The sequence below is a fragment of the Hoplias malabaricus genome, chromosome 3, assembly GCF_029633855.1.
Source record: "Hoplias malabaricus isolate fHopMal1 chromosome 3, fHopMal1.hap1, whole genome shotgun sequence".
NCBI lineage: Eukaryota > Metazoa > Chordata > Actinopteri > Characiformes > Erythrinidae > Hoplias > Hoplias malabaricus.
The window spans coordinates 65964195-66074799 of record NC_089802.1 but is presented as its reverse complement, the minus strand read 5'-3'; the positions used below and the strand labels follow the sequence as shown (position 1 = coordinate 66074799).

General features: G+C 37.7%; 4 protein-coding genes across 6 annotated transcripts; 2 read left to right on the top strand and 2 right to left on the bottom strand.

Moving 5' to 3' along the window:
- Positions 1–23363: 23363 nt before the first annotated feature.
- LOC136691498 (neurturin) lies at positions 23364–41870 on the top strand. Its single transcript, XM_066664057.1, has 4 exons — positions 23364–23550; positions 31869–31942; positions 36895–37060; positions 41452–41870. The coding sequence occupies exons 1-4, from the start codon at positions 23364–23366 to the stop codon at positions 41868–41870; spliced, it is 846 nt and encodes a 281-aa protein (XP_066520154.1).
- An 8044-nt stretch (positions 41871–49914) lies between these two features.
- On the top strand, positions 49915–62979 carry rad54l (RAD54 like). Its single transcript, XM_066665664.1, has 18 exons — positions 49915–50209; positions 51410–51493; positions 51991–52104; positions 52219–52279; positions 52933–53068; positions 53173–53242; positions 53927–54215; positions 55194–55318; positions 55428–55578; positions 55964–56090; positions 56171–56245; positions 57578–57708; positions 58592–58702; positions 58791–58914; positions 59089–59167; positions 59273–59452; positions 60596–60759; positions 62294–62979. Exons 1-18 carry the CDS (start codon positions 50207–50209, stop codon positions 62493–62495), a joined length of 2226 nt encoding a protein of 741 aa, XP_066521761.1. The 5' UTR covers positions 49915–50206; the 3' UTR covers positions 62496–62979.
- A 688-nt stretch (positions 62980–63667) lies between these two features.
- On the bottom strand, positions 63668–74741 carry lrrc41 (leucine rich repeat containing 41). Of its 3 annotated transcripts, none has more exons than XM_066665665.1 (11): positions 74500–74741; positions 73463–73549; positions 73268–73344; positions 70837–71278; positions 69766–69999; positions 67410–67640; positions 67036–67182; positions 66287–66385; positions 65570–65698; positions 64628–64700; positions 63668–64206 (listed from the first exon to the last, which is right to left on the bottom strand). In XM_066665665.1, the coding sequence occupies exons 1-11, from the start codon at positions 74573–74575 to the stop codon at positions 63987–63989; spliced, it is 1815 nt and encodes a 604-aa protein (XP_066521762.1). In that variant the 5' UTR covers positions 74576–74741; the 3' UTR covers positions 63668–63986. The 3 variants fall into 3 exon arrangements, with proteins under 3 accessions (XP_066521762.1, XP_066521763.1, XP_066521765.1); XM_066665666.1 differs by having other exon boundaries at positions 69766–69975; XM_066665668.1 differs by lacking the exon at positions 74500–74741 and adding an exon at positions 74088–74139.
- Positions 74742–77270: 2529 nt separating this feature from the next.
- On the bottom strand, positions 77271–82315 carry uqcrh (ubiquinol-cytochrome c reductase hinge protein). Its single transcript, XM_066665316.1, has 4 exons — positions 82130–82315; positions 81424–81462; positions 78914–79075; positions 77271–77498 (listed from the first exon to the last, which is right to left on the bottom strand). Exons 1-4 carry the CDS (start codon positions 82172–82174, stop codon positions 77466–77468), a joined length of 279 nt encoding a protein of 92 aa, XP_066521413.1. The 5' UTR covers positions 82175–82315; the 3' UTR covers positions 77271–77465.
- Positions 82316–110605: the final 28290 nt, after the last annotated feature.

Here is a 110605-nt window from a genome sequence, read left to right as displayed (position 1 = left end):
TAATAACTGCACAATTAATGCTGAGTTGCTTTATATCTGGTTACCATAAAAAATAGAAAAAATCATTTATAGACCAGTAATTGCGACATGCTTTCATTAAAATTACAGGATGTAACAACCTCTCTGACTCAAACTTTTAAGCCAGGATATGTGCTTTAACAACCTAAAGCACTGGTTCCCAAATTGGGAGGGAGGGAAAAGCTTTTGCATGGGGGCCAAGCAAGGCAAATGAATGAGGTATAATTGATCACAACTAGCCCTGTTTGTCGGCATGGGGTTGCTTGAAAATATCCATATATAGAAAATGGGGGCACAAAAAAAACAAACAAACAAACAAAAAAAAAACAGCCCTGCAGTTACTGAACTGGAACTTGCACAAGACAATGTAAATCAGTGCAGTGGCATCTCATCTGAAAGATCCACAGCCACCATCTGTAAAACAGCAGGGAAATCTCTGTCAGAGTCTTACCAGTACAGGAATCTCTTCAGATTTCTATTGTTATGTATTATGATGTTACAATCCCATAATTCTGTAAGTACTCCAATGTATAGTAAATGTTTGATGACATTTGCACAGGGATAATGAAGAAAACTGTAAATTAGAGTATAATTAATAATAAAAAAAATCTTTTTAAAAAATAAATAAATAAATAAAATAAAGCAAGCGTGAGAATGAATGGCATGCACCTGCTATACTTCCAAACATTCATCTTCCCAACACTGACTTGCTGTTAAAATGTTTAATATGCTTTGAGCATTGTGTGCAGTAAATAGCAAACAGATATAGAAAGTGGTGTGAGATCAGAGCCGGGAGAGGTATGGATACAACAGGCAGGTAGATCCTATTTCAGGCCGAGCCTTGACCTGGGTGTGCTCCGACTGTGTTGGTGGGGGAAAGAGTGTGTGGTGTATGTGGGGGAGGTATTCTCTGACAGGTGTCTGTCTGTGTAGGTGGCCCTGGTGAAAATAGAGTTCTGTGATGATTTTGTCTTGTTTTTTTTAGAATAAAAAAAATAATAATAAAATGAATAATAATAATAAAAATAATTAAAATAAACTGCTTTATAGTTTAACACCTACTCCAAATGTAGTCGATTAGCCAGTCTTTTTTTGCTTTTTCAAAATTAGCGTGATGTGAAGTGCAGGGCTAATACATCACACTCTTGCATTTAACTTAAAGGCAATGTTTGATGATTCTAGGGAGCTGTTGTTTTGCTGCTGGTTTGTTTACATTCAGAAGCTCTGCATCTTTTAAGATGGAACTGTGTGTTTGAGGGGGGAAGAAAAATTCAGTGTGTATGTGGCAGAAGTTTAACTTGTCTATAAGTTTTTATTCACTGTTTGATTTACCACAGAAATAAATTTGTAACTCTCCAAAGGAAAGAAAACTCAAAAAGCAGATCTCCTTAATACCTCAGTAAGTAATACTTAAGTCTTCTGCTGTTCAAATGTGTCTCCTGAGATTAAAAACTTAATAATCTCGCAGATGTCTTCTCTGGAGTTATAGTGGAGATCTCAGTAAATTTACAAACTCTGCTCAGATTTGTCATGTAAACTAAAACATACTCTCTCCATTATCTCTTTTATCTCTCTCTCATGTTTCATTCTCCTTTTTGTCTCTTTCATTTTTCTCCTAAGCAATTTTGGGAGAATCACTATTATGTCTCCTGAGTCATTACAGTGCAACCGATGATCAATAAGAAATTCCTCTGTGTCAAATACTTTAATTTTGTAGTACTTTCTGTATGTGTTTCCTTTCATGCAGTTAGCGGTCTCCCTAATTTACAGTCAGTTCCACATTAATAATACGAAACTGCAAAAATAAGTCAATATTACCCACTTTTGGAACTCTTTATTTGAGTTTCATCATTTGAAGTTCTCTTGGAGGTTTTTATAAAATTCAGATGTTTCCTTACCATTTGCTAGCTATCCTGTCTTTATACATGCTGGAAACCTGTCTAATGTTTTTACTCAGTGTCAGTAAATGGGTAAAACAAGCAAAGGCATTGTGTCTGACAGGCTTGGCTTTAAGCTGCATTTGGAGTTGCTTAGACAGCAGAGAGAGCTATGAACAGCATGAACCAAATGAGGAAATGATTATATTCCTCCTCCTTAGGTATGTACTATGGACATATTTGTGCTATTTCAGAATACTCAAGGTGAAACTGACTCTAAATTCACAAAATCACTAACACTTGAACAGCATTCTACTGAGTTTATTACCTGGAGTTGCTTTTGTGATCCATAACTAATCATCCATAATCAGTACATCACTTATCATCACCCTAATGTACTCATGATCAGATCCTCATGGAAATGTTCCAACAGCTGGTCTAAAGCCTTCTTGAAGAGCAAAGACTCTTATTACAGCAAAGTGGGAAACATTACCTATTATTTCCTTTCATTTAAGTAGAAGTTCTGGGCCAGGAAGTGTCTGCAAACTTTTATGTGCAGCTCAAATCATCACACACACATGTACTTTTAATTTTTTTTAACTGTTATATATTTAGGGAGGCAAGGTGGCGCAGCGGGTAGTGTTGGCTCTGGACCCACTGCGACCCTGAACTGGATAAAAGGTTACAGATAATGAATGAATGAATGAATGTTATATATTTTCTTTAGGGTTCTACTAGCCTAAATTTTGATACCTGCACTATGGTAAAAAAAAATAAATTTTCAAATATAGCAATATAAACAGGCAGAGCTCAGCTTATACCCTCATGATTTGCCTATACTCTGAATGGCAGAAATGACTATGGACTATGACTCTTTCATAATTTATTGGACGTGTTGCAAAACATCTCAGTTTTTATGTTGCTGAAATTGAGGGTAATGTAACTTTGTCTCTGAGGAAGCAGAGAGAAGTAGAATGTTATAATGCTCTGCTGCCTTTGAGGCAGATTCTAAAGAAGTACTTACTGCACAGTCAGTGTGCTTTTCCAGGTTGTTTGTTTCCAGCATTATTATATAACATTCTGTAGCCAATTTCAGAAGTAGCAATCATAACTCAAATGTGCAGTAATGCACTTCTTCAGAATCTGCCTCAGAGGCAGCAGAGCATTTTAATATACTGCAGCTTCCTTAGAGACAGCAAGTTATTTTATCCTCCAAAACAAAATACTGAAATTTGAGTGACACTTCCAACAAATTACAAAACAGAACTATAAGAAACTATAGAAAATTATATTCCACGCTTATTTCGTGCAAAGATATTTCTGCCCCTCAGAGCAGGCAAACGGGGGGTCTAGGCAGAGCTTTACCAGTTCATGGCACGGTATTTGAAAATCTCTGCCCAATGTGTGTTAATGATGGTAATCAAATACATTTTTACATTTTTCTGCCTTGAAGACAGCGCTGCCTCCAGAAGCATTATGAGTAGTGATTGTGCACACAAGTGGAGACAATAAATGTAAGTAATCAATGACTACACTCCGAAATTGGGCATCTAAAATGTGGACCTTTTGTAAATGGCAAGGGTTTCTGGTGGAGCTTCTGTTATTTCTAGATGTTATATATAATTTAATTAGTATTACCTGGCTTCCTCAGAATAGGAGCTTCATTCTCTTCATAAGTAATCAGGCCTGAAAGCAATCAGTTCAGCTAGACCTTAACCCCAGGAGTCTGAACCTGGAGTCTGCAGGGGAGTTGCCCACCCAGGAATTATAAAACAAAACACTGACCCCTGAGAAATATTTGTGGTGATCACAGTCCTGAGGTGTCTAGTTTTTTACTTCTATTCTTCTGTGCTTGGGTTACAAATGCTTAATACTAGTGTACTAGTGTATCGAAATGAAATTTGACTGGACACAGCTCCCCAGGAGAGGAGGCCAGGTTCAAAGGTCAGTTCCCAGGTCATGGACATGACTTGTACTCACACTACTGTTCAAAAGTTTGGACTCAAAATTGGCAATCATGTAAATTCTGCTTTGCTGTATATAACTGGAAACAATCAATGTCATTTGAGGCTGATTCAATATCACAGGATTTCAGAATTCATATAAAGCTTGAAAAAATATGTTATATATATATAAGAAATCATTCATTAGGCTACATGACACTTATACAAAATTTTCATGACAACTGATAGAAATGATATAAAATGCAAATATGTGAAAATATCGATGTAGAACTTTCTGAGACTGACTCAAATGGCTTCTTTGATATCTGAAAGTTGGAGTATGTCTTTATAGATATGCCTATAGGATTAGGTATATTATGCACATTATTTTGTTGTTGTTTTCATTGCATTAGAAATCCCCTTACATAAGGTATGGTTTGTTGTTTTTCACTTTTGATGTTTCACAGCCAGGATCGAGCGACTCCTAATCCAACGTTCTACAAATAAATGCAACAGTCTGGCTTCACAAGTTACTGTTTAACACAAATATCAGCTTTTTACTTTGTGAGGCAGTTTCTAGGACCCAATATCCTTCAAACAGTCTTAGTTCTTCTAAGCTGAGTGCATTTGTTGTTTCAGCTGAATAATGTATTCCTGAGAATGCATCACTCTGACAGAGGCCAATTGGAGTCAGCCATCAATCAGCTTTAATATGATTAAAAACTCAGAACAGAGAGCACTATTAACTGACAGCCTCCTTTCAATATCAATGACAATAATGCTACAAGCCCTAGATAAACTATATATAGCAGATTTAGAGTGAAAGCTGGAATTAGGATTAGGAAATTCTTATGGTTATCTAACAGTGGTCATTTAAAGATAACCTTTTATTAAAATGATAAGCACAGTGTAAGCACCTTCACTGTTGTCCATAATTATAACTGATGTATTATCAAAATAATTCCTACCAGAAAAAACAGCACAGACCTGAATAGGTGGTCATCAACAAATCTAGCATATTGTTGCTAATGGATCAAACCAAACTTTTTCAAACTGCAAGCAAAGGCTAGAGACACACATGAGCAATTTGAACTTTATTACAAAAAGGGCAAAGGGGATACAAGAAAAAAGCTGAGATCAAGCCTGAGAAAGAGTCCAAAGACCCAAATAAAGAGAAACAAAGTGAGAACTTTGAACATATTTAGACAAAACAAAAGAAAATGGTCAGCTGAAGGAAAACAATGTGGGCTTTCTTCACAACAACAATCCTAAAATGCAGTTTAACACTACAAGCGCTGCACCTCTATGACCTACTAATACAAGCACCAAGAGCCACTGTGAGCACCTGTTCCAAGTGCTGCTCTTTTCATCTGTAGCTTGTTATATCACAGAACTGATATTAAACTGACATCAAGTCTTTCTCTTATTCTCCATAAATATAATTTTCTCATAACTGTATTGTTGTGTTTACACCATTCAGTTTAGGCCTAGTTATTTGTGTTTGCCCTAAAAACGTTTGTGTAACGCATGCAAATTTCAAGTAAAAAGGCAACAGAAATATGCAAAATTAAATCAAGACATTGCCCTATGCTCCTATCTGCTCCAGGAATAACCAGGGGCACATGTTTCTCATAGAAGACGGTTCTCATTGAAGCCTCATAGATGGTACTTGGAGGTTGTAGTTTGATAATGGGTGGTACTTGGTCTAAAAAGAACCACTTGTATAAACCAGTATAAACATTTTCTACAGCAAGGTTTTTGACATTTGAAAAGATAACATTTTGTAGAATAAAATCATGTGATTTTGAAGCCATTTTTATGAGTACAATGTATATATGCATTATATATTTACAATCACTGGAGATACAATACATTATGAGTCAGTATTGCATGATGTATTGTTATGTACACATTAAACAAAGATACTATTGCATTTGTTTTGTATTATATATCAGCGCTGCCCAGTTAAAAAATATGTATCTTCCAAAACAGTAACTTTACTAAAGAAGGAATTAAGTCTAGATTACAAAATATATACATGCCCATGTACTATCTAAAGCACTCATTAAACCCATCAACAGCCCCTAAAGTTACTAAAAACATTACCGATATATTGAGCTCAGTCAATGGTCCATCAGACATATAGGAGCTCAACAGACTAGATCACAATTAAGATGCACTTCGATCAGTTTTAGATAGTGTAGCACCACTTAAACATAAAAAGCTATGACAAAAAAACCTGCTCCTAGGCATAACAAACAGTCACCTTAAAACAAACTAAGGAAATTAGAGCAGACATGGCGGTTGACTAAAGTGCATGTATTTCACGGTGCCACAGATAGCCTTATTGAATATAGAAGAGTACTCACCAAAGCTCGTTCACACACACACACACACACACACACATACATACATATATATATACATATGTGTGTGTGTGTGTGTGTGGATAATTGTGGCCCATTTTATCTCCAGGACTTGTATTATGTTTTTTTATTTAACACAGTTCTGTAATGAAAGATTAAAAAATATTCCACTCTTCTTCTGGAGAAGAGAATGTAATGTACCTTTAGGGAACAAAACTGGACTTTATAACTGCTGTTGTACTTTTATAGCTACATTTACGTAGTTTGTACTGTTAGTGATTAACTATGTACCTCTGTCATACCTTTTATCTGAAAGCACAATGCGTAACTGTCAGGATGCTCCAGCAACAAATGTAGAAAACCCCAGCTAATTCAAAATGCCACAGCCAGGATCCTCACTAAAACCAGAAAATTTGATCATATCAGCCCACCTTTATAAGGCCTTCACTGGGTTCCAGTAAAATTTCATATTGATTACAAAATTCTTTTACTAATGTATAAAGCCCTGCATGAATAGAACATTGAATAACTGCAAGACCTCATCTTGCTGTATGAACCAACACGATTACTAAGACGACAGGGTGCCGGCCTCTTACTAGTTCCCAGAATTCATAAGACTTCAGCAGGGGGAAAAAATTTCACTTACAAAGCCCTTCAGCTCTGGAACAATCTTCCAGCTAGTGCTGAGATGCAGACACAGTCAATATTATTAAGTGTAGGCTCACAACCCACTTGATAATTTAGCTTTTGGTAACTAACTTCTTCTTGTAGATTGCTGTTTCAGGAACTCATGGACATGGGGAATCCTGGTAAACATGGACGCTCTGCTCTGTGAAGCTGTGCTTACAATTATTTTGGTTTGTAGATGGTGGAGTTAATAGATTCCATTGTCTCAGGATGCTCTAATGTCTGTGTTCCTTCTGGTTTCCCTGTCTGTTACAGTCAGATCTGCTGGAGTAACTACTCTATCTACAGATCAGCTGCTCAACCTTATTATATTATTAATATTCCATCACTATTGCATCACAATTACATCAATACTCCAGTAACCAATCTGTAGCATAATGACAGATTTAACTAGTTGTACTGTTCATTTCTATCAGTAATTTGACCAGAGGAAGGTGGGTCCCCCTTGTGAATCCTCCCAAGGTTTCTTCCTCCAGACTCGAGGGACTTTTTCCTTGCCCCTTTCACCTTTGGATTGTTTACATGTGGCTTACTGGTTCATATTATCTGTTCTGATACCAATTCTGTAAAGCTACTTTGTGACAACATCGGTTCTAAAAAGAATTATATAAATATATTTTGATTGATGAATTGGATGATTGATTGAAGGACAAAACCTTAATTTTAAATGGAAGTCAATGTAAAAAGATTTTTTTCCAACTAAATTTGGAACATTTCTATTGGTTCATTCATTATAAAATTTTCACGTCATGTGAATGACAGCTTTTGTGTTCAAATGATGTAGTTAAATAAAAATCAACAAAAATGGAGATACATATTTGCAATGATATTTTGTTATAATATTTTTAATTATTTACCATTTACCATAAAGCATTTACAGTGAGTCCCCTCCAGGGTGTATTCCTGCCTTGCGCCCGATGATTCCAGGTAGGCTCTGGACCCCCCGCGACCCTAAATTGGATAAGCGGTTATAGATAATGGATGGATGGATTTACAGTGACTCAGTGTGGAATTTTGAACTAGGACTCAGTGTGGAATTTTTGAACTAAGGATGGAGCCATTATTCCTCTTCCTAATAAAGCAGTCACATCTCTTGCAAGCACTATTCACACTATTATATGACCCTGAGCAGGAAGAAATGGTTACAGAAAAAGAATAAATAAATAAATGAATGAAGTTCCTCCACTGTAAGGTTCTCCCTTGTGGAGAACCTTGCTAAAATTAGGTTACAAGCCAGGCCCCGATTTCACCAAAACATAGTGTTAAAATCATCTTAACAAGGAGAGTCAGCGATCAGTGTGATGCTCACTGTACTGCATAAGAATCTTCTTTCTGTAGTTTACTTTAAGATGCTGTGAAAAAAAACAGCAGGAAAACAGGGATGCATGACAGATGAATTATTTGGGAAACTGCTAATGTACATAGTACGCTGTTTTACGATGATTTAAATGTTAAATGTTTATGGGGTTGTTGTGATATCCATTAAAAATATTTAATATTCATCCAAGCTTGTACCTGAATATTGTGCTAATAAGATTATATAAGGATTATATTGCCATGCATGTGCAGTATGTACAGCTATAAATCTAGTGTGTTTGGAAGTAGAAAACCAGAAAACGGAAACAGTGATGTGTAAGTAGAAACAGCACTGGTGTGTTATATAAACCTGATGATATCTGAATATTGGACAGTAAGGTAGACCCAAGATTTAGATCAAAAGAATGTGAATAGTTCTGAACTGTAAATCACAGCTGTTATTTCTTTCAAGTTGTGTTTGGAATGTTTCAGTTATTGTCTGGCCCTGGCTCTTGTGTTTGGCACTACCTAATATTTCTAATGTCTGATTTTTCAGGGGGTGGCGCCCCGGACACACCACGACCCTGAACTGGATAAGAGGTTATAGATAATGAATTAATGAATGATTTTTCAAGGTCAATCCAACTGCAGTAATAATGTGAACACGGTATCACACACAATGAAGTAAAAGTAAAAATCCAAATCCAGAATGAAGTTAAAATTTGCCTGAAAATTTGCATTATTAAAAAAATAATCATAATGATAATAAAACAATTTTAAAAATCCAGAATTCAAATTAAAATTTAACATAATGGGATTTTTTTTAATTCTAACCATTACAAAAAGGGATGACCGAATTTTCAGGACCAAAAATAAATAGAATAAATAAATTACTTTATATTATTAATTATTTATTTAATACTATTAATTGTTAATTATACAGCCAGTTTGTTAATGTCTAAAAACAATATTTCTCTTGATTTAAATTATTGTCATAAAAAATCTGTTGACCATAAATATCAAGAATAAAGAAAACAGGTTTTTGTAGAGCAGTGTATGTGTGTGTTTACTCTGCACAGTGCTTCATTGAAGAGGATTAGATGCAGGAGGTTTCCTCCTCACTGCATCAGTCCTTGTGTGGTCAGAGTTGTCTCCTCTCACTTCCTCCTCTCTTCTCTGCCCCAGATCATGTCCACCCCACCAACACCCCACAACACACACACACACACACACACACATACATACTGCAGTGCCACAGTGTTCGGTCAAGAGTGAGACAGAAGGTCAGGCTTCAGCGGCGCTCACTGAGGCAGTGCTGACCAAAGAAGGCATTGTAGCCCTCCGAGGTTTTCTAATCTTCTCTCTGGCACACTACTTCAGACAAGGGGGGCTAGGCTTTCAGGCACTGATCCACAGCCCCAAAACTGGCCAGAGCTGGGTCTGATCCTCTGCCAATCTTGATAACTTCCAAGACCACAGATTTCGCCCCAGTCTTTGTGGGAAACTTCAACATTATAGTGATAGTTTGGCTAAAAATCTAAGTTATTCACTTTTACCACAGCCAAGATCAATCTGGTGTCTGTGGTTTGTTTCTATGAACCTAATGCATCAGCAAGTAATGGAAGTTTATAACCCACCAATTACCATCATACAAGTGTTATATACACTTAAAAATTATTGTTCTACAAAGGTTGTTTAATAAAGAAAATGGTTCTGAACATTTGAAGTACCCTTTGCATCACAAAGGGGTTCTTCAGATTGATGGGAAAAGTGCTATAGAAAAGGGTTCTATATGGCACCAAAAATCATTCTTCTATTGTAACAAGCTTGACATTGTAACCCCTTTTGGTGCCAGGTAGAATCATTTCAGAAAAATACTCTAAAGAGCCATCTATAGCACATTCTCCCTCAATCTGAAGAGCCCTTTCACAATGCAAAGAACCCTTTAATCACACAGATAATAAAAAGCTGACTCAGGATCTCAAAAAAAAAAACAATATATATGAAGTAAATGTAACATATATTTAATGTGTCTATTCATATTAATTCCATTTTTTAAAGAGACTTCCTTTCAGATTTCATAGAAATGTGCAGGTATGTTTCTTTTAAGCTCAGATCTTAGAAATTGTTTGCATTTTCAGTTTCTCACAATCTAAAAAATTCCACATACATTTAGTGATGTTGTAACATCACTAACATGTCTTTCTACAGATGAACAGACACGTGGATGCCTTTAGACTGGAAAAAAGAGTGAAGCACTCATTTTCCTTTCAATTAATTTGTGTTCATCTGATGGGGACAGTTTTGGTGATCTAAAATGTATTGTAGTTTTTAGATGTAATTAGTTGTTGTATCCAAAATAACTGGTACCACTTTAGGATAAGACATATAAAGGTTTATAATAGAATATGGTCTTTAAATAGGTAGTAAACACAGTACTGACCATTAATAATCTTTTATAACACCTAGATAGAATTGTTATTACTGAGCTGTTATTTGCCAAATAGTGTACCCACATCCATCTACACTGTTAAACCTTAGATCTTACTTTGTTTTTCTTCCACCAGAAGACATTAAACCTGTCAGCTTTACCACATATTTGTTTATAAGTTTAACCATTTAACAACCAAGTTTAATCAATTAACCTTTGATAGAATATCTTTTTGGACATTGATGATAAGTTGGTGTACCTTAACATATGAAATGACTAAATTCACATTTTGGGTCTTAGCTTATTCTTAACCTTGACATTTTCAAGAAATTCTCTGACACCTTCCATATAAGACAAACAAGATGTAAGTGTTGCCCTTTTTATCTCTAAAAAAGACTATTAATGAACTTAGTGTTTAGGTATTTACAACCTAATTAATTATCATGTAATACACATATTTTTAAACTTTTTATAAAATGATAGTAAATTTATAAAGTGTAGTTTTACTAATAACTTCCTGGCAGAATACATGTATTTAATGGCTGTTTCTATTTAATGCTCTAGGAAACACTGGAGAAAGTGCTAAAATTTGTTACTTTATTTATTTTATAATATATAACTTTAAGGCACCAAAAATTGTCCCTGGTATTTCTTTGCTGACCTTTATTAGTGCTGTTTTATGAATCTATTATTTACCCCAATAAAGACCTGTTCTGCAGTAATTGTAAGTGGAATATGGTGCACTGTTTGACATAACAGTTTTAGCACTGAATACACTCCAAATTTTGGACTTTGAAATCACATCAGTGATTGCTTTCTCTGACAGATTATCAATCTCAGATTTTCCTTAATGGGATACTGAAAGTGCATTATTATTTAAACCTGGGCTTTGTATGAAGATGATGTATGTAATTGTATCTTCTAATTAAAAGTTTCAGTAAATCCTTTAATGTGTGTGTGTGTGTGTGTGTGTCTGTGTGTATGTGCGCATGTGTTTTTTGCAAGTTTGTGTTTTATAATTTTTAGTAGTTGCCAGTTGTCAGCAGATTACAAAAGGCTAATAATGTCAGTGTGGATCATTTTATGAGACTGTGGCTGATCAAAGCTTTTGTTTGTTTTTCTAGGGCTAATGCTATGGTACAATATGTAGTTTTTAAAAATGATTTTAATGTGCAGTGTATATTGAACGTTCCATAGATTTTGACAGGACATAGAACAGTTTTTGATTCAACATGCTATAGTCACTAGCATAAAAATGTTCAACATGATATCCTCAGGTTATTGTATCCATCATGAAAAATAACTGCTGCGAGAGTATTATTTTGGAAAATGAATATCACATACGAATGTTCCAAAGATCCCATATCCCAGCTGTATTCAAACATAAAAACTAAAAGTTCAATTACCTTGAATAGTGTGATTATAGTGTATTATGACATGAATTTAATACTAATATTTTACACAACATTATTGTTTACTACTTATCTTGAAAACGAGCATAACTGGCATCAGTTAACTTTCAGATTCACAGGCTTTCCAGCTCCTCAAACTGAGGGGAAGGCAAGAACAAAACTTTCAACCCTCAAAAAGCATAGAGCAATTAAATAATGAACATCAAGCTATACAATTCTGGTTAAAAGAGCAGGCCATCAATGTTTTTCAGGTTTATTTTTTCTACAAGTATGATCAATTTGGAAATGCCTCTCTTGAGGCAACTGAAAAAGTATGAACATGAAAAGTATGAGTACAGCACTCAATACTTTGTTGGGGCTCCTTTTGCCTGAATAACTGCAGAAATGTAGTGTGGCATGGAGTCAATCAGTCTGTGGCACTGCCCAGGTGTTGATGGAGTTATGAGAGCCCAGGTGGCTCTGATAGTGGACTTCAGCTCTTCTGCATTGTTGCGTCTGACATATTGCATCTTCCTCTTCACAATAAGGTCAGGCAAGTTTGCTGGCCAATTAAGAACAGGGATACTGGTTCTTAAACCAGGTACTGGTAGCTTTGTCACTGTGTGCAGGTGCCAAGTCCTGTTGGAAGCAGCAGGAAGCATGAAGTGCTTTAAAATTTCCTGGTAGAAGGCTGTGTTGACCTTGGACCTCAGAAAACACAGTGGAACAACACCAGCAGATGACATGGCTCCCCAAACCATCACTGACTGTGGAAACTTTACACTGGACCTCAACCAACATGGATTCTGTGCCTCTCCTCTCTTCCTCCAGACTCTAGGACCTTGATTTCCGAAGGAATTGCAAAATTTACTTTCATCAGAGAAGATAACTGTGGACCACTCAGCAGCAGTCCAGTCCTTTTTGTAAGCGAGACGATTCTGACGCTGTCTCTTGTTCAAGAGTGGCTGGACACAAGGAATGCGACAGCTGAAACCCACGTCTTGCATACATCTGTCTGTGGTGATTCTTAAAGCACTGACTCCAGCTGCAGTCCAGTCTTTGTGAATCTCCCCCACATTTTTGAATGGGTTTTGTTTCACAATCCTCTCCAGGGTGTGGTTATCCCTATTGCTTGTACAATTTTCTACCACATCTTTTCCTTCCCTTTGCCTCTTTATGAATGTGCTTGGACACAGAGCTCTGTGAACAGCCAGCCTCTTTAGCAATGTCCTTTTGTGTCGTGCCCTGATTGTATAAAGTGTCAATGGTCGTCTTTTGGACAACTGTCAAGACAGCAGCAGGCTTCCCCATGATTGTGTAGTCTACAGAACTAGTCTGAGAGACCATTTAAAGGCCTTTGCAGGTGTTGCGTTAATTAGCTGATTAGAGTGTGGCACCAGGTGTCTTCAATACTGAACCTTTTCACAATACTCTAATTTTCTGAGATACTTTATTTGGGGTTTTCATTAGATGTCAGTTATAATAATCAAATTGAAATATATCAGTCTGTGTGTAATGAATGAGTACAATATACAATTTTCAGTTTTTGAATGGAATTACTGAAATAAATAACTATTTTCATTTTTATGACATCACCTATATAGTCTATTTGAGAGGTAACAAGAACACTGAAGAACACTAAGTATTAAAGTTTATTAACTAGCTGCCACCTATCATATTTGGCTTATTTGTCTGGTGTTTTTGAACTCAAATTATGTACATTTTTAAATAAATTTTACAAGTTTATATTTTGTTTTACCAATGATTCCTTCATCTTCTATAACTGCCTCATCTTGACCTGTCTGTGGTGGATCTAGAGGCCTCTTGTGTACAAGGAGTAAGTCTCTGGACAGAGTGCCAAGGCATCATTTATTCACACCGTCAGTCATATAAAGACACGGGAAGAACACCAAATCTCTGAAGCGGGGGTCAGCTGCACTGTGTGTAGTACCACCGTTCATTCATTCAACATTTATTTGACTAGTGTTTAAATGATTTAGTTTATGGTTTTGTTTGTCTTTAATTTTTTTTTTGGGGGGGTAGCATTTCTTCCTCTGTGCACTGTGTCAGTTCTCGCAGCAGTTATTCTCTGACTTTGTGTATTATGAAACATCGCTTAAAACAAAATGATTCTAAATACTTTTTTCCACGTTAATACGGAATTCAGTTCAATTCAGTGTTGATATGGCTCCAGCGAGTCAGCTGAACCGTTTTCTGTTGTTAGGAGTTAGCAACTTTGCTAACAATTTAAATGTGTGAAAGGAGGCTCGTATGATGTTATTTTCTCTTGTATTTTACTTCAGAATAACTACCAACACTTAATATTTCGAAAATAGTTAGGAATGCTGCTTTTAAACGAAAGGTACTTTGACTGAAGCAGAAAAGGTGTAGCTGCAGGTAAAAAGCGCCAGTGGCGATATCTGAGCTCTTTTAATTCCTGCAGCGGAGCAGGATCAGGGAGAGCACTGGTGTAACCTCTATACTGATCATGAGGGAGAGGCTGGAATCTGACACCTCGAGGCTTTAACACTCGCGTGGTGTGTGTGTGCGTGCGCGTGCGTGTGTTTGCGCGCGCGCGCGGACGTCCGCGCGCCCGCGGAGGGGACTTGATTTGTCCCAAAAAAAAAAAAAGCCGCTGTGTTTAGTCTGAGCTGAGAGCGCAAGGCGATGAGAGCAGTCGGAGCAGTGGAACTGAGACTGAGAACACACTTTGGAGGGAAGTGTGGAAGACGCAGCAGAGTTTGACTCCAACACTGGGATTAAACAGTCTGGGATTATGCCACTTTTTTATTCCATCCCTTGGAGGAATCCTGTTCTTTCCTGTTTTGTTGACTCGCGTGTTCCACTTCCTTCCTAACATCGCTTTAACTGCTCAAGTCCATGAACGCAGAGGCACCAGGACACAAAGGTAAAACTGATCTTACCTTTAGCTGGACCTACTATTAATCTCTTTACTTAGGGACAGAGAGGTACAACTGAGCTCTGGACATGTCCATACTATCTGTACTGCATGAGAGAGAAATAAAACTGGCCAGTGTGCTTTAGTTGGACCTCCTCATTATCTCTTTACTTCAGGACAAAAAAAGGTAAAACTGACCTTAGGTTTAGCTAGATAACCTCATAGAATATTTAATGAAGGACAGAAAGGTAAATCTGCCCACCCAAGGGCCTTCACATAATCTCTTTATTGCTGGATAGAAAAGTAACCATTATGTTTCAGCATGGCATTGTCTTCAACTCGTTACTGCAGGACAAACGTATAACTAACCACTGATATAGCTGGACCACATTAATCTATTTACTGTAGGGCATAACGAGTTAAAAAAGAAAAGACCACTAGGTTTTATAGGACCACCTCATAATATTTATATTGCAGGAAAGAGATAAAACTAATAACTGAACATTAACTGGACAGCCCCAGTCTCTTTACTATAGAAGGGATATGTTAAATTGACCACTGAGCTTAAACTGTACCTGCTTATGACCTCTTTTCTTCAGGACAGAGGCAAAACTGACCCCTTTACTTCAGCGGGACCTCCAGTAACAGTTCTTGTAGTCGTATTTGATGTGTTAGTTGTGATTGACATAATACTAATATTTATGTAATTTAGTCATTTAGTAGTTATAGGAATATTAGCAATAGAAATGCAGTAATAGAAAGTGTAGTCAGTGTACTATTTGATGGCACTGTTTAGTTGTATATTAAAGAGCATATTTTTTACTATAACAAGAAATGTTTAAATATTTCACTTTCTCTTCTTCTGTGTTACTCAAATTCTAGAGGTCCATGTGTTGTTGTTTTGGGTTTTTTTTTTTTTTAAATTAAATCCATTCCCATTATCCGGCTTTACTAACTGCAAATTAAAGACATGTTGTTTTTTTAAAAGCAAGGGAGCATGTTTGAGAAAATTCATGTGTAGTATAGTAGCTGACTATAATAGCTGGGCTTGTCTCAACTCCACAGCAAAATTCCCAGCACTGAATGCACTCTTACAGTGCTTATGTACATGCAGCTGCACACAGATAAAACACAGTACATGTTCATTTAACCCTTCAAGTATTGGGGTGTTTGCACTCATGGATCTCTTGCAGCCTCTTTGAGTTGTTAGATGTCATTAGATGGATCATGCATATTTATTTTTTATGCATAAATATGCTACTGGGGCATTTATATATATTTTTTTATTCACTTATTCTATGGTTGCTTGTTTTACTGCAGATAACTGTCATTTAGAAATAGGCTATAGGAACAAAAAATTGATACCATTTACTTTTGCATTATGAGCTTTAAGTTTATTTATTTTTATTTTTTTTTGTTAGTGTAAAATATAGCTATTGTCAAGGAAATAAGAAAATGATCAAATGAAAAGAAACCTAGTTAAAATATGTTACAACTAAATGTTTGTCTAATTTACTTTGTTAACTTAGTGTTTTATAACTCTGAATATAAACCCCTTTCATAACTATGTAGTAAAGAAGGAAGCTACCATCTCAAATACTTCTCAAAAATGAGATCTAATCTGGACAATAAAAGTGCTTTGCTTATGCTGCCTGCTGCTCAGTCCACTACTGAAAGATGAAAGCTTATTTTCATAATGAACTCTTGTGTTCTGCAAGCTCACTCACTTAACAATACAGGGTTCTGTGATTCATTTGTCCTCAGCTGCTTGAAATCAACTACAACCCCCACCCCACTCACCACCTCCCAAAGTGAATCTGGTGCAGAATCTGTTGAGAAATACAACCTTAGGCCACTCATGTATATGTCGTCGTAACCTGGAAAAAAGGTTTTCAACATGGAAGATTCTGATTCCCCTGAAATCATATACACATGGATTCCTGAACCTACTGATGGCTAAACTCAGTGGAAGACTGAATACGCTCTTAAAAATAAAGGTGCTACAAAGAGTGATGCCACAGGAGAACCACTTTTGGTTCCATAAATAACCACTTTTGCTAATAACCTTTAAATTGTTAAAGAACATTTACAGCAAGTGAATGTTTTCTAAACCTTCAAAAACATTTTTCACTATAAAAGAATATAGGCTATAAAAAGTGGAAAAGTGCATCATCCAAACTGCATTCAGATAATGCATACATTGTAGTCTATGGAGATAAGGGCTACTCAACCAATCCAAAAATGCCATCACAAATACAGAAAAACAAAAACAAAACAAAACAAAACAAAAAAAACAGTATACCAACTACTGCAACAACCATAATTACCAAATATTCCAAATAAAAGAGGAATTACACCATAACAATTCCACCATATTATTCAATATTCTAAAATACATATAGAAACAAAATTATGTAACATTTCTCAGATAAATGTCATACACTCAGAAAACAAGGTACAGTACAGGGTCATTTTTGTCACAAAAGGTGCAAATAGTGTAAATGTACTTTTAAAGGTACAACAGTCCAGTTGTGTTCCCTAAAGGTACATTTGGAAAGGTAAATATTTGTAAAATTTCATAATACAATTGTGTAAAATAAACAAACATAATATAAGTCTTGAGTTACATTTTGGGCATGAAAAAAAACACTATTATAACTGAATTTACAATTATAATAGAACATGGTTCAATTATGTTCCCAAACTAAAGGTACATAAAATGTACCCTTGAAGGTACCACCTCAGTGACAGCAAAACACACCACCAGAGTGACAGGTTTCTAACATTGTACGAGCCAGGTGTTAACCTAATACCTTAAAGACAACAGTCATGCTTGTAATCAAATATACTTTTTATAAAATTCAGATGTTTCTTCACCATTCAGACTCTCCTGTCTGTTTGCGTGCTGGAAACCGGTCTAATGTGTTTATGAAGCCCCAGTGTAAGTAAATAGCTAAAAAAACAAAAAAAAACAAAGTGGCTTTGTCAGACAAGGCTTCCTCTCTCTCTGGTCACGGCAGAAAAATGGCCAAGAAACAATCAACTCAAGTTACAAATGAGTTTTTGTGGTAGGTGTAATAGTGAATATAAACTTGCATATTGGTTAAACTTCAGCCACGTACAAACAAGAGTTTTTCTTCTCACACATACGTTTCCACGTTAAAAGAAATGAAGCTTCTGACTGTGAACAAACCAGAGAGAATAGCAGTTGCCCACAATCGTAGACGTCTAACTATGTCCACACACCCTACTGCAGTTTGAGCTTACCTGGAAAGCCCCATCCTGCAAATAGATGGGATTGGTTCCTAGAGTGTATGAAAATTAAACCCAAACTCTCTGAATCTATTTTTGATACTGTCATTGATAAATTCACTTTCAAATTAGAAAAGCTCTGCCATGTTGTTGACTGCTTATCTCACTTGTCTAAAATCTCACTAGTATAAACAAATACCACATTTGTTGTCATTTCCATGTTGGCCAAGCTTGCTCTCATCTCCACCCTGTCGCCACCCTTTTTCTTGTATTCAGCTCTCCAACAGAGGGGGTTGCGTTCATAAGCTTTCCGAAGCCACCCCGAACTCCCCCCAAAAAATCTCCCCATTTCAGCCTTCACGGACATGGTCCATCCTAGCTAATTAATCTGTTATCAACATATCAACTTATTAAGATTAATTATTAAATTTGGAAAAATCAAAGGAATTCCTCTTTAAAGTTCTTGGATTAGCATATGTAAAGAAAAATAATAAATGACTATAAATATCCAAATTAATATTTAAAGGAAATAATGCATGTGTAGTCAGTAATAAAAGGAATAAAAGGAAAATTTTTTTATATCAATTCATTTAGGTGGCACGTTGTTTTACTAACATGATTTGATTGGAGCCTGCTCTTTTAGAAATTTGAAATGACAGCAATGGATGTGTTATCAGTACTTAGCATTTGCTAAAGCTTTATTACTCTAGTATCAGTATCAAAGCAGATGAAACAAGTTAAGTTAATCTGAGATTCTTATAGGAAAAACTAAAATGAGTCATGTTCACAACATAGCTTTGCTCTTTTCACTTAAAAGTGTTTAAAGTGTTAGCTTTACATAAAGACTGTGTCTGAAACGGAAGCTCCATGCCTTGCTACCTGTTCTGTCTCATTAGTTAGTGCCTTAGAGGGCAGCATTTAAACATGAAGTTTCCCATAACCGCATCACATTTGAGACCAGTGGTGGACAAAATACACAAACCATGTACTTGAGTAAAAGTACAGATAATTAATGTAAAATATTACTTCAGTAAAAGTAGAAGTCCTCATTGTAGGTACATTGTAAAAGTACAAAAATGTTTACCTTTAAATGTAAAAATAAATCAAAATAAAAGTACTATGATGTATTATGGCTCTAATGTCCTATTATCATTTTTGTAACAAGACTCAACACAGGTGAAAATACTCTACTGTCACTCTTGGTTCCCCAGGCTTTGTGCTGCCCCTCCAAACCAACAGAGGTCGCTCTCTCCCGAGTATTAAACCCAATTAATGCTTCTGTGTTGAACCTATGCTGTAGGCAACGTGGCCTGATGCTCATCGCTCCAGAAACATAACTTGTCACGTCTATGCTGACCACAACGACTGTGATTAGTCTGCAGTCAGATGAAAATGTTTCAAAAGTCCAGAAATATTAAACTCTTAAAAATTAATAAACAAGATATTTGAAATTCAGCCCCAGTGGTTTGGCGGTGTAATTGCAGAGTGATACAGATGCCAACGCACAACTTTCACAATGAACACTTGTGCATAAAGTAGTTTTTTTTTTACTCAAAAACTAGGTAAGATTTGGGAGATTGTTTCTGCTCCTGAGGTTCCCTCTAGTGTAATTAACTTTCCTACCCTCCTCCAGAAGTTTCATAGTACAGTTTCTGCAGTGCTGCGCTGACAGTAGCAACGATAGAGACTCTGTTACAGGTCAGTGAAGCATCACAATGATTTTGGAGGTAAAAATGTTTCAGTGTTCCTTTAAGCCCTCAGTTTTGTTTGTATAGTTGCAGAGTATAGTTTGAGCTATTCCTGCCATTCTGAGACATCTGTTTCTTAAACAGGCTATTTTTTTTTATTTTTGACTTTTTGCCTGATACTTGTTTTTGTCTTTTGGACCTGTTTATCTATCTGTACTGATTTTGGGGTTTGGAATATTTCTTCTGGTTTTGACGTCACTTCCCATATTGTGTTTATTAAATCTCCAACTGACTCTCACTCTTGGTGAGTGATTTGTGACATCTACAGATCTGTAATCCATGTATATTAATGAGTAGTAGTTACTGATAACTCAAATACAGCCAAATACTAAACGGTACAAATCATTTTGTTAATTCACAATGCTTCTAAGGACTGAATTACATACCCTCTCAAAAACAGTCGATAAAAACAAAGTATTTATTAAATGTATTAGTACCAGGGCTGCCACTACAGATTAATTATTAGAGGGTCTAAGCTTTAACCAGGGGGGTATGCGGTAATTGCCAAATTGCAGCAAATTTCTTTGGTGAGGTACAGATTAAGCAAAACCACAAGGATCTGCTGCCTTTGAAAATTTTGAATATCCATCTACAGGTAGAAAACAAAACTTGAGTTGTGAACATCTATTAGCTCCTTATATACAGGTATCTGTAAAATACACAGTCATAACGTCAGGAAAGAACATAAACATCATTTCAGTCTGCCCTAAATACTGCAGTGTTTAATGAATGACTTTTTCAGCAGGCTTACTTTACATTCATCAGTAAACAGATTTCACTAGTTTGTGTGTGTGACCTGGAGATTGTGTGTTCAAGTTCCGCTCCTGGTGACTGTCTGTGAGGAGTTAGGTGTCTTAATTGATACACAAGATTATGGTAAATCAACGAGACAAAGGTACTGTCTGTGTTGCCTTAAAAATTGGACAGAGGTACTTCAGCAGTCAATGTTTTTTACAATCACTTGATTCAGACATGACTTGCTGCCTCCTCCAAAAAATGCCTCAGTAAACAATCTTTAAGATGTTTCAGACACAGCCATAGAAAGTGTTGCTTGGGGGCCTGTAAACATGCACTGATGCATCATGATTTGAAGGTGATTACATTAGATACATCAACTAAATTAGTCTTCAAATTTTAAAACTGATTATAAATTGATTATGGTGATGTTCTCATACATGTGAATTTTAAGTTACCTTGTTGAAACATGCAAGTGGGGTTTAGGGTGAGCTATAGGTTTGTGTATGAGTGAGGTTTAATTGCATCAGGGTTAGCATGTGGGGCAGATATAGTGAATTTTTAATCACACTGGGGTATCCTGTGAACAACCTATGCTGTGTTGGGACATCAAATCCGTCAAAGTAGTGACAGTCACCCAGCACAACCAGAAAATCATAGGTTGGGAAACACTCTTATACAACTGTGGTGGGGAAGACATTTATGTCTAGTTGGATGTACTTATTTTAGCATCTGTGGTAGATATTAAATATTGGACTAACATTGTAAACTGCAGCATGTTTTATGCTAATTTAATAATCCTAATCATTAGCTATTAAGTTATTTTAAGCGCCTACCTGAAGTTTTAAAGCTCCTCACAACTCAAACCAGACACATCATTTCATTAGTGTAAAGCACCACTTCATGAAGCACCAAAAGCTGTGCACATCTTGCAGACAGATTGTGCAGGGGCACAGGTTGCATTTAAGATGGACACTGTCTGGGTTTATTTCCCATTGTACTGTTTAACAGGTGCTGAAACAGCAGTCATTTTGCTATTACTGCTTTAGATGTGACAGTCACCACTTAACAATATATTTTGCTACCACATTCTTTTATTCCTTTTCACATTCTTGAAAAGGAACAACACATAAAATCAAACTTTTTGCAAGACTGGCAAACACATAAATCAATGACTTGCCTGCTTCAGTGGTGATTGAGTATGTGCGTTTGTGAGTGCATGAGTTACAAGCCAGTTCTTGGAGGTATTTTGCATTTTAAAGAGGGATATAATTTGACAGTCCAGTTGGTGATCCATTTTGAATGACCGCATAATAAGATTATATATTTGATAACAGTGTACAATAAGAAAGCATTTGTTACAGACTTATGTGTGCTTTGTAAATACTTTTTTATCATAAGTCAAGTCAAGTCAGAGAGTTTTGTTGTCAATTCTGCATATGTACAGGACATACAACGGATTGAAATTACGTTACTCTCCTCTTCAAGATGCAGTAACATTTAACAAAAAATAGACTAAATTCAACTAAACTAAGTATATAAATATATGAAAGTGAACAAACAGAAGACAAGTGCAGGACAACAGAAGACAAGTGCAGGACATACCAGCAGCTCACTGATAGACATACATGAGACAATGGGACACTGACTGAAGACAATAACCTGATTTGGAGGTAGGATACTGGAAGTACAAGGCAGTGTAAACAATAGTGCAAGATAAACGTATAACAACAACTAAATAAATAAAGTGACTGGCTATTATACTGAATGCTTAGTTTATATATTAGTCAAATTTGCTGAAATTCTATATTAAGTGTAATTGTTGTTTTTATTTCTAGTTAACTTTTCTATGAGGACTTTACTGATCCAGATGACTATACATGTGAGTCTGTGTGGTCCTCTTCAATAATTTATACTTAAAAGTGAACACAAGTTTTATAGTGTCTGGAAAATATTATGGTAGTTTTGACTTGGTCTTAATGGCATTTCGGAAGTCATAAAATTTTATGTCTGTAAAAATCTTTTACAGTTGTTCCTATATGGTCTTCTAATTTTATGATATTTGCACAGGTCACTTGTTGGGTATAAATATATTTATGTGGCATATTTACTGATTATAGACAAGCTATAAGCCAACTATTACCACCTAAAAAGGACTGGACTAAGAGAGGCATCCTTAAAAAGCCCCTAATGCAGGTGGTTGGCCAAGTCTACTGGAAAAAAAATGTCTGTACTATCAGCTCCTACACATGTTCCCGAAGGAGGCTGAAGGGAGGAGAGAGGAAGCTGCTTTTAGAGCTTTTAGAGTCATATTTTGGCAAAAAGAAACCAAAATGTCCCTTTTTTTGTAACCTAAATGTAGTCAATATCTATGTCTGAATATTTACTTGGAGCTAAGAAGCTAGTGTAGCTAACAGGTAATGAAAGCTTATACCCCAGCAAATAGCAGGATGTAAATTGCATGCCTAAATCATCATACATTTGCCTCAAGCTGTGTGTAGTTGTTAAGTATTTGCAAGTAGGCTTGCTTATGTTGGTTCTGACACAGAATGACTAACTGTTATCTACTGCTTTAAAGCACAGGAGTAAGTCTGGTTATAAAATAGTGTAAAATGAATCCAGGTCTGCTTAATGTGTGAGTGCTTTGGATTCCGTGGCATTTACTTACCAATAAAACTGTTCTTAAGTGAATGTTTGATGACTGGCTGTAGTAAGACGTAATGGCCCTTTCACAAAGCCACAGAGTTTTTGAGCTGCAGTCAGTGTGGGACAACCTGACCACAGCAGGTTTTACTGCAGAGCTCGCTAATGAACAGGCTAGATTTTACACTAACAAGAAACACCTTCTTCAGGGTCAGGGCAGGGCAGGAGCTGCTAGAGCTCAGAAAACACCTGATGCTAATGGACGTTTGTAGAGCAGCCTAAATCCATGTTTAAGTAAAAACGGATTTTCATGAGTGAATGAAATAGCAGTAGCTCAGGCAGCTTAGCATCACGTAAAAAATATTCCTGTAGAAATACTACTAAAGAAAGACCTAAGCTGCTCTTAGAACCTCAATAAAACATATTATATTCATCATCTGTCTGCATAGATAGTTCTTAGCTATTATATTCCTGTTTCTGGATAATTTTGGTCTAAAATAAAATTCTAAATGTCTGAGCAAAAGAAAAGGGAATGAACAGAAGGAAATTAAACAGTTATTAATTAACTGTTAATTGTCTAGGATGGCTCTGAGTATAATGTAGATTCATTGTATAAGTCAACATACCCATCCATCCGTTCATTCATATATTCATTTGTAACTGTTTGACCCTGAACAATGCACCAGTCCATCACAGACTCGCACATTCACACCTGTGAATCATTTTGCTGAGCCCATCTACCTACCACGTACTAACATGTGTTTTTGGACTGTGGGAGGAAACCAGAGCTCACCTGTGCAAATCCACACAAACACAGGAAGAACACACCAGTATTCCAGATTTGATAAACTTTAATTTCTGTTAGCATTACCTGAAATTTTCTTTCAACATTATATCATTCCATTACCTCACACAATGTTTTAGGACGCTGTCTTCAAATCGTGGGAAAAACAGGCTAGTTATGAGTTATGACATTTTTTATCAACAAAATTCTTTATAGTGTTTAATTTGTGAGCTTTACTATACACAGCTTAGCTTTTGGCCATGACCTTTTGACCTTTCATTTTAATAAATTCCAACTATTCGTTACTTATTGCATGCTAAAGAAAATATCCTGATAGCCTACATGCTTGAGAGATTAGCCTCAAATTTTACCAGATTCCAGTTTTACCTAAATGATATGATCTTGATGTTATTCCTAGTAGTTAATCTTAAAGCTATTTTAATCATGTTTCTGTGTTTTTACAATCAGTGATATCCATCAGCAGTTTCCTGCTCCAAAATACTGGATTCAACAAATGAAAGTCTTGATAAGTGGCTGATAAGTTGAATCAGCTGTAAGAGAAAACAACTAAGCTGTAAATGTGCTGTAGATCAGAATCGGAAATTTGGGGAAAAATCAGACTCCATGTGTTTAAACTTAAGTAAAAATATCAGATAATTATCAGTAGGGGAGAAAAAAAAAGAGAAAGTTTGGCCGCCTGTTTAAATATAGGCAAATAGACAGTGAAATGTTGAGTGGTTCTAATAACAGCTATTATTCATCAATGTCTTAAATAGTGCCACATGTGTACAGGCATGTGGAGAGTAGCAGAAATTCATTAGCTTTCTGAAGGAGAGCAGCTGGAGAGATATTTAGCCACCCTTGTGAGAAACAGCTAGCTTTGTTTTCCTCAAATGGTGTAAGGTTAGTGGCTTTAACAGAATGCAGTTAGTCAATTAGTTACAAATAAGAGGAATGTTCTAGAATTGCAGCGGGATAAACAAACACAGGAAACTCGACAGAATACATCTCTTGCTCTCTGTCTGTTTCTGTCTGTCTGTCTCTCACTCTTACTCTCTGTCACACATATACACAAATACAATTTGAGAGTTCTGCATGTTCTCTTCCTCTCATCTATCTAAATGACAGATCACTAGTCTTCAGAGACTCACTCCTAAGGTGCATGATAATTTTTTCATACAAGCACAATAAGAGACGTTTAAGTTTTCTTTAGCTAGAATTGATCCATTTGAACAGCTTTCTTCACTGTATTGATGTGTGTGTATATGAGAGAGAGAGAGAGAGAGAAGGAGAGATAGATGTTGATGAATGTACGTTGTACTGCTCCAGAGCAGGCGCTGAACATCTGGTCTCATGTTGTCACACTAATACAGAAGTTCCTCCTCAGAGAGGAATACAAACAGAGGCCCTTCATTTTTAAAAGGCATACATTTTACACAGTTCATCATTCTCCAAATTCTGAGAATTTAAGAAGGCAGAATTCCAGAATGTATGCAATAGATTTGCCCTCTAAACGTACATAAACAGCACAGACAGAGAGATATGTGAGTCTCCATATGCATACAACATATACATATTTATACATGTATACATTTTTCTCTGTCTTGTCTATGGTGTTTATATAGCTAAAAAACAAATATATAAATTTCTTACCACACAGTCACACTCTTAGAGCTGCTTTGCTGAGAATGATCCACCAGACAATAAATATCTGTTCTGTGGTGGTCCTGTGGGGGTCCCGACCCTTGAAGTGGGGGGGGGGGGGGGGCAACAAATTATGCAGAGCAACAGGTATACTACAGTCTGTACTTGCAGAAGTACCATTTGGTGAGTGGAACAGATAAAATGGACTGTGATTGTAGAAACAAGGAATCACTTTAATGTTGTGGCTGGTATCAATATATGTAATGGGAATTAGTGATCGACCGATATGGGTTTTTTGATGGCTGATACCGATGCTGATTTTTAGACAGCAGTAGTGGCCGACGGCCGATATGTAAAGCCGATATTCCCTATTGTCTTATATTGGAAAAAAAAATGTTAGTGACTATAAACTAAAGAGTTCATGAGTCCCATTACTTTTTTCTTTTTAAACGTGTGTCTCCAGGGGTCTACTTTCATCAGGTAAAATTTGGAGTTGATACCTCATACTCGTTTGAAGTTATTCAAGCTGGAGCAGACAGTGGACAGATGGCCTCTCCAAGTGTCTATTTAGACCTCAAGCGCTCCATAAGGAAAATGATTACTTTTACTGCAAAAATACAATGTATATTTTTTGTCTAGACCTAATGTCAACATCTTAGTGTTTTTTTTACTTTCTATGAGAAACTAGTCTGTCCCTCACCAAGTGGCCATTTACCCCTCACCAAACAGTAAAAACCCTTAGTTATGGTGTGTTTTATTCTGATTTACTGAGTTTATTTCTGATGTTTACACTTGTTTCTCACAGTGTTCCTTTAAATGTCTGATGTGTTAAAAGGCGAGAGCTGCACTCTGATTGGCTGTAGAGCAAGGCAACCTCCCCCACACCCCCTGCTGCATTTAAATGCCCTCAGTGGGGAAAATGTAACTAGTAAAGACATCTAAGCTTTGAAACATGTTTATTGACTTGATTATTGTTAGTGGAGCTTGTGTCTGCCAAACGGAACCGTTTGAGTCTCTCTCGCGGTGTCTGGGTCTGTTAGGCGCTGAAAACATATCCGCTCTGCTCCGTGTTTCTCCTTGGGTGCACATTGTCATAACGCTGCCCCTTATTGGTCTACAGACTTGATTGACATGTTGTTGGAAAAAGCTACGCAGCAGTAGGTGTGACATATTTTAATTATTTCTTGAAAATGTGTACTATTTCTTGGGGATTTTTTTTTCGACCAGTACTCTTGACACAAACATGAGGATTACTCACGAACGGTTTGATGGAGAGACTGAGATTTAGTCTCGTTTTGAAGGGGACTATCTAAGGTAAGCACTGCTGTGTTAACTTTGTGTGTGAGCTGCTTGTGGGCTCTTCAGGCTTCGAGAAGCAGTGGTTTTGTCATCGATGAGGAAGAAACCTGAAGTTTAGATTATCTTATTTTTTTGGCTTTAATTCTTAGTCCTACATTTTAGTGTGTATCTTCGTGATCCTAAGAGTCTAACTGTTCGACTGGTGTATGATATGTACACATTACTCAAATATGGCGCCATGAAAAATCTGAAAATCTGTCACTAATATTTTTTCATAATTTCCAATAACAGTAAAAATAACTATTTATCGAGTGAGATTATATATAAAATGATTAAATCAATGAAAATCAGTGACTTTAAGCTTTAATTTGGTACATTGACTGTCGACATTGGACCTGTAGTACTTGAGATACACTGACGGATATAACAATGAGTGATTTTTTTTTTTTTAGCGCCGCCGACCAATGAGCGAAATAAGAAGCTAAATAACGCTGGGCTTCTAGTGTTACAACTATCAACTCAGTCGTTTATGATGCTGATTATTGAGTGTATGTTACAAAGCACAGCCAGTAACAAATAGTGAGAGCTGAAGAAGAGAAGATAATTCATACCGTTTTCTCTGATGAGACGGCATGCAGCTACAGGTTGGAGGCTTGTACTCGTGCTCAATGATGTTTGTCTGTAAGATGGCAAAATGGACGCTAGGGGCGCTCTTACAGCCAGAATGACGGCTCTGCCCACAGCATTGTCTGTGTTCATTGTGTAAATATCGGCCTCTTGCGCTAATATATCGGCCGATGCAGATAATATAAAAAATGCCAAAAATCGTCCGATTAATTATCAAGAAATTATCTTGATATAGTATCAATATATCGGTCGATCACTAATGGGAATTCAAAATAATGGAAACACCACATGAAATGCACTTTCGTGTTGTCCATTTGAGCACAAACATGTATTTTGTATGTGTAAAGGTCCGACTTGAGTGGTGGCCATTCTCAGTGCAACAGAAACATGATATGGTCATGCTTTTGTAATTGGTGTTGTACTGATATAAATGTATTAGATACAACAACATTGCTGGGGTTTAAAAACACTGGGTACACTAAACGTACTCGGTCCCAAAGAGTTAGTCCATTCCTGGTATACATTTAGAAATTGTAGCCCACGAGGTCCCTACCTTTGCAATTTAATGACCCAAGATTGATACCGTGAATGTCCTCAAGTCTATTACAGCTTTTATTTTACTGCAAGTTAAGTCATTTTATGCATCAGGAGTATGTATAATCCACAATTAACAACAACCTGGATTATCATATATAAAGAATATATAGTAAATTAGCTGCGATGTTAATTAATGTGTTGCAGTGTTCTTCGTTTATTTCTATTTGAGATTCACCAAGGGCCACCACACACAGACGTGTCCAGGACATTGGCTACAACTGTTGTGTTGCTGTAGTGCCAAGTCACTCATGACCCAGAGACAACGGCAGAAGCATCTTACCTGGGCCAAAGAGAAAAAATACTGGATTATTCTGGACTCGTTGGTCCAAACTCTTGTTTTCAGATTAAAGTAAATTGTGCATTTCCTTTGGAAATCAAGGTCCCAGAGACTGGAGGAAGGGTGGAGAGGCACACACTCCAAGCAGCTTGAGGTCTAGGTCCACTGTGTTATATCAAGTCCAAAGTCAGCGCAGCCGTCTACCAGATAATTTTAGAGCACTTCATGCTTTCCTCTCCTGACAAGCTTTATGGAGATGTGGATTCAATTTTCCAGCAGGACCTGGCACCTCTTCACACTGCCAAAAGTATTAATACCTGGTTTAATAACCACAGTATCACAGTGCTTGATTAGCCAGCAAACCCGACTGACCTATTGTCAAGTCGAGGTTGAGAAACATCAGACCCAATAATGCAGACGAACTGAAGGCCACTATCAAAGCAACCTGGACTTCCGTAACAGTAATTTATTTAAAAGGAGCCCCGACCAAGTACTGAGTACATATACTGTAAATACTTTTCATTAGGCCAACATTTTTGTATCAAGAATCATTATCTGAGATAATGACTTTTGGGCTTTCATTGGCTGTAAGCCATAATCATCAATATTAAAAGAAATAAAAGCTTGAAATAGATCACCCTGTTTGTAATGAACCTATATAATATGAGTTTCACTTTTTTAGTTTGATTTACTGAAATAAATTAACATTTTGATTATATTATAATTTATTGAGATACACCTGTAAATACATTTTCACATGTCAAAGTTTTTAAGCTACAACCACCAAATTATATCAACATCTTAGATAAAACCCAGGAACACCTTAGCAACCAACACAGATACATTCGGAACACCATACCAACCACCTACCAACACTTTAAAGATAGCCTAGCAACACACTGGTAACCAACATCTTTACCCTAGCAACACCTTGTGACACTTAACAACCAAAACCTAAACCAGCCAGCTTAGCAAACCAAAACCAGCTTTATGTCCCCATCCCTGGTGTTTGCATGTACTATTTGAATTTAATCATATAGTAGTCATAAGAATATGGACAGTCAGGTGTTTTAGTGTAACTTATGTGATAAATCAATTTATGTATAAATAAAACTGAGCCAATATCTGTAGACTTCGACGTCATCATTTTTATTTTCCTGCTTTGACCTAGGGTTTTGACAGATTTTCACTCAAAGCAGAATGATTAGATGTCTTTGACTTTCTTCAACATGTTAAACACAAAATTGCTAATTGTGTAAGTTATTAATGAGCTTTGCCTTAATGCATTTACTTTTTCTGTGGTATATAGTTTGTGTGTGTGTGTGTGTGTGTGTGTGTAGAGTAGCAGGTCAGTAGTTCTATCCTTCCATCATGGTCTTTCCCCATTGCACTGGTAGTATTTTTTGGTTGTAACTGTATTATCCCAGTTGACATGTCAATAACAGGGTTTCGATTACAGTCAGCTAGCTGCATGTTTTGTAATGGGATGCCACCGCTCTGCTAACCTTTGTGCTGGTGGCCATGAAAAGCAGCCAAACTCTGGCCTACTGTGTCAGGACTAGTGGAATTGCTGTATTTTTAGAAACAGTGCAGTAAAGAAGGATATTTAAAGCTTGTGATAGATCATTTCAGTCTCTGATGATTTATATTGGTATTCATGTCTCCTCCTTTAAGAAGCAGCCAGGTCTTATTGCACCTACATTTGGATCTATGAGGATTTTGCACTTTGCGACTTGCACTTTGCACCTTTTATATCTTGCAGTTATTCAGTTTAGAGAGTACACAATTCAGAAAAAAACCTGCTGAAGTAACAGAAAATGTTTCCACTTATTCAGCAGTTGAACAATACTTACATACAGCAGTCAGCCAAAATATTAAAACCACCCCCTTCTTTCTGCACCCATTGTACATTTTATCAGTTTCATTAGCACATGGGTAAACTTTGTAGTTCCATATTTAGTCGGTAATCTATATATTGCTCTGTATACTTTTTAGCCCTCTTTTTTCCTGTCCTTCAATGAACAGGGCCGCGATAAAGCAGGTGTTATTTGGGTGGTGGATAATTCTCAGTACTGCAGAGATATTGTCTCAGTGTTGGAGTGTTTGTGTGTTGCTCTGGCTTGAGTGGATCAGACACAGCAGTGCTCCTGCAAGTTTTACACACCACAGTGTCACAGCTGGACTGAAAATAGTCAATAAACCAAAAAAGTAACCTGTGGATATGCCCAGTGACCACTGATGAGGGACTAAGGGATCACTAACACACACTGCAGTAACAGATGAGCTACTACATGTACAATATGGACAGACAAGTTAGTGTCTAATACAATGGCCTGTGAAGGAAAAACTGTTGTGTCTAGCACACCATCGTATCCGTGTCACCTTACCTAAATGGTAAGTGGAGCTGCTTAAATGGACAACGCATGTAGAAACAAGGATGTAATTTTAATATTTTGTCTGGGTGTCTTAAAGGCACAGTGCAAAAGCTGTTAATATAAAAAAACAACTATGAAAAAATAAGTTAAATGTCAACATTTGTTTATCAACGGTCCAAAAAACTTTAGAACAAGCTTAAAAAAAGCTTAAAAAGTACTTTTCACATATAAATGTGACAGCATAAATTTTACATTGAAAAGTACATGACTTTGTTTGTATGGAAGAATGCAATCAATTTCAATGCCCTTCATTTTAGAAGAAATGCTGGATTAGTAGGTGTGTACTAACTACTACTACTGACTTTTGGCAAAATAGTGTATTTGTAAAGGGAAATAATTTATTTATCTGAGCAGAAAAAGCGACATTGTGTTTACAGACACTGAGGAATTTTAAAATGACTGTAAATATCTTTATAAAGTAAACAAGGCTATAGACATCTCTGTGATTCATGAAGGACTTGGAAAACATAAAAGTGTAGTGTTCCTGTTCTTGTGTAAAACACCTTATGTTTGAGAGCCACTCACTCACAGCACTTGCTTAGTATTTCACACATTATTAGCTTACAAGGTAACCTTAGTTCCTACCTAATTTCTTTACAGTTTTACTCACTCATTCAACCTACTCACTCATCTATTCAGTTACTGCTCGCTCTCACTTTCACGTTTTCACATTTGTTAAAAAAAGGCCAACTGTGACTGATGACCCTGCTGTTATGGAAATAACATGACCTGATGTTTGACTGCAAATCAGTCTTCATGCTTGTACCTACTTGCAGTAATAATCAAAACAAACAAAGCAATTTTACAACAAAACAATATTCCTCTTTTTATTTTGAATTACTGGGAAGGTATTGTAATGTTTATAGAATTACAATGAAAGGCAATGATTACGTATGAACATAGTCCTGTTGTGTTTCAGATGGAAAGGGCTGGAGGAATCAGGAGCATCACGCATCTGCAGCATCAATCCACAGTCACCTGAGGTACTGGAAGGTGAGAAATTTAAAATGTTGGACACACACTCACGTTGTCAGGGCGTCAGCAGGTAGTGTCACAGTCACTCAGCTCCAGGGACCTGGAGGTTGTGGGTTTGAGTCCTGCTCCGGGTGACTGTCTGTGAGGAGCATGGTGTGTTCTCCCTGTGTCGGTGTGGGTTTCCTCCGGGTGCTCCGGTTTCCTCACATGGTCCAAAAACACACATTGATAGGTGGATTGGCAACTCAAAAGTGTCCGTAGGTGTGAAGGGGTGTGTGTGTGTGTGTGTGTGTGTGTGTGTGTGTCACTCTGTGAAGGACTGGCACCCCTTCCAGTTTGTGTTCCTGCCTTGAGCCCAGTGATTCCGGGTAGGCTCCAGAACTGGATAAGCAGTTATAGACAATGAATGAATGAATAACACAGCCATACAAGCATATATAACATTATACTATATATTGTATAGTGACAGTGATTCTAAATTAGATGCGCTAGTAAACTTACATTTGCTATGAGAGATTCATTTGTGGGAGGTGCATTTACACCATACTCTACATGGCCAGGACTTTAGTTGCTGGCTGTTTTGGGGTTTGTGTGTTTGTGTGTGTGTGTGTGTGTGTGTGTGTGTGTTTGAGTGATGTGTTTCCTCTCCCTGGCACATCAGATCCTACTGGCCAGATCTCTGACCCTCATTCAATAAAGCAACTATGAAATACTTACTCAGTGGACACACATGCATGTATTGGGTGTTAGTTAAGTAATTAAAGAAGTGGGGGTGTTGCTGAGACTTTGTGACACTGAGTTACAGCAGACCAGCAAAACCTTAAGAGATGTACGGGACTGTATCTGAACCAATCTGTTGACTCTTTAATCTTCTCTCTCTCTCTCTCTCTCTCTCTGAGCCAAGGAATATTAATATTGGTCACAACTGGCTCTTGGGCTTTTAGTAATAAACACACTCAGGGCACTCAACTTGATTTCCAAGTCGTTAGCCCAGTCTTTCATTATCCACGGAGAGAAGTGAGTGGCGCTATTGTCCCTATTACAAGCTGGAGGAGCATCACAATCATTTTGAAACTGTCATGTTATGGTACAAATACTACATAGTGTTCCTTTAAATGCTTTAAACTTGTTTCTAAAGCAGACATGAATTTGGACATCTATGTCAGTAATGTATTTATAGATCAAATATTAAGACTGTTAAAAAAGATGATTTGACAATTAAATACATAAACATGCAACATATACACTGAACAGATAATCACAAGTCCATTTCAAGGACATGGTGCCAACAGGGCAAGCCCAGGCATCTCTGTCCCCAGCAACCTGAGCTAACCCCTTCTGGTGTTCCCAGGCCAACAGGGAGATATAGTCTGTCCAGCGAGTACTGGGTCATGAGCAGTGGCAATGAGGATCTGTTGACAGCAAGTGCCATTGGAGGGAGACCGTGTGACAATGAATCAAGGACTATATTACACTGACCTTTATGGTAAACAACTGTAAATCACAGGCATGTAACTAATAGCCCACTGGGTCAGTTTTGAGGATGGCCTCAGCTGATTGAAAACCCAGATAAGGACAGCATGATCAGTGACCAGAGTGACTTTATATCTCACCTGGTATTGCCTTCACAAACTCACTGCAAATCACTTACCGGGACATTGATTTTCCATGTTCTGCCGGGTTAAGATTGTAAGCAGCATAAGCAATATCTTGCTTCTAATCCTGTGCCTTTTGTGTGAGGACTGTTCTTACTAAATTTCGTCTTTCTGAACAACAAATGGAAATATTAAGGGGCTCAAAAGACAGTAAAAGACTGAAATGTTTTATTAGTATCCTTGATAGGATCAAGACATGCACTGCTCAAGTTCCAAAGAGCTCCTGTCTTCTTTAGCTAAGAAAGAGGTGCTACTTGCAGGGAGAACTGGATAAAAAAGCAATTATTTATTTTGATGTTTATTGGCTAAGGATAGTTTTGAATGGACTAGATTTTGTCTGCATCTCTCTGAAAGCCTGGACACTACATGAAATAAAAAATTCAATGAGCACTGCATATGGTTACACTTTGTGAGGTAAATTGAGAACACTGCACTGACATGTGTAAAATGCTTTCCTACTCTCTCTCTCTCTCTCTCTCTCTCTGAGTGTGTGTGTAGTGTGTGACTGTATGACAGATTCACAGCATGGTAGAAAAAAGTGCATTAATGTCTGAAAGTTCTGGGTAGATTTTCTGATAGTGACTGAACTAACATAAAACAGTTTGGTACTCTTGGCATGCTGTTATTTTGGGGGTTCCCCAAGACTCCCCAATTTTGTTTATTTAATACACAATATATATAACCACTATGTATAATATATACATTCCAACTTAAGTTTCACTGCTATGTGGACAAACCTCAGATTTACTTTGACACTAAAACCTACCCCTCATCCCCATAGGAAATTGTAGAAATTAAAACTTCAGTGAAGTACAACTTCCTTATAATAAATAGTGATAAAAACTTATAGGATCCAACATTCACCAAAATTCCCTCTCTATTTCCAGTGAGAATGTAACTGTGTCCCTCTCTCCTCTGACTCAAATTGTTTTCTGTTTACACATCATTTCTGTAGTTAAAACATTTTTTCCAAACATTGCAACATTACAAAATTTCAACCTTCTGTGTATTACTCTGCTGCAGAAACTCTTATTCATGCATTCATTTCTAACTGCCTGGACAATTGTAATCCCTTACTTGCTGGTATTAACTCCTCTTAATACACAAACTCCAGAGAGTATGAATTTTGTTGCTTGTGTCTTCATCTGTACCTGCTCTGATCATCATATTATGCCCAACCTGCATCATCCTTACTGGCTTCCTATAAAATATCTCATACAATTCAAATGACTTCCCCTCACTTACAAAGATCAACTTGCTTCTTCTTACTTGACACATTTACTTATTCCCTGCCAACTTAGGTCTTAGGTCTTAGGTCTTCCTCTGCTGGGTTAGTCACTATGCCATCATCTAGCCTACTTGGGTTTGGTGATACTGCTTTCCATAGGATGGATCCCTAGGTTTGGAGCAACAGGTGAACTCTATCTGCACATTTAAAACTAAACATAAAAACTTCTCTCTTTTACTTATAATTTCCCTCTAACCCAAGTCAGTCCTATGCCAAGATCTGTCATGTCTCTGCCTGTAATGATTTGTTTTTGTGCTTCCTGTCTTCCTGTCTGTTATTATTATTTTGTGTTTTGAAAATATGAAAGCATCTTTGAATCTTTGTAAAAAGCAATATAAGTGTAATGATTTATTACTATTATTATTATTCTATGATTATAATTTATCCAGGGAATACACTATAGTAAACAACACAAGTTTCATTTCACTCTTTTGTATTTGAGGCCTACAGGCACAGACAGGCTGGAGCTATAATCAAGTCTCTCCCTGCAGTGGCCATCTATGGAACACCTGTAATAGTTATTTCCACATATTAACCATTTATTATACACTAAATGGAGGAAGACCTTTCTTGAAAAATGATATCCAAGCTTATGCATCAAAAACATATATAAAACTTAAAAATAATGCAAAAATAGGTACCACATTAGAATAGGACTACACTTATAAAGATTTAAAACTGGCTTAATTCGCATACTAAGGTCTCATCTTATTCTTTACCTTGACATTTTCAGTACAGTCTCTGACACTTTCACTATTAGACACAAAAGAGGTAACTATTTCTGTCTCTGGGATAAAAATTATTATTAATGACATTAAAAGTGTTTATATTGTAATTAATAACCATGCAATAAATAATTATTTTTAAACTATTTTTAATATTTCTAAGTGTAGTCTTTTTTTAAGTGGTACCAACAAGTATTTTAAGGTGGTTCTAGTTACTAGATGTGTACGTATTTCCATGACATGGGTGTAATTTTCACATTTGCAATTACATGTAGGGCAAGTTTTCCTGTGATAAAACAACTGTGTTATTAGCAGTACCTTTCAGATGTGTAATGTTTCTGCTTAGGTTTATTATGACATTTATTCTGGCATCATTGTATTTTAGTTTGTACTAAACCTAGGACTGCTTAATACAGTCATATATTTTGTTTATCACTGTGAAAGTTGCATAGCCATTCACTGATTTTTTTTTTCTTTCATCAGTAGGAAGTGCACAGATATTTATGCAATCAGCATACACATCTCAGCTACAAATGGACTAAAACTTTCCTTACAGCACCTCCTGTTTATAAACTATTTAGCCAAAAATGGTACCAGTGCAAATGTTACAAATAAGATAATAAATGGTGGAGAGGCTAGTTGTGATAGTAAAAAAAACAATATGATTCTATGCTTTCTGAACCAGATAAACTATATACATAAAATTTTATTCATCAGATATTGTTATGACTAGTGAGAGTTTGCAAAACTGGAGAAGAGTAAATATCAGTAGATATTTAAATATAGTTTGTGAATATATATTTTGCATATGTTTTATGAAATGTAACAATTATTATATTAAATACTATGTCTGATTCCTGTTGTCATCTAGATGATATCGCTTTGAGATCATGACTTAAAGTGCATACCGCATGAGCCTGTTTGACTACATGATATACCACAGTTAGATCGTACCCCTTGTTAAGTGTGTTCATTAGAGTGAGATCTTTTTTTTTTTGCCACAGTCCAGCAATTTTGCTTGTTATTTGGAAATCGCAAATATATATGATTTTAAAGTGTCTGTGATTTAAATATTGATCAGCATTGGAATAAGTCAGGTCTTGCGGTTTGATGCAGAGAATCACATACACAAATCATGCTTCTTGAAGAAGGGTGTAGAGTGCAGCAGGATGTGAAAGGGTGAAATTAAGTCATTTTGGAAATAAAAGCTACTTTACGAGGTGGGTGTGGTAAGGAAGAACTTTTTTTATTTGTTTCAAAACAAACATGACCATTCATGTGTTTGATTTGATGTGGTTGCAGGTGATGCTCTTGATGTGTGTATGTCTGCTGGGTTTAGCTGATGGGTGGATACTTCCAGAAGACACAGAGTCCAACCTCACCACAGCGAGATCCACAGCTAACATAGCCCAAAAACAGCAGCACCAGCCACTGTGGCCAAGTAAAAGTGCCTGGACTGATCTTTATGGTAAGTAACAAATCGGTATACATGCATCCAAGGTAGCTCAAGTTATGGGGAAGAAGTAATAAGATATGCTTTCTGGTCTTATAAAAGGTTTGTAGACAGCTTGAGTTTGCCCCTTTCTTTTCTGCAGCCTACAGAAACCTTTACAATGTTGGGAGATTTTGGCTGTCAACAGATTTGAGCCACAATAGCAATAGAGTTGTCAGGAACCAATGCTGGATGATAGTATTGGATTGTGCTACATCACTCTAGATAAGGGTTTCTCTGCTCCACTGTTCCGAACTGGGTGCTTTAAACCATTATAACTGACACACTTGTTATTGGCAATGGTGACTTTACACCAATTCACATATGAGCTCTGGAAGAAGTCAGAAGAATTAGGTCTGGACATTCTGCAGAGATTTCCTTGGATTCGTTATTATCCTTGGGCAATGATTTTGAAAAAAATGATTGAAAGTTTTAATAGCAGTTGTGTTTTTTCCCCCTCTTTCCTCAGACTATTTTTTCATTCACTCACTCCATCATTCTTGCACTCTCTGGTTTTGATTCTCTTTGCCATTCTGTATGACCATTACCTCTCTGTGATCCTCTCATTAGCAGAGGCCTTGTCTCTAAGAAAATTATGATTGTACATTTCCTTCGAATAAAACCATATATTGTCTGCAGGGGTAAGCTGAATCATCTGGTTTGTATGTTATGGGACAATTCTAGTTTTCTTTGATATGCTACGTGATCACCTTCCCATTGGGAAAACTTACCCTTGAACCAACTTGTTCCGGACATAGGCCCCCTCACACATTAATTACTGGGGTATTCAGATATGTCATTTTCCTTTTCGTTTCTGAAATAAAAGGGCGTCCTAAGATGTTTGAACCTGTGTGTGTATACATTGCCTTGCGAACGTATTCGGCCCCCTTTTCAACCCTTTGCCACATTTCAGGCTTCAAACATAAAGATATAAAATTTTATTTTTTGTGAAGAATCAACAACAAGTGGGATATAATCATGAAGTGGAATGAAATTTATTGTATGTGTCAAACTTTTTTAACAAATAAAAAACTGAAAAGTGGGGCGTACAATATTATTTGGCCCCCTTGCGTTAATACTTTGTAGCGCCACCTTTTGCTGCGATTACAGCTGCAAGTCGCTTGGGGTATGTCTCTATCAGTTTTGCACATTGAGAGACTGAAATTCTTGCCCATTCTTCCTTGCAAAATAGCTCGAGCTCAGTGAGGTTGGATGGAGAGCGTTTGTGAACAGCAGTCTTCAGTTCTTTCCACAGATTCTCGATTGGATTCAGGTCTGGACTTTGACTTGACCATTCCAACACCTGGATACGTTTATTTGAGAACCATTCCATTGTAGATTTGGCTTTATATTTTGGATCATTGTCTTGATGGAAGATAAATCTCTGTCGCAGTCTCAGGTCTCCTGCAGACTTCAACAGGTTTTCTTCCAGAATGGTCCTGTATTTGGCCTCATCCCTCTTCCCATCAATTTTGACCATCTTCCCTGTCCCTGCTGAATAAAAGCAGGCCCAAACCATGATGCTGCCACCACCATGTTTGACAATGGGGATGGTGTGTTCAGGGTGATGAGCTGTGTTGCTTTTATGCCACACATATCGTTTTGCATTGTGGCCAAACAGTTTGATTTTGGTTTCATCTGACCAGAGCACCTTCTTCCACATGTTTGGTGTGTCTCCCAGGTGGCTGGTGGCAAACTTTAAATGAGATTTTTTATGGATATCTTTGAGAAATGGCTTTCTTCTTGCCACTCTTCCATAAAGGCCAGATTTGTGCAGTGTACGACTGATTGTTGTCCTATGAACAGACTCTCCCACCTCAGCTGTAGATCTCTGCAATTCATCCAGAGTGATCATGGGCCTCTTGGTTGCATCTCTGATCAGTCTTCTCCTTGTTCGAAATGAAAGTTTAGAGGGACGGCCAGGTCTTGGTAGGATTGCAGTGGTCTGATACTCCTTCCATTTCAATATGATTGCTTGCAAAGTGCTCCTTGGGATGTTTAAAGCTTGGGAAATCTTTTTGAATCCAAATCCTGCTTTAAACTTCTCCACAACAGTATCTCGGACCTGCCTGGTGTGTTCCTTGGTCTTCATGATGCTCTCTGCGCTTTGAACAGAACCCTGAGACTATCACAGAGCAGGTGCATTTATACGGAGACTTGATTACACAATTGATCAGTCATTTGGGACAACATTGGATCATTCAAAGATCCTCACTGAACTTCTGGAGTGAGTTTACTGCACTGAAAGTAAAGGGGCTGAATAATATTGCACACCCCACTTTCAGGTTTTTATTTGTTAAAGTTTGGCACATCCAATAAATTTCATTCCGCTTCACGATTGTGTCCCACTTGTTGATTCTTTACAAAAAAATGTAAATTTTATATCTTTATGTTTGAAGCCTGAAATGTGGCAAAAGGTTTAAAAGTTCAAGGGGGCCGAATACTTTCCCAAGGCACTGTGTGTATATATATATATATATATATATATATATATAGGGTGAACCAAAAGTATTTGTGTGTGTGTAGTGGGGGAGGTGTGTGCAGAAATTTTGTTCTCCAAATTCTTTCTCCATATCTTTGTATTTACTATCTCCAGTTTTGGATTTCTGTTGTTTTCTTTTGTGTTTCCCCTTCCTTAGGCCAACGTTCTTAGTGCTAACTTGTATCTAATCTCACCACAGAAATATCTCCAGAAATATGAGCAACCTATTTTTAAAATGAAATTTTCTTACTAAAACAGACTCTACTTCATGCACTGTACATAGTACTGTATTCAAGTGTGACATCAGCAATAAAATACTATGAGAGCAATATTCACTTTCCATTCAACACTTAACTGTAAATGGACAGAGCGGATATTTTCAGTAAGCCTAGATAAAATTACTCAAGCATTTTGGTGGCAGGTTTTGACACAGCAAATTGCTCTCTGGATCGAGTTTGGAAAGCTAATTACCCCACTCTTAGCCTTCGGGAGAATTCTAATTCATATTTTTATTTTGTCCTCAATGCTGTGTTTTAACAACTGTCATTAGGCACTGACAGCGTGACACAGCTTGTCCTCAAAGAGTTTGGATTCTCAGTACTGACATGAAGAGTGAATTACTGAGTGCTGCATTGGATTAGCTGCCCTAAGTCTGCTACACTCTGCTTTGTTTTATTGTGCCAGGCATTCTTAGTGAATGGGCAGCATACTGCTGATAAGCCCTGGAATTTCACAATGAAATTCACATGAGAGGTGCATATTGCTTTACTATCAGCTGTTGAAGGGTAAATTAAGAGGTTTTACCTAAATGCCACTGTTACATCATTCACCAGGGCTTTGTGACAAGGAACATAAGACAAGGATCATAATCCTAATGTCAGTGAAAGCACAGTGCTTTTGAAAAGCTGAAATTGGCCTTGAGTAGTGTTTCATAGGTGACTATTATATTTAATTATGTCAATTAGAGCTGTGTGACAGTAATTCTACCTGTTGTGCCACTGCGTCCTTGCACTGAAATAAACACATGAACTTGTCCAAATTCACTAAAAGCAGTGAACTGTAGACTATGCACAATCTTGGCTGAAAATTGCAGTGCACTATTCTGACATTCATGATTTCTGATATAATGCCACATAAACCCATATCTTTTACGTTCAGTTAAATCTATCATATACAGCTAGTTTTTACCACAAACACTCTGCTAAATCAAAATATTCACACTTTCACAAACTCAAAAAGATATTGTTGAAGATAATTGAATTGTTAAACTGAGTGCAACTTTTCAATATATTTTAAGATAGAATCACTCAGACCAATGAATTATTTTTGAACATTAGGGTTTACAGTGTACTTAATCAAAGATTGGCATATAAATATCATTTACATTTCTTGTTATATCAATTTAGTTATTGAGTCTGATTAAACATGAAGGTCAGGACTGTTTCTAGATACAATTTAGAACTTTATTCACTGCACTTTTGGACAAATATATTAAGAGATTTTCTTACATTGGATCTTAATTAAAATGACTACTAAACAGGATGCTGCTTAAATCTCCCAAATGTACAAAAATGGCCCTACCAAAAGTTTAAACACTTGAAATGCAGATGAGTCCTGACCAGTGCTTAAAATGTATGACTTTTAGCATTATTCCCAAGGTACAACTTGTGCCCTACCAGTGGCAACTGTTCTTTTAGATTATTGTATTTTGTTATCAAAGAATTATCATTCAAATAATATGTTAATCCTGTAGAGAACTATTCTTAAAGACTACACATGTATCAGTCTGCATTTATGTGACTGGTTTAAGGTAACAACAGCAGGATCTCAGTCTCTCAATTGTCAGTATGTTAAATTATCTCTGTTTTACACTCTTTCCCTGTAGAGCCATCTGTGATGGAGGAAGGTGACAACAACAAGAGCAGGTGGCAGCGCTCTCCTGCTGGATTTACCACTTCTGAAAAAAAAAGAAGCAAGGAGCGCAAGAACAGAAAGCGGCTCCGGGATAGCGGGGATTGCCATCTAGAGAAAAAGCAGCTGCGGGTTCGGGACCTGGGGTTGGGCTATGATTCAGATGAGATTGTGCTGTTTAAATATTGCGTGGGTACATGTGAAAAATCCCGCAAGAACTATGATGTAGCACTCAAACACTTAATGGACCATGGCAGCATCACTGAGCCCAAGGTCAGCATTCAGCCCTGCTGCCGGCCAACACGCTTTGAGACTGTCTCCTTTATGGATGCTCGCACCATCTGGCAGACCATCAGATGGCTCTCTGCGGCCAACTGCAGCTGTGTGGGATGAGGAGGCTGAGGAAGCAGCTGGATAAATGAATCAAAAGCTCCTGGCTGGAGGGAGAGCACAGTATGATTCCTGTCCCTTCTATGGGACCTCAGCTTGAGAGCTGGTGCGAGAGTTCGCCAGGACTGCACAGCGAAAATCCAAGATGGCTGCAGATGCAGTAGACCTCCAGTCATGACTATGGAGACACAGCATCAAGGAGTTTAGCCAGGGAAGTGTTTTCTGCTCCAGATATGGTGCCACCCAGCTAGAGAAAGATCACTACAATAGTCAGAGAAAGAACAGCACACATCTGATAAGCTTGGATATTCCACACCAATTTGCTCTCAGCTACAAGACATACAAGCTGTAGAAGCATGAATGTGGAGTATCCAATTTTTCTAAATCCACCTGTATTGTACAGTTGTGGAATGAGGAATCAATAGATCATGCTTTTAAAAGAACAGTTTGATGAAACGTCAAATTTACATATTTTCTATTCATTCTATATGCAGAAAAGTTACTCAAGGCATTTAATTATTTACATTTACACCTTATCTGTAAAGATAATGCAGCTAACGTGCCTAAATCACAAAACCACAAAATTTCTAACAGCGTATATCAAATTGTTTGTTGATATATAATCATCGTTATTGGTTAGCTGCACTTTGCCTCTTTGCTTGTGCAATACCAAGCAAACACACTAAACTTTTCTTGGCTAATGGACTTCTGTGTACTGGGAAATTGGAGAGGAACAGCTGTGCTGATTCATTACAGGAGGCGATGAAACCATCGTGGATGTTTTGAGAGGGAACAGCCTATGAATGCTCCAGGAATTGCAAGAAAGGAGCACAATTTGACAAGTGGGATTTTGTTGCCTTTGAGGGAGAAAAGGAACGCTGGTAATGAGAAGAACAGAATAGTTTGGAGCTTCAACAAAGACACACATGGTTTTAGATTACCTGCTAAAGCTTATGGACAAACGCTTAAGTTGTTAATAAACTATCTGATATTACTCATTTCATTACCAGGGTAAGAGTAGTGAGTTTGTAATTAGTGTTGACTTTCAGGTTTAAATTTTGTGTTGAGTTTAAAGTTAGTGTTAGATTAAGGTTCATTTTAAGGTTAGCATCACTGATAGGATTATGGTTTGGATTGAGATTGTTTTAAGCTTACAGAAAATGTTATATTTAGGTTTAGTGTTGAAGTTAAAGTTAGGGTTTGAGTTAATGTTAGTGTTAATGAGTATTAAGCTTTTTGGCTGAGTGTGCTAAAGGATTTCTCTGCCAGTCATTATGCCTACATAAGTCATATAAGAATTTCACCATCAATATATACCTCACATGATGAATCAAAGTAACAGAAAGCCTTTCCATAGGCAACTCTGCATGCAGTGTCAGATTCACTGTCTATTGTCCATTCCACTATACAAAATGTGCAGAAACCTCATATAAGCCTGGTGGAGAATATGTAACATGGTTTAAGTAAGTGTGTGATGATTAATTAATGACAGTAATGGTGGCATATGACCTTGCTATACGTGTTCGCAAAACTGGCTAAGGCACTATATTTTGTGTAACAGGTAAAGTGTAAATTTGATTTTACATCAAATTATTCTTTTGAAAGATGACATTTTTTGCTTTAATATGATTTAAGCTGTTACCTCATCAATTTTGTATTGTTGTTTATATTTAATCTTAACTGTCTGTTACTACATGAGTCAATCGCTTAAACTGTTTGAGACCATGCACGATTTATACGATATTCATTGTGCTCGTATAATACACTCTTAAAAATGAAGGATCCTACTGGCTCAGACCTTTGTATTATGGGTCTTTTACACTGAGGGGGTTCAAATGAGTGTTGGCCCGGTCATTGGGAGATGGCAGGTTTAATCCCCACTGATTTCTCAGTCATGAAGTCTGGAAGTTCAAGGGAAAACAACTTGCCTCTCTCTCTCTCTAAAGTGGGTAGGATTTGCTTCCTTCTTCCCCAACACATGGTGCTAGAAAATGCTGGCATCTGTTAGCTGACATAATTGAATTGGGCAGTAAGTAATCTCCTCCATGCAAGTTGAGCTGTTCAAAGATGTGTGCTGGTGTCGGTCTGAAAAGAAGCAGTGGCTGATTTAACATGTCTCAGATGAAGCATCCCAGCTTGGTGACTGAGGAAGACATTTCAAGTGGCAAAAAAAGATTCACAATTAATGATATTTAAGGAACCGTGTACAAAATGGTTCTTTAGGTATTTCATTTTATGGCACTGCAACAAAATCCATTTATGGCCCCTTTATTATTAAGAGTGTTTGACTTAATCTTCAGGTTCTGGTGAACTATTTACTGGGCATTATATAAACATATGAAGCAGGAGTCCAAATATAACTGAATGTGCAGCTGTGCAGATTGCATTTGCATTACAATGAAGCGTCATATTATTACATAGATTTTCTCACTTTCATGTCTTCACTGGAGGAGATCCCTTCCTGGCATATCATTTTATTAAAACACAGATGTTAGCTTTAGCATTAAATTATTCATTGAAAACACATATTGATAATGTGAAGAGTGTTTTCCAGATGTCATTCAGATTGATGACCTTCTTTGCAGTTAGATATTAATTCTGTGTTGACAGTATTTTATATTAATTTTAAATTTCATGTTGAAACATGTTGACCTAACCTCAGATCAGCATAAATAATGTCTTTCTTTAAATCGACAAACTAATTAAAGTAGTACGAAGGTAATAGTTGATGCTAGTGTAAATACTCTATAGTTTGGGTATGCCTGTTTCAACTACATTTCTTCCACAGTGAAGATTATTAATAGGAAGTTGATCCATCTTTGCTGCAACATTAGGTTCTACCCTACTGTCCAAGATTTAGACCAGATGTTAGAACATTCCTGCAAGGATTTGATTGCATTCAGCTATGAAAACTTTAGTAATGTCTGGTTCCTGATGTAGGATGATTAGTTCTGGGTCAGAAAAAAACATTCCAACTCATGTCAAATGTATGGATCCATCACTCCAGAGAACACAGATCCACTGCTCAACATCCCAATGCTGGGTTGGGGGTGGTTTTATAACCGGATAGCCCTTGCTTGGCATTTAATATGGTAAATGTAAGCTCATATTCATCAACTCCAGAGGGTTCCATTTCATTTCATATTTTTCTGTGAAGACTGTACAAACTGAGTGTGCACACTGAAGGTCTGTGGCCAGTATTAGTGCACGTAAATATAGCAAAAGTGAATAATTATAGGGGATTTTCAAAACACATTTTGTATATCCAGATCATAAAAATGTATCAGATATACACAAATCAAGAACTTATGTACATGGCACAGTAGAATGCAGCAATACAATATGATCTCAATCAAATTTCTTTGGTTTGGAGCTATTCTTGTTAATCTTATGTATGTTAGATACTGAATGTTGAAAATGTGTTGCTTTACTTTTCCCTATGGTGCTTCTCAGTTCATCTGACCAGACTCAGAATGAAATTATGTTACCAATTGTGTCCTGCATGGCTCTTTTTTTGTGCTGCAACTAGAGACCCTTTGCTGCTCTAATAAAGGGAAAAGTCTAGAACATTACATTTGGATCCTGTGAAAATATAAAGGGGAAATTTGTATTGTGACTGTCCTCTGTGTTCCTTTCTATCAGAGTAATCTGAATGGCAGCCTTTTCCCCACTAGATGCTATGCATCTTCTGCTATATTTAAGGGAAAGATTTAAATATTCATAACTTAATCTATTTATCATGTTTTTTCATGTTATACAAATATCAGATACTTGTTATTTATGGACAGACTGTGTATATCGAATTTATCATTTCCTTTTGAAACTGTAATATTTAACATGCTGTTAAAGAAAGAAATTATTTGTTCTCAACATGTTTAACATTTTAATGAGCACAAAAATGCAAACCTCTTGTTTTTGTATTACGCTGTACCGCGCTCATTCACACACTAGTACATTCACCCATAAACACAGAGACACAATGCAATTAACCGCACATATAATTTATGCACATTATACATCATTATGTTTACAATTCAGCATACCAAAAGACAAAATCTCCAAATAATTTCAGTGTCTAACCAAAATGATCATAGCTCAATTATTATTATTATTATTATTATTACATTGTATTATAATGATATATTATTATTGCATTGTATTTAATCTCTGTAAAGGACCTGTCAGACTCTATTTTTGTACATCACTCCTGTAAAGAAATAAAACATTTTTTAAGTCAGAAACAGCTACTGTCATGTGGGTTTGTATATCACCTGGGGGATTGTATTAGGAACTAGGATTTGTTTGATATATTAGGGAAATGTGGCCTTAAGCCTTATAGGACACTCCCACAAGAAAGACAAATGAACCACCACTTCAGCTGTTCTAAAGCTGTTCTAAAGCTGCTGTTTCAAAGACAACAAGTGTGCAAACTTTCCACTTTCCTCGCTAGAACTCAAGAAAATCAGACTGGACACCAATATTACTACTGCACGGACAACAACTTCAGTAGAGCAAACGTGAAAAGAGTAAAACATGCTTTTGGTGTCTATTTTATACTTATTAAGATAGAATCACTGTTAATATATAGGTTTTGTTAACTTAATGAGCAAAGCTTACATTAAAGCCAGGCATACAGTGTGATTTTCAACTGGATTGAACCAGATTTGACCATCAGATTAAACTATAAGAACAGGCCAAATTTCAGTTTCCTTGGATATTGCTTGATGTGAAATATAAAGGGCAACCCCGCCACCCCCATAAGAAGAAATTTAAAGGTTGGATATTTGGGTGGGTTTCTGACATACTGGAAAATTTGGTGGCTGTCGAGCCACGTTATTGATATTACCATATGATTTCTTTAAATTGATGACATAACAATAAAACATGGTGCACAGGCAATAAACATCTTGTACTAAAGAGTTGGATGTCAGTAGCATATTTGAAAATGGTTTTGGACAAATACAAGTGTGGTCAAAATATATTCCACCTTCGTTTTTTTCCCTAACAGAACAAACTTTATTTTCCCTGTCTTCCCGGCTATCTGCAGGACCATATGTGTTTTTATTCAGAGATTTTCAGTGCACAGTGTGGCACAGGTCAGCAAAGCTTTACACTTATTGCTTTACAGCACTGAATATAGAGCTTGACAAAAAAAAACATCTGTGTGTGGATATTTCTGTGTGAGAAGTGTAAGCACCCAAGTCCCATCATTTGATTCAGAATGATTACTTTTTTTTTTGCAGTGTGAGCTTATGATGTGGCTGTGTTGGCTGTACCTGAAGGATGATTTTCAGCATGCAGTTTGGGTTGTCATCCAAGCATAAGATTTCAGAAATCATGCTGTGTGTGCATAATGTTAGCTTAGGATTAGTTGGTCTATCTGCGGCTAAGCTAGGAACAAAAATATAAAATTAGTTGACATCACAAGAATTCCTAATAATTGTATGATTTGTGTAACTTGAGCTTGACTAATTACACTTTTTTACATGTTGTTATTATTATTATTATTATTATTATTTTACCATTATTGTATTCTCCATTAATCTGACAGCCATCACTTGGGGTCTGAAAAAACCCAACTGAAAAATAAAAAAAATCGTACATTGTGAAATTATACCCTGAACATTTATGGTGGCTAAATTGTTCTTGGCTTAGACATATTATTCTGGTTAACCAAGCCTTTATTAAGACTCTTTAGAAAGGCTCACCACACATAAAAATGGTTCTTTAAAGAAATGTTCTGAAAGGTTGCTTAGGGAACCAGTGATTCCTTTATAGCAACACTTCAAAGAATCCTTTTTTGTACATCAGTGTAAAGGATTATTTTTAAAGCACATCTGTTATTTTTGTGTGGAAGTTTCTATGGGCCAGGTAGAAAGAATGTTCAGAATCTCATTTTAAAGCAAGATTATGAAAGAGGAGTTCCGGTGAAGCGAGAAGCTAACCCAGCGTGCAGCACGTCTCTGTAAACTCCACACAGACACTGTGTTGTTCTCTTATCCCACAACCCCATCAGCCTCTGATCAACTCTGCTTCTGAAAGGGATGAAGAGATAACACACCTTTTCTACCTTGGCCTGTGGAGTGTCTTATAAAGGCTGTGTGTGTGTGTGTGTGTGTGTGTGTGTTTGTGTTTGTGTGCTTGAGAGAGAGAGAGAGAGAGAAAGAAAGAGAGAGAGAGAAAGAGCAAGCAGCAGAGCAAAGCGTGACAGTGTTTGTACAAACCACATAGAAGGAGGCAGTCAGATTTTAATCTGTCCCCTTGTTTCAAGGTTAGCTTGACCAAACCTCTACCTTGTATGGAAACAAAGCATTGAAGGGTAAAGGAGAGCAGGATTGTCACAATAAGGCATTGAAATTATGTTCTGAACATTTCTTCTCCACTTACGAAGCTGTTATTTTTGTTTATTTATGAGTCTCATGCACAGCATTTAATTTCAGCAAGTGATTAAATAGTTGTTGTGCATTGCATTGGTAAGATCAAACAAAGTAGTGCAACACTGGGTATTCACCTAGGCATGGAGACTACAAACATTTGTGAAAAGATGAGTTGCTCTCAGGAGCTCATTAAATTCCAGGGTGGTACTGTGATAGGATGCCACCTGTGCAACCAGGTCATTAAAATTTCCACACTACTGTGCTAAATATTCCACAGTCAGCCACAAAATGGTAGGCCAGATACAATGAAAGAGCAGGGTCAGCTGATGCTGAGGTGTGCAGATGGTGTTCGTGTGGCCTTCAGATTAGCTCAAGAAAAGTGTGTAGAGAGCTTCATGGAATAGGTTTCCATGGCTGAAAGGCTGCATCCAAGTCATACATCACCAAACACAATGCAAAGCGTCAGATGTATTGGTGTAAAGCATGCTGCCACTGAACTCTAGACAAGTGGACACATTCTCTGGATTGAACACTTCTACATCTGGCAATCCAATGGATGAGTCTGAGTTTGGTGGTTGCCAGGAGAATGTTACATGTCTTACTGCATTGTGCCAAGTGTAAAGTTTGGTGAATGTGGGGATTATGGTGTGGGGTTGTTTATCGGGAATTAGACTTGGTCCCTTCCTTCCAGTGAAAGAAACCCTTAATGCTTCAGCGTACCAAGAGGTTTTGGACAATATCATATATGTTAGGCAGTATACCGTATAATAGTAAATTTACAGAAGAAGGGAATAAAAATCTTCTAATCTTTCAAATAAAATCAATGTAAAAAATGTTTAAATTGGTCATTTTGTTCAAATAATGTCGTAAACTAAAAATCCACAAAAAAGGAGATACATGTTTTTAATTGGACAGCATCAATATGTTGAAAAATGTGTAGACAGCCCTTTTATGCTACTTTAATGTTTACTTATTATGGAAAAAATTCAGCTGTGCACACAAATCACAAATCTCCATAGAAAGGCATAAAATAAATAAATAAAAAAAACACACTGGACAGCTACACATAAGCCTGACTTCACAATGCCCAGTGCTAAGCATGGGCTAGAGGTGTTTGGAACCTCTAGGATTAGGATGTAGACTAGTCGAACTCTCTGAGGTTGATGTTCTCTGGAGTGATGAAGAGCCGACAGACACCTTGGCCATGGGTTTGAATAGCATTTATACAACAGAAGCATAGACTGCAACAAAAAGAAGACAAGTGATCTGTTAAAACTCTTCATGTAGAAAATGCCAAATACCACCAGGAATAAGTCTACACTGCCACCTGCTGGGCAAATTGTGAAACTTAATTGTGACGGCTTCTTGTTCCATTAAATCCACATTCATATCGTAATGGCATAAAATACCTATATTCATTAAATAATATATATTAAAAACTGAGTAATATCTCTGAGACACCTCATCTCTGAGACACAAAAACGAAAACATTAAAACGTAAATTGACAGTGCACTTTTTTCTAGGTATATTAGTATAAAATATTTCCAATGTTATATGTTATATATTAATATTATATTGTGGTAAATGTGTTGAATGTTTACTGGCAGAACTTCTAACCTCTCATTATAGGAACGCGTTTTGGATTCAGGGGCTTTTCGCTACCCGTAGTTGACCGGCGTCAGCGCGGGCTGTTTAATAACAAACTATGGCCTGTCTGAAGCATTTTTTTGCAACGTAATGCGAATATAATATAAAGTAAAGAGATAATTATGCTACTCGATTGGGAAATAATTACCCTGACGCTGCATGGGAGTTGGAGTTGTTTGTAAAAAGGGGGCTTACGCGATACTTGAATAGTGGATGGGTTTATTCAGTATCAAACAACCTTAACGAAACATCACGAACTCAAACTAAATCCTAAACCCTGTGCAAGGATTGAACGCCAGGCGCTCAAAGGAAGAATGGTAAGGACCAGAAGTTTGTAAATAATCATTTTGGGAAATTAGGTTTTGTGTGGAAAACGGTACATTACCTGGGCAAAAAAATATTGCACTCTAATGTTCACTCGTGGTCTTTTTTCAGCTCCACTTAAATACAAAGAGCAGTTTATCGTTTTGTAATTAAAACTGTTGTCCATTGCTCTCACGTGCTTTGTTAGCCACGTTCAATGATCTTCAATGATCATGACCACCATAGTGCGGGTGCATTTTTCTCAGCGCGGCAGTGATGGTAATGTGATGGGAGTGTTGTGCTGGTATGAGTGGATCAGACACTGCAGTGATGCTGGAGTTTTTAAATCCATCAGTGTCACTGCAGGGCTGAGAAATGTCCTCTGACCATAAATATCCAGCGAACAGTGTCCTGTGGATGTCGTGCTGTGACAGTTGATGAAGGACCAAAACATGTCTAACATACTGTGCAGCAACAGATGAGCTACTGTCTCCAAGTTTACATCGAGGTAGGTCTGTATAATAGAGTGGCCAGACAAAAGGAAACTCCAGCAGCACTGCTCTGTCTGATCCACTCATACCAGCACAACACTCCATCACCATATAATTGTCTCTGCTCTCTAAGGAGAGTCTTGTATCTTTTGCCACTTTATGTGGCCAAGAACCTCTTACTACTGCAGGAAAGTCATGGGGGCAACAGTGGCCTTGAGGTTAAGAAGGTTGTGTGCATGTGTTCACTACACTTCAGTAAAGGTGTTGCTTCATCTTCTGAAATGAAATGATGTGTAGAAGTGTCCTGAGAGTGAGGCCAGCTTAATGCACTGTAAGTATCAGACTCTTTTTCAACTTCTGGTTGGAGGGTCTGTGGCTAATGCTGACATCAATCCATCAGCCAAATAATACTCGTGGAGTGGATGGTCCAGGCTATTGAAGAACAGGGTGAACTGTGTAGAGCAACAGATGAACTACAGTATGTGATTCTAGGACTATAAATTGGCCCATTTTTTACATACACCTCAGTTTTAAATTATATATCATTTGGAGATGCCTCAGACAACCTGTTTCAGTTCATATTGAGATATAGATTTTTTTGGGTTGAAACCATTATTTGTTTATTTTGATTCATGTGAAATATATGTAATCACGTGTTTCAGTGTTTTCTTTTGTATATTGAAGAGATAGCTAGCTTCTTTACTAATAAACCATATTATTTAGAGGAGAAGCCTTGCACCAAGCCAGCTTGCCAAAAGAAAACAAAAAGAGGATTCTTCGGAAGATGAGGACTGGCATCCTGAAGTTGTAAGTAGCTGATTAGCTGCTGTTCTGAAACTTTGAAGCAGTTTAACTATTTGTTGAATTATTAATCTTAAATTATCTCTTATTATTACTAGTTATCTATTATTTAGATATTGTTTTGTATATGTGCTGAAATAAATATATTGACAAAAGCTTGGGTCACCCATTATATTTTCTGAAATGACGGGTATTGAAATGGAGTTTATTTCCCACTTATACTGTAGTCTAGATTTATTTAATACAGTTCAGGCACTGATAATCTCTTCCGAATCCTGAACAATGTTTCAACTTATCACAAAGGTTTTAGATGATGCTCTGTTTTTGCCCACTGGGTGTAGTATGGTTGCTTCAGTACAAGCTGCTAAGGCACTGTTTTATATAGGACTGCACTTTACTGCAGCAGCTCATCAGAAAAGGTGTCTACAAACTATATATAAATAAGGTCTGCAAAACAAATTGACATGTAAACTGTTATATATAATATATATTTTCTCTTATAGATAAACAAAAGGAAGAAAGCGGAGAAAGACTGTCGAGAAACGTACATATCTCCATACAGAAAACCCCTCACACAGCTCACAAATCGCCCCCTGTGTGTGGACAGCAATGAGCATGCAAGTCAAAATATAGTGATAAAATACATTTGTTGGTATTTTATTGTTATTTTATTTTATTTTATTGTTTACACCTTGTTAGTAAGATATGTTTGATTTCATGTGTGTTTACAGGAGGCTTTCATTCGAAATATACTTTCAAGACCATTCAAGATTCCCATCCCTAACTACACAGGTAATTTATCATTTATCTGTGCATTAATATATCATCATTCAAGGAGCAATACATGATATTGCATAATATTTAAGCACTTGTAGAGACAGTATGTGGTTTTGCTCTGTCATTAAGTTGAATTATCTCATGCTGTTATTTTACAACAATGTTTGTGTGTGTGGATTGTAAACAGTGAAACGCTGTTTTAGCCTAAACTAATGTTTGTGTGATGTACATTAAAGGGAAGCCAATGAGAACAGATATCATTTAAATATTTAAGTTTTAACAACATGACAACAATAGAAAAAGAAAGTATGACTTTATATTAATGACCTACAAAAATATATACAGACCTGCTGAAACTAGAATTACCATTTTCCCAGATACACCTCTTTGACTAAATCAGATTTTCATGTAAAATTTACATATATCAGCGATAACAGCATAGCAACAAAAGACACTTTTTTAATTCTAAGGAGTTTGGGTAAATCTCAGGCTTACATTTAGTATATTAAAGCTCAAGAAAAAACATTTTTGTAAGTGAATCTCAGAGACATGCAAAAAAAGTAGTATATAAGCCCTTTAGAGGTACAGTATAGGTTCTAATTAAAACCACAGCAGTCTCTCTCTCTCTCTCTCTCTCTCACACATTCCATCCTCTGTTCTCTCTCCAGGGCCATTAGGACTGAGGGCTCTGGGCCTGAGGAAGGCTGGAGTAAGAAAGGCTTTACACGACCCTTTTGACGATGGAGCTTTGATTCTCTATGAGCCACCTGCCATAAGCACCCATGAGCTCATCAAAGCAGACAAGTCAGTTATAGGCTGTTTATTATCTATTGGACTGTGTATATTTCTGATATTTCTACATAAAGGCACATCCAATTAGATTTTCTTACTTGGTATCCATGATACAGGGACAAGCTGCCAGTACATGTTGTTGTGGATCCAGTGCTCAGCAAAGTCTTAAGACCCCATCAGAGAGAGGTATGAACTGTTAAACATTTCAAGGGCCTACAGTACTGTGCAAATGTCTTAGGTCCCCCGTAGAAGCCATACTTAATAATACATACATAATAATCTGATTTTCAGATACATTTCTGGATCATTTTAGAATATGTTGTTAGCTACCAATATCCCTGGGTCAATTAAAACTGTATTAAGTCATATCAACTTTGCTGCTGGTAGTACAAAAAACATTCTGGAGTGGAGTATGTCTGGACTAGAGAAAAAAGGAATCAAACTTGTTTTATTAACATATTACAAGACCTCACATTTTTAAAGGCTTTCAATTCTGATTGATGTTATGCATGTTAATGTATATATATACATGTTTATTGTGGATATAGTGGATGTTATGAATTATAATATTAACACAATACTTTTAGATATTTTCACGAACCATGCATTGTGTTATCTAGCTTTCTGAGATCTGCTTATTTTGAACAGACAAAGGCTCAGTAGTGCCATATTAAAAATAAATAATATGTAAATCTGAATGCATTGATTTTATTCAGTATTTAACATAGTCCTCCACTAGATAAAAAAATCATACTCTCATTTTAATAAAAAATGTTATTTTCCTCATTCAGTACAGTTCTTCAACAGTAAGCATATCTTTTGTCCACCGTTAGTATATAATAGTCTTCTGCTCTGTGTGTTATTCTGCAGGGTGTAAAGTTTCTGTGGGAGTGTGTGACAGGCAGGAGAATTCCAGGCTCTTATGGTTGTATCATGGCAGATGAGATGGGGCTAGGGAAGACACTGCAGTGCATCACCCTCATGTGGACCCTGCTTAGACAGAGCCCTGACTTAAAGCCTGAAATTGACAAAGCTATTGTTGTTTCTCCATCAAGCCTGGTTAGAAACTGGTACAATGAAGTGGCCAAATGGCTGGGTGGGCGCGTGCACCCTGTGGCCATTGATGGAGGCTCCAAGGAGGAAATAGACCGGAAGCTTGGTAAATTAATATAGCCATTGTAATTGCAGTACTTACACATTCTCCACACTCAGTTATGGTTCTTTGTAAAAGCAGGAAACAGTCCTTACAAACTCCTTTCCGTCTCTCAATATGGGATCCCTGTGAGGGATTGACCACAGAAGCACCAATGACGCTCTGTTTGGTTATACCAACTGACAGACAATTCAAGTTCATGATTCTGGAGCTCCAGCCTCACTTTATGCTAAGTTTACCTCTATATTCTAATGGTTCTAAGTCTTAGACCAGGTGAGCCACTACCCTGCACATTTTAGAGATTCTTCTACTCCCAACACACCTGACGCAACTAATGAGCTACTTACCTATCATTGCCCAGTGGTCTCTGGGTCTATGATATTGCCCTGGGACCTTCACCACATGTGCATCACATGCATGAGTGTCAGACACACTCGTCTTTCTAGCCAGCCCGGATATCCGTGCTCACTGCAGTGAACTCATTGCCCTACAGCCTGCTCAGTCAGCCAAGTGTGTCAGAGCTTTGTTTAATTAATTTATTTAAAATTTTTAAACATTTATTTATTTAACTTTTAAACAAAACCATTATAGGTTTTTATAGGTCATAACCAGCAAAAAATTAAAGAAACTGTATATCATATTCGATGTGTAACTAAACATAGGAAAACCAATTCCTTTATGATGTAGACACATATGCATATGTGCCTATGTGCAAAAGAACACAAATACAAAACACCCCTAAAATTATTCTGCGAACACAAAAAAATGTGTCTAAAGAGCTAATCATAAGCCATATCTATAGTCATTTGTAATGAGTGTGGAAATCTCTTACATGAGATTTATATATCTCCATTGCATGAGTTACATGAGCCCTATATCTCCATTGCATCCAGTCATAGACAAGACTTGGCTGATGTAAGTGTATTTTAGATAAAAGTAATTCTTTTTACTAAAACTTTTATTGCATTAATTCCTGTGTTTCAGTGAACTTTATTTCTCAGCATGGCTTGAGGGTTCCAACACCGATCCTGATCATTTCATATGAAACGTTCCGCCTTCATGCTGAAGTTCTTCACAAAGGCAAAGTTGGACTGGTCATTTGTGATGAGGTATGATGCTTTAACATCTGTCATCAGCAACTTAATAGTGAAAAAGTGCTAATACACCTGTTTTAGGATTAGTTATAGCCTATGTGTATTTTTTCTCTACTTATTTCAGGGTCACAGGTTGAAGAACTCAGATAATCAGACGTACCAGGCACTGAATTCAATGAATTCACAGCGGAGAGTTCTTATTTCTGGTACTCCAATTCAGAATGATCTGCTGGAATACTTCAGCTTGGTGCACTTTGTCAATGCTGGAATCCTCGGTGAGACTCAAAAATAAAATCTATGACAATGAACAGAAATATTTTAATTAGGGATTTATGTAAATCTCACAGTGAATTAATTGGAGATTATTTAATGTTCTGTGTTCTGTGATTAGGATTGTGTGTTTTGCTATGGTATAGATATTTCAAATAAAATCTTAAATATTTCTTAATTGTCACTTTTACCTCATCCTGGTTACCAACCCTAGAATATTGTTTTATAAAAGTCACTTACTTCTGAATATTTTCAGACATTTTAATCTTCTAAAATATACCTTTGCCTCATACACACAATTTTTATTAACATTTATTCACTGAAATAAATTGTGAAATGTTTTATTTTAAAAAGAAAAAAAATTGCATTTCCTGTCACTTGTTCTTGTAGGCACAGCTCAGGAGTTTAAGAAGCGATTTGAGATTCCCATTCTGAAGGGCCGTGATGCACATGCCAGTGATAAAGACCGAGCTGTTGGAGAGGAGAAGCTGAAAGAGCTCATCGGCATCGTCAACAGGTGTGTTTCAGAAGAATATGTTTAGTCAAAAGTTATTTTGACAGTTTCATCTTCTACATGACTTTTTCTGGTCTCTACAGGTGCTTGATTCGGAGGACATCTGACATTCTATCCAAGTATCTTCCTGTGAAGTTTGAGCAAGTTGTTTGCTGCAGGTAAGTGTTTAAAATCAATTTATGAATCAAAGATTGTAATATCTAAATATTCAGTAGTGGTTTTGGAACACTGTTAATGTTGTTTAATTACTATTCCTTTGCTTCTGTATAATATTGCTTCCCATCATTAGGTATTAGTTGTTGGCTTTAGTGTATTTCTGAGCAAAAACAAATGCTACTTTCTACATAAATATAATTTTATAATCGAAAGTCTATGATGGTTACACAGTACTTTCTGCAGCAAAAAAATACAATCTATGTATACATTGTATGTAAGTGACAGATAAACAAATCTATTGACTCTTAGGTTAGATTAGATTCAACTTTGTCATTACACATGTACAAGTACAAAGCAACAAAATAGTGTAGTTTAGCATTTAACACGAGTGCAATATGCAGAATGTACAATATATACAAAATATAGGCAGAGGTATGGACAAATATACATGTGAATATATTAGAGGTATTGTAAACATAATATATAGATTGTAAAGAAAATACTATAAACATGATATACAGATGAACTAATATACAGGTTGGGTTACAATGGAAGGGTTGGATATATTTATATTAAATGATATGCATAATGTGTCAAAATATAATATACAATATATATGAAATATAATATACAATTTAAATACAATGTAATAAATAAAACAAAAAATGTAGTGCAGTCAATGCCTAGAATACAGATGTATGAGTGTTAGTTCACAGTTCAGTAAGGGGACAGCTCTGGGGGAAATAGCTGTTCCTCAGTCTGCTTGCCCTGGTCTGGAGGTCCCTGAAATGCCTGCCAGAGGGCAAGGTGGCAAACAGAGTATGAGCAGGGTGGGGGGAGTCTTTAAGAATGCTGCGAGCTCAATGCAGACAGCTTTTCTTCTGGATGTCCTCAAATGATGGAAGTCCCTGTGATCTTCTGGGCTGTTTTCACCACTCCCTGTAGTGACTTGCAGTCACCACATCTGCTAGAGCTGCCAGTAATTGATTAATTAAATAAATTATTTAAATGAATATATTTAAATAATTAAATATATTTAAAAAAATAAATATATTTGTAGCACAATTTCTGTAAATTCAGTCTTATTTGTGCAACAAAAAAAATCATCTTTTTTATAAAACTAATGAAGTCATATTACCCCCTATGCTTTCAGTATATTACATTCTGTCTGTCTCTGTGGATAATGTGAACATTATAGAGCATTTCAACTTCTTGGATTTTGTTAAGGATAAAGATAAATAAAACTTGTTGCTTTTTCAACAAAGACTTTGTTGACTATTTGTTGCAGCCCAAGTGTATGTGGCTTCTGTGAGTTATTTTTTTGTGTTTAACAGGCTGACACCTCTGCAGAAGGAGCTGTATAAACAGTTCCTAAAGCAAGTCAAACCTGTGGAGAGTCTGCAGCAGGGCAAGATCAGTGTGTCCTCTCTGTCTTCTATCACCTCACTAAAAAAACTGTGCAACCGTGAGTGTTAAATCCCCTGTGTTTTCCTGAAATCTTAACCTGATACCTGATTACTTTTACTAGTATTTATTAGGTTCCATTATATTGCTTAGTTTAATCTCCCATTAATCTTCAATGGAAAGGTCTTGTGATAGTGGGCATTTTTTCTTTTTGACAGTTGGGTATATTGAGTTTTATAGTTTATCATTATATAAAGCTACATCACAAAGCTACCTTACCTAAGGGACAACAGAAGGAGAAATGGGTGTAACAGGAAAGGAGAAAAAAGAAAAGTTGTATAATGACAGAAATAACCACTGGACATGGCTGGAGCAGTCTTTGGAATATCAATAAATAATTTAATGATATTATTTAATTATATTTTAGAAAATAGTTTGTCCAAGTGTAAAGGTTGGTGGCATAGGGCCTGGGTTTGGGGGCTCAATTCCCTCTTTTACTCACTGTCTGTAAGGTGTGGTCTCCCTTTGTCTGCATGCGTTTCTTCCTGGTGCTCCAGTTTTCTCCCACGATCCAAAAACACACTTTGCTAGGTGGATTGGTATGTGAGAAATTGGCCACGAGTGTGTGTGATGCCCTGTGATGGACTGGTGCCATCAGGTGTGTGTTACTGCCTTTCGTCCAGTGATTCAAGGTGGGCTTCTGACCCTGCGTGACCCTAGACAGAATTAAGATGTTACTGAAAAGTATGAATGAATGAAGTGTAAAAATCACTGTGAATCTTTTTTTCTAAAACTATGGAAAATTAAGGAAATGTTAAAAGCAACTGAGGAAGCATGTTTCCTTCAGAAAAGAAGCTGTGAACATCTAAAAAAGAAAATTAGACAGTTTCAGATATTATTGTTTATTTGTTACTTTTTACTTGTGTGTTTCTTCATACTTTCAGACCCTTCTCTGATCTTTGAGAAGTGCATGGAGGGGGAGGAAGGCTTTGCTGGAGCAATGGAGCTGTTCCCACCAGGTTACAATACTAAAGCTGTAGAGCCACAGCTTTCAGGTCAGCTGAATTTACAACCATGCTTTAGTTCTGTCATTTGTCTACATGTTCGTTAAATTATTTTAATTTAGTTCATTTTAATTTAAAGGGAAAATGTTAGTGCTTGACTACATTCTGGCCATGACCAGGACAACCACCAGTGATAAAGTTGTTCTGGTCTCCAACTACACACAGACCCTGGATCTGTTTGAGAAACTGTGTCGGGCACGGAAGTGAGTGAGACTGAGATTTTCACTGATGGTTAAAAATGTGAAATTAATGTTTCCAATAATATTAAACTAGTTTAAGTTTCAATATTATATTTGTAGTGTAAATTAACTTAAATATTAATGAGTTTTTAAGAAGTCTATGTCTCTGGCTGATTGGTAATTTTGTCTATGAATTAGGTATCTGTATGTGAGACTTGATGGAACAATGTCTATCAAGAAGAGAGCCAAGATTGTTGAACGATTCAATAGCCCCTCTGTAAGTGTCTATTTTGCTCCACATTTACACATTTACATATTTCACATTTACTTTATTTTTCAGAAGCATCCCTCCCTTTTTTCCCCCCTCATTTCCTCTCTTTAGAACCCAGAGTTCATCTTCATGTTAAGCAGCAAAGCTGGGGGTTGTGGCCTGAATTTGATTGGAGCAAATCGGCTGGTGATGTTTGACCCGGACTGGAATCCAGCCAATGATGAGCAGGCAATGGCACGTGTGTGGCGTGACGGCCAGAGAAAAACATGTTACATCTACAGACTGCTTTCGGTGAGAGCAATAACTGACTGCTCAGAATGTGCAGAGCTGCAGCAATTAGTTCACAAAATCTGTTAGTCATAGATGGCATTTAATACAGGTGTATTTTAGGTTATCATAGAATGGGACGAATGGGATCTACAAAGTTCTATTTGATTACAGAAGTGTAGTATAGTTCTTACCATCTTCTACCTTTTAGTTTATTATTGTACAAAACTTCATTAATAATTTATTATCCAATATTTTGCCTATATATATTTTATTCATTCTATATTCGAAATATTCTGTTTTAGTAAACTACAGTAATCGAAAGTTCGATTTACCTTAAGATGCCTTTAGCAATCCTATATAAATTCCCGTAGTGTTCTGAGACTATAATACACTGCAGAATGTTTAGGGGCAATATGCCTTTTATTGTTGCACCATTATAGAATGGCTTGATGCATTAACCGGCTGCTGCAAAGTGAGAGGAAATGGCAGGATACCATTGCTGTCCATTTAAAAACATACAGTCCTTTGCAGAAGTGTTAGGCACCTAGGATAATTATATATATTTAAACTAAAGCATTCTCAATAAGTGTGGTGCTTTTATAATTTTATAAAACAAATAATATATATATATACTACTTTTTGTAGAGTATAAAAAATGGTATAAGAGTCAGATGGGTAAAAGTGATTTAATTTACAGACAGAGAGCGTGCAAAATTTTAAATATTAAGTGTAATATATATTATATATTGAGTGTAATTATTAGCACAAATGGTTTGTGTGGTGGATCATTCTCAGCTCTGCAGTGACACTGAGGATCAGTGGATCGAGTGGATCAGACAGAGCAAAAGCTTCTGCAGTTTCTGGAGTAGCTCATCTGTTGCTTCACAGTTTATGGTCATCCTTTAGTCTGTCATCAGTGAACAAAGGATGCTTCCTACATAATGTTGGATGTTTTTGGTTGGTGGAGTATTCTCAATCCAGCAGTGACACTAAGGGCTTTAAAAAGTCCAGCAGCGCCGCTGTGTCTGATCCAGTCGTACCAGCACAACACCCAAACACATCACCACTGCAGTGCTGTGAATCTTACCTCCTCTGGGGGACCATTTGAGGAAGCGGGTGAAAACAACTTTACAGAACAGTGTGTGTGCGTGTGTGCATTTGTAGACAGGCACCATTGAGGAGAAGATCCTGCAGAGACAGGCCCATAAGAAGGCACTGAGCAGCTGTGTGGTGGACGAGGAACTGGATGTAGAGAGACATTTCTCTCTGGAGGAACTTAGAGAGCTGTTTGCCTTCAACGAAGACACACTCAGTGACACACATAACAGGTACGCATATCTGTGCAGTGAAAAGATGCACACACACAGCTTGGTGGATGGTGGGATTGATAGGAGGATCGGAATCCTCTCATTTTGGACTTATTTAAACACTAAATATTACAATGGATGGGAGAATTTGGTTGGTTGATGATTGTAACATTATATTAGTTATAATGTTAAGTTTGTCTGGGGTTTCCATCTGATAATATATGTAAGCTGGACTTTTTGGGAATGAGAGTAATTTGGAAGTTAACTTGACTTCACAAAACCAGACTGCTCCAAATCTAAATACTATATTTCTCATATAAACATGTACATATATACACACACACACACACATATGTGTGCGTTTCCAATGTTTTATTAATATATGTATATATGTATGTGTTTCCAATGTTACCCACTTTGGCCAAGAAAGGTTTCTCAAATACTAAGAAAAGTCAAATTCAATGTATGAAAAAGTATGAAACTAGACACAAGGTGAATATACCAGTTTCTCTCATGTTTAATAAAGAGGAGAGTTTTAAACAACAGGGAAATGATAATTAATATTTTAAATTTTTATTTATTGTATACATTTGTAGCATGGGAACTTTATTTGAATCGTTTATGATTATTAATTGTTATTATGATAATTATTATTAATAGTATTATTATTATTATTATTATTATTAACCCTCTAGTGGTTAATGGTGATAATACTCTGTTGTGAGACTTGATTACAATTCCCGGCTGGAATGTGGGCTCGTCTCAGTATTTTCAGATCGTTTATGAGTAAATTCCACACACAAACCGTAAATTCAAATCATAAAGGATTATTTATTTGGATAAACAAAAACATATCCCAGCATTAATACTTGAGTATATATGCAGTAAAAGTCTTCTCAGTGATCTCTGAGAGGAAAAAAAAACTTATACTAACTAATAATTGTTTAATTAATCATAATTGAGGTAAAATGTTGTGATATTGATTTGAGGTCATATCCCTCCATAGCATTAGTGATAATAGTAGAGTGTTTGTTCCCCATTGCTGCTGTAACAGTGTTAATGCTTTCGGAATGCTTTTGACTATTTGTTAGAACATTGTGAGAATGTGATGGCTTTAGTTTGTATTAACATTAGTAGGGTCAGGTATTGAGGTCGAATGATTACTTCTGTTCAAAAGCCAGTGAAACCCATTTCAAATTCCTAATGGTCCACAGCTCTTAGCCCTTGAGCACGGTGACCTAAACCTTGTGCAGCTAATCTATAGTGTCAAATTTAATTTTGTTTCTTGCTTTTCAATTTCCACATTTGGTGCAACTCAAAGTAACTTTATTTACTGAATATTGAGAAGTTTGTACAAATTTTAGTATACAAAAACCTGCTGGAATCATGGCAATTAAATTGTATGCTATTAGTGACAAGTTTTGCATGAAATTAAACTTATACCAAACTTGTAAATTTGTCAAACAATTGTTCCTACTAACAATTAATTCATTTATTTCAGATGTAACTATGCAATTTTGAAGTCTTCTTCAATGTTCTTTTTTCCATTGCCTAGGTTCCGTTGCCGCCGGTGTGTAAATGGTCATCAGGTTCGCCCGCCTTCAGAGGATTCAGACTGCACCAGTGATCTGTCCTGTTGGCACCACTGTGCAGATAAGCGCCGCTTGAATGACCCTGTGCTGCAGGCCAGCTGGGATGCTGGTGTCTCCTTTGTCTTCCACCAGCGCTCTCATGATGACCAAAGAGGAGTTGTCTAGATGGTTATCAGAACAAATCCTTGAACAAAACACTGTAAATATGACTGATGAATGTAACGCTTTCAGTGGAGCTGGGAAGATCACAGCAGTGTTGTCAGACTCTTTATTTCTTTTTGCAAGGTCATTTGTAGATAACATATCCTTTACAATAACTGTTTGTCATGTACAATTTGCTATATTTATGGTATAACTATGTTCAATTAAAAACTATTCAAATATTCTTTAAAATAAAAAAGACGCAAATTGTGAACTGTATATTAATATCCGTTTTATTTACATAGAAGAACAAGTTCTGCCGTACTTGGGGTTTCCCTTCAAACACTTCAGTGCAGTTCTCAGTTTTAGAGTGGGCTGGTACCACATTAAATTGTAGAACAATTTTAAAATTCTTTTAACCTGGTGGCTGCAATCTGGTTTGACATCATGGCTGAGGAGTGTATTACCTTACAAACATCTTTATACATATCACAATAAATCAGCAGGACCTTCTCTATTCAACCAGTGAATAGTCAAACATTACAATAGCGTTTTGGATTGCATCATGACATGTATGAATGGGCTATGCTCCCCTGAACACACACATATGTAATAATAAAAGCATTTATTTATTATTTTAAAATTTTGTTTTGGGGCATGTTTGTGAGCGTTTGTGAGCAAAATTAAATACCTATATCGTTGTTGTTTTTAAGCTTACTACTATATTTTTTGCTTGAGTGAGTGAGTGAGAAATTGATTGGGTTGAACAAAGCTTGTTTAAACAAATAAAAGCAGATATATACTACAGCTTTGATCTATCCTCAGTACATTTTAGATTCACCATAAGATCCAGGGCACTTCCCAAGATTATGAACCAAATTTATTTGTATAGTATGTAGATGTGACATGTTTTGTGGTAGTTCTTAAATGTTTATTTGTTGAACAAGCTGATTGTGCTGGTTTTAATGCTGGTAATATGCTCAGTTCAGCTGTCTGTCATGTGTCATTCTATGCTCTCTGTCTGCTGCTTTGTGTTTTTATTGTCATCCAGAAAACAGTGTGTCTATGGATATATTTGGTTTTAGTTTATGTGGTGTACAACACTTTCATTTGTCAAAAGCACAGTCTGAATGGAAAAAATGCTTTAATTCAATGTTACTAAAACAGTAACTGGTACAGTAATTTTTCTTATTATTTAAAAAACAATGTGTGTTTGGAATAATAACAAAAGTTAATATATAATAACATTTACACACTATAGAGTTACAGCAGCTTTCAGGATCATCATCATCAAAGAGGCATAGATTAATTATTTTCAGTTTAAAACTATAAACAGTTCTTAGCTCTTATAGTTTTGTTGTAGGAGTGTGACAACTCGAAGAAAAGAAAAACTTGTATGTTCAAAGTTAAATTATTCCAAATGTGAATAATTTACCAGCAGCTTTGGATTGTGAAAGTATCACAATGGATAGCTTTTACATTAGTTTAAGTTTTATGTGAGGGCAGAGTGACTCCTTACATAACACTCACATGATCTGCCATGGTGGACCTGGAGTTCCAGTCATCGGTCAGAATGTTACAGAAAGGGAGGAGCTTTTTAATGGCTTGATTTTTCACTTTAGGGTCTCGATCGAGGGGATTAAATCGTAGGTCCAGTTTGAATCGTTGGGTTGGATGATAGGTTTCTATCCTTTGACTAAATTCCAGCAGGTCAGCAGGTAGTATGAAGTTTGAGCTGTTCAAAGATAGAAATCAAAAGTAAATTTCATCAACACACAGCAAATGAGCTCAAATCTAATTACCTTTATTTATATAGCACAATTAAACCTCAAAGTGTTGCACAGCTAGATACATTACAAATAAACTAAAATGAGACACTTGGACAAATAAAAGAAGTATAACTAAAATCAAGCACTGCAAATGACAAACAACATCGAGGACTTTGCATTTCTGAAACAAAGGTGAAATATAGAGAGCCATGTTCATTGGACGTAAGTGGGAAGTACAAATGCACATCATTGGCTTATCAGTGATACATATTTTATCTATTATCACATTCTAGAAGGGTTTCTACTAGATACAATCCACAAAATGAGGCAAAGAAAAACGGGATTCAGAAGTTTATTGTGGATCGGTTAGTATATTATCAAGATTACCTGAGGTCCAGATTTGATATTTTGCTGGGGCAGTCTTCAAAGAAAAGGTCTGCTATATCAATGGCACTTGTAGCTGTTGGTGAAAAGTATGGTTCATTTTGTTTAATATTTATTTCCACAAGTATGTGTGTTCTTCAATCTCATAACTACAGAACAGAATTAAAACCTTTTGGAGCCAGACTGGTTTGACACAAGGCTGTTGACTATATTCCAGTCTATGACGTGCATTTGGACAAGAGGACTGTAACCAAGGAGTGATTGTAGTTGTATTGTCTGAATGTTTTTTTTTTTTTACAGTCAAAGATAGTTTATAGGACCAAATAAGCTATCCAGCAAAATACAACATACAACCTCCTCTAGTAAAATCAATTCCGCTTGAATAGAATCATGTTAATTGAGAAATAATTTATTGAAGTTTCTGAATAAATAAGGTAGAATGGTATATTTGAGGGGACAAAAACGACTTGTTTGTACATGATTGAAGTTTAACTTGTCAAACTCTTTTTTTTAATTACCACAGGAACTCATTTGTAACTTGAGCTGTTTAATTTTGGTCTTTCATGCAGCTAGCTGTGTCCCAAATTTAAAGACATTTTCACCTTAACTAACCAGAAACAACACAAATATGTTGATATTATATTAACTTAATGTGTCTAAAAAACTCTAGATGCCTTTTCACTGCTGTGAGCAAAGAGAGAGAAAGCCTACCATATCTAGCATACTGAGACACTTTGTTTTTTTTTTTTTTAGCCATTTTCTGACACTGGGGCTTCATAAACACAGACAGGTTTCAAGTACGCAAACAGACCTGAAAGCTGGCAAATGGTAAGGAAACAACCTCAGAATTGTATAAAAAAAAAGTGTTTTTTGATTACAACTGTGAACGTCGCCTTTAAGCATAAAATGATTGGATATTGTCTTACTTAATTTTATAAAACTTACCCAGCCGGTTCTGGGACAATGAAAGGGAGTGGAGGGAACACAGCCCCCTGGCTGCCTCAACAAATGGCACCAAGAAATCTTTCCTTTCTGTGCATTTCTCAAGCAGTCTGCAATCTTTTAAAGATAGCTCTGGAATCGTGAAAATACAGTAAGAAAGATTCATTAAAATATAAAAACAAAAATAATATACTAAAGAGAGAATCAGTTTTAAACTTTCCCCCTTATCCCCAAATATATTGCATAAATTGAGACAGGTTTAAGGCATTTTGTAGTAGCATAATCCATCCATCCATCCATTATCTGTAACCGCTTATCCAATTTTAGGGTCGCGGGGGGTCCAGAGCCTACCTGGAATCATCGGGCGCAAGGCGGGAATACACCCTGGAGGGGACGCCAATCCTTCACAGGGCAACACAGACACACACACATTCACTACGGACACTTTCGAGTCGCCAATCCACCTGCAACGTGTGTTTTTGGACTGTGGGAGGAAACCGGAGCACCCGGAGGAAACCCACGCGGACACGGGGAGAACACACCAACTCCTCACAGACAGTCACCCGGAGCAGGAATCGAACCCACAACCTCCAGGCCCCTGGAGCTGTGTGACTGCGACACTACCTGCTGCGTACATGAAAGTACATGAAAGAATTTAGGATTATGACTGCTTTAGTCATGCAGTGTATATTTATCCATGTTTGTATTATTGTTTCTTACCCTCTAGGATGGAATTGTTTAGCAGATGAATAATTTCTTGGTGACAGTCTGCCAAGTTTATGTCTTCCAGAATTAGAACCTTCAGAAGGGGATTGGAGTCTGGGAGAAGAAAAATGACCATGTGTATTTCATTAATCATTTCATGTCCAATTAGATTTTTTACATATGTAATATGTAACCATTGATGAAAATTTTAAACAAATCACACTCAAAACAGCCTTTTCAAATAATCTGTTTTAGTTTGATGCAAATTAACCTAATTTCAGCAGGTGAGCATTGCCCATTCAAAACCAAAGTTTCATTTAGCAAAATGGAGCCAGAATATCTGCCATTTTCTCATTGTCTTGTTCCAACTGTACATCCCAAATTCAAAGGATATAAGGTTGTTTATTGTACATAAGCAAGTGACATTAACTGTAACTTAGGTTACACAATTTTCAACAGTAAATTAGATTACTGTAGATTATGGCAGTTTCAAATTGCATTAAAATCAGTGACAGCAAGTTAAAAGCATTGCTAAAAGACCAGCTATAGATTAGCTGTTCTAAGAAGTCCTGTAATAAAATAAAATTATACATAATATGTAATTTTATGGTATTTTCCAATCCAGTGTGTAACAGCCTAAAAACATTTTTATTAAAATTACTTAAACTTCTCAAATTTTAATCAGCAAAACTGACCTAGAGCAAATCTTTTTTTTCATAAAAAAGTAAAAGAAAATAGTGAAGAGCACGACCTGATGCCAGTACCTGGCAAAATGTCAAGCAGCAGATGAGCTTGACGTATTCCCGTGATGTGAAGGCTGCTTAGATTTGGAGCATGCTGAAGCACAGCAGGAAAATTGTCTACTGTCTGGATTTCAGTTGATTTAATGTAGAGATTTTCAAGACAGAGTTCTGAATTAAAAAAAATAAATAATAAAAAATTACAATGCAGCTCTGCATCTGAAGAAAATAAAAAATGCTGTCCATAATTTTATTACTTAGTGTGTTTTTTTTTTTTGGTAGCTAACAAAATTACAATAACATCTTTGATGTTTGACACAGGACACTAATACTTATTTTTTTACTGAACAAATAACATATGAACCATTCCCTTAATTTATACATTCAAAAGCCTTCACCTGTATCTGGTTTGAAGTTTAGATTTTGCCCTGATGTAGTTCTTTTGTTCCGTGGCATGTTGATGTCCAGTGAAAGGCTGAGGAGTGTTGGGCAAGCAGTCAGAAGACTGGCTAAGAGATTCTGACCAAAGACATTCCCCATGCTCAGGTCTCTCAGGGAACAGCAGGGGTTCAGAAAGAGCTTTTTCAGAGACTTGATGAAGTTAGCAACATCTTCCTCCCAAAGAGGCTCTGTGTACACAATTATATATATTTTTATTAATAAAAACTAAGGCTATTATGGAAACAACATTCTGTATTGATTTTTTATCTGAGAAAAGTACAAGATTTTCAATGTTTTAACTGACCAACTTAATTTTACTTTATAAATATGATCATTTTAAATCAAAACCTAATTTTTACAAAAGGCAATCAGGTTTGTGTTTTTTGATGCAGTTTTGTCAGATAAATAGTTCACTGATGCATCAAACCAAATTAACAAGTCACGTGACACAATAATTTTTGTTTTATATACATATAATCAAGAAAGTTAGAAACATCTATATGTAGAATACTGTTTTTTTACTAGTGAACTTCATGCCTCAGAGGACTCAGGGCTTCATAAATCAATATGAGCAAATACAAAATACTAACAGTGGATTTTATTTCTTGTTGTTGATAATTTCAGTATTTATTTATGTTTAATCTCAGCACAGAGTGATTCCATATTTTACTCTAATTCATCAGTAAAAATAATTAGGCAGTTAAATCAATTTATTTAACCGTTTCATTTTTGAGGTTTGTTTCATGAACCCAGAATGTTCAACTATTAGACAAAAATGTTTTGATGTCATATGTGATTTATGTATATTGTTATAAAGTAAAACCCAGGGCAAACATTAAGTGTGAAAATTCCATAATTTTACCATGGGATCTGTTACAGGTGTACAGTATGTGTGATGTCAGATTATTATGTTAAACTAAATCTTGTGACATCTTTCTGTATCTAGAAATTCTTTTAAATTTTGAAAAAAATGTAGTTTCAGATTAACTTCATGAACTTCAGAAACATATATTAAGATCCACAGAAATTTTGCTTTGTGTCAGATCATGGTAACTCAACATCAGATGTGCTTTTTCCTGGCTGAGTGTGTGAAAATTATTAGGCTTTTTATCTTTCTGGTATTTATTGGCACAGCCTTAATATTTGTCTTAGAACGACTACTGGGGAACTTAAATATTTATAATAAATATAAGTGGGTTAGTATAAGTACCCCAAAACTCTATGTATTCAGCTTCAAAATATCCATCATGCCTTAAACTTCTGCCCCTAGTTTTAGGGCAAACAACTGCATTCATAACTAGTTTTGAAACAGCAGAAAGTGAAAGTCTGCACATTATAAGGGCCACGTGATTCCATCCCACAAGGATTGTATGCTTAATTTAGTTATTTTTTTAATCTCACATTTAATATTTTGGTTACTGATTTTATGTTCAATTACCTTTTCAAAGTAAGCTATACACTGGATAAGGAACACCTATTTTGTATCTACATTCATTGTCCATTTCATCAGCTCTACTGACCATACAGGATCACTTTGTAGTTCTTCCATTAAATACTGTAGCCCACTTGTTTCTCTGCATACTTTCTTATGTCCATTTCACCCTGTTCTCCATTGGTCAGGACGAACACGGGGCAAGTATTATTATGTGGTAGATCATTGTCAGAGATGCAGTGGCACAGACATGTTACTGGTGTGTTAGTGTGTGAGTTTTTAAACACTTTGGTCACTCACTGTTCACTCTGTTAGACACACCTTCCTCATCTTGGAGATGTAAAGTTAGACAGTATCTCATCAGCTGCTGCACACTTTTTGTTGTTCGTCTTCAAGTCCTTCATCAGTGGACACAGGACCCTGCCCACAGAGCTTTGTTGGTTGGATATTTTTGGTTTGTGAGCTACTCTCAGTCAAGCAGTAACATTTATGGCTTTAATAACTCTAGCAGTGTCTAGCAACTCCTGCTGTGTCTGGTTCATTTGTACTAGCACAACACAAACCATGTCATTGTCAGTGCTGAGAATGATCGACCATCCAAATCATACCTGCTCTGTGGTGGTGTGAAGAAACTAGGAGACTGTAATTGTAAAAGTAAAAAGTGCTCCAGATGCTCAGTGGAGTGGATCGACAATGAGTGCAGATACATGGTAAGGGTTCCTGATCCAGTTCAGTGTATATAGCATGTTTACAAAAAAAAAACCAAAATGTGGCAAATAATAAACAATATATAACATATATATAAACATATAAATAAACAAATACATAAATATAAAAGTAAAACATTTGGGACTGCTATAGTTGCTCGCTTTTGCACTTACGAGATCCATACACGTGAAGGGAATGAAGCCACAGCCAGGAAGGCAGAAGACAAGACAATGTAGTCAGGGAACACAGCTCCAAGTCCAGAGAACGGATCCGTCCCACACTGCATTGTCCATTAACACTACAGCATGGAGAAAACTCATTGGATAACTCCTCATCTGTCTGCAGGTCCAAACGAGGATATTTTGAACCTGAAGGGCCTTCCTCTGCCCAAAGATCACAAGAAGTGTCTGGTAAAAATGTGTGATGAAACAGCAAAAATATAACATCACAATATTTAAAGACATTTTATATCAAGACATTTTTTCACTAAAAGTTCTGACAGAAAACTACTGCCACATTGAACACATATAACGGAAGCCTTGCAACCCATGCCAAGGATCCAATCTCAAACTCTTTAAAGTGTAACCATTCACGCTTTACAATGCAGGGGTTTCCGCAGTGCTTTACAGTTAGGATGACTACCTTGACAACGTCGTCGACTCCCACCCCCCTCCCCCAAAATTCTTTTCATTAAATTCGTTCCGTTTCTTATTGAGGCTTCTGATGTGTGCATCGCTTTCTGCTAAGTCCAGTGACAAACACGCATTCTGAAGTATAATCCAGTGTTTAAGGCGACCTGTATGTTATCCCTGAGTTTCCCCGCAGCTGTCTGTACACCAAATCAGAGCATGTGCAGCCTTGATTTGAATTTGCACTCAATTCGTGAACAGATTCACGAAAAACCTTTACATGAGATTAGTCCATCCCACAGCCAAGCACACTAACAAAACTGACAGTTTGCAGTTTAATCCCTCAATCACCATGATGTCCACTATTTTAATTAGTCTCTCATTGCTTGATTAATATATATATATATATATATATATATATATATATATATATATATATATATATATATATAGGATATAATGGCCATATATATTGGATATAATATATGGCCAGTATATCCAATTAATCTCAAACCTTGACACTGGGCATAGTGGCCTTAAGCAGTATTTTTCAGTACTTTGGCTTTGTTGTCCATTACAGCAAATGTGATTTGACAGGAGTTTTATATTTCCTACCTCTAGTGTCTTGAGCTGCTGAAGATTGAGGAAGCATTGTGTGTGGACCCCCAAATCTAGGAGTAATCCAGCTAAACAGAAAGAAGGAGATAGGAGTTCTCTTCAGGACCACCTCAGTCACTGAGCCATGGTCAAGAAGCCGGTGAAGAATGAACATAATGTCTTTGTGTTCATGTTTAAGAGCCACTGCATCAAAGAGTCTGAGGCTCCTGACAGACTTCTCCAGTATGGACAGTATGGGGCGGAGGTCCTCAGAAGCCAGTCGGCAGCCCCCCCGCAAAGACGCGGTAAGAGAAAGCACCTGCACATGTTCCGCACACAGGCTCAGAACTACACAGTCAGAGCTCCACAGAAGGCTTTGTACATGAGTCTTTCTGAACAGAACCATGTGAAATAAACACTCCAAACACTTCTGCTTCCAGTTTTGCTCAGGATGCATGAACTGAAACAGCAAATTTAAAAACTCTGTTAGGTCACCCAAAGTTCCCCTATAGTTTCAGACATACAGGCATACATAATGGACGCCTCTAGGCAAATGACATGTTTTGTTTATTTACAAGTGAAAATATGTACACACATTCTACAGAGTTTATATTTAAATTTTTATTTGCTTAGTTTAACATATTGGGCAAAATAAAACATCATAACGTTTGCATTTGTGATGTAGAAATAAATAAACTTTTAAAAATGTGCAAGAAATCAAACAAACAGTACTATATATATTTCTGGCACTTTTTTTTTTTTTTTTTAAGAGTGTACCGTACAAATCAGGAGTCCTCAAACCTTTTAATAAAAGGGCCAGCTCACAGTTTTTTAGTCTTTTGGGGGGCCGGCCTGCAAACACTAAACTAAAAAATAAAACACTATATACCATGTCATAATATTTTGAAGTTAAAGTTGTTTATATTTCGTGACTAAAGTCATAATTTTTAGAAAATGTAAAGTCGCTGTGGAGTACAGGATAGTAGAGTAGAGTACAATTCAGTAGTCGCTGGAGACATGTCCATACCGTCTCTACCGAAATCTATGCCCTTAGCCAGACAAACTGCAGTATGCTGCCATAGTTAAAGGGACAGGTCAAATGTAATTTAAAGACCCCTGGCTTTGATGGAAATTTATCAAATTCATCTCATTCACATTTGAGAAAATGCTCTAACATTAGCACTTTTCAGTGTTTCGCACCAGTGACACATTGTGTCCTTCTTGCAATTTTTCTATGCAATTCTAAATTTAAATACTGAAATCTAGACACCAAGAGCTAGTTTCCCCAGACATTCCTAGATTTTAAACATTGATTGACCTTTGGCACTGAACTTTAGTCCAAAATATGAAACACAACACTTATTCTTATTTTCTTTTTTATAACTCACAAACCTAGTTAACATCATTTCTCTAAAATACCTACCCTAGCGAAAGGGAAAAAAAAAGTGTTCATAAATTTTACATCATTTACAAGCTTTGAATGTCCATTTACACCTTAGATTTTGCCACTAGATGAGGAAGTCTAATTTCAGACTCATTTTGCTCTGTCTGATTTTTTTCCCCCATCATACTCAATTGTAAAGTGTCCTTGGGTATGTGAAAGGCATTATATAAGTGTAACATTCTGTTGTTATTATTATTATTATCATCATTATTATTATTATTTACCTGTTCAGGAAAAAAAATGAGCCAACTCAGGTCTGGTAGAATCTAATGTTATCTCTGTTCGCTTGTTCTCGTCCATGGCTCCAGCACATTGTGCTTTTGTCTATTGTGTGTCATACCTGGCAACCCAGGGTGTGTAAAATTCACTGTGATTGGACAGTGGGTGGTATCTCAAGCCAAAACAGAGCTCTGCTCTGGAATAGACACTTCTCAAGGAATATACTGGCTGCAGCATCACCGTCATAGATGCCAATGCTTCAGCTTAACATATTTCCTTAAGCTCCCGTGACTCACCCTGGCAATTATATCATTGATTGCACTAAATATATTACAGATTGCTCCTCTAATTTCCAGGAGTATGATCCCCCAAAATTATTTTATTTCAATCTAAGTATTTGGAGAACATGAAAAACCTATTTAAGTGTCAGTAATATGATATTTGTTTCAGTCATTACTGATATATCATCTGCCTTCAAATATGTTGACCGCTTTTAAGAATTTGAGGAATCCTGCATATTATTTTTACTTCATTCTCAATGGTATACAGCTTTCACCATCATACTGGAATTGTGCAAACCTCTCTTCTGAATTCTGTACATCTATACTCTTTTTTTCTAATTAATCTATGAAGCTAAACAAAAACTCTACATGTGTATAATTTTTTAATATTTCTTGGTAACAAATTTATATTATATTACTAAAAATATATCAAATGTATAATTGGCCATGCTTTTTTTTTTTTTCAAATAATGAAAGCACCAATAAAAGTAAAAACTCACACAACCTTTAATTTGCAGCGCCACGTTGGATTCAGCTCCCTCCATTTTGCTGCCCAAGTGCACTGTAGTGAATGGGACACCTCTAAAATCACATGCATAATTTAGTGGTTGTCCTAAATATCTCTATATATTTATTCATAAATAGATTAAAAAAAGATCAATAAAAAAGAAGAAAGAATAGATCATTTGCAGGCACTTACTTTTAAAAATGGCAACCTTTTCAATTCTGTCAAGATGGAATATGCTCAGAAGAGGCAACAAGTCTTTGATAAGTGAAGCTGGCAAATCTAGAGTAAAATTGATATTAAAAGTGAAGTTCTAGAGAAGGATATATATTCACACACTCTGAAAAAACAATAGTAAATATAAAAGAGTACATCTGCTATACTTTGATATTATATGCATTTTCAAACCCCCGTTAATTACAGCTATAGCTCTGTAAAGTATATCAAATTTTTTTTAAATAAATTATTGTTAGGTTTTTAGGCTCCAAATATAGAATTAAAATATTTTTGCAAAAATGAATATGCTTATCACAAAGAAATATTATTTTTTTCACAAGCACACAGACATGTGTATTCATAAGTACTTACTCCCCAAAATAAAACGATGAGTTTGTATCTGAAGGGAGTAACTGCAGTATACAGAAATTGAAGACATACATTTATTTGCCTTGCTCCCCCCCTTAAATATAAACTTATGATTTGCTCTTCTTTTTATTATATAGTTCAAAATTTTAAAATACTATAAAGTTTAAATATTTTTTTCAAATATTTTGTTAGTTATCTTATGTTTATAAAATACTTAAATTAATATTGTACTTACAAATCGTCATTGTGGCATTTTGATATTGACATTTCATTTCTAGATTATAGATAACAATGCATCAAGGAAAATAAATAAGATATGACATTTTTCTGAAGCTATTTACATCAGTTATAAAAGTGATTTTTGCACAATAAAATACCACATGCTTCCAAATAATTAATAAAGCTAATAAAGTAGAGTGTGGGATTAGTAAGATATTGTATTATATTGACTGTTCAACTTCCATTAACCTTAGTAATATGCTAAGTAGAATGGTGTTCACCCAAGGCTGTAAAAATTACATTTATACTAGTCGATATTTAATCTTGATTTTAGAAAACCATGTCGAAACTGACAAAGAATAGAGATGCAAGAAAAAATAAAGTCCCACAGGTAATAAACCAATATTTACGGATAAATGTGATCTCACCATACAGCCTGTTTTCCAAGACACCCATGTTTTCAGATACAGTCCTCAGACACAGATAGACTAAAGATGTGGTCATATTTCTGTCTAACTCGCGCTGTAACTCTATTAAAACACTTTATAAAACAATCTGCTCAAAACATAAATATATTTACAATCATTTCCCCACAATTTTAATGAAATAGTTTTGTGACTTTGCCACAATAGCAAAACATAGGAGATTCAAAGTAAAAGACACGACTTAAACGCCAATAGCACAAAATAAAAGTCCTCTTTGACTGTACAACCCTAGTATTAAAATATTATAAAGTTACTCGGGTTTAATTACAAATAATAATAATAATAATAATAATAATAATAATAACATTAACAACAATAATAACTTTGAATATGGCTTGTACCTTATTGCTAGCATAGTTGCAACATTAGCATACGTTATATACTGCTTTATAGTTATGAAGTTAAATTTGTAGAATGCAGTACTACCTTTAAAACACCACCAGCTTAAAAAGACTGCCAATATATGCCCATTTTATTTAGACTTCTACATTAAATAAATGACCACTTCAAATAATCCTTAAAAACTTAAAAAATGACTAATATGTTATGACGGCCACCTTTTAAGAAATTCCACGTTATTTTAAGTTTAACCTTAAATCAATGACCATTTAATTGAATCTGTCACATAAAAAAGTCCCTTAAAAGGTCTCCCATTATATTTTGCAGGCCACATTAAAATGAATTAATATTAAATCTGCCATTTTATTTAGTTTTCCACCTTAAGTAAGTGACCACTTCATAGAGACGGTCACGTTAAAATTAATACCACCTTAAAAAGACTCCCATTACATTTTGCAGGCCACATTAAAATGAATGAATATTGACTCTGCGGAGTTCAGTAAGAAAGGAAACATTTACACCAACGAAGGGCAGAGAAATCAGCCAATAAATAAAGATTAAAAAAAATAAATAAAGAAAAGCTAATTCTAAATTAAACTACAGCCCGAATGCAAATTGCAAATGCTCTGACTAATCTCTCTCGATCGAGCGTCGTACAGGTGTCGGGCTGGTTATGCCGGCTAAAAAACAAACAAACAAATTTTGTCATTCGTTAGAATTTATTTATTTATGTCACAATAAAGTCTTTTTCACCATTTTTTAAAATGTATTTATTCACTGTGGCTTCAAGCTAAGCTAAATACGCTAAATACTACTGTTCCAGGACTCATCAGAAGCTAAAATTTTATATATTATAATTTTTAAAATGTATATTTTTATATAATATAGGAATAAATATAGTAAATGATAAGTATACTGAGTAAAAAATAAATGCACAAAATTACAAAATATGCATAAATATACAAATTATAAACTATAAACTTTACATTATATATTACATACCACATTTGTTTTATTCTTTCTCTAATTCCATTATATATATATATATATATATATATATATATATATATATATATATATATATATAAACAAACATTGAATAATATCAATGTAAAAACATACATATCACTTCACCTAGCCAAGCCCTGTTGTGTTGCATGGGCACTGGGTATGAACATCCCAGATCAAATCTAGTCACAGGTTATCTATTGGACTGAGGTCTAGGCTTTGACTTGGCCACCCCAGAACCTTCACCTTGATGCTTTGGGTCAGTGTTGCTGGAAATAAGCCATAGTCCTTGTGCAGACTGAATCAGATTGTCCTCCAGGATTTGCCTATATTTTGCTGCATTAATTTTACCCTCTATTCTTACTCTTTCTCTATTCTCTAGGGCCTACTGTAAAGCATTCACACAGCATGATACTGCAATCACCATGCTTCAACATGGGTATGGTGTGTTTGTGGTGATGTGTAGTGTAAAGTGTCTGCAAAACATAGTCTGATGGCAAGAAAGCTCAATTTTAGTTGCATCAGATTAAAGCACTTAGTTCCAGTTAAGCTGGAATCTTACACATCTTTCTTGAAGTCTGAAGAATACAATTCACCCAGTGTCTTTTCTTTGCTACTCTCCCCTAAAGCATTGGATGGTGAAGAATATGGACATCTCCACATTTTGGGGTGGTTTCCCAGACGGGGATTAAGCCTAGTCCTGAACTAAACAACATTTTCAATTGTGATTTTCCACAGGACTGGACTTAATCCCTGTCTGAGAAACCACCTCTTTAACGTCTTCAGATTTGTCATAAGTGTCTTGTTGGGAATGTTCAGTGAATGGAAAAACATTTTTTGACCATCCTGATTTTTCAAAAACCTTTTCTCAGTGTTACATGGTGTACCTGTAGCCAGGAACAATGTTTTATCAGTGACTGGACACCCGTGATTTATATTATGGTCACTAAAGACAAATTCACTGCACAAAAAAGTGATCTTTTTTTTTTTTTTAAACTGATTGAAAGATTAATAACACCATGTACATTAACCTTAAAAGATAATGTCAATTTGAAGAGCATGGATATTTATGGAATAACATTCTGTATTGTGAATGTTAACATTAATTTGATTAGACTACATTACAGAAATCTGTTTCCACTCTGACATTAAGGATCTTTTTCCCTTTGTCAATTATATTGACCATGACTCCCATTTATAAAAAACAAAAGCAAATAATATTAAAGGGATGAATGTGTTTTGATGAATATGTTTGATCCCCACTCTCTTCACATCTGACAAAATTGCCCTTAGTTTGTACTGTGACTTATTACAATTTATTTGTATATTAATTGAACTTACATGTTAATGATGAGCACATTAATTATTATACATTTTATTTTTATTTCAGAGAAGTACATATTACAGTTTATTCACAATTCATCACAAAAAAACCTAGACAAGATGATGGAAGTAGAGTGCCTGAAGTGGAGAGACTGCCAGAAATCACATCGCAGCCTATAAATAATATTGGAGCTTGGTCTGATTCTGGCAGGACGTCCATGTAGAAGCGATGATAGGCTTCATTTGAGTGAATGAAAGAGTTTGTGGGCCACCTAGAAAAAAGTAAGAAACACAATTCAACAAGATTTAAAAGCTTTACTAATTAGAAAATGCTTAAAACTTTTAAATGATTAGCTGGATTAATTGAGAGTTGGTTAGTGGATGACAGTGAAAAAAAGAAAATTGTTTTACTAGAATAAAAATTGTTAATTACAACAAAGATTATGTTGCTCACAAGCAACATGTCAATTTATAGTTTCAGTGATACAGAAATGCAGTTTAGAACAAATCTTCTGAGATATGGGAAGGTAAAGGCTAAATATTGCCTTTTTATCATCATATATTTTGTAATCAAATGTAAATACTGTTTTACAGAACCCCCCCACCCCCCACCCAAATAGCTCCAAACCCCAGAGAGAATGAATGAAAGTAAATAAATACATATGGCTTAGGTTACATGGTGTAGTATGACATTTGTCACATTGATCATTAATAGTATTTGGGTAAAATTTTGATAGCTGGGAATTAGATCAACGAATTCTGTACAATACCTTAAACTGTATCAATTGTACTTGTGCAGGATGAACTTACGCAGACTTTGGCAATAGCTTTGTGCCACTATTGGGTTGTAAGGGCTATGCTTTTACAAGTTCTTTTAATCTTGTTAACAGGGTATGTGTCTAAACCAATAAGCTGTGAGTAAATGTTGGAAATACAGTTTTTGAAAGGGGTCTAGAGACAAAATAAAATCTAATGTGTATCCAACAGGATGGCGGGTGTAATTGGGGAAAAGAGAAGTCACAGTGCCTAATTTGGAAGAATCCAAACAAGTGGAAAGTCAAATTTAAATCATGGCTGCTAGCAGACGGGTGGCACAACAGGGTGGACTACTTTATCAGGGTAGTAAAATATCCTTCTATCAAGATTTCTCAGCAGCAGTGTTGCAGAGACGTAGAGAATTCCAGCCAGTGTGTCAGCGTCTCCAGGTCACGAAGGCGCGGTATGCTATGCTTTACCCGGCCAGGGTCCGGATAACCTTGGGCTCCACCACTAAAATTTGCAAGTCACCTACCGAGGCTATGGATTTCCCCAATTCCAGTGAAAGCGATAGAGGGCATAATGCCGCAGCTCCTTAAGGTCTACATACAGTGGACTTAGCATATTAACGGAGTAACAAGGGTAATTGTGGTGAAAATATTATATAAATATGTTTCAGAGGTTTACGTGGCTGGTTAGTAATATTGGTATTTTGAGGATAATCTGGGCTCAATATTTATGTTATTTAATTGAATTTTGTGGACATGTATTGATTGTTGCAGACTGCATCGTGGGAGGTATGGTTTGGATTCCCCTTAGTGATGGGGGAACAACCCATTCATTGTCCCATCATCACTCTGTCTTTGTGTCTCTTCGTGTTTCTCTCTCACTCTCAACACTCACACGGTCAAAGAAAAGGAAGTTTACTCACACAGTGGTCTCTTGCATGTAGGAAATCGAAGAGCTCCTCAGTGCAGTCCTCTGTAGTTTCAGACCGCGAACCCACTCTGCTTTCACAGGACTCCAGTTTCTCTCGTGCATGGACACAGTGCTCTGTCTCCTCACATTTCTGTCTAATATTATCTAAAGGATCCTACAACATACACAGACATTTTAACATGACATTATGTTAAATCATAGATTAGTATCAAAGAGGCCTGAACTGTAGGTGATGTGACAGGATGTAATTAATTATCATGGCATAATTTGCAATATTTGTATAAAATAATGCACTATTAATCAAATAGGCTCTGAGCATTCTGAGCATCCTAAAAATACATACATACAGGTGCTGGTCATAAAATTAGAATCGTTGATTTATTTCAGTAATTCCATTCAAAAAGTGAAACTTGTATATTATATTCTTTACACACAGACTGATATATTTCAAGTCTTTATTTCTTTTAATTTGATGATTATAACTGACAACTAATGAAAACCCCAAATTCAGTATCTCAGAAAATTAGAATAGTGTGAAAAAGTTCAATATGAAAGACACCTGGTGCCACACTCTGATCAGCTAATTAAATTGTGGGGGTGATTAACAAAGACTGGACTGCAGCTGGAGTCAGTGCTTCAAGAACCACCACGGACAGACGTATGCGAGTCATGGGTTTCAGCTGTCGCATTCCTTGTGTCAAGCCACTCTCGAACAAGAGACAGCGTCAGAAGCCTCTCGTTTCCGAAAAGGACTGGACTGCTGCTGAGTGGTCCAAAGTTATATTCTCTGATTAAAGTAAATTTTGCATTTCCTTTGGAAATCAATGTCCCAGAGTCTGGAGGAAGAGAGGCAACCCGGGCTCTCATATAACACCTGAGCAGTGCCACAGACTGATTGACTCCATGCCACGCCGCATTGCTGCAGTAATTCAGACAAAAGGAGCCCCAATTAAGTACTGAGTGCTGTACATGTTCATACTTTTCAGTTGGCCAGCATTTCTAAAAATCCCTTTTTTGTATTAGTCTTAAGTAATACTCTAATTTTCTGAGATACTGAAAGACATTTGGGGTTTTCATTAGTTGTCAGTTATAATCATCAAATTAAAAGAAATAAACACTTGAAATATATCAGTCTGTGTGTAATGAATGAGTATAATGTACAAGTTTCACTTTTTGAATGGAATTACTGAAACAAATTCTAATTGTATGTACATACATACACACACATTATATATATATATATATAGACAGAAACTGTTTAAATAAAAGTGATAAGATTTTTTATACACATTTCTTCTAGTTCGATATACTTTGTGTATAGCATCTCTCACTGACTGAGGTTCATTAAAGGGTGCTGCTGTCAATTCACTGTTCCATCTAGTTTTTTGGCGTGGTGGTGGCTCACACTCTTCTCCTCCTCCTATCACTAGAAGCACTGAGAGCCAAACGTTGTGGCCATTTTTGGCAGTTTTCCTGTGGCTTTTAAACTGTTCATATCAATATTGGAATTATAGTTATTTGCCAAAATGAAGAAACATATAGTGATCAATTTTTGTCTTTTGTGGAAGTAGCAACCCTATGTGGAGGATATACTGTTGCATTACATTATGAAAATGTATAGAGTAAGTGCCAAGAGGAAAATGAGAAACAAACTTCCCAGCAATACAGATGAGATAACAGCCACCATCAAAGCCACCTGGGCTTTAATAACATTACAGCTGTACTACAAGCTGATTGCCTTCATGCCACAATGCATTCATGCAGTAAAATTAGTGGTAAAGGAACACCAGCCCAGTACTGAGTGTACTGTATAAAGGAACATACTTCACAGAAGTCTGATCTTATGAAATATTAAAATAATTTGAACCACTGAATTTCTGATTTTCATTACATCAAAAGTAAGAAAAAAAAGTCACTAAGTGTAATGAATATAAAAAATAATGTATTAAATTATGAGCCAAAATGAAGTTTCTCACAATGACAACATTTTCTGAGATGAACCTGTATGTAATTGCATAGGATGTGCAGAAGAACATATTCCATGCGTAGATGCATTCATTCCTTGTCTGTAACCGCTTATCCAGTTCAGGGTCACAGTGAGTCCGGAGCCTACCCGGAATCACTGGGCATAAAGCGGTAATACCTGCTGGAAGGTGCGCCAGCCTTCACAGGGCGACACACATTCAAACATTCACTCACACTCTCCGACCAAGGGACAGTTGAGTAGGACTTTGAGATGAAACCCACACGGCTACTGTTTAGAAGTGTAAAGTTTCTGCCATATTTTGCACTGAACCCCCCCCTATTTGGCATAGTATGAAGACAAGCTCCTGAAGGCAGATAAAAAAATAATTAAATAATTAGCAGATCTTTCTCCTATTGAGTAGCCATCTTACATTGTTCAGCTTTAACAGATTTGCCTGAACTGAGAATTCAGAAAAATGGTACAGAGGAAGAGTCCCTGTCCCATCATAACCATTATATATTTTTAAATCAACATACCACCAAATCTTCTTCCTCCTCCTCTTCTTCTTCTTCCTCCTACATGAAACAAGTTGATAGATTGAACAGAATCACAGTTAAGCATATCAGAGATATCAGTCTCGTTCAACCTCCATAGGCAAGGCAAAGGCCTCGCCAATGACCTTCCATTTTTAAAGAGTTAAGAAAAAATAAATCAGAAATAATAATTAATTCTACTTTAAATTTGCAGTGGCGTATTGTGTATTTGCCTTATATGAGAATTACGTGGACAGTGCTTTTGAAAATACAGTAATAGTTTGAGGTGCAATTAAACAAACTTTGAAAAAAAGCCAATTTCACAGCTGTGACATGGAAAATGTCCTACATAACTCTTTAGCAGGTGTTCATGCGATATACATGTTGATTTACAAACCTCCCAATCACATCATTTCGTATCAAATCTCTCAACGTATGAAGAGTTTGATCCGATATAGAGACGCTTGTAGACTAATGTAGCAAGCACATATTGGTTATACACTAGCCGGCTACAAAGCTTCTTATGTGTATAATACAGTAATTTAATAAAGGGGTTTAGTTTTTAAATTGAATTCATTTTGCAGTAAATCCCGGCTCTAGCGAATAGGCGTTAATACAGGCCTCAAAACCTGAGCAAGAACTCTGTTAACTCCTCCATTCCAAAAACACAGTTTACACTCTGCGAAGAGAGGTTTTTACGAGCTCTTACCTGCTCTGGGTCTCCGTTTGATATCATTTTTTCCTCAAACACCATGTTTTCAGTGGATTTGTCCTACAGCTCGTCCACAGTTCTGTAGAGGACAATGTGACACTAAGCGGAAGCGTGAAGCCAGATACTAGCCATCTGTTAGTAAAAGCCCCGAAAATACACTTCCGCTGAACTCTTGAGGCAAAACTACATCACTGGATGTTAGAAGTGTTTCTAATTTTCTTATTTCTAATCCTTTCTAATGAACCAAAAACTAGTTACAAACAGCCCAGACCTGTCTCCTATAGATAGTGCCCTCGCACGGATACTTAAAATATTTCAAAGGAGTATTGTTTTTATGAGTATTTTATGACTATGACTAAAACAAATTTTGCCTTGTAACAGGAACTATAATGAAAGGACCATGTGACTGAAATTGTGTTTCTACAAGCTATCTAAATTTGAAAAAATCTCACTATAAAACTCTATAGGTTATTCCAGAATAATACATGCGTTATATATTCCGACCTCTAGATTTTTAACACTCTGTTTCCGTTCTGTTAACTCCATGCACCACACCGCGGTCACGCCATCTACACTAGGATTTTCTGTGCGCGTCTACATCGCGGTTTACGGTAGAACGTGTGCGAGCGAGAGGGGGACTCGCAGAAAAGGGCAGATATTGAAAATCCATAAGAAATGGAATTTAAAACATAATTCCACATAATTCACTACAATTAATAACAAAAACAGGCCTGATTGATTAAAAGAACGTTTGCAACCCTTAAAAAGTCCAGAAAGGTCCATAAAATTGAGGGAATTCAGTTTCCATGAGATTAAAATTAAAAATCAAACTGTTACCAGAAGATTCCACTGTTGTATTGAAAAACATGTCCTCAGATACACAGGGTTTAATATTTAAGTGTTTTTACTGTAGGAATTAGGAGTAATAGGCTTGAAAAAAACTCAGATATTAAACCCCATAAAATGGTTAAATCAAACCTATCAAATGTTACCAGCTCACTCAACTGCAGTCTTGAAGAACATGTTCTCAGGTACCCAGAATATAATTTTCATACATTTTTACTGTAAGAATTTGGAGTAATAGCATTGCAAATTTCAGTAGAAAAAATGTTTAATTTGTAAATATTGCAAAATTGTGAGAGCTATTAAAGTGTTAAATCAAACTATTACCAGACCACTCCACTGCAGCCTTGGAGAACATGTTCTCAGGTACCCATGGTATAATTTTCATACATTTGTACTGTAGGAATTTTGAGTAATATTATTTCAATACTCATAAAAATGATGTTTAATTTTCCATATATGGCAATTTGAGTGGGTACATGAGAACATGTTCTTCGAGGCTGCAGTGGAGTGGTCTGGTAACAGTTTGATTCAACCCTTTAATAGCACTCAACATTTGCCATATAAGTTAATGAAACATAATTTTTACTGAAATTTGCAATGCTCTTACTCCAAATTCCTACAGTAAAAATGTATGAAAAGTATACCCTGAATACCTGAGAATATGTTCTTCAAGGCTGCAGTGGAGTGGTCTGGTAACAGTTTAATTTAACCCTTTAATGGGAAAATCTTGCCATATATGCAAATTAAACATCATATTTATGAGTTTGAAATGCCATTACTCCAAATTCCCCACAGTATAAATGTATGAAAAATATAATCTGGGTACCTGAGAACATGTTCCTCAAGGCTGCAGTGGAGTGGTCTGGTAACAGTTTGATTTAACCATTTTATTACCTTCAGCATTCTGCATTTTATGAAATTGTGTTTTTATTAAGTTTGTAATGCTATTACCCCACATTCTTACAGTAAAAATCTATGAACATTATAATCTGGGTACTCTAGAACATATCATTCAAGGCTGCATTGGAATGGATCTGGTAACAGTTTGATTTAACCCTTGAATAGCACGCAAATTGCCATATATAGAAAACGAAACATAATTTTTGTGAGATTTGAAATAATATTACTCAAAATTCCTACAGTACAAATGTAAGAAAAGTATACCATGAATACCTGAGAATATGTTCTTCAAGGCTGCAGTGGAGTGGTCTGGTAACAGTTTGAGTTAACCCTTTAATAGCACGCAAATTACCATATATGGAAAACGAAACATCATTTTTGTGAGATTTGAAATAATATTACTCAAAATTCCTACAGTACAAATGTAAGAAAAGTATACCCTGAATACCTGAGAACATGTTCTTCAAGGCTGCAGTGGAGTGGTCTGGTAACAGTTTGAGTTAACCCTTTAATAGCACTCAAATTATTGCAATATGTGCAAATTAAACTTCATACTTATGAGTTTGAAATTATATTACTCCAAATTCCTATAGTAAAAATGGATGAAAATTATTCCCTGGGTACCTGAGAACATGTTCTTCAAGGCTGCAGTGGAGTGGTCTGGTAACAGTTTGATTCAACCCTTTTGCCATATAAGTTAATGAAACATAATTTTTACTGAAATTTCCAATGCTCTTACTCCAAATTCCTACAGTACAAATGTGAGAAAAGTATACCCTGAGTACCTGAGAATATGTTCTTCAAGGCTGTAGTGGAGTGGTCTGGAAACAGATTTAACCCTCCAATATTCATTCATTCATTATCTGTAACCGCTTATCCAATTCAGGGTCGCGGTGGGTCCAGAGCCTACCTGGAATCATTGGGCGCAAGGCGGGAATACACCCTGGAGGGGGCGCCAGTCCTTCACAGGGCAACACAGACACACACACATTCACTCACACCTACGGACACTTTTGAGTCGCCAATCCACCTACCAACGTGTGTTTTTGGACTGTGGAAGGAAACCGGAGCACCCGGAGGAAACCCACGCAGACACGGGGAGAACACACCAACTCCTCACAGACAGTCACCCGGAGCGGGAATCGAACCCACAACCTTCAGGTCCCTGGAGCTGTGTGACTGTGCCACCGTGCCGCCCAACCCTCCAATAGGTCTCACAATTTTGCAATATTTGCAAATTAAACAATTTTATCTACTGAAATTTGCAATGCTATTATTCCAATTTCTTACAGTAAAAATGTATGAAAATTATATTCTGGGTACATGAGAACATGTTCTTCAAGACTGGAGTGGGCTGGTAAGAGATTGTTTTAATAATTTTATGGAATTTAATATCTGAGTTTTTTCAAGCCTATTGCTCCTAATTCTTACAGTACATATACATAAATATTATACCCTGTGTACCTGAGGGCATGTTTTTCAATACAACTGGAATTTTCTGGTAACCGTTTGATTTTTAATTTTAATCTCAGGGAAACTGAATTCCCTCCAGTTTATGGACCTTTCTGGACTTTTTAAAGGGTTGCAAACCGTTCTTTTAGGCAATCAGGCCTGTTTCTGTTATGTAGTGAATTATGTGGAATTATGTTTTAAATTCCATTTCTTATGGATTTTCAATATCTGTGCTTTTCTAGGAGTCCCCCTCTCGCTCGCACACGTTCTACCGTAAACCGCGATGTAGATGGGCACAGGAAATCCTTTCGCAAAGTGCAGATGGCATGACCGCGGTCTGACAACACAGTTAGTGCTGTTAGTGTTAGTGCCCTTTTCCCATTTCGTCAATGCTCAGGACCCCCATAAAACAGGTAACTTATGTCGAATTGTACTACCTTGTATGTGCTTTACCAACTTAAATACTGCGGAGGTTAAACTAACCGCACATCAGATATTCGTGCACAGATAATGACACAGCTGTACTACACATTACGTGTGAAGACCTGAAAGACAGCCCATACATTTGATGGAAAATTAACCACTACCATTTCAGTGTTTACAATACCATGTATGGAATATAAAATAATATTACTGTTGTTTTTGAGTAAATGGCATAAAATAATCCCTATAATTGTGCATTGCTTTTAATAAGTCAATTTTACTGCTTTATAAAATTGTATTTTCTAATACGTAGTTCATAAAACCATCAGTTATCTATTCTGTGTTTACCATACTATGTCCCTATAAAATTTGAAAGCGATATTACTGTAGATATTACTGTATAGTTTTTGAGTAAATGGCATCCAAAATCCCCATAAATGGCCATCATGTAATTTTTTACTTAAGCAACCCGAATGTTAAGTAAACTGAACTTATAATATTAACAAAATAATCCTGTAATTCCAACCATATTGGTTAGTCTGTCTAGCAGAATATTATGGTCAACTGTATCAAAAGCTACACTGAGGTCAAATAGAACCAGCATGGATATGCAGTCTTGAACAGTGGCGAGAAGAAGGTCATTTGTTATCTTAACTAAAGCCATTACAGTTCCATGGTGTGCCCGAAAATCTGATTTAATTTTTTCATTCCTATGCAGGTATGAGCTGTTTGAGTTGTTGGGCCACAACCTTTTCTAAGATCTTAGTCATAAATGGCAGAGTAGAGATAGGACTGTAAGGTCAAACTTGATCAGGGGTTTTATAACTGCTAGTTTAAATGATTTGGGAATGTGACCCAGACTATGGGACAAATTTATGATTGTTAAAAGGAGATTGATTATAACTGGTACAACTCCTTTAAATAGTTTAGTTGGTATTGTGTTAAGTGTGTAGGTTGTACAGTTTGATGGGTAGAGAAGCAAAGAGGGATTCCAGAAACAAAAGACCTTACCAGTAATAAAACCAATGAAAATAAAAATGGCAAAACACAAACCAATATAAGTATCAAATAACTGCAAAGAGTAATAAAGTAACCAAGTGTCTTTTAAAAATACACTATTGATGTTTTTTTCTGTTTTACATTCACAACACTTACTTTTCTGCTCATGATTCTAAGAATTCTGCTTGCGTATTTATTTTTGCTTTTGTAGAACTCCATAACACAAAATTCACTCCATATAAGAATGCTCTGTGGAATGTCCAAGGCTTCTGAGTCGAAACTTCGGGAATCGGAGGATCGATTATTTTTGGACAGAGCATCGCAGCGCCCAGTACCAATGACGCTGAAGTTGGCTTCTTACTGGACAGCTACTTATTCTGAATTTTTGTTCCACCTTAAATGATGCAGTAGTTGTATTCTGTCGCCACTAGATGGTAAAATAAGAACATGAATTCCATACCATGGAAAAACTACATGTTTGGCTTAATTCCAAGGAAAGATCTCAAGTGTCTCAATAATCTGAAAGGCTCATTGAACATAGGCAAGGCAAGTTTATTTATAGAGCACCTTTCATACAAAAGCAATTCAAAGTGCTTTACAGAAGAAACAGTTAAATTAAAAGCAAGAATAACACTCATATATGTCCAGTAAAACAATTAAAATATTGCAGTATAAGGAAATACATAAAATGAGTAAAAGAAAACATGATAAAAATTCATTCATTCAAGTCTGGAGCCTACCCAGAATCATTGGGCGCAAGGCAGATCACTCCCTGGAGGGAGCGCCAGTCCTTCACAGGGCGACACACACACTCACACCTATGGACACTTTTGAGTCTCCAATCCACCTACCAACATGTGTTTTTGGAGTGTGGGAGGAAACTGGCGCACCCAGAGGAAACCCACGCAGACACAGAGAGAACACACCACACTCCTCACAGACAGTCACCCGGAGTGGTGTGACAGCGACACTACCTGCTGTGCCACCGTGCCACCACCCCACATGATAAAAATGATTCAAACAATACAATTAAAGAAAAGGTGACGTTACAGAATAAAAGTGCAGAGTATTTTAAACCGAGTAGTAAGCCTGCGCAAACAGGAATGTTTTAAGTCTTGTATGGAAGCAAATCTGTCTCATTAGATTTTGAAATATTACCACCTTTGAATTTGTAGATTTGAGATTTGTTTTGCACTGAAATTATGTATATGAATTTTGTTGCTTTTGAATTGAAGTCCTCAGATTTCCACCTCTGAATAATTTTCTTAGCAATTATGTATCTGAATATAATTGCTCTTGAATTGAACTCGTGAGTTTTCAAGAACACGTTTTCACTCTTATTATGTTTCAAAGTTAATAAATTCAGATAAAAAAAATTAAAGCTTAAAAAATTCAAACAATATATTTTGCAATATATAGTTGCTCTAATTTGATAGGCCAAATTCAGATGCCAAAATACAAATAAAAAAATTCAGAATACACATCAACGGATAAGCAATCGATTCTGTCTCCAATCGAACCAACATCCAACCACGACGCTGAAGTTAGTTACTTATTCGCCAGTTTCTTATTTGGATTTCCTGTTTACCTTAAATGCGGCACTATTTGCATCCTGTCGCCGCTAGATGGCGAAATACGAACACAATTTCCATACCGTGGAAAAACTACACGTTTAGCTTCCTTCCGCGGATCAAGTGTCTCAAAAATCTGAAAAGCTTATTAAAGACACAATATAACAGACTATTAATATCCTGAAGAAGAATAAATTTTACTGTGGACTTTTTTTGTAAGGGCCCTGTGAACATAGCATGTGATATGACAGAATCTGTGGAAATATGAACTGTGGGGATACAGTCGTGTGAAAATTAGAACACCCCATGAAAGCCTTTGTCTTTTTAAACATATTTAAACATATGGACATTTGACTTTCATTTGAACAGCACTGAGAAATGGAGCTTATACAAACAAAAATTACTTATAAACATAGGTTGTACAATGTAATGAAGAACAATTTACATTTCTTGTGAGGAAAAAGTTAGGACACCCTCTCATTTATTACTATTTAAAATGTCTATATTTAGAATCAGGTGCACCACATCACCTGCAAATGATTAGACCGTTGTTAAAGAGGACATTGGAAGAGGCTGTCTTATTTAAACCTCAGACGTTAGTTTGATTTGCCCTTGATTGTTGAAATGAGTGGTATCACCATGCACAGATCTAAAGAGCCCTCCGAGGCCTTCAGAAAGAAGGTTATAGATGTATATGAGCCAGGCTGAGAAATCAGCCATTCCACTGTCCAGGAAATTATTTATGCGTGGAGAACATTTAAACCAACTGCCAGTAAGGCCAGGTCAGGCCATCCTCACAAGTTCAGTCCAAGAACAGACCACAAGGTGCATAAAGAAGTCTCCATCAATCCTAAAATGTCATCATGGGACCTACAAGTGCTTCAACTGTGAAGCACGGAGGTGGAAATGTCATGGTTTGGGGTTGCTTTGCTGCAGCAGTGCCTGGCAAGCTCTCAATCATAGAATCTACTAGGGCTGGGCAATTAATCGAAATAGACTTTTGGAACTTCTAATTGACATAATGTTGTCCATATTAATTATATATTTTATTTTTATTCTGTTATGTCCCCACTGTGTGTTCATGTACTCTCCCGATGCTACCAAGGGGCAGTCACGTCATTTTACCATATGGAAGCAACCTAAACACTGAGGCTGAGCAGCTCAGACCAAAGAAAAACACAGCGTCTGTGGTTTGGACGTTTTGACTATAATATAGACGACACTGAACAAAAAGTCAAATGTAAACACTGAGAAAAAACAGTGTCAGTGACCAAAGTACAATCACACACCAAATATAAACAGTGCCAACAAATGAGAGGAACAAGCTCCCAGCTTTAATACTGAAGCATATCACCAGTACAAGCCTGGTCACTGAACTATGAGGGTCAAAAATAACAAACAAACACAAAATAATTGTTCATTAATCATAATAAAATGTACAATTAATTGTAATGTTGATTTGCCCTAATATCATCCAGCACTGGAATCTTCTATGGATTCTTCACTGTATCAGAGGGTGCTTGAGGAAAGTGTCCAAAAACTGAAGCTGAAGTGGATGTGGACCCTGCAACATGACCACAAACCAAAATATTCCAGTAAATTCACATGTAAATGGTTCAAAAGAAATGGTGTTCTGGAACGGCCAAATCAGAGCCCGGATCTTACTGCTACTGAGGCTGTGGGGTGATATGTTAATTCAAGAAACCCCTCAAATATCACACAGCTGAAAGAATTCTGCATGGAAGAATGAAAAAAAAAAACATTCTCCCAGTCGATGTCAGAGACGGGTAGATGTTTACAGGAAACTAATCTAGGAAATTAGTCTTGTACTTTGATAGCAGGTTCCGAATATCCCTTTCCAAAGCTGACATTCTTTGTAGACGTCCGTAACAGTTCTGACAGCACATGTGTTGAACAAAATGATGAGGCATTTCACAGGTTTCTTCTACTGTAGCCTGTTGAAACTGTCCTGGTTGTTGGAACAGTCCTGGTTCCTAGAGCAATCGCACTACTTTAAAAAGTATCAAAAGCAGAAAATATTCAGTTTTGGCTTCGTAGTGCTGCTGACTGTATATTTAAAAGCTCAGATACTCTATCACAGAAAAACAAGCAGGTTTTGAAAAAAATAAAAAGGAAAGACAAAGATAGCAGAGCTAGGCAGCAAAGCATCTGAACAGCAAGAAAGCATAAAACATACAATATAACAGACTATTAAAATCCTAAAGATGAAGAAATTATGGAATATTTTGTAATGGCTCTGTGAACATAGCATGTATGTAAAACATTATCAAAATCCAGAAATTTTAGTTTGGATTTTCAGATAAACTGAAAAAAAAAATGAATGAGCCATTCAGATTTCTGAGACGCTTATAACATTTCCTAGAAATTAAGCAAAATAGTGCAATTTCCCCACACATTTTATTATATCTCACATTTTATTATATCTCATGTGATGTTCACAGGGCCATTACAAAAAAAAAAAAAACACCTTAAATTTGTTCATCTTCAGAATTCTAATTGTCTTTTAAATTATATCTTCAGTGAGCCTTTCAGATTTTGAGAAACTATGAAAATGAAATAATACGAATATGAATGATATGAAAAATAGATAATGTCCAAGGAAATAAGCCACACATACTCTTTCCCCACTTAATGTGCCTTTCAGATTTCTTGACACTTTGAAAATATAGAAATAATTTCCTCGAAATTAAGCAAAAAATGCAATTTCCCCACACATTTCCCAACATTCTCTAATGTCACATGCTATGTTCACAGGCCCATTACAAACAAAATCCACAGTAAAATTTCTTCATCTTCATGATTTTCATAGTCTGTTATATGGATTCTTCAATTAGACTTGAAGAGAAGGCCATTACAAAAACAATTCCACATTAAAATTTGATCATCTTCAAAATTGTAATATTCTGTTAAATTATATCTTCAATGAGCCTTTCAGATTTTGAGATTTTGAAAATGAAGAGATCACTTCCTAAGAATTAAGCCAACCGTGTAGGTTTTCCACGGTATGAAAATCATGTACTTATTTTTCCCCATCACTCGTTTAAAGTGAAAATCCGAATAAGAAGCCCACTTCAGCATCGTCCAGTACCACAGTGCGCAAATGATTTGCTTATACTTTTGTAGTCAGTTAAGCAAGATCCCATCCATGTTTTGGTCGATTTAGAAATAGCAGCGTTTATTCTTTGATGAGATTATCATGACCTGACCTGAACATGACCTGAACCCAAACATATCGATCAATGAGAACAAATATCAACCCTGTTTCTGTACGGGAACACAGAGTTCGTTCTTGGGTTTGGTAAAGATCCAACAGAAACATCATTGGCTTCAATAGATATCCTGTTCTCTTATTGAGAATATTCAACTCTTTTACTGTTAAAACATTCTGTATTGCATTAAGGCTGAGATGGAGTGTAGTCGAGATGTTACTGTGCTGTCGCCTTTTTGTCCCGTCACACTAATACCGGAAGTATGTCACAGCGGATCCTGTGCTGGTACACACAGAAGCACAGCGGATCCTGTGCTGGTACACGGTGCAGCACAGCGACTACTGTGTCTGTACATGCTGCAGAATAGCGGATCCTGTGCCGGTACATGCTGCAGAACAGCGGATCCTGTGCCAGTACACACAGCAGCACAGCGGATCCTGTGCTGGTACACGCTGCAGAACAGCAGATCCTGTGCCGGTACATGCTGCAGAACAGCGGATCCTGTGCCGGTACATGCTGCAGAACAGCGGATCCTGTGCCGGTACACACAGCAGCACAGCGGATCCTGTGCTGGTACACGCTGCAGAACAGCGGATCCTGTGCCGGTACATGCTGCAGAACAGCGGATCCTGTGCCGGTACATGCTGCAGAACAGCGGATCCTGTGCCGGTACACCAAGCAGCACAGCGGATCCTGTGCTGGTACACGCTGCAGCACAGTGACTACTGTGTCGGTACATGCTGCAGAATAGCGGCTACTGTGCCGGTACATGCAGCAGAACAGCAGATCCTGTGCTGGTACACACAGCAGCACAGCGGCTCCTGTGCTGGTGCACACAGCAGCACAGCAGATCCTGTGCCGGCACACGCTGCAGCACAGTGGCTACTGTGCCAGTACATGCTGCAGAACACCGGATCCTGTGCCGGTACACACAGCAGAACAGCGGATCCTGTGCCGGTACACACAGCAGAACAGCGGATTCAGTGCCGGTACACACAGTAGAACAGCGGCTCTTGTGTCGGTACACCTGGCAGAACGGCCGCTCCTTTGCCGGTACACCCAGCAGAACAGCGGCTCCTGTGCCGGTACACCCAGCAGAACAGCGGCTCCTGTGCCGGTACACCCAGCAGAACAGCGGCTCCTGTGCCGGTAAGGTTTTACTTTAATTAAATATTGGATGTGCTTGTGTGTTAAAGTGTTGTGATTTTTACTGTACATGGCGTGACCAATTATCACGAAAATCATCCATGAAATTCCCAATAAGTTTGGTGTCACATGACCCTCTTCCCATTGAAAAAGCAAACGTTGGATCCAAAATGGCAGACTTCAAAATGGCCACCATGGTCACCACCCATCTTGAAAAGTTTCCCCCCTCCCATATAGTAATGTGCCACAAACAGGAAGTTAATATCACCAACCATTCCCATTTTATTAAGGTGCATTCATATAAATGGCCCACCCTGTATATTAAAAAAATGGTACTGAATATATCTATAATTGATTTTTTATGTTTGAGGTTTTGTTTTTGTAAATCAATGTCACATTAATCTGCCCCAGTAGATTAATGTTGATACACAGTGTCAGCCAGAGCTGTTTCAATTACATTTTAGAATACACGGTCATATGACAGTATTATGACCACAATATTTCTGTCCATTCTCCCAACTTCACTGATCATACAGCAGCCCTTTATTCTACAGTTACAGACTGCAGTCCATATGATGCTTTGGATACTTTTTTGGCCCCTTTCATCCTTCAATGGGCAGGTCCCTACCAGGTGTTGCTGCAATAAATAATTAGTAAAGAGCCTGTAGTAGCAATGCCTCAGTGTTTTTGAAGGTGTAATTTTAAGGGAAACACCCAGTGTTGCTTTAATGTAGTTTATGGTTTAATTATAATTTATGGTATTTTTCCTCCTTATTCATAATCAATCCTCCACATATATAGTAATTTAAATGTTGCATGAGGCAGGTTTTGTATTTTCTTTTGAATGTTGCCCACACAGATTTTACTGTGCACCACATGACTTTCCATATCAGAGTCTTTTCCATATCACTTTTCCATATCAACATATCACTGGTGATCATGTCAGGTAAGTTAGGCTGTGTCCACATGTACTGTTAGGCAATGTTATTTTTACTTTTTGTTTGAGTAATTACTTAACTATACTGACTATGATTATCGGGAAAACAGGCAAAAGTACAGAATTTGTGTCTGTGACAGAACTCAAAGAAAAAGCAAACGGTTCATAATGTCCATACTGCATGAAGACGACGACCTGCTCAGACTGACATCTCTCATCCAAACATTTGAGATTTGCCATATATTACACACATAATAATGAAGGTAAGCATTTGCTATTATATACTTTATATACTTTGCTATGAGAGTTTAGAGATAATCACCACAAATGTAAATAAAAGGTTTTGTATCGTTGTGTAAATCTCATTAACTATTGTGTTATTACATTAAGGTGAAATTTAAGTTTGAGTAGTCCTTAATGGATGAACTAAACACTCCATACTTGTTCAGTTTAGCCTTTGGCAACTAACCTCTGTCTAGTTTAAGGTTGTCATTTCAGGAACTCATGGACATGGAGAATCAGGGTAAACCTGGATGATGTGCTCACAATTTCTCTTGCTTGGAACGAATGGATGTTTTGAAAAAAATAAAAAGGAAAGACAAAGATAGCAGAGCTAGGCAGCAAAGCATCTGAACAGCAAGAAAGCATAAAACATACAATATAACAGACTATTAAAATCCTAAAGATGAAGAAATTTTACTGTGGAATATTTTGTAATGGCTCTGTGAACATAGCATGTATGTAAAACATTATCAAAATCCAGAAATTTTAGTTTGGATTTTCAGATAAACTGAAAAAAAAATGAATGAGCCATTCAGATTTCTGAGACGCTTATAACATTTCCTAGAAATTAAGCAAAATAGTGCAATTTCCCCACACATTTTATTATATCTCACATTTTATTATATCTCATGTGATGTTCACAGGGCCATTACAAAAAAAAAAAAACACCTTAAATTTGTTCATCTTCAGAATTCTAATTGTCTTTTAAATTATATCTTCAGTGAGCCTTTCAGATTTTGAGAAACTATGAAAATGAAATAATATGAAAATGAATGATATGAAAAATAGATAATGTCCAAGGAAATAAGCCACACATACTCTTTCCCCACTTAATGTGCCTTTCAGATTTCTTGACACTTTGAAAATATAGAAATAATTTCCTCGAAATTAGGCAAAAAATGCAATTTCCCCACACATTTCCCAACATTCTCTAATGTCACATGCTATGTTCACAGGCCCATTACAAACAAAATCCACAGTAAAATTTCTTCATCTTCATGATTTTCATAGTCTGTTATATGGATTCTTCAATTAGACTTGAAGAGAAGGCCATTACAAAAAAAATTCCACATTAAAATTTGATCATCTTCAAAATTGTAATATTCTGTTAAATTATATCTTCAATGAGCCTTTCAGATTTTGAGATTTTGAAAATGAAGAGATCACTTCCTAAGAATTAAGCCAACCGTGTAGGGTTTCCACGGTATGAAAATCATGTACTTATTTTTCCCCATCACTCGTTTAAAGTGAAAATCCGAATAAGAAGCCCACTTCAACATCGTCCAGTACCACAGTGCGCAAATGATTTGCTTATACTTTTGTAGTCAGTTAAGCAAGATCCCATCCATGTTTTGGTCGATTTAGAAATAGCAGCGTTTATTCTTTGATGAGATTATCAAAGCATGACCTGAACCCAAACATATCAATCAATGAGAACAAATATCAACCCTGTTTCTGTACGGGAACACAGAGTTCGTTCTTGGGTTTGGTAAAGATCCAACAGAAACATCATTGGCTTCAATAGATATCCTGTTCTCTTATTGAGAATATTCAACTCTTTTACTGTTAAAACATTCTGTATTGCATTAAGGCTGAGATGGAGTGTAGTCGAGATGTTACTGTGCTGTCGCCTTTTTGTCCCGTCACACTAAGACCGGAAGTATGTCACAGCGGGTCCTGTGCCGGTACTCCCAGCAGAACAGCGGCTCCTGTGCCGATACACACAGCAGCACAGTGGCTCCTGTGCCGGTACACACAGAAGCACAGCGGATCCTGTGCTGGTACACGGTGCAGCACAGCGACTACTGTGTCGGTACATGCTGCAGAATAGCGGATCCTGTGCCGGTACATGCTGCAGAACAGCAGATCCTGTGCCGGTACACACAGCAGCACAGCGGATCCTGTGCTGGTACACACAAAAGCACAGCGGATCCTGTGCTGGTACACGGTGCAGCACAGCGACTACTGTGTCGGTACATGCTGCAGAATAGCCGATCCTGTGCCGGTACATGCTGCAGAACAGCGGATCCTGTGCCGGTACACACAGCAGCACAGTGGCTCCTGTGCTGGTACACACAGAAGCACAGCGGATCCTGTGCTGGTACACGGTGCAGCACAGCGACTACTGTGTCTGTACATGCTGCAGAATAGCGGATCCTGTGCCGGTACATGCTGCAGAACAGCGGATCCTGTGCCGGTACACACAGCAGCACAGCGGATCCTGTGCTGGTACACGCTGCAGCACAGCGACTACTGTGTCGGTACATGCTGCAGAATAGCGGCTACTGTGCCGGTACATGCTGCAGAATAGCGGATCCTGTGCCGGTACATGCTGCAGAACAGCGGATCCTGTGCCGGTACACACAGCAGCACAGCGGATCCTGTGCCCGGTACACACAGAAGCACAGCGGATCCTGTTCTGGTACACGGTGCAGCACAGCGACTACTGTGTCGGTACATGCTGCAGAATAGTCGATCCTGTGCCGGTACATGCTGCAGAACAGCGGATCCTGTGCCGGTACACACAGCAGCACAGCGGCTCCTGTGCCGGTACACACAGAAGCACAGCGGATCCTGTGCTGGTACACGGTGCAGCACAGCGACTACTGTGTCTGTACATGCTGCAGAATAGCGGATCCTGTGCCGGTACATGCTGCAGAACAGCGGATCCTGTGCCGGTACACACAGCAGCACAGCGGATCCTGTGCTGGTACACGCTGCAGAACAGCGACTACTGTGTCGGTACATGCTGCAGAACAGCGGATCCTGTGCCGGTACACACAGCAGCACAGCGGATCCTGTGCTGGTACACGCTGCAGCACAGCGACTACTGTGTCGGTACATGCAGCAGAACAGCAGATCCTGTGCTGGTACACACAGCAGCACAGCGGCTCCTGTGCTGGTGCACACAGCAGCACAGCAGATCCTGTGCCGGCACACGCTGCAGCACAGTGGCTACTGTGCCAGTACATGCTGCAGAACAGCGGATCCTGTGCCGGTACACACAGCAGAACAGCGGATCCTGTGCCGGTACACACAGCAGAACAGCGGATTCAGTGCCGGTACACACAGTAGAACAGCGGCTCTTGTGTCGGTACACCTGGCAGAACGGCCGCTCCGTTGCCGGTACATGATGTGCTCACAATTTCTCTTACTTGGAACGAATGGATGTTTTGAAAAAAATAAAAAGGAAAGACAAAGATAGCAGAGCTAGGCAGCAAAGCATCTGAACAGCAAGAAAGCATAAAACATACAATATAAAAGACTATTAAAATCCTAAAGATGAAGAAATTTTACTGTGGAATATTTTGTAATGGCTCTGTGAACATAGCATGTATGTAAAACATTATCAAAATCCAGAAATTTTAGTTTGGATTTTCAGATAAACTGAAAAAAAAAAATGAATGAGACATTCAGATTTCTGAGACGCTTATAACATTTCCTAGAAATTAAGCAAAAAAGTGCAATTTCCCCACACATTTTATTATATCTCACATTTTATTATATCTCATGTGATGTTCACAGGGCCATTACAAAAAAAAAAAACACCTTAAATTTGTTCATCTTCAGAATTCTAATTGGACATTATCTATGCTGCAGAACAGCGGATCCTGTGCTGGTACATGCTGCAGAACAGCGGATCCTGTGCCGGTACACACAGCAGCACAGCGGATCCTGTGCCGGTACACACAGCAGCACAGCGCAGCGGATCCTGTGCCGGTACACACAGCAGCACAGCGGATCCTGTGCCGGTACACACAGCAGCACAGCGGATCCTGTGCCGGTACACACAGCAGCACAGCGGATCCTGTGCTGGTACACGCTGCAGCACAGCGACTACTGTGTCGGTACATGCTGCAGAATAGCGGCTACTGTGCCGGTACATGCAGCAGAACAGCAGATCCTGTGCTGGTACACACAGCAGCACAGCAGATCCTGTGCCGGCACACGCTGCAGCACAGTGGCTACTGTGCCAGTACATGCTGCAGAACAGCGGATCCTGTGCCGGTACACACAGCAGAACAGCGGATTCAGTGCCGGTACACACAGTAGAACAGCGGCTCTTGTGTCGGTACACCAGGCAGAACGGCCGCTCCTTTGCCGGTACACCCAGCAGAACAGCGGCTCCTGTGCCGGTACACCCAGCAGAACAGCAGCTCCTGTGCCGGTAAGGTTTTACCTTAATTAAATATTGGATGTGCTTGTGTGTTAAAGTGTTGTGATTTTTACTGTACATGGCGTGACCAATTACCACGAAAATCATCCATGAAATTCCCAATAAGTTTGGTGTCACATGACCCTCTTCCCATTGAAAAAGCAAACATTGGATCCAAAATGGCAGACTTCAAAATGGCCACCATGGTCACCACCCATCTTGAAAAGTTTCCCCCCTCCCATATAGTAATGTGCCACAAACAGGAAGTTAATATCACCAACCATTCCCATTTTATTAAGGTGCATTCATATAAATGGCCCACCCTGTATATTAAAAAAATGGTACTGAATATATTTATAATCGATTTTTTATGTTTGAGGTTTTGTTTTTGTAAATCAATGTCACATTAATCTGCCCCAGTAGATTAATGTTGATACACAGTGTCAGCCAGAGCTGTTTCAATTACATTTTAGAATACACGGTCATATGATAGTATTATGACCACAATATTTCTGTCCATTCTCCCAACTTCACTGATCATACAGCAGCCCTTTGTTCTACAGTTACAGACTGCAGTCCATATGATGCTTTGGATACTTTTTTGGCCCCTTTCATCCTTCAATGGGCAGGTCCCTACCAGGTGTTGCTGCAATAAATAATTAGTAAAGAGCCTGTAGTAGCAATGCCTCAGTGTTTTTGAAGGTGTAATTTTAAGGGAAACACCCAGTGTTGCTTTAATGTAGTTTATGGTTTAATTATAATTTATGGTATTTTTCCTCCTTATTCATAATCAATCCGCCACATATATAGTAATTTAAATGTTGCATGAGGCAGGTTTTGTATTTTCTTTTGAATGTTGCCCACACAGATTTTACTGTGCACCACATGACTTTCCATATCAGAGTCTTTTCCATATCACTTTTCCATATCAACATATCACTGGTGATCATGTCAGGTAAGTTAGGCTGTGTCCACATGTACTGTTAGGCAATGTTATTTTTACTTTTTGTTTGAGTAATTACTTAACTATACTGACTATGATTATCGGGAAAACAGGCAAAAGTACAGAATTTGTGTCTGTGACAGAACTCAAAGAAAAAGCAAACGGTTCATAATGTCCATACTGCATGAAGACGACGACCTGCTCAGACTGACATCTCTCATCCAAACATTGGAGATTTGCCATATATTACACACATAATAATGAAGGTAAGCATTTGCTATTATATACTTTATATACTTTGCTATGAGAGTTTAGAGATAATCACCACAAATGTAAATAAAAGGTTTTGTATCGTTGTGTAAATCTCATTAACTATTGTGTTATTACATTAAGGTGAAATTTAAGTTTGAGTAGTCCTTTATGGATGAACTAAACACTCCATACTTGTTCAGTTTAGCCTTTGGCAACTAACCTCTGTCTAGTTTAAGGTTGTCATTTCAGGAACTCATGGACATGGAGAATCAGGGTAAACCTGGATGATGTGCTCACAATTTCTCTTGCTTGGAACGAATGGATGTTTTGAAAAAAATAAAAAGGAAAGACAAAGATAGCAGAGCTAGGCAGCAAAGCATCTGAACAGCAAGAAAGCATAAAACATACAATATAACAGACTATTAAAATCCTAAAGATGAAGAAATTTTACTGTGGAATATTTTGTAATGGCTCTGTGAACATAGCATGTATGTAAAACATTATCAAAATCCAGAAATTTTAGTTTGGATTTTCAGATAAACTGAAAAAAAAATGAATGAGCCATTCAGATTTCTGAGACGCTTATAACATTTCCTAGAAATTAAGCAAAAAAGTGCAATTTCCCCACACATTTTATTATATCTCACATTTTATTATATCTCATGTGATGTTCACAGGGCCATTACAAAAAAAAAAAAACACCTTAAATTTGTTCATCTTCAGAATTCTAATTGTCTTTTAAATTATATCTTCAGTGAGCCTTTCAGATTTTGAGAAACTATGAAAATGAAATAATATGAAAATGAATGATATGAAAAATAGATAATGTCCAAGGAAATAAGCCACACATACTCTTTCCCCACTTAATGTGCCTTTCAGATTTCTTGACACTTTGAAAATATAGAAATAATTTCCTCGAAATTAAGCAAAAAATGCAATTTCCCCACACATTTCCCAACATTCTCTAATGTCACATGCTATGTTCACAGGCCCATTACAAACAAAATCCACAGTAAAATTTCTTCATCTTCATGATTTTCATAGTCTGTTATATGGATTCTTCAATTAGACTTGAAGAGAAGGCCATTACAAAAAAAATTCCACATTAAAATTTGATCATCTTCAAAATTCTAATATTCTGTTAAATTATATCTTCAATGAGCCTTTCAGATTTTGAGATTTTGAAAATGAAGAGATCACTTCCTAAGAATTAAGCCAACCGTGTAGGTTTTCCACGGTATGAAAATCATGTGCTTATTTTTCCCCATCACTCGTTTAAAGTGAAAATCCGAATAAGAAGCCCACTTCAGTATCGTCCAGTACCACAGTGCGCAAATGATTTGCTTATACTTTTGTAGTCAGTTAAGCAAGATCCCATCCATGTTTTGGTCGATTTAGAAATAGCAGCGTTTATTCTTTGATGAGATTATCAAAGCATGACCTGAACCCAAACATATCGATCAATGAGAACAAATATCAACCCTGTTTCTGTACGGGAACACAGAGTTCGTTCTTGGATTTGGTAAATATCCAACAGAAACATCATTGGCTTCAATAGATATCCTGTTCTCTTATTGAGAATATTCAACTCTTTTACTGTTAAAACATTCTGTATTGCATTAAGGCTGAGATGGAGTGTAGTCGAGATGTTACTGTGCTGTCGCCTTTTTGTCCCGTCACACTAATACCGGAAGTATGTCACAGCGGGTCCTGTGCCGGTACTCCCAGCAGAACAGCGGCTCCTGTGCCGGTACACACAGCAGCACAGTGGCTCCTGTGCCGGTACACACAGAAGCACAGCGGATCCTGTGCTGGTACACGGTGCAGCACAGCGACTACTGTGTCGGTACATGCTGCAGAATAGCCGATCCTGTGCCGGTACATGCTGCAGAACAGCGGATCCTGTGCCGGTACACACAGCAGCACAGCGGATCCTGTGCTGGTACACGCTGCAGAACAGCGGATCCTGTGCCGGTACATGCTGCAGAACAGCGGATCCTGTGCCGGTACACACAGCAGCACAGCGGATCCTGTGCTGGTACACGCTGCAGCACAGCGACTACTGTGTCGGTACATGCTGCAGAATAGTGGCTACTGTGCCGGTACATGCAGCAGAACAGCAGATCCTGTGTTGGTACACACAGCAGCACAGCGGCTCCTGTGCTGGTGCACACAGCAGCACAGCAGATCCTGTGCCGGCACACGCTGCCGCACAGTGGCTACTGTGCCAGTACATGCTGCAGAACAGCGGATCCTGTGCCGGTACACACAGCAGAACAGCGGATCCTGTGCCGGTACACACAGCAGAACAGCGGATTCAGTGCCGGTACACACAGTAGAACAGCGGCTCTTGTGTCGGTACACCTGGCAGAACGACCGCTCCTTTGCCGATACACCCAGCAGAACAGCGGCTCCTGTGCCGGTACACCCAGCAGAACAGCGGCTCCTGTGCCGATACACCCAGCAGAACAGCGGCTCCTGTGCCGGTACACCCAGCAGAACAGCGGCTCCTGTGCCGGTAAGGTTTTACCTTAATTAAATATTGGATGTGCTTGTGTGTTAAAGTGTTGTGATTTTTACTGTACATGGCGTGACCAATTACCACGAAAATCATCCATGAAATTCCCAATAAGTTTGGTGTCACATGACCCTCTTCCCATTGAAAAAGCAAACGTTGGATCCAAAATGGCAGACTTCAAAATGGCCACCATGGTCACCACCCATCTTGAAAAGTTTCCCCCCTCCCATATAGTAATGTGCCACAAACAGGAAGTTAATATCACCAACCATTCCCATTTTATTAAGGTGCATTCATATAAATGGCCCACCCTGTATATTAAAAAAATGGTACTGAATATATTTATAATTGATTTTTTATGTTTGAGGTTTTGTTTTTGTAAATCAATGTCACATTAATCTGCCCCAGTAGATTAATGTTGATACACAGTGTCAGCCAGAGCTGTTTCAATTACATTTTAGAATACACGGTCATATGATAGTATTATGACCACAATATTTCTGTCCATTCTCCCAACTTCACTGATCATACAGCAGCCCTTTATTCTACAGTTACAGACTGCAGTCCATATGATGCTTTGGATACTTTTTTGGCCCCTTTCATCCTTCAATGGGCAGGTCCCTACCAGGTGTTGCTGCAATAAATAATTAGTAAAGAGCCCGTAGTAGCAATGCCTCAGTGTTTTTGAAGGTGTAATTTTAAGGGAAACACCCAGTGTTGCTTTAATGTAATTTATGGTTTAATTATAATTTATGGTATTTTTCCTCCTTATTCATAATCAATCCTCCACATATATAGTAATTTAAATGTTGCATGAGGCAGGTTTTGTATTTTCTTTTGAATGTTGCCCACACAGATTTTACTGTGCACCACATGACTTTCCATATCAGAGTCTTTTCCATATCACTTTTCCATATCAACATATCACTGGTGATCATGTCAGGTAAGTTAGGCTGTGTCCACATGTACTGTTAGGCAATGTTATTTTTACTATTTGTTTGAGTAATTACTTAACTATACTGACTATGATTATCGGGAAAACAGGCAAAAGTACAGAATTTGTGTCTGTGACAGAACTCAAAGGAAAAGCAAACGGTTCATAATGTCCATACTGCATGAAGACGACGACCTGCTCAGACTGACATCTCTCATCCAAACATTTGAGATTTGCCATATATTACACACATAATAATGAAGGTAAGCATTTGCTATTATATACTTTATATACTTTGCTATGAGAGTTTAGAGATAATCACCACAAATGTAAATAAAAGGTTTTGTATCGTTGTGTAAATCTCATTAACTATTGTGTTATTACATTAAGGTGAAATTTAAGTTTGAGTAGTCCTTTATGGATGAACTAAACACTCCATACTTGTTCAGTTTAGCCTTTGGCAACTAACCTCTGTCTAGTTTAAGGTTGTCATTTCAGGAACTCATGGACATGGAGAATCAGGGTAAACCTGGATGATGTGCTCACAATTTCTCTTGCTTGGAACGAATGGATGTTTTGAAAAAAATAAAAAGGAAAGACAAAGATAGCAGAGCTAGGCAGCAAAGCATCTGAACAGCAAGAAAGCATAAAACATACAATATAACAGACTATTAAAATCCTAAAGATGAAGAAATTTTACTGTGGAATATTTTGTAATGGCTCTGTGAACATAGCATGTATGTAAAACATTATCAAAATCCAGAAATTTTAGTTTGGATTTTCAGATAAACTGAAAAAAAAATGAATGAGCCATTCAGATTTCTGAGACGCTTATAACATTTCCTAGAAATTAAGCAAAAAAGTGCAATTTCCCCACACATTTTATTATATCTCACATTTTATTATATCTCATGTGATGTTCACAGGGCCATTACAAAAAAAAAAAAAACACCTTAAATTTGTTCATCTTCAGAATTCTAATTGTCTTTTAAATTATATCTTCAGTGAGCCTTTCAGATTTTGAGAAACTATGAAAATGAAATAATATGAATATGAATGATATGAAAAATAGATAATGTCCAAGGAAATAAGCCACACATACTCTTTCCCCACTTAATGTGCCTTTCAGATTTCTTGACACTTTGAAAATATAGAAATAATTTCCTCGAAATTAAGCAAAAAATGCAATTTCCCCACACATTTCCCAACATTCTCTAATGTCACATGCTATGTTCACAGGCCCATTACAAACAAAATCCACAGTAAAATTTCTTCATCTTCATGATTTTCATAGTCTGTTATATGGATTCTTCAATTAGACTTGAAGAGAAGGCCATTACAAAAAAAATTCCACATTAAAATTTGATCATCTTCAAAATTGTAATATTCTGTTAAATTATATCTTCAATGAGCCTTTCAGATTTTGAGATTTTGAAAATGAAGAGATCACTTCCTAAGAATTAAGCCAACCGTGTAGGGTTTCCACGGTATGAAAATCATGTACTTATTTTTCCCCATCACTCGTTTAAAGTGAAAATCCGAAGAAGCCCACTTCAGCATCGTCCAGTACCACAGTGCGCAAATGATTTGCTTATACTTTTGTAGTCAGTTAAGCAAGATCCCATCCATGTTTTGTTCGATTTAGAAATAGCAGCGTTTATTCTTTGATGAGATTATCAAAGCATGACCTGAACCCAAACATATCAATCAATGAGAACAAATATCAACCCTGTTTCTGTACGGGAACACAGAGTTCGTTCTTGGGTTTGGTAAAGATCCAACAGAAACATCATTGGCTTCAATAGATATCCTGTTCTCTTATTGAGAATATTCAACTCTTTTACTGTTAAAACATTCTGTATTGCATTAAGGCTGAGATGGAGTGTAGTCGAGATGTTACTGTGCTGTCGCCTTTTTGTCCCGTCACACTAATACCGGAAGTATGTCACAGCGGGTCCTGTGCCGGTACTCCCAGCAGAACAGCGGCCCCTGTGCCGGTACACACAGCAGCACAGTGGCTCCTGTGCCGGTACACACAGAAGCACAGCGGATCCTGTGCTGGTACACGGTGCAGCACAGCGACTACTGTGTCGGTACATGCTGCAGAATAGCCGATCCTGTGCCGGTACATGCTGCAGAACAGCGGATCCTGTGCCGGTACACACAGCAGCACAGCGGATCCTGTGCTGGTACACGCTGCAGAACAGCGGATCCTGTGCCGGTACATGCTGCAGAACAGCGGATCCTGTGCCAGTAAACACAGCAGCACAGCGGATCCTGTGCTGGTACACGCTGCAGCACAGCGACTACTGTGTCGGTACATGCTGCAGAATAGTGGCTACTGTGCCGGTACATGCAGCAGAACAGCAGATCCTGTGCTGGTACACACAGCAGCACAGCGGATCCTGTGCTGGTACACGCTGCAGAACAGCGGATCCTGTGCCGGTACATGCTGCAGAACAGCGGATCCTGTGCCGGTACAAGCTGCAGAACAGCGGATCCTGTGCTGGTACACACAGCAGCACAGCGGATCCTGTGCTGGTACACGCTGCAGAATAGCCGATCCTGTGCCGGTACATGCTGCAGAACAGCGGATCCTGTGCCGGTACACACAGCAGCACAGCGGATCCTGTGCTGGTACACGCTGCAGAACAGCGGATCCTGTGCCGGTACATGCTGCAGAACAGCGGATCCTGTGCCGGTACACACAGCAGCACAGCGGATCCTGTGCCGGTACACGCTGCAGCACAGCGACTACTGTGTCGGTACATGCTGCAGAACAGCGGATCCTGTGCCGGTACATGCTGCAGAACAGTGGATCCTGTGCCGGTACACACAGCAGCACAGCGGATCCTGTGCCGGTACACGCTGCAGCACAGCGACTACTGTGTCGGTACATGCAGCAGAACAGCAGATCCTGTGCTGGTACACACAGCAGCACAGCGGCTCCTGTGCTGGTGCACACAGCAGCACAGCAGATCCTGTGCCGGCACACGCTGCAGCACAGTGGCTACTGTGCCAGTACATGCTGCAGAACAGCGGATCCTGTGCCGGTACACACAGCAGAACAGCGGATCCTGTGCCGGTACACACAGCAGAACAGCGGATTCAGTGCCAGTACACACAGTAGAACAGCGGCTCTTGTGTCGGTACACCTGGCAGAACGGCCGCTCCTTTGCCGATACACCCAGCAGAACAGCGGCCCCTGTGCCGGTACACACAGCAGCACAGTGGCTCCTGTGCCGGTACACACAGAAGCACAGCGGATCCTGTGCTGGTACACGGTGCAGCACAGCGACTACTGTGTCGGTACATGCTGCAGAATAGCCGATCCTGTGCCGGTACATGCTGCAGAACAGCGGATCCTGTGCCGGTACACACAGCAGCACAGCGGATCCTGTGCTGGTCCACGCTGCAGAACAGCGGATCCTGTGCCGGTACATGCTGCAGAACAGCGGATCCTGTGCCAGTACACACAGCAGCACAGCGGATCCTGTGCTGGTACACGCTGCAGCACAGCGACTACTGTGTCGGTACATGCTGCAGAATAGTGGCTACTGTGCCGGTACATGCAGCAGAACAGCAGATCCTGTGCTGGTACACACAGCAGCACAGCGGATCCTGTGCTGGTACACGCTGCAGAACAGCGGATCCTGTGCCGGTACATGCTGCAGAACAGCGGATCCTGTGCCGGTACAAGCTGGAGAACAGCGGATCCTGTGCTGGTACACACAGCAGCACAGCGGATCCTGTGCTGGTACACGCTGCAGAATAGCCGATCCTGTGCCGGTACATGCTGCAGAACAGCGGATCCTGTGCCGGTACACACAGCAGCACAGCGGATCCTGTGCTGGTACACGCTGCAGAACAGCGGATCCTGTGCCAGTACATGCTGCAGAACAGCGGATCCTGTGCCGGTACACACAGCAGCACAGCGGATCCTGTGCCGGTACACGCTGCAGCACAGCGACTACTGTGTCGGTACATGCTGCAGAACAGCGGATCCTGTGCCGGTACATGCTGCAGAACAGTGGATCCTGTGCCGGTACACACAGCAGCACAGCGGATCCTGTGCCGGTACACGCTGCAGCACAGCGACTACTGTGTCGGTACATGCAGCAGAACAGCAGATCCTGTGCTGGTACACACAGCAGCACAGCGGCTCCTGTGCTGGTGCACACAGCAGCACAGCAGATCCTGTGCCGGCACACGCTGCAGCACAGTGGCTACTGTGCCAGTACATGCTGCAGAACAGCGGATCCTGTGCCGGTACACACAGCAGAACAGCGGATCCTGTGCCGGTACACACAGCAGAACAGCGGATTCAGTGCCAGTACACACAGTAGAACAGCGGCTCTTGTGTCGGTACACCTGGCAGAACGGCCGCTCCTTTGCCGATACACCCAGCAGAACAGCGGCTCCTGTGCCGGTACACACAGCAGCACAGTGGCTCCTGTGCCGGTACACACAGAAGCACAGCGGATCCTGTGCTGGTACACGGTGCAGCACAGCGACTACTGTGTCGGTACATGCTGCAGAATAGCCGATCCTGTGCCGGTACATGCTGCAGAACAGCGGATCCTGTGCCGGTACACACAGCAGCACAGCGGATCCTGTGCTGGTCCACGCTGCAGAACAGCGGATCCTGTGCCGGTACATGCTGCAGAACAGCGGATCCTGTGCCAGTACACACAGCAGCACAGCGGATCCTGTGCTGGTACACGCTGCAGCACAGCGACTACTGTGTCGGTACATGCTGCAGAATAGTGGCTACTGTGCCGGTACATGCAGCAGAACAGCAGATCCTGTGCTGGTACACACAGCAGCACAGCGGATCCTGTGCTGGTACACGCTGCAGAACAGCGGATCCTGTGCCGGTACATGCTGCAGAACAGCGGATCCTGTGCCGGTACAAGCTGCAGAACAGCGGATCCTGTGGTGGTACACACAGCAGCACAGCGGATCCTGTGCTGGTACACGCTGCAGAATAGCCGATCCTGTGCCGGTACATGCTGCAGAACAGCGGATCCTGTGCCGGTACACACAGCAGCACAGCGGATCCTGTGCTGGTACACGCTGCAGAACAGCGGATCCTGTGCCAGTACATGCTGCAGAACAGCGGATCCTGTGCCGGTACACACAGCAGCACAGCGGATCCTGTGCCGGTACACGCTGCAGCACAGCGACTACTGTGTCGGTACATGCTGCAGAACAGCGGATCCTGTGCCGGTACATGCTGCAGAACAGTGGATCCTGTGCCGGTACACACAGCAGCACAGCGGATCCTGTGCCGGTACACGCTGCAGCACAGCGACTACTGTGTCGGTACATGCAGCAGAACAGCAGATCCTGTGCTGGTACACACAGCAGCACAGCGGCTCCTGTGCTGGTGCACACAGCAGCACAGCAGATCCTGTGCCGGCACACGCTGCAGCACAGTGGCTACTGTGCCAGTACATGCTGCAGAACAGCGGATCCTGTGCCGGTACACACAGCAGAACAGCGGATCCTGTGCCGGTACACACAGCAGAACAGCGGATTCAGTGCCAGTACACACAGTAGAACAGCGGCTCTTGTGTCGGTACACCTGGCAGAACGGCCGCTCCTTTGCCGATACACCCAGCAGAACAGCGGCTCCTGTGCCGGTAAGGTTTTACCTTAATTAAATATTGGATGTGCTTGTGTGTTAAAGTGTTGTGATTTTTAGCCTTTGGCAACTAACCTCTGTCTAGTTTAAGGTTGTCATTTTAGGAACTCATGGACATGGAGAATCAGGGTAAACCTGGATGATGTGCTCACAATTTCTCTTGCTTGGAACGAATGGATGTCTTTGCCTGAGCTCCTTCTGGTTTCCCTACTCCCAGTCTGTTACAGTCTGATCCGTCACTACACTAAAGAAAATATTCACATGCTCTTATTCTCTGCTGCACTCAACTAAACTAACTGCTTCCCTTTTACTGTTTTACTGTTTTCTGAGAGAATGGTGGCCCACTGATTGAAGATTGTTTGCTGGATTCTCCTGCAGACCAGACCAGACCAGACCAGACCAGCTGCTCACCTTATTATTATTATTATTATTATGTAGCATAATGACACTTCATTGGTGATCATTTAAAATTCAATCTATAGTTTGATCAGAGGAGGATGGGTCCCCTTTGTGAGTCTTGGTTCCTCCCAAGGTTTCTTCCTCCAGCCTCGAGGGAGTTTTTCCTTGCCACTGTCGCCTTCGGCTTGCTTGCATTGGGCTTTGATTTAAATGTTCTGTTTTGAAACTGTGAAGCTGCTTTGTGACAACATCAGTTGTAAAAGGCGCTATACAAATAAATTTGATTTGATTTGATTTGATTTGACATACACACATTTTAACGTGTCAGCAGCATGTCAACATTCAGTATATTCAGTATAACTATTTTATTATTAATTATTAAATATTAATTATCGCAATGTTAAATATAAGACCATAGCCCTACTAATGTAACAATGAATCATTATGTAATGATAGAAATCAGAACAAGCATTCATTTCAGATTTTATAAAAAATACTAAACGAATGCTAGTTAATGCTAGTTCTTGTTTCATATATTATACTTAATGTTGACATTACCTAACCATTTAGTATGGCTTTATTGTATTGTGAATTAATGTACTCTTATTGTAAATTGTTCCTGAGATTTTTAGTAACACAAAATAGAATTTGTTAAGTAATCTACAGAGTTCAGCTGTCCATTTTATATGGAGGGTTAAAATATATAGGATAACACTGGATTTCCAAAACAAATTTTGTAATGTCACAGAGAAAATTGATGCTACCTTGATGGATAACAGTGACATGTACACAAAACCAGAGGCAATAGGGTGATAATGTTTAAAACATATCATCTAAGAAGACTCATACTACATATTTAATTTTTTTTTTGATGTTCAGACATTCATCAAACATATGTGTTGAGTAAAAAAAGAACACTTCACTTTATATGGATGGTTAAAGTGTATATCTGATGTTAACCTGAGAATTTACTGACCATGTAACAGGTATAATACAGTTATAGACATGCTGCTGACACCATTCTGTAACTGGAGTTTAACTGGATTAGTTTTTGAATAAGGCAAGGTTAAGATTAGAGCCAGGTGTGTGGTAGTGTTACAGATATGTTTTGGGTTAAGGTTAAGGTTAAAGTTAAGGTAAGGAAGGGGTTTGCTTTATGGAAGTACCATATTAATAAAATATTTCATATAATATATTAATAATAAATTTACTTAATATATGTCAGCATATTTATATCAGTGTATTCAGTGTATTGCTTTGGTCACTCCTTCTACTTCACTGATATGTTTTAATGTGGTACTAATCTGTGAAGAGTTTATCATTCACAAAAACCACTCAAAATCAGAGGTTATTCTACTATTAAATGTGCAAGTCAGTGTTCATATTTGTGAAAGAGTATATGATACCTTTTAGGTATCAAGCTTTTCACACTCACTAACACTGAATATTTTACACTCTCATAAACATTATGAACTGTTACACTGATATGTAATTCTGTTATAGTCAATGTGAGTCAGTTTGATATTGGGCGTAAGAGGATTCATAGTTGTGTGTAAGAGTTTTGGTAGTGTATAATATGTTCGATAATGTTTGTGAGTGTATATAATAGTCAGTGTGAGACAGTGTGTTAGTGAGTGTAAGAGGCTTGATAGAAAAAGAGAATAGGATAATGTATGTGAGACTGAACTTTGAATATTTGCTTAAAGGGCCTCTCATATTATATTCTGATATATTATTAATACTGACCTATGATTTCCTTTCAGAGATTTACAATACCATGCTTGTGTGCAAAGGTGAAGGATTCCATAAGAAGCCATTGGCATTGCCCCCAGTGTGGG

Coding starts and splice junctions, on each gene's coding strand:
- LOC136691498 (XM_066664057.1), top strand. CDS start 23,364: ATGGCCCTTTCACAAAGCCACAGAGTTTTTGAGCTGCAGTCAGTGTGG. Junction 23,551..31,868: donor AACACCTGATGCTAATGGAC/GTTTGTAGAGCA, acceptor GTTGTGTTTCAG/ATGGAAAGGGCTGGAGGAAT. Junction 37,061..41,451: donor TGCCTGGACTGATCTTTATG/GTAAGTAACAAA, acceptor CTTTCCCTGTAG/AGCCATCTGTGATGGAGGAA.
- rad54l (XM_066665664.1), top strand. Junction 53,069..53,172: donor GAGCTCATCAAAGCAGACAA/GTCAGTTATAGG, acceptor TCCATGATACAG/GGACAAGCTGCCAGTACATG. Junction 55,319..55,427: donor GACTGGTCATTTGTGATGAG/GTATGATGCTTT, acceptor TACTTATTTCAG/GGTCACAGGTTGAAGAACTC.
- lrrc41 (XM_066665665.1), bottom strand. CDS start 74,575: ATGACCACATCTTTAGTCTATCTGTGTCTGAGGACTGTATCTGAAAAC. Junction 73,345..73,462: donor AAAGGTTGCCATTTTTAAAA/GTAAGTGCCTGC, acceptor ATGTGATTTTAG/AGGTGTCCCATTCACTACAG. Junction 71,279..73,267: donor CGTGGCGCTGCAAATTAAAG/GTTGTGTGAGTT, acceptor TTGCTGTTTCAG/TTCATGCATCCTGAGCAAAA.
- uqcrh (XM_066665316.1), bottom strand. CDS start 82,174: ATGGTGTTTGAGGAAAAAATGATATCAAACGGAGACCCAGAGCAG. Junction 81,463..82,129: donor CAAACGGAGACCCAGAGCAG/GTAAGAGCTCGT, acceptor TGTTTCATGTAG/GAGGAAGAAGAAGAAGAGGA. Junction 77,499..78,913: donor TACATGCAAGAGACCACTGT/GTGAGTAAACTT, acceptor ACTTTTTTCTAG/GTGGCCCACAAACTCTTTCA.